Source organism: Gasterosteus aculeatus, chromosome 7 (assembly GCF_964276395.1).
Source record: "Gasterosteus aculeatus chromosome 7, fGasAcu3.hap1.1, whole genome shotgun sequence".
NCBI classification, from domain to species: Eukaryota; Metazoa; Chordata; class Actinopteri; order Perciformes; family Gasterosteidae; genus Gasterosteus; species Gasterosteus aculeatus.
Window position 1 is genome coordinate 23,985,773 of NC_135694.1, and position 116,667 is coordinate 24,102,439.

The 116,667-nt window shown below is 43.4% G+C and overlaps 2 protein-coding genes across 10 annotated transcripts in view; both read right to left on the minus strand.

Annotated features, from left to right (window-relative positions):
- Nucleotides 1–8,116, minus strand: part of arfip2b (ADP-ribosylation factor interacting protein 2b) — a 12,051-nt gene extending 3,935 nt beyond the window's left edge. The window contains exons 1-6 of one of the 9 annotated variants that reach the window (XM_078106608.1): nucleotides 7,766–8,105; nucleotides 6,035–6,430; nucleotides 5,691–5,801; nucleotides 2,853–2,909; nucleotides 1,758–1,866; nucleotides 530–586 (exon numbers count right to left, since the gene is read on the minus strand). In XM_078106608.1, coding sequence (XP_077962734.1) covers nucleotides 530–586; nucleotides 1,758–1,866; nucleotides 2,853–2,909; nucleotides 5,691–5,789 — 322 coding nt within the window. In that variant the 5' untranslated portion in view covers nucleotides 5,790–5,801; nucleotides 6,035–6,430; nucleotides 7,766–8,105. Of the gene's footprint in view, nucleotides 1–529; nucleotides 587–1,757; nucleotides 1,867–2,852; nucleotides 2,910–5,690; nucleotides 5,802–6,034; nucleotides 6,431–7,765 lie in introns of all 9 variants that reach the window. The other 8 variants (XM_078106609.1, XM_040179719.2, XM_078106611.1 and 5 more) reach the window with 8 other exon arrangements.
- A 23,650-nt stretch (nucleotides 8,117–31,766) lies between these two features.
- On the minus strand, nucleotides 31,767–101,206 carry dchs1b (dachsous cadherin-related 1b). The gene is made up of 29 exons (XM_040181508.2): nucleotides 100,713–101,206; nucleotides 89,329–90,174; nucleotides 89,026–89,223; nucleotides 88,063–88,830; nucleotides 51,877–52,065; nucleotides 50,615–50,846; nucleotides 50,290–50,526; nucleotides 48,574–49,632; nucleotides 48,140–48,327; nucleotides 47,779–47,875; nucleotides 47,519–47,676; nucleotides 45,311–45,751; nucleotides 43,263–43,558; nucleotides 42,982–43,097; nucleotides 41,065–41,304; nucleotides 40,764–40,889; nucleotides 40,427–40,636; nucleotides 39,834–40,090; nucleotides 39,505–39,711; nucleotides 38,946–39,342; nucleotides 38,712–38,825; nucleotides 38,362–38,573; nucleotides 37,983–38,134; nucleotides 37,527–37,657; nucleotides 37,018–37,304; nucleotides 36,574–36,715; nucleotides 36,275–36,446; nucleotides 35,779–36,188; nucleotides 31,767–35,663 (listed from the first exon to the last, which is right to left on the minus strand). The coding sequence occupies exons 2-29, from the start codon at nucleotides 90,154–90,156 to the stop codon at nucleotides 33,616–33,618; spliced, it is 9,912 nt and encodes a 3,303-aa protein (XP_040037442.2). The 5' UTR covers nucleotides 90,157–90,174; nucleotides 100,713–101,206; the 3' UTR covers nucleotides 31,767–33,615.
- Nucleotides 101,207–116,667: the final 15,461 nt, after the last annotated feature.

The window sequence follows — 116,667 nt, forward strand, 5'->3', positions numbered from 1 at the left end:
TTTACTCTCAGAAACAGCTTACTCTTGCCATATGTATTCAATGTCTTAGTACAAATATGCACTGATAGACCATGGTTCCTGTTTACTAAGTTATTTTGGGAATACGAAAAATTTTCAGACAACCAGAAGGAATATGAAAATGAAAAGCTTTGATAGAAAAAGCCACACTTTAAAAGAGGAGAGCAGCAAAAGGAGGTGTACTGCTCCTGTCGCCACTGAAAAATAGAGGAAATCTGCTAAAGATAGAAAGGACACAAAAGACGGTTCCCAGCAATCCCAAAAAAGTACAAAAAGTCTCTTTCCAAAATGAGATAGCCACGATGTGAGAAATATACATGAAAATATAAATCAAAACCTAAATTTCATTACGTTCTGCAGTTACCTAAAAGTAATCTATATATATTTACAGACTCAGTACAGTATATATGAGGTTCCAAATCATATATACGTTCCTCTCCCCAAACAGTATTCTGTCACATTTTGGAAATAAGCTCTGCGTTAAAAATAGTAGTTAAGTCTAAGGAGCCACCTAATCCTGTAAGTGGGATCCTTTTGTTAAACGCTGCATTGTAGTGCACAGCAGGTCCTGAGAGAGAGAGTGGGACAAAGAAGCAGAAATATTAGAATCAAATAAGCCATCGGGAGTTTCCCTTTGACACGGTTTATTCTGCTACACTGCTGGAGTCAATGTCTAGACAAATGTGAAAATGATGTTAAATCTTTTGTAGAACTTAAATATCACACAACTCATAGACACAGCATAATGGATTTGGGGCACAGTGGGATAAATTGGAGTAGTGGTAAATGACGTGGGATTAAGTGGAGATTGTTGACATGAAACAGTCGCCTGGGATTCAGAAGTACTAACGAACTCACTTAATTATAATTTCATAGGCCTTTTTACACACTTTCATAATTTAAAAAAAATGTATTCCTAACCTGTTGCAGCCGACCAGCGCTTTTTGTGTCCAGGATTATTGTGTCCTCATGACGAACAAATATATGAATGCTTCACGCCATTCAAAACATTAGAGCCGTGGCTACAATCTGCCCTAATCCGTTTGACAATACGCTAAAACTAAATCCAACAAGTTCTAAAATATGATATAAGAGTCCAGAAAACGTGCACACGGATGTGCTTGTGTACATCTTTCTCAGCGCAGCAAGGGGCTAAGAAAGGAAACAACACACTGAAGCGCTCGCCTTTATGACGCTGAAGTATTATTTCCCTCAGACAAACCATTCAGCGTAAGAATCAGAAATGCTCCTTTCCTGTGACGTTTTGAACACAATTAAGAAATTAACCTGAGAGACGTGCAGCCGCCATTGTATGCGCACCACAAGTGATTTCCGTGCAGGTTTTAGTGGCTTCAGCCAATCCTCGCTGTCGAGCGAGATTTTATGCTCTACCCATGTTGGCTTCTGATTGAGGAGGCTGTCGCTCATTTTCACAAGGGGGGGGAAGGTTGGTTTAGTTGGATCCAATTGGATCAGACGATTCAAAAAATGTCTGCAAGGCATGAAACGGCAGCAGGTGGTGGCCCACAAACAGGCCTGAATGCATTACAGCAGACTATGAAAAAGGAGCTTCTCACACAAACCCCAAAGTGCAAATTGAACACAACTAAATTGCAGGACGAGCTCATGTGAAGAATAAGAGGCCCCATCAATCAAACACTCCATCATCAAACTCATGGAATATCCCCCGAGTCATAGGCGCAGCACCGTGTCACGGAGATGAAGAAGTAGGACTCTACCTTTGATGGAGCTGGTGGGGATGATTCCCTCTGCTGTTCCTCCATAACCCCCCGATACGATGCTGGTCTCGTTCAGATTGGGACCCGACACCATCACCTGCTGCAGGTCCTTCATGGTTTAAGTGGGGAATGTAAAACAGAACAAGAACAAGGAAGCGTTGAGGGGTTTGTGTGGAGATATGCGGACAGGAGATTAGGACAGGTTTTTTCGCTAGAGGGAGACAAACACTATGTTAGAAAGGTTAGTCGCTACTCGCAACCTTGAGGAAGTGTCTAAATTTAACCGCTTATCTAGAAGCCAGAAGAAAATACTATAAAGTGTGAGAAAAACCACAAAGATACCCAAAGTGCCCAGTCAATAATCTACCTAGCTGGCGGCGTGACCTAAATATCCCGTACTCCTGCATTTTCTCCTTTAAAATAATCACCGGTTTCAGTGAAGCTCCGGATTCGTGAGCGGAACTAAGTCGCTCCCCATTTTAACTTGTGGTTTTCTTTCTTTTTTTTGCCATCCTGCTTAAAGTATGAAAAACATCTGTCAAGAATTCATGGGAAAGCAAAGCCTGTTTGATCCCACCATAGTATAAGTAAAGGTACTGTTGCTGGATAAACGTGGAATCTTCTATATTATAATCTATCAGAAAGTTATCGGAGCTGTGCTTCAGGGCCTTATGGGCTTCTAGTCAAGACTCCGCTCTCTCTTGACTTTCCTACCACAACACAAGTTTTTCATGACTGAAAATCACAACAATATGCAGCACAACATGATGGTCATTAGTATAATCACTGTTTCGTCAACAAACACCCATTAAAATTGAAGAATCACACCCACGCATTATCAAGATCTAGGTTACAGGTCATTTGGTAGTAAAAGGGTTAGATGGCCGCTACATTTGTTAACACTCAACCTGAGAGATATCTCTCAAAACATGTCACGTCTCAGAGACTATTAGAGTTAGTAGGAGCACAGGCGGAACGATTCAACCTGCACAGTGGTTTGCCATGAAAAGGAAAAGCCGTTTAATGCCACATGAAGTCAAACCACTGAGCAGCACTACACACCAACACACACAAAGGGACGAATGGCCTGCTCACCCTGGTGCCTCTGGAGCTCCCTACCTTCTCATCTAAGCTCCACTGCAGTTTTGCAGCCTGCACAGAGATGGAGGGGGGAAATCGACAAACACAACAACAACAAAAAGAAAACGAATAGAAAAAGAAGAGACAATAAGAAAAATCCATGACTGAAAATATAAAGCAAGACTGATGAAAATAGAAATAATAAAATCCCAGAAAAATCGCCATAATGTCCACAAACAGCAGGGATGTAAGATGGAGAGCAGTGATGACTGATATCACAGCCGCTCAGGATTGGTCATTTAGCTTGTTTGTGTTGAAGCTTCAACATGATCATCTAGTCCACGATGTCAACATGGTCTGCTTGGAACATTGTAGGTCATTACTTTGCGTCTACAATGTGTTACCACGGCCTTTCCATGATATGGTTTCATCACGGATTCTTGTGGAATAATGTGGGTTTACAATTATAATGTTTCTTCTGTAAACTTTCCCTACAGAGTAAATACATTGTTTAATTTATTTATTAGCGGTCTTAAAATAACTACAAAGACCAGGTTGCCCTAATTGGTACACATGGAGAGAGTGAGATGGCTCTCATTTAAGGCACCACAATCTTTATCATTAAGCGCTGCACAAATGAGATTTCTTAACAAGACATTTACAGACATAAAAAAAAACTGGAACATTTACACGGAGGAGGAAAACAATCAGGATGGAACCGTGTACAAACACAAATATTACATTTGAGTGGCCAAACTCCAGAGTGTACATTTTGATGAAAGTGTTTGTGAGTAACGTGCAACACTGGTCTTCATTCAAACATCAGTAGAAATTCTGTCACCAATATTTTATCCAGAAACCTACAGCTCCAAAGACCCCGAAACATGTCAAAAAAGACAGACAAGGCCTGTTTGACTCCATGTTCTCCTTCATCTAGTCTGTGTCTTTTTTTTTCTTTTTCCAGAGATCTGTTCGATACGGGCTAATGCTGCCGCAGACGCTGATCCTCCCCGGACACTTTGTTGACACAGAGCCCGTTCCTTTGAGATGAAGTAAACTACTGTGCGTTTAAGTTGCCTTCCGGGGGATACAAGTCGTGTCTGAACAGTGAGGTTTGTTAGACTCAAACACAAAGGGTGTATTGCCTGGTTATGCACGAATGCTGCACAGAGTGGATACCACGTTGACACATACTAGCGGCTCCGATTTAACTGAGCCTCTTAGTAAGAATAAAGCAGGTATATCTCCGTGATACATCATATGCTTCTGCCAGCACGCGGCTGGCAGTCGAGCTAGCGGCAACCGTCCCTGAACGCCACGGCACCCGAAACCAGACTTCTGCTCTCCCGTAACCTGCCCGTCCTCGAGCGCCGCTCAGCAGATGTCACTCTGATTTCAGAGGGCTTTCACCAAAGGACAAAGCACAGCCAGTTTGAGATTAGTTTCAGGGTTGCTATGGCAACTGGTTAATATGCAGCACCGAACCGTGCGGCTAAACGCTTGTTGAACACTGGGCGTCGGTAGGGATTTATTTTACCACGCCAGCGGAGCCACAGTTGAGGTGAGTAAATAACAGGATCCTGCAGGATCTTAAGTCTGTTTGCCCAACGAGGTGTGCCTTGGGCGCAGGAGAAGGAACAACCCGTTCCACCAAACCGACCCTACAGCTCATCTGTTATTTCATTCTAACTGAGGCCAAGACACCGGTGAAGATTATGGAAACATAATGTTGGTGTTCTGTTTTTTTTTATATTGAGTGAGGCTCACGAGTGCTTAGCAGTCCCCACGCCGAAGGTTCAGCGTCTCAATTTAATGACTAGCATAGACATATGAGGACACATGAGCCGCGAACCTAAATCTCACAGTAAGATCTCTTTTCGCACGTATCCAAAAGGATCCGAGCAAGCAACATAGCACGAGGACTTCTGGTTGTGTAGAACAGGCAACACACTACACACGAATAGTGAAACACAGGCTGAGAACAATGCAGAGCTTTTTTCCTCAATAAAGGACTTAATAAATATATTCAGTGATCAGTCTGCTCTGGAGAGCTTCATCAAGGCAATGTGAGGCATTAACAATAGGTGGTTCTATTTGCTAATAGGATTAGTATTTCAATTGTACTGTGCATGTTACCACAGGATAGAAGTGCAATAGTGTGATTGGTAGGAAAAAGAACCAGCTTACTGATCTTGTGATCAGACTACATCCCATAACGAATGTCAACTTCAAACAACCGGAAGCCTGCAGTTATCCGTCACACTGGGTTTAACCAGCCGCACTACCACATAATGACATCGGCTTAAATGTATTTTCTTCATGTGCCCTCATGTGAATGATATAACCTTCAGATACAGTACTATGTCACTGAATACATCCTAAAAATGTGTCTGCTAATGTATACATATATTTATCCTTATAACAGAAGGGAAAGTCACTGTGATCTCTTTCTGAATTAGAACCCGACAAAAGGATTCAAGCATTTACCTACATTTTCATTAAAAATAAATAAATTCTTTAACAAGTATACATCCAATAGCTAAATATATATATATATATATATATATATATATATATATATATTTAAATCACACCACTGTTAAAGCACATTTAAGTCATCAAAAAGCTGTAAATGGCCAATAATAGTCATGCAGAAGATATTTTTATGTGTCGTAAACAATACATTACCAATAAGTAAATAATTAAGAAAATAACCGTCTCACTTGTTTGCTTTTGACTGTGTAACTTATCATTTGGAAGCTTGGGTTTGGAAGAATACGTGTCTGTAACAACAGCTTTAAATTAGGGAACAACCACGACTACGGAATCAACAGATTCAGAACTGGGACCCACCTGTTCCAGGCTGTCGTCTTCTGGTAGAGTTCCTGTGTCTCCATTACTGTTGATGGGAATCTCCATCGTGGCAGCTTTACTCATAATGCTGTCGGTCATAATGCACTACGTCTGTGAGAGAGAGAGAGACAGACAGAAAGATGAACCTTTGAAACAACAAACCACCACAAAAAAAAAAAAAAGCAAGAATGGGAAAAACAGCAAGGCCCATCGGAATTGAAGAGGGCAGAGCAAAGACCGTCGTCGGCTAATGCATTGGGCAGATGGGAACGTAATTGCCACAAATAAAAGAAAAGGTGGGTTTCTAAAGAGCAAGGCTACCGCTCGGCATGAATACCGCTCACCTATGAAAGCCCCCCCCCGGCCCACTACAATGAGCCGCCTTGTTGAAGTGGCCACTCTGCACCCTATGAAAGGTTGGGATGTTAGCAGCAAAGCATTCGCTGAACAGCCAGACTAGAGAGGGGATTACGAAATGAATATATCAACATCGTCTGATCAGTCTAACAGGAAACTACACTTACTCAGCATAACAAAGTGCCGGACAAGTAGTAATATAGCTCCTACTTTTGGCTTGGAAGGAAAATAATTAATGGTGTGTGCGTGACAAGAGCCACGGATGATGGTGGAAAATGAAGGACTACAGATGTGAAAGACCCTCCACATGGTTTTCACATTGCAGAGCAGGCTTAACGGATAAATGTCACAGCTGGATCTACTCCCACGGGCACTGTAGCGTTCTGCAAAGACAAGACTCACTTGTTGGTGTTCAAATCAAACAAAGTGGCCGGTTTAAAAAAATAAAAATAAAACGTGAGTTACAACCAACAGGATTAGTGAGACCGGACAGACCAGCCGAACTGTAACAGAAAAAGAAAAAAAGGCATCTGTGTGTAGAGAGTCCAGCGGGTACAAACCACAGAAGTAGACAGGACGCAATCAGCAAGTTCTGTTTTTTTATTTCAGGCCCGAACACATATGCTGCAACATAACTCAAAATGAGTGTACAGCATATGTGTATCAACTTGAAAGAAACATTTTGAAACATGCTGCTACCGTGTGGCCGACTCCAACTTGGGTTTATGGCAGTAAAATATCTTGCCAACACCCCAGATGCTGTTTGAAGGGAGGCAGCGCGTGTTTACATTTGCCCACGACCTCGCCTATCGTAAGTGGGCTTCCGCGGGCCGTGCCCGGTCCACATCCTGAGGAATGACAACATCTGTTGACTTTAGACAACCCGAGTGGTTGGTTCTCTTGGCCAATAAACACCCGAAACAAAAGAACTGTGTGTGGGGAAAAACACTGTACATCTTCTCCGTTTGAAGACAATAACTTCATGTGGTGCCTACCAAATCATTTTTATTTTTTTTACAAATTGGGGACAAAAGTAGTCGTCTACCTCGTACACTGAGCAACCATGTGACTCCTTTGAATAACATGAAATGGGCTGTGATCTTGCAACAGTGCCAACTCCCTCAATCCCCTTATCTTTGGTGTGTTAGTCGAACCACTTAAACCAGCCTGAGTCAATAAGAAATGGCACGGGGGGGAGGGGGGGTCGGGCGTATTAAATCATTAACACAGTACTAAGAGGGACTGGTGGCATAACTTGAATAAAAAAAAAGGTGCTACAAAAGAGACAATGATCGTTACCGTCATTAGAAAGGTAAGCGATCGCGGACAGTGGCTGATAAAACGACAGCGAGGTTCCACATGGATTAAGACAACGGACAGGTGCATCAGCGCAGGTGCTCACTTGTTAATGCCACACGCAGGCCTCCGCACTGCCTTCAACCCGCTGCCGACACAGTGGGGCTTTCATCGGGCAGCTAAACATGACCGATTATGAAAGTAGTTTGAGGAGAGCGTGCACAGGATTGAAACAGAATGTGCTTTCTAGCAGCAACAAAAAGGCCTCCTTCTACTTCACATACGAGCAGCTGTTAGGAGGAGGCTGGTCTCACACAACCCGGGGACGGAGCTTATTGGCTAGCAGATTCGTAAATGGGAAAACACACAATGTTAATACAAAATTCAATGCCATATCGTGGTTTTCAAACGGGTTGACTTACGGTGCGCTTGGTCGCGTCGTTTAAAAAAAACAACTACAAAAACAAGCCCGGTGCAGTTGGGGAAGCTAGCGAGCGAGCTAACGACAAGCTAGCAGCGCATCCCAGTGAGCGCGCGGCTTAGAGGACACCGACGGGTCTTCTGTCAGTCCGAGGGAAAACCCGTCAGTCCGAAACAACGTAGTGCTCTAGTTCACGAATATGTCCACGACATAGCCGACCAGAGCCTTATTCCAGCTGCGCCTGTCTTCCTAAATAATCTCCTGTCTACCCCTTTTTTTTAATGAAACCAGAAGGAACGCGTAACGGAACTGACGACAGCGTACAGTTTGCTCAACGTTAGCAAGCGGACGCTCTCTGATGCAAAGAGCGTCTATTTACGCGAAGATGATCCCGAGGGAAAAAAGCCTGACATGGTGCCTACCTGGTGAGTAGAGTTAACCTTGAAGTCACCCATCTATTACCACCCATATTTGAATACAACAAAATGATGTTATTGGAACTCAATGCAATGTCCTTGTAGTATAGTTTGAGGCAAATAGTATCGATACTGAGCTAATCCCTTTATACCTAGAAATGTAAAAGAAGTGAGAGCTCTTCTTTTTTCCTCCACACACCTCCGACCCATCTTTGAAAGCATACTGGAGGTGATGTGTTCATGTTTCAGCAAACAGCTGATGGCTGTAGTCTACGTTAACTAAGGACGAGTTAAATGTATATTTATTTTGCCCCAAGAAATACCTGGACGTACCAGGACCAATACGAATTCAATGATTGGATGCAAACTCCAGCATTTCTAGAAAATCTGCCCCCATATGTGTGGTTGTACATTTTCCTTGATAATTTTGTGACCTTTAGACTGTGACCTTTAGGCCGTACACCTATGCACTTGTGTGAGATAAATATTTTAAAATGTGTTATGTGTGGCATCAATGCATGTTGTTATATCAAAGGGCCATGCAGTGTCATCCTCATAAATAAAGCACAATAAGCTGTGTAAAAAAGCATGGGAGGAAACATGAAAAAAACGACCCCGGGTTTGGATTGATTTAGGACAGTTCAAGCTTCCGAATCAATGTCAATGGTTTAATAAAGGTTAGTATGATATTCCTTTTATTATAAGCCAGATAGGTACAACTCTAGGAAAGGGTTGCTGAAGGAATCTTCTCACAGAGACCACAGAGGCTTTGATTCAATCCTTATTCCTATATAATATATATTGATAAAAAATATTTACAACAACCATCTATTTCAAGGCCTTTTATTTAAGGTATGACTTATTATTATGGGATTTAAATTTTTATTACATTTTTATTTTATGTAATAAATTAGACACTGCAGATGTGAATTAGCTCAAATCTAAAATCCGGTACAGTGCATCAATGTTTTTTTTTTTAATGTACATGGTCACTTTTAAATTAAATAATACATTTAAAAAAAATGATATTAACAATTTTTGACCATTTTGAAACCAATTTCACTTGCCTTGAATGAATGAATGAATGAATTTTAAGAGCGGCTGCCTACTCATCATCCCTCAATGTGGTACCCTCCCATATTTTTAAGCTGTGACGTGTGTGAAGAAAGCTTCACGTACTGCCCTCTGTGGGTAAGTGTTAGTTTATGTTTCGCTGAAGAGAACTGCTGCTATCTTGTGGCTTTTCTCTTAAATGCTGTTACCAAAGACACACATCATGAAACTTTAATACCATTTTCAAATGTAAAATTGTAAAATTTATATTAAAATTGTCATTGTTTCATTTGCAAACATTCAATTTCAGTATCAATACTTCTTCACAATGATACATTTATTAAAAACAAGTAGTAAAAGCAAATTTCCCATGTTTGTATGACCTGGTGGAAACCGAACACATAGACAACGCACTGTGCACATTATCACAATATTTATCTCACGCCAGAGACCAATGCAATAAAATGTAACACAGACCCTCGAAGAGCTTCTTACTTTCTATTCTGTGAGTTATGAATGAACCACTTATCCATCTCATCCAGCACCATTAACACGATTGAATCGTGTTAATGGTGCTGGATGAGATCCCTCAAACAGAGAAGAGCTGAGGGGATTCAAACAGCCTCTGCAGTCAATTGAGAGTTTAGGGGAGAAGGTGGAAAGTTAAAGCCAGCGTTTTAATAATGAATATTGGACGCTGGAAGAAGTGCGCAGCCAAAATAAACTCTCTTGGTATTTTTTGGAAGGGGCGTGAAATGCCACATGGGAATGTTTCACTAATGGAAGTTTGCTTGAAAACTGTTAGTTTTCCAGGTGTTGCTGTGTTTTCTTTGGTGCCAGTCAGGATACGTACCTGTTCCAGCGCACGCGGTGCTGCGTTTTTTCTTCTTCCTATTCTAAACAACTTAAATACAACAGAAATGTTTTACAGACACGTGAAAAAAACAATCACGAGAAACATGATTATCCACAGCTGCTGCTACTGCATATGAGGGCGGTTCTGTCCACCCCGATTACAGACACATATAATAAATTTTACAGTGGGTTAGGGTTAGGGCTGGATTGAGAGACTTTATTAACTTCTTTTTGCAGCAATTACATCTCATGAACTTTCCACCAGCTGAGTGAAAGCTGCAAGCAAGTAGGGCTAAATTAATGCTATTCACACGATAAAGGGCCCATGAATTATTCATCTTAAAAATGATCAAAGAGGTTCATGCTGAAAAACCACACAATGCTCTACTGCAGGCCGAGGTGTTCTAAGAGAAACGCATATCAAAAGCATGCATTGTGAAGGTGAGTTGGTTCCACGGATACTTTAAGTGTTTATTTCCAAAACTCAAGCACCGGATCTTCAACTCAAGGCTAATACTTCTTACTTCCTGTGCTTAGTCCCATGTGCGCCGCACTACTGTGCAAAGAATTAACACATAAAAAAATGTCTCCCTCTGTGCAAAATCACTGGAAAGTGTGTCCATTTGTGACTAATATAATTTAAATGAACACTTACGTTATAGGAGAGCATTAACATTCACGATTGGCAGAGGACCACATCCACATAAACCCCGTTGTGTGTGTGTGATCACTGTGGAAAAGTAAGAAGCATTGATTGTATGTTTGAGAGAAAGTGTCGAAGAACGTTTTTCCTTTCTGAGTCAGTCAGCAACCACATAAAGTATGAGCTTGGCTTTAGAAGGACGAGTTACTGGAATACGGGAATATTTTTTAGTGTCCCCTGTTGAATCATGCAATCCCAGAGTGCAAACTCCGTATTAAAAAGTTATTGTCCGACTTTACCAGATATGCCCTCACGATGGCACCAAATCCCAAAGTTAAATATGCCGCAGCCAAATGAGAACGATGCTTACAGTATATGAATAAGAGGATTTAATAAATAAAAGAGCAGATTTAATACAAGCCACCGCTGACTAACGCGATGCGTTCACTCTCATCATCAAAGCGTCGACTCAGTTCCTCTCTTAGGAAAAAGCCACACGATGATGAGTGAAGCAGCTTTTACGATCATTTTTCATGATCTGCTGGATGAGTAACAGCTTTCATAGCCACTTGAAAATGATCCGCTGACTTCACATATGGGTTCCTCGGCTTGTCGTAAACCGGATAACATGCCGATCACTACCAGGCCCTGAACAAATGTCATTTAAGTACATTCGGCAGAAGACCAAGACAACCTTTAATTGCTTTATGCCATCAGCTAATCAGAAACGCTGCTGACAGGCCGGTGTTCTATCTGACCTCTCGGTGGTTGCGTGTGCTCCACTGAGAGGTCATATTCATCAAGACAAAATGACTATGAAGCAGCCACAAACACACACACACTGTATTTAAGGGTCATATCAATGTTTAAATATTTCTTTCACAGGCCGCAAAGCTGATCGCACACGTGTTCAACTCTTTAAATGTCCAAAAAGTTTAATCTGTTCTGCATCAGGAGCAAAAAAAACAACCGGCCTCTGGGCGGAGGTGTGCAGGGACCTCTCGAGCAGTCAGTGCACCATTCAAAAGTCACCCTGGGTAAATATTTCAGGTCATTGCCGTTAAAGGTTTTTCTTTTTTCCTTGAAGGATGTCATGCTGCTGTTTTTGTAAAGCGTGTGTTGTTGAGCTATAATATTAGCACAGGAGCTTTCTGAACACTGAGGTGTAAATCCTTTCCTTCCGCTTCCATCAATAAGTGACTGAAATGTTATTTAAACAGCAACACTTAGGAACACTTTTTCAGCCGACTAGCCTTCCACACGTTGCAGAGTCCTGTATTTTTGTTCGAGGTCATATATTATTAACTCAAAGCCACATTCTAGCTTTCTGGAGCTTTCGATCATTACACAGACGGTCTCCTCCATTGTCATAGAAACAATAACTCAGTTGTCATCAAATGTTCGAGAGCTGTTTGAAAGCTAACAAGTGATTAGTGCAAAAGAAGTAATTCTTCATCCACTGTGAAGAATGAACTTTTATGTTATAAAAATGTATAAGTCCAAAGTTTGTATATTACTTAGTTGTGTTTTACTTTTAAACCTCAACTGACACTCTGAAGACAATGTTTCTTGGCAACATTAATAGATTAAACATGAATTATAATATAATAATAGAGATGCATATTGAACATTTATTGTGTCTCTGAAGAATTGGGAGATTTTCTAAAAAATACTAAGTTCCCATGTGCAAGAGATGTTATCAATGCTTCCTGTGTTTAATTTGTTGATTTAAATCAGCTACCTCCACTTGGCAAAACACACCATAGCTTGTTAAAACCCAAAAATTATGGACATTCATTTGCATAATAGGAGGAACACACACAGACACAAAACGACACATATGTGGCCAAATGAGCAAGCTGTGATCAGAAGTGTTTACTTTAGTTGCCGAGAATGGTGTTTCACAGCTGTATTTGTTCCTGAATCTGCTTTTTATGGTTTCACGGTAAGTCACGCACTACATCCAAACACTGCCAGAGTAAAAAGGGGGCTTGCGCGTACCCCTTCACCTCAACCGCGCCACACGCACAGGCGTAAGAGGCCTGCCCGCACACATTAAGCAGGAAACCACCCACATCAAAGTGGCCGCTCTAATCCCACCAGGAAACAGGGGATCCATAGGCCTAATCATGAAGGGAGAGGGGAAATGCAAATAAAATGAAATGCAAATGAATACGAGCCATATCATAAACATTTACTTCAGCTGTAGTTAATCAGTAGTTAATAGCAGTCGAGGTTTTTAGGCGTCATCTTCAGGGCCTCTGGAGGCGATTTGTCTGCTAAAGGTTTTAAGGAGCAGTGATCTCATGCTGGAGTCATCTCCGAAAACAAAAAGCTTATAATACTGTTGAATGTCTTTCAGGTATTGAAAAGCAATGGCTACGAACGAGCAAAAGTAACAATTAAAACAACCAAGACTGAAAATGTGTCTTTGAAAAAAACAAAAGAGCATTTTACGTCAATGTTCACATGGAAATCATTAGTTCAAAAAACGTGGGTCATGTAAAGAACTTGAGTCTGGGAGTTCCTTTCAGACCAAAACTTCGATATAATGTTTAGGAGTTTAGAGGACCTCCATCACATTGTGTATTCTGAGGTAATCCTTTTTTTTTTTTTTTCAAATCCAGGAGCTCAAAAGCCCCTCTCTGATCTTTTTGTGGTCTTTGAAATTGTTTACGACGACCCCATCATTTTTTTTTTTGCAACGTGCCCAAAAAGCCCCTGAACTAACCTCAGGGCCTTCAGGGGGTTGGATCCCGTCGGGTGAGGCAGACGGAGGGGAGCTGGGCGGCCACCTGGTGGGGCTGTGGGAGAGGGGAAATGAGCCGTAATCCAACGGGCCACCGCAGAAACACCAAGTGTTTGCTGGCTTTATGAGGCAGTCATCCACTACAACAATGGAGGAGGAAACACCTTCTTTCTCAGACATTCCATGCTGGTCTTTGTCTTAGAAATGTGTTTCACTCACGGCGTCCTCTCTTGAAACTGCCATAAAACTTTAGCATCACTTTTGCTTCGTCCAATGTTGACAGAAGATAAACCTACCATTATACGTTTCAGTAATGACTTAAGAAATGCTAAGTATAAGAGTGGGAGGAATGCTAATTAAATTGCTCGTACCTCAACAGTTATATGAATGATGCAATTATGAAAAAAGCACTGACCCGCTGTCCAAATACAACTATATCACAGGCATAGACTCAGAACCCTTTTGGTTCTGTCAGTGGTCTCTGTCTGAGATGCTTTGTGACATTTACATTAACCTAATAAGACCCATCAGACGTCTCCGTGCAAGTCCAGCATGGAACAGTTGGAAGATACTTGTATAAAAAGACCGAAATAGGCTAGATGAAAAATGGGGAAGATGGTTTGTACTTGAGGTATAAGAGCTGTGTGTGAAACGTGTTTCATGTTTTTCAGTCTTGGAGGCATTCCATGAAGACTTACTAAATAGATGAGCTCGGCAACAGTAGGAGCTCTGATACCATATCAGGGGGATATAAATTACATCTGTTAGAAATTAGTTATCAATATCAAAGGGTAGAAACTCCATCTAAAAGTTCAAATGTGTTCCTATAAATACTCCCTAAAGATCTACTCCTTTGTGCACTGTTGACGCATTTAATGTCGAATCCATTGTAAGAGAGTAAAGTAAGAAATGCCCAGGATGCCAAGAATGTGCCTATTTTTCAAGCAACCACTTAATATGAGTCTTTCCGGTGCATTCGTCTTAAAGCACCGTGTCCAAGTTCATGTCAGACAGGCCAGTGGTAGGTCCATCGTGACCACAGGCACTACATCTTAACAAGCAAGATTACAACTGCATGGTTAGCCTACTTTATATTCATAATGACAAGGAACCTTATTTTCATCAGACAGATGAATGAAGCACTTGTTATAATCTACCCGCATTCATTAGGTCTTTAAAACATCTGCACAGGGAAAAAAAGCAATAAAACACAGCTGCATTTCTGTGTACTGCGTGCGACCTCATCTCTTGCACCAGAATGCACCTCCATCAACCGCCCCCTCACCCCCACCCCCCCACCCCTTGTACCTCCAGCCATAACAGCCATGCTGAAGGCCAGATGTGTGGGACACAGAGGTGCAGAAAGATCTTACCCAGCCCCCCCCTGGATATCCAGATCCATTTGGTCCTCATGTTTCAGACTGGGCTGTCAACCCCAGTGCCAGGCTGCCTGGCAGACAAGCTGCTGTCACTGGTCACGCTCAGTGGCAGCACGCTTAAATGATTTTAAGGGTGATTTGTGTCCCTGTGTGTGTGTGTGGACGGATGCGTGCAGTGTACATTCTGTCGACATCCATTTGTTTTATCTATTTCTAATAGGATGCAATTATGGTATAAATATGTGCACATACATTAAGTCACAAGAGATGAATGTAAGGACAGTGCAATGACAACGCGTCCTCAGTCTGCTGACATGCAGCACGGTTCAACAGAGCCATAAGAAAAGTTGAATGTTTCTCTACAAGCACAAGTATTTCTTTAGCTTGTCGACTGAACTTCATCTTGTTAAGTTATAAAAACACATTTTCCTGAACTTCTGATGAGCGCATTAAAATGTAAAGTGGCTTCATGGGATTTTAGAAGTACTTCATCCCCAAATGGAAATTCCATTGTGATATTTATTTTAATAATGGTAATTTTCCATGTGTGGCTGCAGCATATCTGTTGGAGTTTTAGTGCAATCAGTCACAGAATCCCCCCCACCAACCGCCCCAAAATGCATGGAGAGAAAGATAGATGCTTTCAGTCCTTTTAAGCCGTTAAGAGGGTGAGCAAACATCCCCTCGAAACTCTTCAAAATGACAAGACCATCTCCCCCCACTGCAAGAAAAGCAAATCATTTCTCCCGCTCTTCCTTGCTTTCCTCATTTCCCATCCTGTGTCGCTGCTCCTTCTCGCCTTACATTTATTTGCTGTATGGATTATGATAATACATAAAGTAAAAGCCAGTTGTTACCTCTGGCCTTTAGCTGCTGCTGAAGTGATTGCAAAGAGAAAATGGCATCTATCTGCTGACACAGGATGCTGTGTTAATGCTTTTGAAATCATTCAGTCCATAGAAACAACAAACCTTCTGGCCAAAGACTACAAATATACAGGACTGTTTGCAGCAGCAGAAACTGGATTAATTGGCTATTTGTGATGGAGGACAGACTATGGAAGACACACAAGCTGTCATGGAAGTGAATTTCCCAAGACAATTTATTCTTAGGGAGGTCATTAGGATTCCATGAAGCAGGAGGCCACTAACACCCAAACGGCAATTTCTCCTGTTGATGAATCTGCTCGGAAAAATCCCCTCACTTGTCATATCTTTTCAATGAATGCGCAAAGGGGACATACTCATTGACAACCTCCTCTGCATCCGTGTCACTGTGTCTGCCTCTGGCTAGTTGTTGCTGGCTTGAGCACATTTGTGACCCTGCTCACCTTCAGCGAGAAGCAAACGTGAGTTTGACTCGGCAGAGTTTGGGTGCTGCAGTCCTGAAGTGAGTTGTATGGGTGAATGTGAGCGCTCGGCCCACCTGCTTTCTCTCCCACTTGTAGATTTGACACTTTCTTGATATTCCCTCTTCTCATTCTTGTATCCCCTCCAAACGCATTCCATGTTTTATCCCCGGGCAAGGAACCCAGTGCACATGAGGATCCAGAAAATGTTGCATTTTTGGAGTATCACTGCACAGTTCTGACATGTTGTAAAATGAAGAAAGTATATTACTTTCATTGATTCCTTTTTGGGAACTCAGGCCAGGAATTTAAACCAATGTTGGGAAAAAGTGACACGCTATTGTCTATAGAAAGTCAGGAAAAATATATATAACATTGACATTCAATTGTACATGGTGAAATACACTACCAAGTAATATATTACATATACTGTGCATGCTCGAGTACACGTACTGTACACAATCCCACTCTTTATCACACATATTCACAATCCATTGAGATATTGTATAATAGATAATCATCCCAAAACCATCATGTTGACAATGACAATAATAATCACAAAGCCTGAACTTAACACCTGCACCCGGACAATGACCCTCTTTCTAACCTCAACGCTCACGCCTTGTCTTAACCACACGCATGTCGGTTGAAGGAGTAAAAATGTCCTCATTTACTTAGAAGGTTCAGCACACACACACACACACGCACACACACAGCCGGCCCTTCAGATTGCACATCAGGGCCCGCGTTGCCCTTACTTGGTCATGGTGTAATTTCACTCTCAGTTCTGCTGGCTGGACTGAATCTCAGGGTGTTTAGAGAGTAGAGTATAAAAAAAGTCGAGTATAAAAACCTGTGAACAAGTGAGCGAAAGTTACCAGACTGCAGTTCCTCAAAGTACATTTTTTTTGTAGCTGCTGTGATAATCACGGCGGCTCTACTGCCACATATCTAAATCTTACTGTATGTCTGATAACACCTAGACACAATCGCATCACAGGTGGCCTTGCAGTGGGATCTAAATATCAGTATTTCCAAGCATTCTTTTGGAGCAAATCTTTGCATGTTGCATTAGCAAACCCACCTTATTGTCACTGTTTTTTCTTTTTCTTATTTTTGTTATGGTCTCTTCTCCAAGTGTGTTTGTCACTTAGATGCAGCCATAGTCACGCACTGCTGATCAAACCTGTGTTAAATTCTCCTTGAACTCAGGATGAACTTTTGTCTCTTTAAAAAAAAAAAGAATACTGCTGTCTGTTGCAGTGTCTTTATCCAGCCGCCTGCCGTGAAGGTTTCACTGTACCCTGAATTACAGTCGCACACATTGTGGTACATTTTGCCGGAGTGGTCTTATCGTAAGTAAGTGTATTTCCACGACCTTCTTTGCATCTCTTTTGCATATTCCTCTAAGACCCCAGGAGGAGATGGCATGACTGGATCCACTGTACTAAACCAATCGAAACTCTCTATAAAACCAGTGTGATCCCCACATTCTCTCACAAATCCTTATCCTCCTGAAGAAAAAAAGTTCAAGAAAACACCCTCAACTTTTATTCTGGGTGAGTGCAGCTTACAGCTCTGCTCATGGCGCCTCAGGACCTTTCTTTGTAGATTACTGCGAAAGCCGCTCGTCTTACCCATGCAATTGCAATTGCTGCTGATGCTACCGAGGCATCTGTCCTTTACAGTTAGGAAATGTTTATACTGCAACCCATCTACATCCACCTTATCCAAGATTATGCACAGCAAAGCAGGCTGGGCCTCACCATTAAATATCCACCCGGAGAAGCTTAAGAACAAGTTTAGTACTGTTGACTGGTCGACGCTTCGCTAGCAGAATGCCATCGCTGAGATCATAAAAAGGAGTTTTTTTTCTTATTTGAATTATGACCAGGACAAAGTAAACTTCAATATCCTCTTTTCAAACCCCGTATATAAACTCTCTCTCTCTTACACTCTAACTTCTTAAAAATGGGCCAAATGGGCAAAAGGAGAAACGTCATCTGTTCCTCTTCTTTTGCATATTGTTTCGGAGATTGATGAAAGCATCGTGGGAGACACATACGCACAAGCACAAAGTGACGTATTTGTTAATGACAGAGACAACGTTTGCGCCACAAATAACAGCCAGTGCCTGTTTTCCTTTCTCAGTTGCCCAAATGTCATTAATATAAAAAACAGATTGTGTCTTTTCTGAGTAACACTTGGCAAAACATTTCTACTCCAAATGGATGCACATGTGAGTCCTGTTTTTGCTATGAATGCATGTTAGCACAGGCAGATTTGTGAGCAGCTTACATTTGTGTTCACACGCACACACCAACACATACACATGCACACAGACACACACTCATATCACACGCCAGACTCCATGTTTTACCACCTCCTGTCGCCATAATTAAAAAGTGTTGCGCTCATGCCTCTTCCTCCCAAGACAATCTGCCGCTTGTCGGTATATGAAGAATTTGATCTGTTCAATGACACAGAGACAACAAATACTGTATTCAGACAAAGAGCAGGATGGCATTATTTTACAAGAAATGCTGACAAATTGTGTTGGCCTGATACGTCTCATTTAGTAACACTTGAAGTAAACGGATATGCTGAAGAGGCTGCTCGTATGAGGGGCTGTTTAGGACTTAACTACTGAGACACTCATGCTCACATTGAGCACCAATCTTACGCTCTTCCTTAATATGCTTTTAAGTCCGTACTTGTTCGTACACATATGTACCTGTAAGTCTTTCACATAGTATGTACAATGCTTTATATATGCATGTGCATAGGTTTACAGAGTATGTTTTGTATGTGAGTGTCTCAGTAGTGTGCGAGAGAGTGTCTCAAAACGGCGCCTCATACTAACGGAACAAACTCATTAGATCCTGATTTTGTCCTTTTGCTTACTTGGATAAAAATAAATGACAGATGGTTCGGCTTGCAGACGTGATGAAAAAGTCAGAGTGTGGGTTAATTTTGTGTATGTGACATACAAACAAAGTAACTCACCTGGGCAGTATTTCTTCTTTAGTCATGCTGCATTCTGAACTTGAAGGTGGTTAATACTTCTAATTGTCTGCACCTTTTGCACCTGAATTAGGTCCAAGTGTCATCTAGTTACCATTTTAGTTCTTTTTCTTCTCTCCCACAGTCAATCATCCTCGTGCCATTTATAGCTTCCATTCCACACTTGACCTACGACCTCTAGACCCACATTATGCAGGTTTTGTTCTCTGAGAGATGAAATGGAAAAACATAGAATTACAATTTAATTAAATAATGGCTTAATAAAAAATGGATCCAGAAACAAAGGTTTAAATCTCTCACCTTTATCATCTCTTGTAAATATTGAATTACTATCATCATTTTGTTTTATGTTTTATACACTATATGAGTCTAACATTTGACTTAATATGTGGACTTTTTACTTGTATTTGTGAATTGCATGTGTGAAATCAGCAAATCCACGTAGCCTTGCTGCTTTGTTAGCCAGGTTAGCATTGCAAAACGCTTTTCTGGTTTAAGATGCAATATGTGGATTGAACATTATCTAGCGCTGAGTTTGTGTAGATATAAATGTTATATATATTATCAGAATATATATCTTTCCCAGTTGAGCGAGTTAAATAAAATACAAAAATGTTGCATACATTTCTCTGTGTTTTTCTATCACTATTTGAAATGGTTCCTACAACAATAACTGCAACCACCCAAGAAACAGACACAGTCCACAGGGAAATCCTTCACCCTTCCAGTAAAGTAAATCAATAGATGAATAAATTGTCGTCTTCACCACAAGAGGACCCAGGGGAGAAATCGAGGACAGCGAAGGAAAAGGGCGAGCGCATATCTTAAGAGAAAGCTGGTTTTGAACCATACATGCCATGGCTGATTTAGCTTTAATGAAGAGAGGCTTTCTTTCTAAATTTAAATAAGCAAAAAGCACAGAAAATAAAGGGGATAGCAGTCAGAAAGAGAAGCATCCCCCCGCCTTCCCCCTCAGATAACTCCATGACTTATTCATGCACCCTGTGTGGCTGGTTAGAGTCCCATGGGAAGAATTAGACGGGACGCCTGTCGATGTCTCCGGGCCCATGAGGTCACGTGCGACGCAGCCGGTAGGCAGAAGCTCTCTGAGCTCAGTCTGCCCTCCGCTGACCCCAAATACTCCGCCCGAGCCAGTTGGACTCCACATCAGCAAACAGAATCAGCTCCCCATAAATATACAGCAAATGTCTCTCTAGCAATAATCCATCATCATCTCTTTGTCCACGAGACGCCTCTTCAGATCCTCGCGGACTCAAGGAGCGTTTCATTTATTGTATGAATTATTTGCAAGGACGGAGAAGTCTTTGTTCAGTGCCCAACAACGCCAATCCTTCCTTTGGTGTCTGTTATTGGAAACTCCAACAAACCTAACTTTAAAAAAAACGGCCAATGTTTGTTTTGACAAACAAAAACATGGCCTCTGTGGGTTTACAGGCTGCTGCGCATGCCGGGGAGTTATCCTGGTGATTGCATTGGCTGCAGAGTGTGACAATCCAAACCATATCATGCAGGGTGAGCGGTGGTGGGTCTTGGCAGGATGTTTTCGCATGCGTTTGTCCAAAAGAACATGTTTTATGTTTTCTCTGTGACTTCAAAACAAATAAAACGAATTATTCTTATGTTTTTTTTTATTATTACATGTCATTTAGCTGACGCTTTTACTTAAAGCGACTTACAAGAAGTGCATTCAACCACAGGGACACAAACTCAGAAGAGCAAGAAACAAGAGAGTGCAATTTCATCAAATTTGTATCTATGTGTTAGTGCATTCCTTTATTCCCCCCTTTCCAGTATAACAGTATTGGAAGAGAAATGTCCATGACTACCGATCTAAAACACACACACACACACACACACACACACACACACACACACACACACACACACACACACACACACACACAAACACTGGCTGCAAAAAGACACAAAAATGTATAAATGATAAAACTGTCTGCCAAAATATATTCAATAGGGAGGAAGCCCGTTCTTTTAGACAAATACAAACGGCAGCCATTTGAATGTATAAAAAACAAAATGTGCTGAATTGTGACAAAAAACGAGTGGTACCTCGTGGTTATTTTTAAGTGGAACATTAAATTCACATTAGAACAGCAAAATACAAGAAAAAAAAGGGGGGAACAGACACCGGTCTTAATGCAGATGTGCATTAATAACATGAAGGCATGAACTTATTTCAATGCACATCAATAAAAAGTGAACTCAATAGTTGCATATGAGAGGGATCAGATCTGCTCTATCTGGACTATTGTGCCAATTTTAACACCACGGGGCACTTTTACACAACCAACTCCCCGAAACGCTCTCAAAACAACCAACATAACCTGTGCTCGGAACTGTAGTTACTGAGAAACTTCTACAAGAGAGAAGGATGGATAGAAAGAATGAAAAGGGCAATAAAATTGTTCATGAGGGATCTTTATTTAGTTTAGTACTCTGGCTGTAAAGTGAAAGCAGATGGGACTTTAGTCTGGAATAGTTTCCACTTGAAGTCTTGGACTCGAGTTCGCTGTGCTCGCCGTTCCTGAGCCCCTTCCAGCTTTCTTCAACCTGTGTTTCTAGGCCTTCAACAAGAGGTTTTCGAGCTGGCGATGCAGAACATACATACAAATACTGCCCACTCCTAAAAAAGAAAAAAATGTATATATGTGAAGTCGTACACAGAAATGTGAGCCTCTCGCTGCACTGCGTGCGAGGACGTGCAGGGAGCGTGAACGTTCCCTAACATGGAGTTCGTTGTGTGAGGTCAGCTGCGTGGTATTGGAAAGACCCTCTGTGACAGGGCGAGCGTGAGAGAAACCCCAAAAAGCAACAACAATACGATCTCTGGCTCAAACAATGCGTGTGAGGTTCATAAGAGGTCAGTTGACAGAGTTGTCAGTCTGTCACACAATAACTTACGGTAACAGCTTACAATACTGAGGCTGTTTATTTTATTCCCCCTTTCAGATGACAAGAATGATGTTTGCAACATGCGCAGATGTAATGTGACCCTGTGAAGCAAAGTCAGGCAAATAACAAACCAACACATTCATCTTTGTGTGAATGCACAATGCAGTTTGGCAACGAGCTGTGCAAAGTGAGCGCTCGCGTGATCTCGGATCAAAGAGAAGAGAAAACATGCGTCTGTGTCCTCCGTCTGTGTCCTCCGTCTCCGCGTGAGACGCCCATTCATTTGACAGGCCTGAGATTGAAAAGTACGTGAGCGTCTCATCGCCGGCCTGCAGTGCTGAGCCCTCTATCGAAATGTATGTATTCGCTCGGCTCGCTGCACATACACCACAATCAGCGCCGGCTTCTCCTAACACGCACAGGCACACGCACACGCAGGCAGACACACACATTGGAGATGATTGAGCTGTTTTAATATCTCTGGCTGCGTTCTCTGGAGACTCTTTTGGTCACCTTCTCCACCACTTATAGTTGTGGTTGCGTGTGAGTTCTATTTTGAGCCAGCGATTAATGGCATCAGCTATGATTTTGTGCCGTAGTCTCATGTATGCCCATTACTTGGAGCAAAGTAATACAGTTATCCTGCTGCTGCGGGTTCAACTATTTTCCAGCAACCTCATGACATTAATTGTTCCAAAATCCAAATCTGCTGCTGCCCCGAGGGTTACATTGTCCTCCTGCTCACAGGATATACGGCTTGTTAGAGCAGCGAAGACGTAGAGCCATTATGTGGATGTACCCCAACAAAACAATGTATGGTTGTTATGATTGAATATTAGGTTTGAATGTGACTTTATTGTACTGAAAGCTGATGTATATGCTCAAATGAAAAAAATCATCAGCCTTTAACTTTGGGATGTTTAACTCCAAATGTGATTCCGTACAAAGATAATGTACAAAGCAGCACAAGGACATATTTGTACTTTTGTATGGATAAAACAAATAGTATACAACGTAACAGTTTGTGTTGGGAGGTGGATTTGTTACCTTTGCTATTAATCCCTGTGTCCGTCGTACAAGCTAAATTAAGTTTAAATATCTAGTGAACGTGTGTGCGTGGTATGGATCCTTTTTAGCAAACTCTTGTGAAAAAGTGTTCAAAATTGCTGTGGTCATCACTTCCAGGAATGCAGTACATCTCAGTTGCAGTTGGATAAAATGCTGTAAATGCATAATGTTGAAATATTTATTAAGACATTCTCGATCTACCTGCAGATATGGAAAATAAGTCACAGTAGGCGAAAAGTTCTTCATGTCAAAATAGTAGAAAAAAAGGAATCTTTTTTTATTTTTTGTTCTGGCTGGCTTCTGTAACGTAACTGAATTCTCGCCTCATCCATCTTATTCCAGCACAGAGTCTCGAGGGCTTCTCCCCTCCACTCTCTCTCTCTCTCTCTCTCTCTTTCCCTCTCTCCCTCCTTCATTCATGGCTCGCTGGCCTTGACATCTTACTGTTCCTTGGAGTGACGTGCCACGCTGCCAGGAATTCAGTTCATCTGAAATATGTAAAGCCACAACCCGTATCCTTTACAACCTGGGTCCACTCACACGGCGGGGGGGCCAAGACAAGCGAGAGAAAGAGGCGGAGGCTCGGCGCTAAGAGGAAAGGGGTGGGGGGTGGGGGGGGGGGGGGAGAGTAAAAGTTGCCTCTTGTCAAAAATCCTCCCTGTAGTCCTTATGAAACGTGAAGGGAGGCAGTGTTTTGAGTTCGTCTGGAAATAGCAACCGCAGTGCTGAGTCCTGATGCTCCCATTGCTACTTAACAGAGTGCGCTGAAATGTCCCAAAGTCAAAAAGACAAATGGTGCCCTGTCTTTGTGATGACAATTGATTTTCAAGATAATCTTTTCAGCGCGGTGTCAGTGAGATTTAAATCTCTGACCTCGGCTCAGCAGGACCTTCGTCTTCATGATTCTGTTTTATCCTCTGCTGTTAATAATCAAATTTCAACATAACAACATAAAGGTTTTAATGTGGCTCAGGATTTTATTCGTCTTGGGACATTGGCGGTAACCATAAATCAATATCTTAAATAAACTTTTAAGTACATATGATAGGGATAAAAGGGAGTTTCACAAGAGTAATAAAGTATTTTATTTACAAAAAGATGTTCTACATGTCAGCACAACCAATGTTTTCATCAAGTTGAAATGTTCACATATTTTACAGAGCTACTTGAATTAAAGAGAGAAATTGTGGACCACTGTGGTCTGTTTGAAGAACCAGTATTAAACAACTTTTTTGAATCCGAACGAACATCAGCAGCAACACAGTTACAGTCACAAAAGTTGACTTGCAAAAATAAAAATACAATTTTCAGGCATCATGTTTTCTCTCCTTCCCTTCCGCCAGATTTCCAAACTTAGAAATCATGGAAAACAGCATTGTTAGTATGATGGAAAGACGCTTTAGAAAGGTTGTATACCCGGAAGCATCCATCTTAATCTCCATCAGAGTTTGGGGAGGTGGGAGATAAAGGGAGTTAGCAGCAGCAGGGGAGGTGGCCGAGGACGCGGAGGATCCCTGCACGCCGAGGTCATCGGGGGGGAGTCTACTTTCTGGACATGACAGGAAATGTGGGAGTCACGAGGGACACTTTGAAGTCATCCACAGCAGCACCATGAATCTTTATTATTCACAGCTCACCGTGCATGAAATCTCTATTATGTGGTCTGAGGCTGTCATCGTTTATGAAACCAAACCGATTCTTCCATAGTTCAACCATTCATTATGAGAATAAACCAGAAAAAAAACACCCTTGTTGAAATGTTACTCATTATATCTGCAGCCAAGCCACTTCTGCTGGAACGATCCCGATTTGGATCTTTTGACCTTTTCAAGAATGTAAATGGCTGCGGAATAAGTGTCACGCAACGCTTAATGCTTTAATGAATCAGTGAGTAATCCAGGTCCCCACCAGCCAGAAATAACCTTCTTTTTTGCGAATAGCAAACCAAAAGCCTTGTCAATTTCTATTAATTTACTTCCCTTGAGCTCTGCAATCCTCCTCTCTGTTGCTCTTTTCCGTGCGAGAGAAAATAAATGTGGTTTTCTTACTGATGTTGGCCAAAACACGTTGTCCCCTTTTCCTTACTTTCTTCACGAAAACAGCCTGTGAGAGACACCCTGGGAGACATGTGGAGCCCTGAAACTGAGGTTTGTAATCAAACACAGAAGCCACAGTATCCTGATTCAGCTACTACTACTTCTGGCATTAGCTGCAGCGACTCGGGCCTTCAACACACCACTTATCTGCCACTTACAGTAATGATTTATTAGAAGTTTCCCTGCTGATTTTCTCAATTTCCATATCACATTTCGGTGTGTCTTCGGTCTGACCTGCATCAAATCAATAACCAGAAAGAATAAAGCCACGATAAATCACAAGAATGAACCACATGAATAATCTTACATTTGAAGCATTGAAGAAGAGTAACAGTTTGACTTGACTGGAATATGAAGGTTGTGTCTAATCCCCCCGGGTGTCCTCAGCTGTCGCCTCCGTCACTCTGCAAATGAGGACGGAGCTGTTGCTTGTGAGTGCGTCTGTCAAAGAACCCTCTAGGAGTCAATTTATTTAAGTGCAAATAATACGGATATAAGCCTCGCACATTTCCCCTCCACGTTAATCTAAACAAAGTGCAAATTTCTCTGTGCCCAGAGTACTTAAGCGGCCCGATGCTTTAAGTTGAAGCGACGCGCTGTCGGCTTGTCTTGATGATTCCTGTCCCTTCTTGGCCAAAACGCGCCGTACAACTGAACCTTTTTCACAAAATACTCTCTAATTCCCTGTTCTATTTCTCCACTTTGAGCCGACTCATCTGAAGCTAAAACTTGAAGGCTTCACATGACTTTGTTGAAGAAAGCAGAGAGATGGAAGAGTTGTTCTACGTTCAGCTTCCGGAGGGTTTAAAGACAAGCTGAGGGAGAGAAAGTTTGGAAATACAATCTGATCTGTAAAGTGTGTCAAATAACTATTATTCCTGTACATATAATAATAATAATAATAATTTCTACATTATCATGAACATTTCTATTATTTTGTTATAAAGTACATTAGAGAATGCCATACCCGGCTTTGAAAATAACCAAGTATATGCAGTCTTTTTGAATCACTTCCAAACAACAGACTTTAATTGCATTTAGTTTGATGGAATGAACTGTTTGTTGGCTGCGCATTTTATCTCACTTTGTCACTGTGGTGATGTGAACTTCTGAATCTCCTGAAGTGGCAATAAATCAGCTATCAAATCACGTCTGAAGAAAAGTTGCATATAAATTTATATGAGACTCGGTTTGGAGAAAGACAAGAGAAGGGGAAAATTTTTGAGAAATCTAAAATAAAGTGCGATATATAAATCAAGACAGCCATTTTTTATGCTAATATCTTAAATTAAAGTGAGTTTCAACGTTAAGCTGCACGTGTTTGGACGTGAAGAGCGTCTTTGTGGTTTTAGGAAGAAGAATAAATGAATTCACTTTCCTCAATGGTGGTTAACAGGCTAAACAACTGCTGATGCCGCCGCAAATCGAGCTTTATACTGCTTCAATGTCTGAGCACATTCACTGTAAGCCAAGCAATAAAACAGCTACTTCTCACAGTGTCGTAGAACGAGTCAGACCGAAGGGCAAAAAACACGTTCATAAAGATAAAAGCTGTTTACAAATGGCACCAAATGAATGAAATAACAGAACTGAACACAAGGTGCTTTTTCACTGCAGAAAGATGATTGTGCAACACTCAAGTTTCACTGAGTAAACCATGTCAGATGAAAGTCATGGACTATAAAGGAACTACTGGACGAGGGGATGGCAAACAGCTACTTCCAGCTGTTGTTTTCACCGTGTGACCGAGTGAATGCACCGAGATCAGACGTCTCCGCTGATTTGTTCTGCTCTTATTGAATCCATCAGGGCGGTTTACATGTGTGGGATTTCGCTCCGGACCGACTAGCAGACGAATAATCTGGATGGAATTCTGTCTGTAACCTCGCAAGTAAACCATGTCGTTATTGTTTTTATTTGAAAAACCTGCACAGGATAATGCTTGACATTTCCTTGACATTGAGGGGGTCGCTGACCTACAGCTTCTTAGCGAGCTTTGGAAAAATGAGTGGAAAAAAACATCAGGTGCGCACGTGACGTGCACAGCCAAGGGGATATAAATGGGCAACTGTGATGAATGCCGAAAACGCTCGGTGCGGCGTTATAGATGGAACCGTTTCCATTTAGAAAAAAGCTTGACTCAGGCAGTCTATTAATCTATCAATCATAAATCAGCATAATGGCTTGAAATGTGAAACCTACTTTGCGTTGGCCAGAATCAGCTGTATTCCTTTTAAAGGCTTTCTCCTTTAAGTGCCCTTTTCCCAGTTTGCTGTACTAAGAGGCAGTGTTTTTTTTTTGTCCTATTGCTTTTTCTTGGCAATAGTATTGGTTCAATCACCCTGATGGATGAGCCAAAGCGTGTTTTCTTCATTTCGGTATCTCTTCCAGAGCTTTAGCTCACATCTTGATCACAAATGTAGAGGACAAAGAAAAATTGTGGAACAGTGGACGGACAGAAGTAGATGGAGAAACGATGAGGATGAAAAAGGCAATTGAGGACTGTGAACCTTATGGTGAACTCAGGCTAAGCTGCTGCTGACATGCTGACAATCCTCCCTGACTAAGAGGCTGACGGGCAGTAGGACCTTGACAAGCTCTCCTACCGTAGAGAACAGGACGGACAGCGCGGTATGGAGTCCATTAGGACCTTAGCGGGACAGGGAGGGAAGAGTAATGCTCGGCTTTCCTCCTTATCCTCTCTATCTTCCAACTGGGTGCCATCCATATGACCTTTGAACTCAGCCTAGTTGCCGCAGCACATCATTCATAGAATAAAGGAATTGCTAATTAGAGGGATAGTTGGCTGGCAACACAACGGCGTGCAGTGAGTGCTGAACGGACCTTCCAGGCCCAGAACTTGAGATCATGTGTAACCGCTCTTTGTTATTCACAATCAGTAAAAGCTATGGGCTGCAACGCATGATTGTGTTGTCAAAAGTGTTTGACAACGGCTAATTCTCACACGAAAAAAACATTTTTTGAAGCACTGCAATCCAGAGAACAATTCTTTTTTTTCAACATTTGCAAACTTGATTAATGGTGCTGTTTTTAAACAACGTGCAATAAACACGGTCAAAATGACAATTATAAAGCCGAGAACGGCATCGAACTCTCGGCGGAATTAATCTCTTGAAATCTTCTCGGTGATTAACAATGAGTTCACAAGCCTGTTATTTTGGCTGTTAAACACAATTTCATTTTTAAAGTACTGGGGTAAACTTTTTCCCATTTCTCACCCGTCTCCCCTCCATCCTTCCTCCCTCCACCTCACCCTGCTGCCTCCTGCAGAGTGAAGTGTGAGTGACGCTAGTGAGGGAGTCCTGTAAAGCAAGGTCAGCACAAATGAGAACCAGGCTCCCACTGACTCAGCTGGCTCCTTTCTCCTGTCACTTCTTTCTCAGCTTGACACCACAGGAAAGAAAAAAGAGGTGAAAACTCACTAAAAATAGCAATATAAAGGCCATGAGCCAAAACGCCCCGGTGGGTGTTTTTCCCTCCTTGAAGCCTTTTAGTCACGCAAATGCAAGAAGCACACAAGTGTGACAGGAATATTTTTGGCATAGTTCTATAGTTCTTCAGTTCAATGGACGTCTTAACGTCGCCGACAAGGAGGTACGCGACTTTTGAGTCGACATCACAGCGCCTCAGCAAAGCGTGCACACACACGTGCACATCTCTCGATAGAAAAGCGGTGCGAAGCTTTTTCCTTCATCAACGGAGACAACGCCTAGCTGCCGAACAGCATGAAACTGGATCTGGGCACCAAAGGTACCGCCGAGAGCTTTTGAGTGTCAGTCTGTGGCGATGTATGTGTTCATGGTCAGTTCCTGAGGTAGGGAGGGGGGGGGACACCAGAGAGGGGGAACAGATTCACGGGGGCCCGCCTGACCTTGGAGGAGACGCTCACTTTGCTCAGTGGTCCCGACTGCAGATCTGGGAATCTGTTTAAAGAATATTCGGGGTGAAGAGGACACAATAAAGAGATTAGTGGGATTCAGGTACTCTTATCTTACCTCCCAGTGCAATTCAATGTTGCTAACTCAAATCAGAGTGGCAGACAAAATGATGGACTGCCTCCTTATTGTGTAAGATTCTTAAGTGTTTTCATGTGTTTTTTAATACTGAGAATGTGTTCATATAAGGCTATTTACCAAATATCCCTCTTGCAGCCAGAAATATATCATTTTTATCAGTATTTCCTCTTATGGGATTGTGTAATCCCATAAGTGTAATAATTGGAATGAGGTTTAATGTTGTTTGTCTTTTTCATAATAACATTGAACCACTTCTTCCATTATTTTATCATTATTATCATTATAGTTAAAAATCCATGGTCTTCAATCTCAGTTAAAAGTTACAATTAAGATTTCTTCTCTCCCTGTGCACTAACCTACATTTATCATTACATTTTTATCTGCAGTGCTCTCAATGCTCGTCTGTAACGCCACACAAAACTTACTTTACAGCTGCATGTTTGCACATTCTTATGCATGTACTGATTAATCATTTAAAAGTAGATTTGATTGAAAGAGCACCTGGATGCTAACTACAGCATGGGCCAAGTCGAACATGATATTTACAGGCCTGACGCCCGGCGGTGCAGCTGCAGATTGCCCGAACCCACTGGAAGGAAGACATGGTCTTAAGATCGAAGATGGACTCTATTTATAAAAAGAATTGCCAAAAGCAATGATGTATTTATAGAGCATGTATATTTATGGTATTTGGTCTTTAGCTTTCAGAATAATCAAATTTACGTGTGGGTTTTCCAAACATTTTCTTGTTACAAAGTAATATATTTAAATAGTAAACTCAAACAAATATAGACTCCTTGAGGAGCAGGTTGTGTTTAAAAGATCCAGGGTTGCTTTCTTTTGAGTTTACGATAACATGTCTGGTATTGTTGGAAACGGTAGAACTTTGCTTTGCTCTAAACGCAACGTAAAACAAAACACACGCACAGACAAAGTTCCCCATAAGGCTATGGATTAAGAGGTTAAAGGATCTGAGGAGCAACGGTCAACGAGACAAGGGCGTTTCCACTGCGTACATTGGGTACATCAATAGTCTTCATAAATATATTTTGTTGTTCGATTGGTTTCCAGTACTGTGGTGGTCAGTAACATCACGATGAACACATGATGAAGGAGATGTATGGCCCAGTACTGCGTCTTCCCAGTTGATCACAACTGTATCAAAGATTTACATTAAGTCTAAAATTCTTTTGTATGACACACACACACACACACATATTATACCGTACCAACAACTTCAATTTAGCGAACAACATCCCCAAGGAAAGGACTTCTGCTCCAGACAGATTTGTCCCATATTCAACTAAATTACCTGCCAAGTGTGTGCCTGCAGGAACTGGATCTGGGCCAATATCAGCTGGGGAGATTGTTGCGGGCCATGTGTGCAGGAGCACATAAGTGTGTGCTTGTGCACGTGTGTGCGTATGGTTATTCTGAGTTCTGTGGGCTTAGTGAAGGATTCGGCTGCAAAGGAAGTCTTGGGACGGCGTGCTGTAAACACAGCTGTGTTGTGGTTAATGTGTTAGTGGGGACAGCAGACTACAGGCAAGACTGTAGTTAGATGGTCTTAATTCTGTTAAGTGTACATTTGATCCTCAGCTGAACTTGTTTAATGCGTAATGCAGAAGAGCAAAATTAACATTCAAATATACTTTGTATTGCCATTTGTCATCACTTCTCATTTAACAAGAAGTCTCACTGGTATCACAGGGACTTCAGTCTCTGGCTTTTCCTTTTGGACCTTGTCAAAATCCATGTCCAATTCCTTCTGTACATCACAATAATCACAGAAACGGTGCATGTGTGTGTGTGTGTGTGTGATCACCAAATGAGGCAGAAATCCCTCACAGCTATGCAAACATGTCTGTGCTCCATATGAATAAACATCATGTGCCTTTAGATGAGCTGGAACAACTGAATCCAGTGTTGACAGGTTTTTTGAAGCCCTATTTTTATTGTTAAAATGAAAAATAAATCCCTTTTTGTTCACCTTATTTTGTAAAAAACAATGTTTGAAATCATCCTTTTAAACGCTACTCCTCGGATTCAACCGAACCAAAATAAATCCATCCAAAATCACAATGATAACATAGTGTACTGTATTATCTTATACTGCTTTTAAGGCTAACGTTCATTTGTCTAGTTACTGTTCTTTAGAGCCACATTGTGACCTTACTGGGTGTACGTCTCTGTCTCCTGGCCCACTGCCTTCATAAGAGCTGCCCTAATTCTGCCCAGAGTCCTCCTCTCAGTAACTCTAATAAATCTAAAAGTTAATGCTACCTCTTCAAAGTTGGCCTTCATAGCTGAGGTAACTGGAAGACTGTTAAACTTTAATTGTTGTTCAGTTCTACCGACAAAGCCTTGCTTTGAATTCTGAAGAAGAAAAGAGTCTGACTGCAGTTTGTCAAAAGAGATCAGTAGGAATTTATTATTTGCTTTAGATACATTTACAGCTCTTTCCTTCTGCCATCGCTCCACTGATCACTCACTGGTCCAAATGGAGTTCCTCCAACACCGAAATGTTTCTGAAGCACCTCGAGTATGAGTTGAGAACGTGTTGTGCTTCAGCTAAAGGCTTGTGGCTTGTGTAGCTTTCAGCTGAGCCGCTGCAAGCCTCACATGAGGCGAGTTGAAGAGTCACGTTGAACAAAGAACAAAAGGTAGAAACCGTCCCTTGAAAACAGACACTCAAAAAACAGGCCACAAGGATAAATACGTATTGAAGAATGAAAAAAGACACCGGTGAAGCATTCTCTACACAAGCAGACGGCTAAAACTGCATCTCAATAATGAGAGAAAAGCAAGAAGGCTTAGATGATGAGTTAAACACACGGAACCTGAAAACACCTCATCATGTCGGTGACATTCCAGATCAGTGGATCAAACCAATACAATGCACAGAACAGAGAGTTAAGATGGAAAATATTCACTGCGCTGCTTGCTGAATGTATCAGCTCATTCATACAGGCGTTTGTTTCCCTCTTGTCTGGCTCATGTGCTACGTTTCTCCAAGTTAGGCCACTTCCTTGAGAGAATCCCAGCCTGTACATTGCATGCTTTTTTTGTTATGTTGAGGTGAAGATCTTCACAGTAAAATGCCTTTAAGTTAGTTAAGTTACTTGACTTCAGGAAGAACTTTCTGTCAAAGACAGAGTTGATCAGCAAATTGTTCTCGCAGAATAACAGAGGAAATGTGCAGAACGGCAGAGTGAAGAACAACTTGAGAAGCAGGTAAAAGATTGATCACTTTTTTTTTCTTTCTGTTTTCAATTTGTGATGATCTACAATTGGAAAAAAGGTAAGAATACAGCGTAGAATGTGCTTGGTTTTCTTACTGTTAAAAAGTCATTTTTTAATATAAATAATGCTAAAAACACAAACGTCTCTTTCTCACTCATATCAGAACTGTCACAAGTTTCTAAAACCACATTCAGTAAATAACATTGCCTGCATACATACAAATATACATATATGCAAATACGAAAAAACAATAACCCCTTCATGTTGGAACAATGTCATTTCTGGATTTGAAATCATAATTTCATATAAAAATATATAAAAATAAAAGTTAAAATGAAAAAAAAGTGTCATCTGTATTGGTGAGAAAAACAATAATCTCCATTGCTGTTCCATTATGTGCTGCAAGGCCAATTCAAAGAATCAGTGACTTTGTGAAAACACACCGTTTGTCTGTCCATGGGATTCACATCCACGTCCAGAGACCATTTTAAAGAGGCCACAAGATAAGATTAATACTGGAGTGTAAAAAAGTCCACAGACACAAAGAGAGGAACATGGTCCTTAGCTCTCTGGCCAGCCAGCGAGGTAACATGAAAACTACACATCTATCTACACACTAAGGGATCTCTGACTGCAGGGCCATGGTAAGTGCATATTCCCATGAAGACCTTCCTCTAAACCCTGATCAGTTCATCAAGATCTGCGTCACTGTCGGTATGGAAGGGCGGGCTGGTCCTGTCAACCCAGGCACGTGTTCCACTTTTGCGTAATCCTGTACTACAAAGAATGAGAAACATTCTACCAGGAAGCAGTTAAGTATTTCTTTGTGGCTGTTAATTGTCCAAAATTCATATGGTCGGACATTCATGAAACCGTTATTCTCCTAATTAAAACAGTTGTTTCTGAGAATGACGTCTCCACCTGCTTCCTTTTGTTCCGTGGACAAGAAAAGCCAAAAGGATGCTCCGCCATGCTTTTCTTCAGGGTGCCTATCTTACAATTCTTTCTATCATATTCTCATCTCGCGATCGGGACTCTGGTCCAGTGAGGGCTCCCTGGTGCTGATCATGGATGCTGAGGGACCCTGATTGACACCAAAGGGAGAAACAGCTGGAGATCGAGCTGCCAAAGGAGACAGCGAAGGGGAGAAGCTGGGGGACATTGCTGCTGACGAAATGGATCCCTCGTGACTGATAGGGGACCTGCGGAGTGAGGCCAGGTGGGGGAATGTCCGTCCGAGGACAGGGACCTTGGGGGGGACTGACATGGCCCCTGGATGAGCAACTGATGTGATGAGTGGTGGAGGATCAATCCTAGGTTTTGGATCCATTTTGTGCTTGGGCTGGAAAGGTTGGCGAGGATTTTGGCTCTGCTGGGCAGTTTCATCTTTCAGCCTGGCAATTTCTGTGAAGACATTAGCTAGGGGCTGGAACTGAGGGCACCAGTTGAGTAAGTAATCCCAGTTATAACTTCCGCGGAGCTCCTCGTCACTGGCAACGATAGCTGTCAGAGAACCATCCACTGAAGGCTTGCCATCCTCTGGGAAGGCGTAATCCTTGGGAAGGGAAATGTTGAGGCCACGGCCTGCCCCTAGGTACCCTCCTCCATCGTCCCTATAGACTGGGAGCTGGCCAGATAGCAATGTCCCACTGAGACTGCCTCCCAGTTTCTTTCCTTTGAACCAGGTGCTGCCTTCCAAAGCAGCCGGCTCACAGGAGATATCAGAGAGCTGGTCAGCATCCTGCTGAATTCCAGAGTCCGGTCCCCTGGCAGAGATGTGCTCCTGCATGGACGAGGTGATGGAGGCAACACGGGGATACTCGTTTATCATCCTGATCTCATCATCTTCTGCTGCCTCGGCAGATCCTCTTCCACTGGAGTGAGAGGGATCCAGAGAGCCTCCTCTAGGGTAGGGTCCACCACCGGCCCCACCCTGATCTCCAGCATAGCCTGGCAAAGCCTGGTGGTAGATCTTCTCCCCTCCTGGTCCTGAGTTGCAATCATCCAATTTCTGCAGAGCAGTTCCCGTGGCAACAGTTCTATTTCCTGCACCCTGGGCTTTCTTCCTCCTGCGTGACTTGACAAGGAACACTACCACAGCCATGACCACAAGCAACACGATAAGACCAAGAGACACAGCGATGACGCTTATCAGTAGGATGTTGACATCGGGGGCAAGGCCATAGTTGGTGTTTGTGACATCGATGGAGACCTGGGCTGTAGCGGTGCGAGATGCATCTAAAGGACTGTGAGCTCTCACTTCTAGGGTCATCAGCCTGGCTTCCCGTTTGGTCCGGCCAGAGCCACTGCTAGCACTGCTTCCTGAGCCGTCCAACTTGAGGAAAATGACGCCAGTGGTTTTGTTTACTTCAAAGTACTGGGAGGTGGTGGGAAGAGAATAGAGAACAATGCCATCCACTCCTTCATCTCCGTCACTTGCCTGGACCTGGCCAATGCTCTGGCCTTTCTTAGCTTCCTCTGGGACATCAAAGGAGAAATCAGAGGATGTGAAGATTGGGTCATACTCATCCTCCCCCGTGACAAACACCTGTACGGTTACAGTGGCTGAGTGGTTTCCTGAATCTACTGCCACTGCTACAAAGTTAAAGGAGTTGACCTTCTCAAAGTCAAATGCAATTTTGCTTTTGATTTCTCCAGAGTCCTGGTCTACAGTGAAGCTGTCTTTTCCCGCCACTGACCGCTCCATAATGTAGTACCTCAGCTGGCCATAAACTCCCGTGTCATGATCTATGGCATGTAGAACTGTCACAGCTGAGTTCGCTGGTTGGTTTTCTTTTATACTGACTGTCAGGACTTCCACAGGAAAGAACGGATAATTGTCATTTACGTCTTTGACCTCAACAGTGACTGGAGCTAGTGCAAAGTGACCCTGTCCATCTGTGGCCTGGACGATGACAATATGTGTGGACCGGTGCTCACGGTCGAGGGCTCGCTGAAGCCGTAAGGCACCAGTCCACTGGTCCATGGTAAAAAAGTTCACCTCATCACCAGAGCTGATTGTGTATTGGACCTCAGCATGGGGAGTTGAGTCTGGGTCTGGCGAAAAAATACAGAGACAGAGTTGAAGGAATTAACTGCGAGATGAGAGCAATGTTGAAAAAAGGGAATAGTGAATGAGAGATGGAAAAACAACGGAAGTCTTTTTGCCTACCTGTCGCAGTCAGCCGTATGATCTCAGTCCCGGCGGCAGCTCCCTCGCTCAGCGACACGGCATATTCTGTTCTGCTGAACACCGGAGGGTTATCATTCACATCCCCAATGGTGATTACTGCTGCGACACTAGAGCTCCTCTGGGGCACACCGCGGTCCGACACCACCACAGTGAGGTTGTAAAGGGGCTTGGTTTCGAAGTCAAGTCCCTCGGCCAAAAGCAGACTCCCAACTGTCTGAAAGCCTCGTCCCTCCAAGAACCGCACGCTGCTTTCAATCTGGAACGCATTTCCCTCATTTCCATTGGCAATGGCGAAGTCGAAGCCACAGTTTTCCCGCGAGAGGTCGCTGTCAAAGGCCTCGAAAGTCAGAACTGTTGACCCTGGGATGGTATCTTCAGAAACTGTAGCCCTGCATACAGAAAAGCATACAATTTGTAAGGCCAGCTGTTGCGGCTACATTTTGAGACATCCAGAGTCAAATCGATGTGGACTGACCTGTAATCTGATTGATGAAACACAGGAGCATTGTCATTGACGTCAGAGATTTGGACTTGGACGGTGGTGAGGGAGGAGAGCGAAGGCGACCCTGCATCACACGCTTCAATAACAATACTGACTGAGGGACGTTCAGGGTCAAACTCGGCTCTGTGATTGATGAACAGGGTTCCTGGACACAGAGGGCAGAGAAAGGGATTCAGTCATTGTGCTGGAGAAGCTGCTTTAAAAAGTAATGAAATTACTTTACACTTTCTATCAAAACTAAACTAAATCAGGGTGGGCACCCCGTTGTTTACCATTGTTGGGGTCAACGTAGAAACCCTCTTGGGTTGATGAGGTCACTCTGTAGGTGATCTTTCCGTTCTCCCCAGAATCCCTGTCAGTTGCTGTTACCGTGACAACTGTGCTTCCTGGTGGTGTGTGCTCAGGCAGAGTTACCTGAGGTCCAGAGATATGAACAATAACATTTGACTTTTAATTGTGCTATTAATGTGTGAATTAATTTCCAAAGACAAAGAAAGTCAATATTATACAGCCTGTACAACGTTTCTCTAGTCAATGTTAGTCCTCTGTGTGCACTTTACATGTGTTTTTTACTGTGTGGAAATGTCTACAGATCAGGCAGGCATCGAGTAGCATGCAACGAACACATAAGACTTCTTACGGCACCCATTTAATTTGATATATAAGTAATATATCTAGTATGAAACAGCAATAGTTTGATTTATACGCCACATTACCTGATAGAGATCATGGGTGAATGCAGGTGCATTGTCATTAATATCTTCCACCAGTATTGTAATGTTAGCCTCGGTGTGATGCTGGCTGTCTGTGGCTCTGACAGTCACGGTGTACCACGTCTTCTCCTCAAAGTCCAGAGGGGCAGTGAGTGATACGCCTCCGCTGTAGCGGTGGATCCCAAACTTGCCTAAGGATGCTGGGTCAAGGTGCAGGGAGTAGGAGAGGGCCGGACTGGAGTCAACATCGTTACCCGTCACAAGAGTGATCTCGGTGCCAATCAACATATCTGATGGAAAGAGAGAGAGGTTGAACGTAAACCTGTTTAAATTGCTGTTGACAAAAGTATGCTTTTTGTATTTTTTATAATGTTTCACAGCAACGATGCACTAAACAATCTTAAACCCACTCGTCTGGTGACAGAATGTGTTGGCTAAAAGTAATACGTTTGCTATAAACTAAAAAGGAAACAGATAAAGAGATGAAAATTCCGTCAAAGTAAGGTTCTTACTCTCTGGGATGCGGATTTCCTGAGGCAGGGGAATGGTCGGACTGTTGTCGTTCTGGTCGACAATTATCACCGTCAATGTGGCCGAACCAGCCAGCCGTGGACTTCCTCTATCAGTGGCTGTAACTACAAGCCTGTAGGGTGGACACGGAAAACACATTTTCCTAAAGGTAATCTGCATCTGTAGCTCGTAATGTTTCATTCCAATGTTGGTGATGATAGAGGAAATATAAAAAGGAAAAAGGATGCACCTCGGCCGCACGTTTTCTAAAACAGAAGACTTATGAAAGCAACACAAAAATGTTGTGTTGCTTTGTGAACGAGAAATGATTTACACAGTTTGAAACTGCAGCTTTGATGCATTCGTTGTGCAGATATTGATTTGCGCTGATGCACAAAACTTCAGCTGACTAAGTTTCCTTTGTGACAAACTATCTAAACAAAAACATCTATTCTCACTTGGTCTGGGTAAAGATCTCACGGTCCATGATGGCTGCTGTGGTGATGCTTCCTGTCGCCGGGTCTATCTTAAACAGGCCGCTTATGCCTGATGACTGGATGGAGTAAGTCACCTGACCATTTTGGCCCTGATCGACATCCTCAGCCATCACCTGGGAAAAGGTCGAGGAGAGGGAAAAAAAGTAGACGGATCAAAATGCATTCTGACTCTTCGGAAAACTCCAGTAAGCCGAATATCTGTATGACTTTGGCAGTATTACTTGGCCAAGCAAAGAGTGTATCATGGACAAAGGAAGAGCCAAATACACGTCCTTGGCAGAAGTCTGCCCTGCGAGATTGGCCTTCTAATTTACTGTTGAGTTGTCCTATTTGTATGTACCTGTATTATTGGCATCTCATAGCCCTGTGTTTCCCTCATGTAGGCCACATAGTTCTGCAGCTGAAAGCGGGGAAGATTGTCGTTGACATCCTGCAGGATCAAGTTGATTGCCGTGAAAGATGTGGAGGACACTGTTTCAGCCTTCACAACTATACGGAGTTTTGGGGTGTCTTCAAAGTCCAAACCGTTGGAGCTCTGCACCATGATTTCCCCTACAAATTTGAGTGAAAAGAATAACATCACATCATGAAGTTCAGTTTTGTTTTTATAGTTTTTCTACAATGGGCATCTCATTCACATCAATTAGAAGTGATACTTGAAAAAAAGTAGTGTTTTATTTTAAGTTTCACCTGTTGAGGAGCTGATGCGGAAGGCCTGCTTTCTATTGCCACTGAATAGGCTGTAGCTGATACCATTACGTGTGCCATCCGGGTGTTGAGCCTGAGCCTGAGCCACAGCCGTGCCTGAATGTTTGAGCAGAGAAAATGTTCCTTAGCTGTGACAGCAGATAGAGTCAAGTGTAAAGGTAGAACATTTGTCTGAGGATCATTCTAATCCCTAATGATACAGTATCAATGTCAGACCTTGTACGGCATTCTCCTGTAGGCTGACGTCTCTGGCATTCCTGGAGAAGCGAATACCGCTGTACTCCACCTCCTTCACGTAAATCACCACCACCCCCTGGGCCGACTGGGCTGGAGTACCCTGGTCCATGGCCTCCACTATCAGGGTCCTCTCAGCCTGGGTCAGATCCGCCACTGGCTTGGTGGCTTGGATCTCACCAGTCAGGGAGTTGATGCTGAATCCCTTTACTGGCATGGCGAAACGGTAAAAAACAGAACCGTTGGCTCCAAAGTCTTTATCTTCGGCCTTCATGGTGGCTAAAACCCGCTGGGAGCGCTTAGTGGAGACTTCGATGACGAGCGGGTCCTGGAGGAAGATGGGAGTGTTGTCGTTGACGTCTAGGATGGTGACCGTCACCTAGAAGAAAGAGGCCACATGTGGGTGGAGTGCAAAATGAATTGGTAATTTACTGCAAATGCAAGGTAGAAAAATCTTCCAAATTGTCAATCTGATTTATAAATTCATGAAAGCAAGACCATGTGTAAAACGAACACCTTCAGCATTTAACCCATCACTTACCTGAGCGGAGGAGTTGCGGGGTTCAGCAGGTGAAAGGTCAACAGCAAAAATCTGGAAGCTGTATGACGCCCATTTTTCCCGGTCCAGAGGTGCTGATGTGGTGATAACGCCAGTGGTCTCATCCACACCGAACGCTCCGTGCGCCTCTCGGCTCAGAAAGTACAGAACCTTCCCATTCAGTCCGTCATCAACATCCGTGGCTGACACCTGGAGATAGATAAGTATATTTTTTAGGGTTAAATCAGAACTACATGTGAAGACTTTTGTTATCCACTGTTAATTGAGAAGTTCGAACCATGCAAATTAACTAAATTCCCATTTCAACATACCACCAAAACTTTGGACCCTTCTGCGGCATCCTCTGACACTTCCACAGAGTAACTGCTTCTGCTGAAGACGGGGTTGTTGTCATTGACATCCAGCACTTTGACTTGCACAGTGACGGTGGTGCTGAAAGCAGGGCTGCCTCGGTCCGTGGCCACGACCTCCAATGTATATTCAGCTCCCGTCTCCCTGTCTAGGGCGCGTGACGTGGACAGTGCTCCTGTGCTGGCGTGGATTTGGAAATCTCCATCACGGTCCCCAGCTTGATGGAGAATTCAAATGATATGAAAAAAATCTTTAGGAATCCAGCCATTTCTGAGCAGTGTTAAAAGCATCTCCTGCCAACTCTGCACAGTTTGAATGTGCTCAAGACGGGTGTATGTAATCTTTAAAATAGTTGGGAGCGAATAAAAGGGAGGCATATTGGAGGATAGATGCAGCCAAATGCTCCTGCCACAATATACCGTAAACATTGGGTTGCTAAAAAACCTGCAAATGACCAAAAATTGAAATAATTCGCAAATTCAGCGATTGTGGGGAACTACATTCCTCTTTAAAACCAAATTTAGATTAGACACACACAATACCACTTCCTCACCAGTGATCTTGTACTCCAGCTCTCCACCAGGACCAGAGTCAGGGTCTGTGGCCTTGAGAAAGCAAAGTTCCACAGCGGCCTGGTTCTCCGGCACCTCCAGTCCGTACCACGGTTTAGCAAAGATGGGAGCATTGTCGTTCACATCCTTCACCTCCACACGCACTACAGCCTTGGCAAAGTTAGGAGGCAGCCCTCCATCCCTTGCATACACTGAGAAAACATGCAAATTGATCAGATTCCCTTCAACATTTGGGGTTTTCTGTAGAATCAATGAATTTGAGCTTGATTAGTATGTGAACGGTCAAATAGTGTAATGTGTTGGATAATTCAGCAGTACCAGTGAGAGTGTAGTGATTCTCAAGCTCTGCATCCAGTTCCTTTGTGGTGGTGATGACTCCTGACTGAGGGTTGATTATGAAGCCTTCCTCTGTCACACCTCCATATGTCACGTGGCCATTAGAACCTACAAATTAATGAATTAATTAATTGATAGATAAAAAGACATAATAATAATAATGAACATAATGATTAATCCGATACACAACAGCAACTTTAACATTTAAATGAAAGCCACCAGAAATATAAGGCTATAGTTTATTTCCAACTATACAGTAATAATGTGACATGTTTAAACCAACCTTGATCCCCGTCAGTGGCGGTAACTGTCATGACAGTTGTTCCAGGTCCTTGGTTTTCCATCACCTGAGCTTCAAAGTCTGCTCGCTGGAACAACGGAGCTTCATCGTTCACATCTATGACCTGGACACACAACACCTGAGAAGTGGAAAGCTGAGGAATCCCATGATCCTCTGACACGATGGTCAGATTGAAGATGTCCTGTTCTTCCCGGTCAAGTGCTTTAAGGACAGAGAGAGAACCTACAACAGAGAGAACAGAGAAGTAGTTGTAAACCCACCTTTTCCTGGATTATGTCACTTATAATGTATATGTTCATTTGAATGATTTTTATCAAAGTGTGTGTTTGAATTATGTAGTGTTTGTGACTGTCATTTCGTCTGCTAGAGAGACTTAGTGTTTGTATGCAGGGCTGGTAAAAACTAACTAGCTTTGCTTTATGAGATTTTCCACAGTAAGAGAGAGACCACAGCCAAGATTTTAAATGATGAAATTGAATTGAAATGAGACTCAATGCTTCATCGGTATATGAGAACATGTAGGATTATTGTAAATGCAAGTTTGCCGGAAGACACACGCTGAGCCCGAGTACAACTTGGGACTACATAGTTGCCAAGTCAAATCGACCTCCTTTAAAATTAGTTTTTTGTCCAACATTTTATATTATTTGATAACCTTTCAATATGTAGGGCATTAGTTGGTGTGTGTGTGTATGTAAGTGTTTTATATACATATTTACTTTATCACGTAGACTGAATAATACACTATACACATACACTATCTGTACTTTTTGTGTGAAGCTTAGGCTTTGATACTATGACACTCTGATACTATGCTGTATGACAAAGGTGATCCTACCCATTAGCTTTCATCAAACTCACATAAAACTTTATTTCAGTCACCCTGAAGATCTCAAGATTTCCAAAGAATATGTCATTCTGAATTTTAGCTAAAGAAATTATTTATCTGTTGAAGAAAGATAGTCTCTAATAGAACTATTTTACTTAAATAGTAGATATTGAATATAATATATATGACAATCTAAACATTATGAATACGGTGTTTTATCCAGTTCAGAGGTTACTGGCGAAGAAATCAAGGGTAGCGTAAGAAACATTAGCTTTTAAGTGATTTAGAACGTTCTGTAAGCGTCTTTGCAAAAGCAAAGATAATCTGCTATTACAGCTAGTATTGACCATAAACTTAACACCAGACAGTCTGAGAAACAAACCAGAAGTGAACTCAACCCCTGCTAATGCACCGGACAATTGTCAGTAATGAAGTAAAGATTTAATTCCATCCGGGCGCTGCATTAGGTGTGTTTTGTGGTTCTAAATCCCATCTCAGTCAGGGCTGAGCACACCCACGCCACCGAGCGCCGAGCTGATGATGAGATTACACACAGTACACGTATATAAGATCTCAAACGGCGTCCATGTCCCCAGCTCAAATTAAAACCAGTTCCCATGAAGAAATCCGTCAAGGAAAGCCCACCAAAGCATTATTCAAGGAAAGTATTGCTCCAAGGCGATGAAACATCATCCAGCGTCATAACGCTGAGAGTGTTATGAGGGTTATGAGTGTTTTAGCAGTTGAGACGCTGTAGACGCGGCACTTCTGTGGGTAATTACAAACTTCTGGAAAGTTTTGTTCATCCAGGGGGCTTTCACGGGTGGGATGCTGATTATCTATCAATCATAAAAACCCTCACAGAAAAAGGTCACATACTCCGCCGCGTTGAATCATTCAAAGCGATATTATAAATGCACGTAATGTGGAGAATTTTACCCCAATCATTTCTGGATGGAGTGTGAAATTGGGAATTCATGTGAAATTGCCCGTCTCCGAAAATCCTGTTATGGCATTGGAACATAACAATACTTTTAAGATGTTGTGACTAAGGCCAAAAATAAGCTCACCAGTGTTGGCGTTAAGACTGAAGCGACCAGCGTTGTTGCCCGCCTGGATCCTGTACGACACTCTGCCATTTTCCCCTTCGTCTTCATCTCGAGCCATCACATACAAAATCACAAATCTGCCGACGAAGATGCAAATCAAATATTGAAACAAACAAGCCCTTTAAAGCTTGCGGCCATGAAAGTGAATGCATTTGGTTATTGGCCTTTTGCTTAACAGGCTTCTTGGAGGTTCTTCTTGACCGAAACCTGTCACAGAAAGTACAGTGAGACACGCTCCTTACCCTACTGGCTGATCCTCCATAACGCTGACTGCAGAAGGAGAGCTGAAGACCGGAGCGTTGTCGTTGACGTCCGTCACGAACACCCGGGCGGTGACTGAGCCCCAGCGCCTCTGGGACGGATCCACTGCTTGGTCTGTGGCCCGCACCACCAGGTAGAGGGAAGCCGTTGACTCACGATCCAGCCTCTTCCCAAGGGTCAGCACTCCGCTGGAGGGGTCGAGGGTCAGGACGTCTGGCGTGTCGGGCCAGTAGTGCTCGATGGAGTAGTGCAGCTCACTGTTGGGTCCACTGCCATCCTATGAAAGATGCAACAGATGAATTAGACAGTGGGGCGGAGATTTTGAGGACAAAACACAAAGAAGGAAATAAAAGGAATTCATATGAACATTTTATCTATTTTTCAGAGAGTTTTTTCACTTCTACTGATATGATTGAAAGCTAAAAAAGCAAAATAACGTGTACGTGCACCTTCAATTATAAACCACCGGTTAACATTAGACATATTCTTTGAAGAACATAAACAAGTATTCACTTTTTCCACATTTTGTTATGTTACAGCCTTATTCCAAAATGGATTAAATTCATTATTTTCTTCAACATTCTACACACAACAACCCATGATGACAAAGTGAAAACTGATTTTTGCTAATTTTTGCAAATCTGTTAAAAATGAAGAACGAAAATATAACATGTACATAAGTATTCACAGCCTTTGCCATGACACTCAAAATTTAGCTTGGGTGCATCCGGTTTCCACTGATCATCCTTGAGATGTTTCTACAACTTGATTGGAGTCCACCTGTTCTAAATTCAGTTGATTGGACATGATTGACAAAGGCACACACCTGTCGATATCACAGTTGACAGTGCATATCAGAGCGTAAACCAAGCCATGAAGTCCAAGGAATCATCTGTAGACCTCCGAGACAGAATTGTATCGAGGCACAGATCTGGCGAAGGGTACAGAAAGATTTCTGCAGCATTGAAAGTCCCAATGAGCACAGTGGCCTCCATCATCCGGAAATGGAAGAAGTTTTGGAACCACCAGGACTCTTTCTAGAGTTGGCCGCCCAGCCAGACTGAGCGATCGGGGGAGAAGGGCCTTAGTCAGGGAGGTGACCAGGAACCCAATGGTCACTCTGACAGAGCTCCAGCGTTGTTCTATGAAGAGAGGAGAACCTTCCAGAAGGACAACCATCCCTGCAGCACTCCACAAATCAGGCCTGTTTGGTAGAGTGGCCAGACGGAAGCCACTCTTCAGTAAAAAGCACATGACAGCCCGCCTGGAGTCTGCAAAAAAGCACCTGAAGGACTCTCAGACCATGAGAAACAAAATTCTCTGGTCTGATGAAACAAAGATTGAACTCTTTGGCCTGAATGCCAAGCATCATGTCTGGAGGAAACCAGGCACTGCTCATCACCTGGCCAATACCATCCCTACAGTGAAGCATGGTGGTGGCAGCATCATGCTGTAGGGATGTTTTTCAGCGGGAGGAACTGGGAGACTAGTCAGGATTGAGGGAAAGATGAATGCAGCAATATACAGAGACATCCTCGATGAAAACATGCTCCAAAGTGCTCTGGACCTCAGACTGAGAATTTAAGAGTGAATGTCCTTGAGTGGCCCAGCCAGAGCCCTTACTTGAGCCCTTACTTGAACCCGAACATCTCTGGAGAGGTCTGAAAATGCTTGTGCACCAACGCTCCCCATTCAACCTGATGGAACTTTAGAGGTTCTGCAAAGAAGAATGGAAGAAACTGCACAGAAATAGGTGTGCCACACTTCTGGAATCATACCCAAGAAGACTTGAGGCTGTGATTGCTGCCAAAGGTGCTTCAACAAAGTATTGAGCAAAGGCTGTGAATACTTACAGTATGTACATGTTATGTTTTCGTTCTTTATTTTTAAAAGTTTTCACTTTCATTATGGGTAGTTGTGTGTAGAATGTAGAATCCATTTTGGAATAAGGCTGTAACATAACAAAATGTGGAAAAAGTGAAGTGCTGTGAATACTTTCCAAATACATTGTATATATTCTGTTTCCCACCTGATCCACAGCTTGGAAAGTAAATATAGAAGCCCCTGGCTGTATGTTCTCTGGGATCACGATGGTAACGGGGTCTTCTGTGAACTGCGGAGCATGGTCATTGCTGTCCTGCACGTTGATATCCAGCTGCACCAGGTGGCTGCTAGGAAACGCCCGGGAGAAGTCAGACACCTCGATGTGCAGGCTGTACTTTGAGCCCTTCTCGTAGTCCAGCTCATGCACCAGGTACACGTCGCCCTTCAAGCGGTCCACCATGAAAGTCCCGTCCCGGTCTGTCCCCCCGACAACCAGGTAGGTCACCTGGCCTTCCAACACATTAGGTTCATGCTCGTCATGTGGACGGACCGAGCCGATGATGGAGCCCGGAGCAGCTCCTTCGACTGTGTTCAGGGTCATGGAGAGCATGTTGGGCTTGGGGTTGGACCGAGAGGAGCTGAGGACCTGAAGAAAAGGAAGCAAGGGTGAAACCGGTTTTGATCCCTTTAAAAAATGGAACACCGTTTTTTGTTTTTTTTCGTTAAAATGTGGAACACTGTTTTTTTTTTTTTGCCCCGTTAAAATTTGGAACACCGTTATTTTTTTTGCCCCGTTAAAATTTGGAACACTGGGTTTTTTTGCCGTTAAAATTTGGAACACCGTTTTTTTTCAGATTCAGAGAGCGCTTTTTTTATTCACTTTCCATATTGAATGAAAAAATATGTGCAAACTTTTGTACTCTAATGCCTCTTTCCTCCATGCACAGAGTGGAAAAAAAACATTTATTTTTTTTCCAACAAAGTACAGAAGGAATGAGTCAGGGCGAATACCGTGCTGTTAATGTCGATGCATCTGATACTTTGCAGACAATGAAGCTGTACGGCTCTCATCCCGGCCCATCCCTAAACACAGCCTTGGGCTGTTATCTGTTTCTTTTTCGTTGTTATTACTATAATAACCCTCACAAGCATTGTTATTGTGCATGAACACAGTATGTACAATCCTTCCAGTAAATATCTTGATATTCTGGCATCGAGATGAGAGTCGGGGTCTGGGACCCGTAACGAAATAATGAAGGCAGTGATGCAAGGGAAAACTGCAATTATTGCAGTTCAAATAATGCAGTAATCAAAAAGTGCAGGCTCCATATGCCGCAGTTGGGTCAGATGGGAAACGAGTGTGCTTTCGCCTCCTCTGAGCAACAGCCCGAGGGTTCGATCTTGTTCTGGGACAGATCAAAGAGCCCCGAAGAAAGCAAACATAAGCAGATTCAAACAATGTCTGGTTTCATTATCCAAAAATCAGGAAATATACACTCACACGCACCATAGATACGGGCAGTGCCTTTTTACCCACGGCTTAGTGAGACGTCATGTCGAAATCATTACCTGGAAATGTTACCTCGTGGAGAGTGTTTGAATGTGTCATTTCAGTCAGTTTGTATGCGGCCGTGTATGCATCAATGCCTGCTACCGTACACCAGTGTGATCCCTTCCTCTCTGTGCTATTTGATGCAGCTGGCTCTCATCGGGTCTCATCTGGTAACATTTGATTCCGAGGTGGCTGCTCCGTCTCTGTCTAATCTCAGTGTCGCACATGCAGGGCGCAGGAAAATTCAAAGGCGAGCACGCCTGCTGTAATTAGCATCCTTTTCCTTTCTGAAATCACATTACGTACAAATAGTGAGCTCAAAGTTCTACAAAGTAAAACACAGCCCATTTAAATGCTCCTGTGGCAGTGTGTTTCATCCCCTGCTGCTGAATTCTTGATAATGCACGTTGATATGCTGGATTGACCCTCGTACAGAAAGTTCAGAACAATAACTCAGTCCAGACCAGCTCCCTCCTGCAGTTCTGGGTTTCTCACCTTTGGGTTTTGGTTCCCCCGGCTAGCCTTTGGAGCAGGAAACGCACACTAGATTCGATAGATAGTTTTGTTTGTACAGGCGCAGGTTCAACTTTACTCCTTCTCAAATTGATCTCTTTTTCTAATTCATTTGACAGTTATACTGTGCACATTGTGCATAGTATGAGGAAATAACTCACAGCAAGGAATCCAAAAGGAATGAGGTAATGTGTACATGTAAAGGTTTTAAGTTCGGCCACCATGTTGGCCTTGGTTTCCAACCGTCTAATGCTGAAGAAATGTATTGAAGACAGAACAAGTGTGTATGCACTCGTGCATGCAACCGGACAACGGATGAACGCATCAAATTGTAGACGTTTTATCTACCTGTATCCGCAACTGGCACGTGGAGCTGAGGCCGGGTGTCCCGTGGTCAGCAGCGGTTACGGTGAAGGCATACTCGGCGCGCTCGGCTGATCTCAGAGGAGAAGCGGTTCGGAGCTCCCCGCTGGCCGAGTTAAGGGAGAAACGCTCTGCTCTGGAGCCTTCGGAGGACACAACGGGTATGAATGTGAGCTCGGCTACTTGAGGTAATGATGGTGAAACACTGGTTACAGGGGCTTTGACAAATGTAACGGATAACTCACCTGATAATGAGTAGTATATGGTCCCGTTCTCTCCCTCATCGGGGTCTTTAGCAGTGACTGCTCCTAAAACAGTCCCGGATGGGAGCCCCTCCATCACCTAAAATGGATAAGGACTGTTACTAATATTATAGTCTTTCTCCGACATACTATTCATCTCTATTTCTACCTTGTCTTTCACGATTAGTGTTTGCTTATGAACCACAAAATACATCTTTACTGCCTTACAAAGATTTTTGTAAAAATGTAACATTATCAGTAAAGTTAGTGGGAAATTACTGTGACAAAACACATTGCTGCATATTGCTGCATTTGAAATCCTGCCTGGAATAACACCTTACGTAATGTATCCAATCGGTCCCACCTTATGTAGCAGCTCCTTGTCCGGCCCGGCATGAGTAAAGCTGGGCGCGTGGTCGTTTTCGTCCAGCACGCTGATATGAGCGGTGCCGGTGGCGCTGCGAGGAGGCGTACCCCCGTCCTGTATGACCACGACAAGCTGGTGGCTGGACTGCTGCTCTCTGTCCAAAGCGTGGCGGGTGCTAATCTCCCCTAAAGGAAAAACAGAGAGAGAGAAGGCCTCAGCGTGAATTACTTGCAATGGTTAGGGAACAATCGCCACGTTAATCGAATTGTCTAAAAGCAATTCCAACGATTCCTCAAGGGAAATCTTGTTGGTATTATCCGATGGAGCAACTACATCTCAGCAAGTGTAGCACAATTACAGCAAACTGCTTTCTAAGTGATATTACTGTTCTTAAATTAAAATAACAAAGCTGTGTTGGGGCGTTCTGTCACCTGTTTGCGAGTTGATCTGAAAGTGCCTGTTGGTGTGCAGCAGCCTGTAGGTGAGTCGAGCATTTAGTCCTGTGTCTCTGTCCGTCGCAGACACCCTTCCAAAGCCGGTCCCTGCCAGCAGATTCTCCTTGACAGCCAGGAACACCCTCTCCTGGCTCAGTCTCGGGGAATTGTCGTTCTCATCAGTTACCGTCACCCTGACCGCGGCACTGCCGGTTCTCCCCGTCCCTCCTGGGCCTGAAGTTGCCAGGATGGTCAGCAGGTACATGTCTTTGACCTCTCGGTCCAGAGAGCTACGAACAAACAGCCACCCACTGTCCGGCATGATGCCAAAACCGGCGGCGTCGCCGTCAGGCCTAAGCCGGTAGGAAATAGAGGATGAAGAAGAGGAGGACGAGCTCCCTCCCTTCCCAGAAGCCTCCCTGTTGAGGGCTCGAACTTGGAGGAAACGTGTGTTGAGAGGGCTGTTTTCTCGTAGCTCCACGCGGTAGGTCAGGGTGTCGAAGTTGGGGCCTTGTGCATCTTGGGCTTGGATGTGGACGACGAGGGTGAAAGTGGAGCTGAGCTGAGGCGCACCGCCATCCTTGGCGACCACCTGCAGGTCGTAGCGAGGAACACTTTCGTAAGAAAGACTCCCGATCAAACGTACCTCACCGCTGCCGCGGTCGACGCCGAAGGTCCTCTGGCCGCTGCTGCCGGCGACTCCGGCAGAAACCAGGTCGAAGCTGAGCTGGCCGTTATGACCAGAGTCCTTGTCGGTGGCCTGAATGCTGTAGATAACGGTCCCCATTTTGGTGATCTCAGGTAAAAGCAGTGACTCTGACGACGAGGGCTGGAAGGCCGGGGCGTTGTCATTCACGTCTGAAATGGTTATTCGTACCCGGCTGGTTCCGTACGCTGGAGGAAGTCCGGAGCGCGCCTGGATCTCCAGGTCGCGATTAGAGCAGGTTTCGTGGTCAAGAGGAAGGGCAGTGCGAATGGTTCCGGAAGCACTGTCCACCAGGAAGTAACCATCGGGGTCTCCGGAGGAAATGGTGTAAAATATATCCTTAAAAACGCCTGCATGGAGGACATGGGGACGACAAAATACGGAGTGTGAAAAGGACAGTCATAAAGGGATTAGGGTTGCAAAATCATAAAAAAGCGTCTGGAATATCAAAAAACAGAAAATCAGTAAATTATCTGCTTTGGAAAGCTGGAACCCGCAGATCTTTGGCATTACTGCTTGATCTTTTCTGCCTTTATAATATGCTTGATACATCTTTTGATTATACAATTGTCTTTAGCTTAATGTAAACACATCTGGGCTGGATTCATTTAAAGGGGGTGAGGGCACGGAATTACTTAAAGCCTTGTAGACAGAGCTAACACCTCTGAGAACACGTCATTCCCGCTCATCATTACACTCCCATCCAAATTCAATCTCACAATACGTAAAGAAAATAACCCCAGTAAATCGTACAGTTAGACATGGATATGCTTTCTTAACGAAGAGTAGGATCATATTGCTTGAGTATTTGTTCAACAGTCGAAGTGAGAAGAAAGACATCACACAATCATTAGAGTAATTTTGTCCTGGTCCTTGTCGGAAAGATGAAAGCAGGTAAAGTAAGGCACATGAAGCAGGTTCATTGGCATTAAAATGATAGAAGCAGGCCTCTCCTATGAGCAAACGTCAGATAACAATCAACAACTGGACAGCCGGGGCGTCCTCACCTGTCTTGGTAGCAGCTCGGACCGCTCCCACCGCTGTCCCCCTGAGAACGTCCTCCGACACGGTGAAGAAATACTGGGCCTGGTCAAACACGGGAGACACAACTGAGCCTCCCACCACACTCACGTTTACCCTGGCATTGACCGGCGCCGTCAGACCACCGCCGTCCTCTGCTGATATGACCATAGAGATCACCGTGTTGGCTTTGCCGTGGAGCGAGCGCGAGAGAGAAATCACGCCTATGGGGAAGACAAACTAATCAATAATAATAGGCCGAATCAGACACGTTTCACAATAGCCCATCCACAAACACACACACAGACATACCCGTGTCCTTGTTGAGAGTGAAGAAACCAGTTCCTCCCGCAGGCACTGCGCGGTAGGTCACCCTGCCGTTTTCCCCGGCATCAGGGTCATTCGCTGTTACCTTGACAACGGAGGTTCCCGGGGCACTATGGGTACTGAGACTGACTGTGTAGAGGACTGGATAAAAGGTGGGTCGGTTGTCATTGATGTCCTCCACAGAGACTCTCACACGCGCCACTGAGCTGAGACCACCCTGCAAAAAATACATAGACATATTTCTTTGGGTTAGAATTGATTCGAGGTAGTTGCATTTGAATATTATGTCATGAGAACACATATTACATGTTAGCTGTCTATTGGAAGAATAAATCATTTAAATATATTTAAATTAAACAACAATGTCTCTCCCTTCCTGCACTGTATTCCCAAAAGAAAACATTCAGGTTTGTTTTCCATCTCTTGGTGAAACCCAACAATAGATTTATGTCACAGTGTAGAGAAATAAAGCTCTAAAGGAATACAGAAAGAGGAGTTATCTGTTGAAGATCCCTGAAATATGGAGCCAATCAACCATTGTGTGCGTTTGTCAGCGAGGAGAAGGGTTTGCGCTCATTACACTGTTTCTCCAGACTTGGTTTTTACGAGGCCATTAAAAAAAGAGAGTTTATACGGAGGGAACGTGCCGGGGCTGCGAGAGAAGATGCTCTGTCGGGGTTGGGTGGTAAATTATAGAACTGAATTCAAACTTAACATTAATGGAGAATATAAAGTAAGTATGACTTCAAGAACTATAAATAATGGGAACGCATTTAAAACTATGGCTTTATGAATTAAAAGTGTACACAAGAGAATGAATGCTTCATTGTGCCTGATGTGATGAATTGATACTTTGAATGTGCATGGGTTTGCAAGGAGTGTGCACATTGGTAAAGTAAGGAATTAAAAATGGAATCCTACAGTAAAGAGGTTGTATGGATCTGTTTTCCGCTTCTTTACCTTTTTCCTCCCCACACTCCTGCTGTGTTTGCTCTGATTGCTTTGCCATGCTGCAGTGGTTTCCCTTGCATCTTTTCAAGATACACACTAAGAGTCTTCTGCAAACATGTTCTTGCTGTCTCTTTCATTAGATCTATTTGCGTGCACAGATTCGTAATTTGCTGTCTGCTTGAAGCTTTGAGTCAGTCTAGTTTGAAGTTTTGGTATCTTTCATATTTCTATCTGCCGGAACCTCAAACTAGGGCTCAATAATTAAATAACCAGAGCTTGGTTAGAAGAAATCTTACTCCATCAGTTGCAGTGACGGTCAAGTGAAACGTGTCCAACCCTTCATCCCTGTCCAGTGTTGTTCTGGTGCAAATCTGCCCAGTCTGCTTGTCGATGGTGAAGTGTGTTGGTGCTGTGCTTCCAGCGCCAGATCCCAGGTTGAAGGATATAGCGCCAAAGGAGCCACGATCCTCATCTGTGGCCAACACCTGTGGAAAAAGAGACACATGGTGAGACATGAACGGTCCGCCGGGGCCCAACAAGAAGCGTCGGACCAACACCACCAGCAGGTTTTAACAACCCGCATGAAAGAAAACCTACACGTGTCATCGTTTTTATATACGAGCTGAGGGCCTTTCTGTTACCACAATAAACGTAAGCGCATATTACAGTCACCTCGCTGACCGTACATCTGCACTTGACAAAATATCACACACCATAGCGATACGTGTTATGATTTCCACAGGACTGTGAAACCGCGCATCTGTGGGAGCAATTCAGATTCATGCATCACGGTTACACTGTATTTAACAAAAAATAAGATGGAAGGATAAATCTCACCCACAATGTGTTTGAAAAACTGGTAAAAGGGCAGGTGGTGCGGTTACCATGGATACAGAGAGAGAGGAATTGACAGAGGTGGTGCGTTTGGGTGGAGGCGGTAAAATGAATGTTGGATGGTCAAACTGAATTTCATCCAGCATCCCACAAATACCACAAATTACTTTGAACTGCAGGAACAAAGAACAACTGACAGAAGTCTTGATCCAGCCTTTGACCTTTTTGATGTGATCTCCATATTTCTTTCTCCTACACACACACAGACGACCTGACAAACATGCATTGTGTGCTGCGACCACATTTATTAACACTCATAAATCCCATAATACAACAAAGATTTCCTTGCTAAACACAAAAAGGAAACGTCCTCTGTGCTACGGGGTCTTGGCCCTGACTGAAGTTTTACACAGGTCCATAACATTGTTTGGTGGCATTTATGGTGCTTGTTAAAAGTAGCATTCTCCCTCAGATCTCGAGGCCTTGAAGGCGAGCCAAGATCCAGGAGTCCTCCGGACATTGCTCCCTCTCTGTCATACAGTTTTTGTAATAAGGCTACAGAAACATATCAGATGTCCTTGTTAATTTTGACATTAATTACTTAAATACTGATGAAAACATTTCTGGCAGATGAAGATGTATTCTTAGGCTTGTCCTCCACCAAATAAGCTTTTAGATGACTACGGTTCCTACGATGTTGAATCAAATAATCTAATTAATAAACACAAAAAACACCGCTTTGATGAAAAAAAAAAAAAAGATGTCTTCGTCGATTGAGACCAAAACTACCCATTAGTTAACCAATTGATGAGGAGGGGGCAGCCCTGTTAAAACAGGTCCCACAGGGTCTTTTCCTCGCAGTGTCACGTCCTTTGGCTGGACGTTTGAGGGGGTCGTACTGTGCTGTTGCTCCGGTCGGTGTTTACAGCTGGGGATTTGAGATCATTGCTGGGACTTCCTCCAGAGGAGTGTTGAGACTAACACAATCTTTTGGGATCCATGCACATGTCTGGGTGTTAGTCAAATCTTACTGACTGTCTGCGATGGATTAGCCACCTGTGGTGATGAGAACTGGACAAACGTGAATATGCTCACACTCAGTCACTAGCACATGTGATGACCCTATCCGTTTCACGTAATCTAATTAGAGAGGCTTTAACAGCCATGACCGCCCACCTGGTTGTAGAGTGACTTCATCGTCACCTTTATATTTATCATATAAATTCTGTTGGAGGTCACATTCAAAGACAAGGGAAAGCTCTGCTCTGGATAAAGAAGCAAATGAGGATCATAAATTGGCTTGGAAGTAGTTTTGAAAAGAGGCTTGGACTGGGTAAGGCCTGCATAAAGGCTGAGAACAAGCAGAACAGCGGGTCATTGATTCTTCACACACTCTAAAATGTGAAAAAACAGCAGTATGGTTTGGATTCTCCATGCTGGAAAAAGAAGTATGCAAGGCAAACATAAGGTTGCACAAAGAAAACCACTTTCCAAAAACAGGTTTATCAAAGCTAATAAAATATGTAATGATTTGGGGTTTTCTGCTAAAACATAACACACAGCAGTTTTGTGGTTACAAGTTAAAAATAGAATAAAATACTGCAGAGGCACAAAACAGACAGAGACCAACAAACCAAAGCTAGAATGGATGATGATATTACAATAAGAAATCAAAAAAATCAACCCTCCAGAAAAAAACAGAAGCTTTTGAGGCTCAGCTCCGTCATGTGTAAATCTCCCTCCTGTCAATCTGTGTGACAGCAGAGCACAAATGTTCAGCTCACACTATGCGGGCCAGAAGGTTGGATCAAACCGACGTGCCAAGGCAATACCAAAAACGCCTCTCCCAATTTGCTGCAGTATCCTGCATTTGCTCATCAAAAAAACAAAAAAAAACGCTGCACAGTTTTAAAGGCAATAACGTAATCTAGTGAACACGCACACATCTCCTTCATTCAGGAGATCTGGCAGACGAGACGAGTGTGTTTGCCAGGCAGGAATTCGTCCCACGCCAGAGTCTGCTATCTGATGCATGGGCAGTCAGCCGGCCTCAGCTCTGCACACCTATTCCTCATGGTATTCTCCGGGGGGGTTTGCCGCTGTGATAAACATGCAACTGCATAGCAACATATACACAGACAGATGCTTACAACATCTAAATGTCTTTTGCTCTTAAGTGTAAATGCTTCCGTAGTAGTAGTTCCTCCCACATTGACACAGATTCTTGTATGTCGGCACGCTTTTTTAAACGCTTTTTAACACGACATTGAACTCCCAAAGAGCGTTTAGGAATGACTGTTGTTTTGGATGACGTCTGAAGCAACGTCTATACACAATTTGTAGTCAGCCGGCTTAAACGGGCAAAAGCACCAGTTGGTTCTGATATCCCGCCTAAAGTATCCTTTTAAAGGTAAATGGCTCCAATGCGTCTGTTAATGATAACTGTCTACAGATGATGCATTTAAAGTTGATTACCACTTTTCGTATGCATTATCTGTTGCGCCAGCTGTTTAGTTTTCTTTTTGACTTTTACGACATCTACTGGCCTTCACAGCATTTATCAGTGGAAAAATCACCCATACACGAATGGATTTAAAAATGCTTTGGTTAAGCATCTGCCAACCATCTGAACTTGTAAAACATAAATTCACCCAAGGTGCTGTTCATTGTCCAACTACTAAATATCGGTTAAGACGTAGTCTCTCAGAGCACACGTCAGCTTGGTAAGGACTATGTGAAAAACAGCGAGGGAGAGCGTGCCGAGTATCACATTCAGCCAGGACTCATGCCTGGAGCTCTTCGTCCTTAGAGAGTCGTTCATCTCTGGCTGGGACAGTAGAGCAGCAATCACTCGCTGGAGCATTAGAACAGCTCCAGACTTCATCATTCATTTGTGCTCTCTCTTTGTCCCCCGACCTCTCTCTACGTAGCTGTTCTCTATTGCGCTCTACGCTTCCAATGTCTCTCATTCTCTTTCTGCAGATGCGGAGATGAGCATCTCTCTAATGTGATCAATAAGATATATAAAACGCACCTAACATTTACCTTAACGCTCAACTACATTAGCTAGAGAAAGTCCATCAGTAAGGAGTGGAGGGTCTCCTTTCTGGGGTGAGCTGCAGTGTCTAATGACAGCAGTAGGCCAAAGTCTACCCCAAAACGTTCTCCACTGTACGGCCTCCTTTCAACTCCCCTATTCTCCGCTTCTCCAGATGTGGGCGCTGGTCCAGGCGGACCCTGCTGTTCTCTGCAGTTTGTGCCGGTGAAACATGGGTTAGTGTCTGAGGGAGTCTGCACGCGGCCTCTCGGACGCAGCTGCAGCTCTGCAGCGGCTCCGGACTTTTATAGCCACTCATGAAAGAGAGAGATTCTATAGGCTCTCATTGTAAAATGAGTTGTCCCAAACTAATCTACTCTTTCACTGACTGGTGCCAGGCCTAAATAGCTTATATGTCAATCATCATTAAGAAGAATTTTTAAATCACTGAAAATGTTGTCCCACCAGAATAAATATGTATATAATAATAATAGTGTTGGCCATCAGCTCCGATAAAACTGTACTCATTCAATGAGCACTGATGTATAGTCTTGCTGACTTTCATTGGGTCTTTCATACTCAAAATGATTATTTTGGTCATTTTATTTCTTTGCCATTTGACCATGACTGCTTGTGTTTCTTTCCACAGCTGACTTATTTTTGGTCACGTTTCCTTCCTTGATCTCGCAATTGATGCAATATAATTATTTCTGACACAAACAATGACATAAAATCTTCAAAGCAGCAGCAATGAACCATAGAAAGAGCAGGAGAAACTTAAGGATGGGTAACTGAAAGCAGCATTGTTGCACTTATTTACAAAAAAATGGAAAATGTCCATTTTTAAAAGAAATAACTGTGTAGGACTGTCCTTTTTTTTCTAACTGACACATTCATTTGCCAGTAAGCTGCATTCCTCATATTAAGCATTTTTAAGTCTCTGAATCCATTTCTGCCTCTCTGTTGCCAGTGAGTTGAGGCACTATGGGTACAATTAAGATATATGGCAAGGAAGAAGCGAAGGGAGGGGATGTACAGACGGGGTGGGGGTGGAATAGTTTGGCGTAGGAACAAAAGGCAGAACTAATGATAACATGAAACCTTGAATTGGTAACGAGATAGGGCCGAAGCTTCGACTCTCTTCTCATTTAATCTCCATTCTGCCCTTGACCTCAGCTTTCTCTTTTAGCTTCTCCCCTCTTTTCCGTCCTCTCCCTCGCCCGTTCTTTCAGCACACTATTACGGCAAGTGCTTGTTGTCTTTCATGTGCAGCTCACGGCTGGAAACGATTAGCATGATCAACCCACTCATGGGAAGGCGAGGGGCGGGAGGTGAATGAGAGTGATAAAGACCGACTTCTATATTTGGCAGAAAGAATGCGTAAGTGTATTAATGCTCTTTCTGTCTGCCACAAATGTGCATTAATGTACACGAGTACACCCTCCAGACACACAAACGCACACACAGCCGGACATATTAGATGTTCCAGAAAGCTAAACAGTAAACTATACCATAGAGTTACATCTTCAGCCCACAAAGTTTAACCTGCGGACATGTGGTGCGTGTTAAGCAGTTTATTTTTGGGCTGCATCTCATGCGAAATAACACAGCAGCCGTTGTTCAGGCGTAATCACAAGTCCAGTCATCCCATTTATGTCCGATGGGTTAGGGTTTCCCCTTCCCTGTAGGCTACCTGGGGTTTTTTCAGCTGAATCTGCTCTGATTAACCCTTGCAGATACGATCCATCAAATTTGAATGTGTATTTGGATATAACAATATTATCAGTGCTGCAATCCCTTCAACATTAGAAATCACCAAACTAGTGATTCTACCAGGTCTGCCTTCATTAGCCTCCATTTTTTGAAAACAAATAGAGGGGGAATGGAGGTTAAAAGTGAGGTCTGGGGAAGATAAAAAGCTTGTTACAGGGATGGATGGACGGATTGGAAAATACAATGAGGAATGACATCACCTCACTGGACACAATAGAGTGATAAGAGGCGCAGGGGATTGAGATAGTAGACGGATCCCATCTTGCGCAAAGCCCTGCAATGTGGCGTCTCTTGACCCGGGCGTGCAACAGCGTGCCAGTCTGCTGTCTGCTGTGTATGCCGATGCTTTGAATCCCGTGGGACATGACTGACAGGTGGTTTAATCCCCCCCAGAAATCAGCCCTATTTTTTACTTACTGTTAAATATTTATAGCCGTTTAAAGCCTGTCTCTCTCTCTGGGTGTCAGGAGGGTCTCAGGAAAGAGTCACCCTGGTTAGTGTCGCAGCCGCCTGCCACGACGGGGCATATCTGTGAAATACTACACGTGGCAGATTGTTGCTACCTGCCAACGGGGAAGCTAATGAGGAGATTGTGGTCAGGTGTCAAATTTGAAAGGGCGACTGTTCAAATTCAGCCCCCGAAAAGACAAATGAAAATTGCCCTTGTATATTTACAGTCGGGGTCATTAAATGTCAGCACTAAAAAAGCAGAATGGCTCACAATTAGAAGGATTATCTTCCGAAATATGATTCGTTAAATCAACATTGCACACTAGTAGCTTTACGAGGTTCCAGGCTTTTCCATTGTCGACGAGCAGAATGTTCTGTTTTATGTTTTTAATAACATCCAAGAAACTGCAAAAGCTGCCGAAAAAGGGAGAACAAAACAGAAGACAGAAAGGTTCATCACTAAGCCATTGTTGTTGATTTACAGCGAGGTCTGCAGTAGCGATGATTATCACTTATTGCAGTTGTAATTTAGAGAAAACAGTAATTAAAGGGGGAGAGAGCTAAAAGACGGGCCGGAGCAGTTTGACCTCAGGCAGGGGAACGCTGTCGGAGACTCTCTGAACTGTTTTGGATGAATGAGAGGATGAATGATTGAAAGCGAGCGGCCCGTAGTTCCCCGGGGGACGCCGCTCTGAGTCCTCTAACTAGCTAAAGCAGCCGCGCGTTTGGGAGGACGCATCTGTATTTCTGCTTAGAGTAGACACGTGTGCGTGTTGGTGTAAATATACATTTTGGGCATTTTGGTGGTTTATCCAATAAAAACATGACAAAGAGACAGAGAGAGTGTGGAATCCGTCTTTTTTTTTTTTCCTACAGTGGGACACCACAGGATTGTCTTTTCTCTTTGACGAGTCCATGGGACTTCCAGAGCCCTTTTAGAGTGTATCATTGGAAGCGGGCCCTGGGTATACGAGGGCTTGTGGATGGTTATTGTTTCTAATTTATGCTTTATGTTTAAAGCAAAGGAACCGGATAAGAGGATAGACAGTTGTTTATACTGAAATACTCCATCTACTTGTTCTTTTTGTATGCTTTACACATTGGCAAATGTTGATATATGATACGCAATCAATGTGTGTGTGTGTGTGCGCGTGTGTTTTGTAGGCACACACAGTGAGCAGCTCTCCTTATGAGTATTGATTATTCCATCTGTGAGAGCAAAAAACAAGGGATCAATAGGTGTGATTTGAACATCTGTCACGTAGACAGCTGTTGAGGGAGATGAGGTCAACGTCAACTTCCTCTAGAGGTCTTAACATTTTCATCAGTAAGAATTCAAATCTTATCAAAGTGGAGACTAAAATCTTCAAGTTAAAGATTGGAACTAACTATTGGTTTATATATTTGTATTAATTTTTACACAGCAGAACTCGGGCCCTTAATAACATGGTTCACATTGATACGCAAATAGAGACACTCAGACAGACACGATACCTTCCAATCATGCTACACAAAGGTTCAGGATTATTTGCTGATTGCACTGCTTCGCTCTACTGAACCAAAATAGTGTCTCTAAGCTTCTGGAGCCCTGCGCGCATTTCGTCATACTTCCTGCATGTGATCCCCGAGGCAGTGGGACAGTTTCATGTCAACACTGATCTAAAACGCAAACGCAAAAAGTAAATGTATTGACTTTTACTTCATTAAATTGCTTACGTTGTCGTCCGAAGGAATGGTTCCAAGTAAATTCCAAGTAAAAACTAACACAAGTGGTTTTGGTTTAAACATCTGAAGAGTGTTGAGTAACGTATAAATATAAAACTATTTTTTCTTTATCTTAAAAAATTGCTTTAGTTGACTCACCTTATCACTAAAAAGCTAAAATAAGGAGGACAAACATGTAAAACAAAGCTTGTAAAAGGTCATGGAAGCCTATTTAAATATTTGGATGTATCAATGGACTGTGACTACTGGACATTTTCCCCTTGAGGTGCAGACTTGTTGGGGCAAACGGCCACAAACGGCCCCCGCTGCCACGGCTGACCTCAGCCCCCAAAAATCCCCAAATCATTAGTCACCGCCGCAGCCTTGGTTTGGGCATTGTCGTACGTTGGCAGATGGAAGCCTTTAACTGAGAGACTCATTGCATTATTTATCTATTATTTTCTCTGCCTTGGGGCTAAGAGAAAAAAAAATCACGCCAAACTTGAATTAAATGATTCTGCACTGACGTGTTTTAAATTGAAAGTAGATCACATCTTTATCTAGTTGGTGGTGCAGCTATTTTTAATTTTTATTTTTTTTTAGATGCACGCTAGCTTCCAAGCTAGACGAAGCCTGATTTTGTCCATGTAAACATTTATGTTTCAGTGTCATCTTATTTCTCGATCTGTAAACCAACAAGAAGCGACGTGGGAGGTTGACACTAATAAGTTAGAGTGTGTTTATCACTGTAAGTAAGCTCCGCTTTATTGGAGACAGACTGAACCACGTGTTTGTGTCCTCCAGAAAATGTTGCTCGTCTGACTGTTTGTCTGTGTGATATATTTGTGATCAAATCAATGTAAATCTTAAGGGTCAAAGGGGAACTTAACTTCCAGCTGCGCCTCTGTTTCATTCCCCCTTGGGACCATTTGGTTTGTGTGTCTGTGTGTGTGTGTGTGTGTGTGTGCGTGCGTTTTTACCCCCTGACCCTGCATGAATGTGTCACTGACAAAATAAGAGAAAGCAACACCTGTTTTTTTTCTGTACAAAAGAAGTTAAACGTGTGATCCTCTTGGGGACACCACAGTGATGTAACATCACACAGGGTTTCTCTGTAGAATCAGCACACAGAGAGGATGCAAACAGCTCTGTATGTGTGTTTTTATTAACTGCTCTGTAGACTTTAATCCTTTGTGCACACCTGTAGTACCTCCATGACTCCAAAAGTCAAAGATAGCGGGAGCAACCCTGTGAGCTTTTCAGCTTACATCTGGCATTTGGTTTTTGATTATAGAGAGACGCAGCGCTCCAGAGGGCCCACGTGTGCATCTGTGTAATTGTGGACACTTTCTACTGAGTCTTCAAACTTCAAATTTAATAGTGGATCTGTAATCTGTGATCCTATGATGATGAGAGTACACGGCAGCGAGCATTATAAAAGTGCCACTCTTAAATTAGGCTGTAAAAGCCGGTGGGGATCCTGAGGTCGAATTGATTTGGTGAAATGACAACAACAAAAAATGAAATAAACTCAATTCAAGGTCCTCTATTTGACACTTGGAGCATTAAAATAGTTGAAACCAAAATGTGCTATGAAACGTTTCTGTTAAGGCTGTTCATTATTGCATGACAAGGGTCTGGCGACAAGCGGCGACCATTAACTGCTGCCAATATTTGAACTCAGGTTGACGATGGGGGCTCAGTTGATTGTGCAGTTAAGAGTAATGGGCAGCTATGATAACTAGATCAGCCTCTCGTTGACCTCGGCCTGAACCACAGCCAGAGTCAGAGATGGGTCATCTACCGGCCGCCCGCTGAAAGAAACATATAGAGGTTCTTCTGTCTGCGTTGTTGCTCATTACCATCCGGGTCGACAGCAAAGTGAAACTAAACACAGTTAGCAAATTTAATGTAGAAAAGGTTAAACTCCCGTGTCTCTTGCACGACCCTGACGGTCGTGAACTCCAGCTGCTGGACAAGTTGTACGTTATCAATTTAAAGTTCAAACGGCACTGTTCAAAAACACAGTTGTACATGTGCACGCGCACACGCGCACATCTAAATTCTACTTCATTGACACACAGAGGGCCAAAACAAAACCCTCAATGTCTATTTGTGGGGGGAGGTAATAGACACTTTGATTAGTTGAAAAACTATCTTATCTTAGTTAAATGAATTTCCTGACGCACATTCACGGTGAATGTGAGAAACCGGCAGGAAATAGTCCTGATTCCTAAAGCACCTGTTAAATCAACTTTTTTTGACTTTGCTTAGAAGAGGCAGCCGAGTGACTTTTGGGACAAACTATTCTGTCAGAGGCCTTAAATCCACGTCCTCTTTCTCTTCTGTTTTTCCTCCATTTGGTCATCGCGCTCTTCATCCGCTCTCGTCGGTCGTTTAAGGGAGGACGGATCGGATTTGTTTCCTCTGGGACGGCAAACTCCACATTCGCTTCACTGTCTCTCTGATTTCAGATGAATAGATTCCTCAGCCAAACAACCAATCAGATTAAAGCAATGACCCGGAGGCCTCTTAAAACCCGAAGCACCCGTGAGCCAACCGGGTTGTCAGTGATACAGAGCGTCCGTTGAAGAAACGTCCGTGCACACAGAGGCACAACACATGTACGCAGTCTCCCTCCCTGTTATCGTCCCATCCTCCACAGCTCGCTCAGCCAACTGGAATTTCCAAGAAAAACAGGTTGGCCGGGCATGATGCGCCCCCCCCCCCCGGGGGTCAGAGACTCAGCCAGCTCCTGCAGGGAGCGAATCAGGCAGCGATGAAGAAAAGGCGAGAGAGGGAGTGAGAATGTGAGACACCGAAAAAGAAAGGAGAGAAGGAGGTTGCGCACCTACAGACTTGTGGAAAGAAGTCTTAAATCAGCCACACGTCCACACCTCATCAGCTCCCTGGCAAATGACTTCACAACACAAAGCACCGCTGCGAGCACCGTACAGCACAGTAGTAGCCCCCGAAACACAAACGCCGCAGACGTGAGCTGGGCGGACAAGGCCTGAGCCCAGTTTGACTCTATTGTCTGCAATAAAACACAAGAACCACAGGTATTCAAAGGAATGTTGAACGCTTACACAGTTGCTTTATAAGTTTGGCCGTGTTGGGAAACTGGAAATCGTTGATTGCTTGAACAGAGACAAAGAAGCAAGGATGTACCGGAAAGGAAGCCTCCACATAGAAAGATGTATGACGGCTTCAAAGAAAGAAATAATGAGATGCAAGTGACTTTCATCAATGGAGCGGCCTTTTCTATCTTAATCACTGAATCTAGATCCCGATATTTACTCCGCTGCTTTCATTCATTGCGCTGAACCACAGCGTCACTGACGTCATTACAGTAAAGGAGAACAACTTACACACAGTTTATAAAGAAATATGCCGTCACGCTGCTTGAGAAATGTAGATTATTACTATTATCTTTAAGGCACGTGTTCTGTTTAGGAAACACACGTACATGCGCCGTAAATCCCATCACCATCTCTGGATTTATCATCTTTATTATTGATTTTATAACTATCTTGTGCTCGTATCATTTTTTGTGGCCTTTAATTTAGCGGAAATAAAAGAACATGTATTCACAATGTTGTTGATGTTGAATGTTGAAAATGAAGGACCACACCAGGTTTAGGATGACAGTGCAGAGGGGATGGACCAAACGTCAGAGAGAATAGTGGCGAATTAACACTTTGCCAGATAAAGAAGATGAGAGGATAGTATTTATGGCTTCTCTGGAAGTACGCATGATATAAAATAGGGATTGTATTTCTGTGACTCTCTTTTACATGTCTGTTTTCTATTTCGGCACAATCTTTCACCAGTAATGAAGTTAGCGACAGGTGATGAAGGTTGAGAGGTTTAGCGGTGAGTTAGAGAGGAGATTACCTTCAAGTCACGGGTTAAACAGACCTCCTACACAGCGAGCCAAAGGGTTCAAGGCAGGAGGCTCCGACCAAAGAAGCACTAAGCCACACTGTAATGGGAAATGATGGGGACCCAGCTTTCACATGGCTGGTCACATAAATGGTGCCTGGGAGAAGGGGCTAGAGAGGGCGGTGGACTGAGGGGGGGTGGGCAGATTATTACACAGATCAAAGCCACGTTTGAGTGGATTTGGGTTGGAGAAATGGGAGGAGATCAGGGCTGGCGAGTATAATGGCCGGCGAGGACAATAAACTGTGTTTAAGTCACTATACGCACATATTATTAAGTGAAATAAGCTTGCGTGGGCGACTCCTTCTCTGTTGCTAAACCCGTAATGCGGCATTCACCGCTTCCTTCAACATGCACCTGCTATGACAGATTTGCATCCTGCTGCCTCCCTTCCCCCAACCCCCATATCAAACGCGCTCATGCCAAGAACAGCTTCTGCCCGGGCTTCCTCTCAGTTTGCTTACCCTTTAATGTATTTACTTGACCTCCAAGAGGCATCCACGTGATGGTGTTTTTACACCCCCAACCCCCCCCCCCCCCCCCCCCCCATCAGCTCAGATAGCAGCATCGTATGTACGTTAGCCACCAAAGCAAAAGCTCGCCACCAGGGTCACATTCAGCTTAGCTCAGCGCTAATGAGAGAGGGACAACTGATACCCCTGCATAAACAAAAGTGGGATAAGATCCAATCACAAGAAAGAGGAATGACTGGAAAGGAATGAAAATGACGCCGGAATAGAGGGAAACAAGGCTCGGGGACGGGAGAGGAAACACGGGTCCCTGCTGTCTTTAAAATCATATTGGTTTTGTCTTTCATTACCCACACCGTGTTGACTCTGCACACTGCTTCGCCCCCCCCTGTGAATTAACTACACTGCCTTGACACACACATGCACGGACACAAAATCATTTGCCTACTGAAACATGCATGAGGGTCTTTTCGCAAAGTTAACAGTTATGCATTTCCTTTGTTTCGACATCAGACACAGCGGTGATTAAGCTTACTTTCATCAATGCCAATCAACCAGCGAAAGCATTCGTTTTTAAGACCGCACGTTCCACTTGGTAACAAACCCCCCCAGCGGGCGGCGGTTTGCCTCCATGTGACACATAAGTAAACATCCCTCTATTTATCTATTATGAGTGAGGCGATTGGACGCAGGGGGATGACTATCTTCTTGGACGTTGTTGCAGAAACAAATGCTTCTCTACAGTTTTATCTCAAACAGATTGCTCCCAGAGGCTCAAGTAAAACAATACGACCAGTCGAACCCAGTTAGCAAGCAACTACAGATGCACAATGGCATGTTTTGGGGGGCGAACTACAATGTGATCGAATTGCCCTCATTTGTCCATCTCTGCACTGATAGGAGATCCTGTCCTATGCCTTTTTTACTCCATTTCACTGTAATGACTTCTCATTTCCTCTTCTTTTGATCCCTGTCACCTCATGGTGACCTCTCATCCCCAGGGCAGCTCTCTGTGGTATTGTCCACAAATGTCAACTCTCTATGTGGACGTCTTTTTCACATAATTCTTTTTAGACAAACATTCAGTAGAAGTTTCCTTGGGCTAAAGATCGGAAGCCTTGAAACATTTGAGCCTTATATTTCATTTAAATGGTGACGTTGGCTTTATGACATGAACAAGGTTGCTAAATTATTAGGAGTTACCTTTCTGAAGCTCACAACTCAACACTGGTACAGATGATGATGATGAAAAAGAAATTCTACTTGTGACATCATCTGGCTCGACAAAAGAGCTGCCCCAAAAACCCTTTGAAAGCAGGAAAAAAAACCCACTAATAAGCCCCCATTCCTTTCCTCACTCCGTCTATCCCTGCCAGGGCTTTTCATCCCAAGTGTTTTAAATCTTTGTTTTCCCTTTTTGTCTTTTCCTCCCCCTCCTCCCCCCTCATTCTCTCTACACTCCAGTCGGTGCCAGCCTCCGCTCCCTTTGTTCCCCCGCTAGGTGTGGCCGATGACAGAAGGCTAGGAGGGCAGTAAATTCGGGCCTTGCTCTAAACGCCGCTTCACCGATTCGCCGCTTTGATGCTCTCGCTAATCTCCAGCACTCACCCTGGCACATACTGGCACGGAGCTGCACAAGCTGTGGCCGCGCACACGCCGCCCTGCGCATGCACGCACAACTGCTAGGAACAAAGGATGAGGACACAAACGGATCCAGGCGACAGTGTGTACGGTGAGATTAAACACCGTCGCAAAGACATGCACAGGGTTCTGAAGTGGACACTGGGATACTCGCGCACGTCATGGCAATTCCTGAACGAAACAAGCAAAATCAGATCTTCCGTCAGCGTCATGCATGCGGGCAACTGGTATCCAGGCTTGCGACAGCAGATCTCCAGCTGCAATGCGCCTTCCATTATGGAGCTGGCTCCATCGGTGGATACTGGGTTTCCCCTCGCTCAGTGTTTCGCCAGAACAGCAAACTGAGCAGTGTCAGGTTCAGAAAGCAGGGTGAGGAAAGGCTGAGTGGAGCCACACACACACTCAGACGTTGATTACTTTGCTTACTGGTCATTTTTGTGGGTTCCTTGGGTTCCTTGGTAAACCAGCACATGTTTACGGAGTCCTGCTCAGGTCTTTATGCTCCGATGGACTTTTTGGCTGACAGGATGTTGTAGAAATAGAATGATCTGTCAATCATCAATGTTAAATGAAGCTGGATCATTATTAAAGTTAAGGGAACTTAACACATTTTACTACTAAAGTATCCTTTTCTGTAGTATTACAAAATCAGCTACATTGAATGCAACATTCTTCTTTGTCATTGTGTGGGAGAATTTTTGGTATCAGGCGCTTCCCTATACGAGCCCATTCACAACGAAGCCACAATTGCCGTGTGCCAAACTTTCTGATTACATATGACTGAAGAGATTAGAATCAGTCGAGGAGATCACGAGCAATCAGAGCATCGCGGCAAGTCTTTCTCATCACCCTCCCGGGCCGGGTTCAGTTTGATCTGGCATGGGAGTAAGTGTTGGAGGAGTGAAAGGACCAGATTACCATGATGGCAGTGCGTTTGTTCGGACCGTCCCATTCTGAACCTGCCTGCATCGTGTCTCGTAGCACACTGCTCGTCTCCGCAGCCTCCATCGCACTCTGCGGCTGATGTAAACAAGGCCCTGAGCCAGGTGAATCATGCAACATCCTTCAGAGGGTTTCATCCTGGCCAGTAATACTAAATTCAACAATGAAGGAACGTGGTTCAGCAGAGTGCCACGGTTATGTCATCGGTTGGGTGTTCTTCAAGGCTTTGAAATAAAACCATGGATGAGGGAAGCTGAGAGTCCGACAAGAAGATTCATGCCTTCCTCTGAACGCACAAGACCACCCGAGCAGCCTTTCGCCGGCCAAAACATGAGATGGCTGATAATCCTTGTGAAAGCCCTTCTTGAGGACACATAAGCATGAACATTACTGATCACTACATCTAACAGTGTATATTTTATTATAAGAAAAGCCAATTCTAATATTGACATTTAACCCTTTTATTTTTAATGCAACATTACACTCAACAGCAGAACCTCCGTAATGCCACAATTTGGCTTAAAAAGAGAAAACGTGGTCATGATTGTACGCCCCTTCATCAGTTCAGAACTAAACTAGATCACCGAATTATGACACAATTTGACAAGGCCGCATTCCAAAGGGTGTGATAAAGGGGAACGTGCAAGATTATGGGGACACTAGGACAGTGACAAGATAAAACAACTATTAAACCAACAAATCAATAGTTTAATCATATAAGCTTTGGCTGATCCCTCAACTTTTACCATGTCCTTGATTACTTGGTGGGTTTCGGGTAGAACTTTTGTCTCGTTTGAGACGTATCAGGACCGAGACAGGAAATGATGCGATAAACCAGGAAGGTGCCTCTATTGTTAGGACTGGAAACGGAAGTTCTGCTTGGAACGATATGCTCAGGAACTGGACTTCTACGCAAAAATCACACAAAAGGAACAGACAGTATACACAAAACACACACAGTCTGTTATAGTCTCTATGTAGCTTTAAGTGAAATATCCTCCATTAAGCTCCCTCCAAGGACACCAATGACACGTTCTACTATTAAATACGCATCTGAAATGTCTGTGGTTGTTTATATTATATTGAAGAAGGAATGAAAGCGATCTGTTGCCACAATTGTTTACACAAAGGTAATAATTGACATCCGTCTGGCATTGTAATGTAACAAGGTGGAAACACTGAGGTCATGAACGAATGTACCAAAAAACAAGGCTGACAATTAGTTTTTCATCACAGTGACAAAGTTTAAAGCAAAGTTATGATGTAAAAATGATATCAAAAGTAAAAAACTCAATATAGAAAAACTCCTTTCACATAATTATTAACCGCAGAGCTATAATAATTATAAATAATGAGTCTATACGAGAGCCACATGGTTTTGTATAGTACTTAAATACTTGTATACTCATGAGTATTATTTTATTAAGAATACTGTATAATAATTTATTTAAATGACAATTCATTTATTCATTTATTTATTGGATTTATTACGCTATATCGAAACATAACTTCATTATAATATTATTCCATAACAAGACCAAAAATCATAACATCAAATCATTATCCAGACTATCAGACTATTTGATATAGAAGAAAACAAACCTCTAGATTTATGCCAAAAAAACAGCAGTTATTCTGGTCAGCCTCTGGTCAGTAATCGCTCCGGTTTGCTGACACGCATTTCACACCTCTCCTTCACAGATCCAGTTAGACCTTTAAAGTATGTCGCCTCAGGAGCAACACAAAAATCCCCTCTTTTCCCTCGTGATACTGTACGTGCATAAAACGTATTTGTATCTGTTCGTTTTTTTTTACTCTGTGCTTAAAACCGCAAAATTCTCTCACACAGACAAAGATACAGACGTGATAGAAAAATGTAAGTGGCATGCGTAGCGTGAAGCCTTCAAAGGCCGATGTTAAGTTGCGTTGGCCACGTTCTATTTGTGTGCCCATCTCTCTGGCTCTCCTTTTGCTCTGACAGCGCTGCCATATCTGTGCAAACCTCATTATGGACAAGGACAAAAAGGACGCTTGTCAATGGGAACGTGATTAAATGGGAAATTATCATGCTACCCACGGCGACAGACAAACTGTTTGTGAGCTGATGTTTAAATGTATTTGTGTAAATGAGCCGCCGACAGCGACAGAAAGACTGTGCAGGGCGTCAGGGATTAGGTAGGAAAACCGATCTCGACCAGCCACGACCAAAGCTCTGTGAGAAAACAGACAAAATAGATTTCATTGGTTCATTACGGAAGCCGACCCGCCGGAGAGCACATCTGGATTCCTCATTCAGCTTTAATCAAACAGCTGCCACCAGGGCCATGTTCAGAAGGAGACTACATGGTTGATGACGTACAGTATGTTTGCGTGTGTGCCCCTATTTTGCGTTTTAGTTTCAAGCTGTAATTAAGCAAATTGCATACAAAAATGAATGTATCAATTTGGGTGAAAGTCAAGCCCCTGGTTGTCTCCTTGTTTGTCACATAGGAGCCTAATGTCACACAGACCTGATCACAAAAGTCATGCAAGCCAACTTTGTCAAACAAGTTCATCATGTTTGATTGAATTGAAACAATTGAAAACACCTTTAGATTAAAATATCCTCTCATACTACAACAAACATACGGTACAAACAATACTAGCAAGACACGTTGTCTCCATTCAGGGATATAATCTATAATCCCTCTTGACCAATGCAGCGATGTAGTAAAAGAAAGAAATATTCATGCACAGGTCAAACTCTCAGGAAACAAGAATGTCTTTGTTGACAGAAAACCTTCTTTCTTTCCACCATCAGCTCACACAAACACAGAGCAAGGGGGAGCTCAACGGGTCGTCTCAAAAGCACGAGCAGTTCCAGGTAATGATTTCCAGAGTGGTAGAGCTCACAGAGACGGGGAGTAGTCGTGGTATTTGCCAAGGTTAGAACTACACACGCACACACAAGCGATGCACGCTGAACAACACAAGCAGATGCTGCAGAAAGAGGAGACACGGTATAAACAAACTGGGACGGTGCTTTTGATGAGTCGTGTCTGGTTTTGGGAGGGTGGTCTTCTAAAATGCTCCTTCATCCCGGCACGTTGATCAATAGGCCTCTAAATCTTTTAGCTCTGGCGCTACAAGAGGCATGAAATATTAAAGCGACAGACTGAAACACAACGCTGCGCGGTGAGGGAAGGATTGCATGTGTGTGTTGCAGCGGTGGGAGTAACGACAGACAGCCAGTCAGCGTTATAAACTGCCCATCAGTCACTCTACACCAGTGTTTGTATGAGGAGAAAAAAAAGAGACACAGAAGAGCGATTGTAAATGTCAGCGCAATTTAGCCTAAAACTCTTTCTAAATTAGTTTACATGGATCTTTAAACGGCAAGCAATCAATATTTTGAAAAGAAGATCAACAGTATTTCATTTCATTTCTCAGTAATCCTCGTTTCTGTCATTGGCAATAACAGCTCTAAAAGTGTTTTCTGCCCTCAAAGGTCTATAACACTGAAATGCATTACATACATTCCGATTCAAAGAGATTTTGTGTTATTTGTTGACATATCGACCATTACATGACTCAAACACTGGCTTCCCGTTCAACGTTCCCATTGCGCTGACATGAGGGATTACCTTAAACCACTGCTGTTCCACCCTCCTGCACACATACAAACACTCCACTTAGCCCTGGCTCCAAGTGATTTACTATTGTGTTTAAACACGAGACCGAGTCAAACCCCAATATGGTGATTCTCATGCACTCACTGTATAGACTGCACACACGTATACTTCAGGTAACTTTAAGTGCAACCAACTGCGCGGAAGTGGAGCCGACCTGGGGTTACCATGGCTGTTAAATGACAACCGGGCAGCGGTGACTGGGGGGGGAGGCCTGAACGTGAGCGCAACTTTATGATAGAAGTAACACGATAGGCTGCGTTTATGACGAAAGGAAATTGATCTCCGCTCTGCGGGAAGCCGGGCCGAGGGAGATGGGGAGATTATAAAAGAATCGTTTCAAGCGAAATTGTGCGTTATTAAGCAGTGGATTTTTTCAGTTTTCAGTTTCAGCCGTCGTTTCTCTTTACCTAAACAGTTTCACTAGAAAGACAACAGACCCAGCATGTTATCAACAATGCCCCGCCCCACCCAGGTTAGCTGTTTGTGAATGAAAAAATGAAAACCATACATGAGTGTCGAACCAGAATTTAAGTCGTGAGGAGCGGAGAGGGGAGTGCGTGCAGCGAGCGTCCACATTCCACATTTACCGATCTACTGCAACCCTCTTGACCTGTGTGACCCCCGTGAAGCCTTCCAGCGAAGGACTCAGAAACACAAACACATGTTCATCTTCTCTAAGCACGGGGACCACTCAATCTCAAGTGTCAAATTCCAGCTTTCTTTTATCTTTTTGGTGATTTATTTTTTCGCACTTGTTTTTCTTCAGTTCACCCCGGTGCGGCTTTTTAAATGACTGCATGTTCATTTTGACACAGACGGCACATGAAAGCCGACAACTAACTAGTACTTTAGAGAGTAAAAATGTAACCAATGCCAATAAATGACATCCTCTACAAAATGAGTTTACACAGCCTTTATGGCCATGAAACCTAATCACCCCATACATTGCCGTGTAATGTCTCAACCCAGAAAAAAAGCTCAACCTTTCCCAGTAAATGGCGGCATTATGTAACATGAGGATTGTATCAGAGGTTTGAGTCGGCCCTCAATCTACCCCTGCATTGTGTGTGTGTGTGTGTGTGTGCGGTATGTGTGGGAGACGGGGCTGACAGATGGCTTGGGGTCCAACATCACCACCTCGCGTGAGTGGCGTCCCCCAGAACCAGCTCTCAACCCCGGGCCGTGGCCTTAACCTGATTAGATGGACGGATAAAGCAGACACATATGTGGATATTTACATACGTCTACACAGGCCATCCCTTAGGGGAGGAAGGGTTGAGAGGATGAGACAGACGGGCGGAGAAAGTGGCCGACATGAGGGGTGGAACAAACAAAGACCAAAGAAACATGGGAAATAGGACTTTATAATCACACGTTTTCTACCATCGAAGAGCTATCATCTCATCTCCTTGACCTAGTTCCCTTTTCTTTCCTCCTATTCCCATCAGCAGTCACAATAATAATAATAATTAGACTAATTTCCTCGCAGCTGACTCACCCTGGAGGTGGTCAGTATTCGACCGTACGCCAGAAGGAGAATATACTGCTACAGTGCTGAGATCATTGTTGATAATTCACTTTTTCCCACCATTCAAAACACCAACAGTAACACTGAGTGATGGAACATGTGGAACACCGAGTGTTTGTGTGGCAGCGAGTGATTGCTTCCAAGTGTGCGATTGAAAAGGCAAAAAGAGAAAATGGGACAAAGATGACCAAAATGTTCGGGCCACTTACCGCAAATTAGTTTTTTCACTTCAAAGGAATTTTTTTCACATGGAAAAATGAATCCACTAGTGACTCATTAAAACCTTGAAGGGTAGAAAATTGATGTTTTGTATGGAAATGATTATTTCTATTAGAAAACAAGTGCCAAAGCAGATACGCTTCACTCTTACTTGATATGCAGCCGACAGTCATGCTACACTGCCAAGATGAAGTGAGAAGGGAAGGTTGGGGGGGGTTCTCAAGTGATCATCGTCGCTGTAATTGATCAGGACATTGGAGTGAGGTCGTGGGGGGGGGGAGGGGCACCAACGTTAGAGAGCAGGGAGGGGTTGGTTACTGGAGATCTTGACCTTAACCTCAGTGGGAAATACAACACGGACCCATGTGTGTACACAGAGTCCCCGAGGTTTACTCCATGTGTAAACACGCTGCGTAGTACTGTACATGGTGGTTTCATTTTGAACTCATGCATGCGTATGTTTGGCTCACAGTGGAGGTAAAATAACACAGACGAAGCCGGAGAGAGGAGCAAAAAGACTGGGACAGTAGTGTGGACTACTTGAGACCTGCTCACAGTAAATCTCAGCGATAGATCTCTTTGAAAAGTCCCATAAGAGAGGACCAGCAAAGGGACGGCGCTGGCCAGCTTAATGGCACAGATTAAATCTCTAAAGCCGGACTATAAACGGACGTCTCTCTGTTTCCATAGGTCTGCTATGGCCTGCGTCTCACATTACCTCTGTCCTGGCTCCGTCGTCGGCTGGCTAACCAAACCTGACTCCTACCTCCTATTTGTCTTCCTAGACGGCGTTCAGTTTAGAGCGGTGGTTCCCAAACTGGAGGCCAGACACCACAAGGGTAGTTTGAGGGACCACAGAGGGGTCTCCAATCAGATGATTGTGTTGTAGACAACAACCGAGTCAGAACATCAACACAGTACAGGACGTTGGTTTCAGCGCACACATTGTCATGATCTCACCACCTGATTCCCCACAAGAACTGGAGAGATTCAATGAGCTCAGGCGTAAAGGACTCCAATGGTCCACGTGGTTCCTAAAGCGCCGAAGCCTGAACAGGTTTTTATGCGGCCATAAGCTGCTATTAAAAAGACTAGGGCGCCATATTGGAACACTCGACCTACATCTGCTAAGACTCAATGAGGATCAAGTCCAGAACCGAAACCTTAAAAAGGGAACCAAATACAAAATTAACATTATCCAGAATTTATCCATCGCTAATATAATTTCAAGGTGTGATTATATTGTAGTAAAAAACACTGAGTACACATTTAACTACCCAGCTGTCTGTTTACTGTATTAAACTCGCTTGCTAGCCACGTTTTCCAAACGAGGCACAAATGAGTCGATCAACATGAATGTAATGTCAGGTCAAATGTACATACAGTATGTCAATAGAAAGTATAGGTGGACTTTAAACCAGCCAACGTCAGTCAAAACACTGCATTCTTTATTTATTCTCACACTGGAATTTCTCCCCGTTTGCCCGACACAAGCAGGAATTTGGCTGAAAGTTGCGGCCGAGCCTCGAGGATGGAGCTGTCAGCTGTAATTCCACCCACGGGCGGTGGGCTACAAATGTACCTTTGTCTGTCACACCTGAGAAACCCCAGTACGTCTGACACAGTCATCCTGTTTTGGACCAGCCGAGCCCACCTTTTGTCTCAGCGCGGGACACAGGGAGGAACCCCCACCCCTCCCCGCCGTCTACTGTAAGTTTCCAAGAGTGGGAGAGTCTGATGGCTAAAGCAGGCAGTAAATTTATGCCCCCGATCGAGGTCTCAGATCCCCCCCACCCGCCACCGCCCCCATCGCTCCACCCAACAGAGGAATCTGAAGGAGTCTGTCTCGCCTAGGGACACTGCCGACAGACGACGGAGACTGAACCGTGGCATTCCTGGTTCCGCATTTAAGTCACTTCATAAGCCAGCTGTCAGACATGAAATTAGTGTGTGTGTGTGTGTGTGTGTGTGTTTCTTTTTTACATGTGCTCACTCCCGCCAAGGTGACCTCTGAAGGAACACGGGTGTACAAGCCTCAGTACCTGTGCGTTCACGCCCGTTTGTGCGTCTGTGAATGCGTGTGAGTGTGAAGGGTCGGCGGTGTCAGGGTGGCGGAGGACGGAGCGTGCACAGTTGAGGCACATGTGCAGAAATGAGTGAGTGACTGGTTTATTAGGTGTATTAGTGCCAGAATAATCCTCCACTTTGGCTGTAGATCTCTGCTGAGTGTGTGCTCGTGTAAAGTGTGTGTGTGTGTTACAGTGGGCGAAAACACTGCAGCAACGGGCCTCCTCGTAGACCACCAGCATCGCCTTAACCTCGTTCCCCAAGATACTGAGATAAAAAGACTGTGAAATTGTGTGCATGACTGAATGTGAGACTGTTTGCCAGTCCACCTGCACGCTTGTCCGGCTCATTTTTGTCTCTCAATCCCCTTTTTTATGGGTAAGCGTTTGTCCTTTTTATCTCTGTTGAATAATTTAAGAGCCCAAAGTTACATTTTCAACTTGGAGTGGACAAGGATTTAACTCTAACGACTATATTCTTCAAAAAAAAAAAAACACCAGCCCTCCCCTCCCCTTAACAGATGAGGCTGACGCATAATTGTATCTGCTACCGTGGCAACTCAATGCATCTCATTTAGGGTTTTAGCCAAGCGTTCCCCGGTGTATATCAAGCCTCGCTGATGTGAGTCAAAAGCGAGAGAAGCAAAGCTCGCACAGACACTCTCAGGCAGCCGGGGAGCTGTGCCAGAAGAAGGCTTATTCGTCAAACCTAACCTTGTGAAAATGTGGACCTGACTACAGTCCTTTAAATCACTTTAGGCAAGGGGAGGAAGGAGCCAGCTCACTTTATTACACGCTGCACAGGCTGATTGGAGCCACAACTGAAACCAAAAAGAGATAACGTGAAAGATGACGGTTAGGAAAATAGAAAGCTTTCCTCAAAAAATAGCACAACCTTTTTCACTTTTAGAATAAATGGAAATGTTCGGATGTGGCTTAAACTCTTTGACAAATAACTTTTGCCAGATCATTCTGCTTTAGATTGCATTTAACTCCCTGCCTAATGTCTCCAATAGAGAAGCCACACCTGACTCACAAACACCAAATGAGACGCTAATGGGACTTCAAGTCCTCTCTCGATCGCATCCTAAACCAATAAAGGCGCCTCTAAATTCGAGTCTTAACTATGTGTCTTTGGGGTCGCGTAGCGGGAGGACATTAATTAAGCTAAACGACCCTCCACTACAAAGCATCGAGCAGCATTCATCAAGGAACAAGCGGGAGAAGCGCTTCCTGCAGCGTGAAGCGGAGGTGTGCATTGTGTGGAGCTGCAGGCAGCCTGCACACGGCTACGGGCTTCACATCAACTTCACTATCGGAGAGTGGCAGCTGGGACAAAGAACAGACTGATGTGAAAATGCACCAGGTTTGATTGGAGCCGAGAGCCGGACGTCTGCTGGGCAAAGAAATATAAAAGAATAATCACCCGCTGGAAAAAAAGAGAATTAGAAAAAAAGAGAAAGCGCCCAATGTTGTAGTTTTCCAGGCGGGTCCCTCCCTGCTCCTCCTTCATATTTCCCAGACAGGGCTGGGAGAGATGGGGCTTTCTAGGGGCACTCTGGGATTAGAAAGACACACATAGACACACACATTCACACTCCCATACGCATGCTTGTTATCTAAATGCTGGTGGACACCACACACGTTACAAACACACACACACACACACACACACACACAAGCAAGCGACGAGGCCTCAGAGGTGATTGTTACCAGATGATTGGGGTTGTCCATCAAGCCGCACTCTATGACAGACAAAAGATTGCGCCGACTTTTCTTCATTCTCTCCTCATTTGTGTGCACATATATGCGTGTGAGACATTTTTCAAGCATGTCCAAGTAGGTTTTTTGGGGAGGTGTGGGGGCGGGGGGGGGGGCTCGTGTCTCTAATGAATACGGTCTAAACCCCCCATTTTTCTCAAGAGGGTGAGCTGGCAGCTGGCGTATGTGTGTCCCATTCAAATAGAGTGACATGTTTAATTTGACAATTAAGAAAACAAAGGGCTCCATTTAGAGCCGCAGTTGGAGGCGGTGTGCGCCGTGTGCGTAAGTGTGTGCGCTCGTCAGGATTCTCTGCTGAATTGAAAGAGACAGAAGGGGAAGTATTGTGGATGCAGGAGCCTAAAAAGCTGAACCGTCAGTTTGGATGAATAGGAAGAGAAAAGGAGCGTTGAGTAAAGAACTCAAGTCAAATGTGCTTTTCTGCTGGTTCAAACTACCAGGGCAGGCTTACTGCCGTGCCAGTCAATCTGGCTTATGCATGTGAGTATTTACAGTTGTGGCTCAGCATTACCTCAGTTTACCTCAAAGCAGCGGCAGACCACAGAGATTTCAAGGTGATGCAAATAAAACCTGCACGTGGTGTCTCTTTTCAGCCGGCCGAGGATCGTTAACCCAACATTAAGTGAGTCACACTGTAGGTGTGGGGAAAGCAAGCTGAGTGCTTACACATGTTTATTGCCATACAAACAAAACGTTTTCCTACAGAAGGAGAGATGGAGAGTATTAGAGTATACTTCCTTAGAGGCGTATAATGAAGTTTATATGGCTTTTGGCCTAGAAAAAACACCTCTGTATTTACTTGGGACTATGGGAGCTGTTAAAAAGGGTTCAATTGCATGCAATTATGTGTACAGTTTTAAACATTGCTTTTTCCAAAAATTCTGTGTGTCTGTAATTTCTTTCTGATACATGAAATCCTTTGGAAGTCTTGTTTCATTTAATTTCTTACCAAGTTGCCATGTGGCCAGAACAAACAAACCGCATTGCACTGGCGCTACAAGGCGCAGATTTGCTCGCTTTACAGACGCCAACACCACTCCCCATAGTTCCCTCTGTCCTCCCCCCACCCACTCCTCCTCTCTCTTTCCTCCATGTGGTCCTGAGAATCCCGTTGCCATGGCTACCACTGAACGATGGCTCCAACCCCTTTGAAAGCCATCACACTTCCCCCCCCCCCATCACATACGTGCACGCACACACATACTATCCGTGTGATGTCATGGCGAACATCCTTCACGCGGGTGAGTGTTGGAAGACTGTCTGCATGCTCCTCTCTGTGCCCAGTTACAACAACATGACCCCACTCTCCCCCCTGACAGCAATGAAAAATACCACTGGATGGATGATTACTCCCCTGCAGACGCGCACACAGTCCAATCTGCACTCATCACCTCGCCGTAATTTGCAAAGACAGATAGAGACTTCATGGCGGCCATTAAGATCTTGTCAATAGGATTTCAAGTGCATCCTAGTGGCATTTTGTTATTCCGCTCTCAGTCTGCGTGTCGTATAAAAAATGTCACATAGGTGATGGAGCAAATTGTCGGCTATTTAAAAGGAAAAGGAAAAATTGGTCATCTTTAACGGTCTGTTGGATGACCTGCACGTCTGGTCTGCTGACTTCCTGTCTGCTCCCCAATCCAATTCTCCAATGCACTGCTCTACTTTTCTGTAGCTATATTTGTAAATGTGTGGGCAGGCAAGGTGTCAGAAAGAGAAATAACCCACTTCAAGGGCATGCTCAGACAGATAGAGGTGAAGTCACAAAAACACACACACACAGAGTAAGCGGTGATGAATTGGCTCGGCCCCTCCTCCCCGGTTCCCCCCATCTACGTCTCTCATCGTCATGGTAACCATTAGCACCTCAGCTGCATCCTGCATTCATACTTTCACACTACATGCTCTCTGCCTCTCATCACTACCCCTTCTTTTTTATCATATCTACTCGTTCATTGAAATGTGGTGTGTCCTGATCCTTCCAGACATCTAGATGTCTTTACTATAAATGATCCATATATTCAGCCATTCATTATAGAAATATTGTGATGGTACATAAAATTGTTAGTTCTTCTTTCATTAAATTTGACTTGATCAGACGGAAGCACATGTGTATATGTGTGGGGAAACAGCTTTAACCACTTAGTGGTCTGCAATAGCATTGATATGGTATTATGACATCGTTGCTTATCTGTGACATCAGTCACTGTCACATTGAAAGTATGCAATGTAATAAGGAACTTAGCAAAACAAGGGTGCCCTTTCATTTACACACATGTTTTTTATGACAAACAGTGAATACAAATCATCAATTATAAATCAGACAACAGATTTTATTAAAAGAACATAAAAACAAAACTGTGTCTTGATTACATTAATGCATTTACTTCTAGAATGAGTGAAGATGACAAAAGAAAACAACAAAAAGAAAACTTGAGGTGTTGACAAATTGTTGTATCCTCTGTTGAAAAAAAAGATTGCACAACAATAACTGCATAACGAGACACACGATTTCGAAAAGCCGAGTCTCGTAATTCATTACCACCACCGCATGCTTCATTAAAACATGAGTGTTCGCATGACTTTGAAAGAACCCTCCTTTAGATAAGAAACAAGGCTATGAAGAAGAAAACCAATTTGATAGATTCACATTAGCTCTTGTGTCCGTTCAGGTCCAGTTCTCCAAGATTCATTGCAATCAAGCATATCTTCTGTAATCGTCGCCTGGAGCGAGGCACGAAATACTCTCAACAGCCCACAAATGGTGTAGGAATTTACTAGTGTGCACTGTCTGTGTTTGTGGGCGGCACGGTGGCGTGGTGGTTAGCACTGTTGCCTCACAGCAAGAAGGTCCTGGGTTCGATTCCGCCCAGTGGCCTTTCTGTGTGGAGTCTGCATGTTCTCCCCGTGTCTGCGTGGGTTCTCTCCGGGTTCTCCGGCTTCCTCCCACAGTCCAAAGACATGCTCTGGGGATCAGGTTAATTGGGGACTTTAAATTGACCGTAGATGTGTGAATGGTTGTATGTCTCTGTGTGGCCCTGCGATTGGCTGGCGACCAATCCAGGATGTACCCTGTCTATCGCCCGAAGTTGGCTGGGATGGACTCCAGCCCCCCCGCGACCCTGTGTGCAGGATAAGCGGTTTGACAATGGATGGATGGATGGATGGATGGCACTGTCTGTGTTTGTACATATCTGTGTTTGTGTGAGTGAGCGAAAACCTCCCTTGACAACATCAGAAAGCCCCAGCGTTTTTTCCAAATTGATATTCCCTTAAAGGGAGCAGAGCGCTGGCCGAGTAACCAACGTCTGCCTCCGCTGCAGCTACAGAGAGACCGACATCACCCACAGAACGCGGTTTCTCCATTAACGAGCCGGGCCGACGCGCGGCCCCCAGAGGAATGGCTCATACGGTCATTAGCAGACAGAAGCGCGACTGTAGCCTGTCTCTGTTTACGATCTTTCTTCCACGCACCATACAAAAGATTCTTCACTCTGTACACTTCAACTCCCACTTGGCGTTCAGCTGCCACAACCGCCATCGCAAAGCAATCTACTACAACGATTAACATGAAGTTTTAGGAGGCAGGTGTATTCTGTGCAAAACGTTGTCTTTACTTGTGATTGGCGTTATCCATGTTTAATAACGGGGTCAGTCGATATGCATGAGCTTTATTAGAAAGACCAAAAAACATTCCTCCTGTCCACTGTATGCAATTAGATTAGTTGGATATCAGATCCAATAGAAAATGTGTCACCTGTTATCTTCACCGCTCCCCCCCTTTCCGCACCAGTCCCGCTCTGCTGAGCCAAGATGTGAAAACATTAAGCCGTGGTGAGTGACAGCAGCTAGAACACCAGATGTTGACATTCACAGACGGGTGGTGCAACTCTGTCTTGTTGTGGGTTCCTTTTGATGCCTTTCTTTAGGAGCAGAGCAACACATTCAATCAAAGACAGCCGAGTGTCTGATTGCTCAAAAAGAACAGCAATTCATCTCTGTCGGCTGTTTGGAGTACATCTCTCCCATGGCCGTATACTTTGACTTGAGAACACCATCTAGTAGCACATTTACTGCTGAATTCTGTTATTTCAAAGACCGAGAGATTTATTCCAAGTAGTATAAGAACTTCCTAAACTGCACACTGTGCACCAGGGTGTGTTAGGCCGCAGTAAATCTCATCCAAAACCACAAAGCGGAATTTGGGCCACGTGCACCAGAAATGTTCGTTCCTCTAAATTGACATTAAATCTGACACATCCTTGTACTAAAAGTTGAATCGCTTGCAACAGCAAGACACACCATCGGCAAAACAAGATGATTTACATAAGCTCAGCCAAACACCTATCGGCCAGGCCAGACGCCTGTAAATGTACTCGGTGTGAGGTTAAAAGAAAAAACACAGAGCAACTACTGTTTTATGTCAGAGAGATTCCTTTTAGAGACCTTACACGATTCCAAAACAAACACCTTGCATGAGCTGACCGCAAGACATGCTGCTAGGACAAAAAAAAAAAAAAGAATAAAGATTTCCGTCATAGTTCCGACAAAGGCTTTGTCCAAATTGTAGGGTTGGAGTACAGAAAGGGACGGGGAAAGAAGAAGAATACTTTTTTCCTTAAATACGTAACTTAACAACAGTGTGGTTGATCAGAAAAAGATTGACCACCCTGAAAGCAGCTGGAAGTTGCCTGAAGCTTCATTTCTGAATGACCAGAGTCTGAACGCAGCACGCTTTGTCGAGAATGTTTAAGAGCATGGATAAATCAAGTCCAGCCATTATTGATAACACGGCTAAATCAGTGGCACGTAGTCATAGTAACATCATTAGATTTATTATGGTAATGGAGTTTTATTAAGCGGCGGTTAATCCAAAAGAATATTATAGCTTTTTGTGCTGAAATAATAGACCTTGGCCCAAATAAAGAAAGGAGACATTAAGCACGGCTTCGAAGAAGGTCCAAACCACAATAAGTTAAGTTGTCAATTCAAATGGAAAAAAGGGAGGTTGCTTCCTCATCGCAAGGCTGCTTTTTAAATGAATGTTTTGCTTATTCTGCATGGCCGTACTCACTGAGTCTAGTAGGCAAAAGCAACCTGCAGAGCGTGCCTGAGGCAACGCTGCTGCTGCTGATGAAAAGAATGAGTCAGGAGTTTGGGATCAAGAAAAAGTAAACATTCAAAATCAATTTTCATCCTGAGTATTGATTTGTCGCTATATCGTCGATCAGCCCTCAGCCCTCGCGGTTCACGGTTTGTACAGTTCAATGAAACCAATCACAGCAGCTGCCATTGCAAACAGAAAAGTTATTTCCACTCCTGTCGTCTTTCCAGCCCGCAACCAGCAAACCACAAACACACACGCACGCTCACGTGCACGATGGCCCACAATGGAAATAAGTTTCTGTGTTTTTTTTTTCATCTCTAAATGATGGGAAGGTAAGAAACGGGGGCTGGTGGAGGGCAGGGCGGGCAGGTGGGAGGTAGTAAGATATTCGCTTGTTAAAGATTCTACCCTGGGAGCGGAAACTTTCCTTCTATTTTTCTGGTGCTGCTCTCAACTTTAATAGATGACTCATGTTGAGAACTATCCCTAAAAAAAAGCGGGAGAAAGGATAATATGAGGTGCTTGACAGAAATTCTTCTGGGATATGTAAAGAAAGTGGGAAGCGTGATACGGACCATACTGGATATTAAATACTTTTTGAAAGTTGTTACCATTATTACAAAAAAAACACTGTGTATTTTGGCAAAGCAAACGCAGTACTAGATCTGGAATACTAATGTTTCCCTCTGTGCTTCTCCCAGCATCTTTGAGTTGCTGAGGTGAGAAGGAAGTTGAAGAGGACAAGGGAGATGATTTAAATGGATAATTCATTTGAGAAAACAAACATCTGTAGCCGCACACTCTTTGACCCCCGAGATGAAAACAAACAGAGCTTGGACAGACACAACACGAGATGAGCAGAAACAGCAAGATGCTGTCAGTGACAAACACGCACAAACACGTAAGGTCCTCGTGAAAACAACAAAGAAAAATAATGAAGGGCCTTGAAACATTCATACATTTTAGCCCTATGCCACAAAAAAACAAAGGGAAATATCTTGGTCACACCCAAATGTGACACGTATCTCTTTGAAAAGAAGAAATGACAGAATCCGATACGCTGGGAAAGAAGTGCTCGAACCGCCCTTAACCCCTAACTTATCGACCACCTGCTGTACCAAACTGCACAACCTCTCCCAAAGCAAACACAACCTAGAGAAACACAGGAAGCAAACTCATTTACACCAACTTAACTGCATGTGGGGTGAAATTAGATTAGGGCGACCAAATGAACAGAGGAAAGCCTAAGGGTCACCTGCCGCACACTTGTGCAGTTTGTGTGTGTGCAGTTTTTAAGCGAGCTTCATGTGAGTGTGTGTGTGTGTGTGTGTGTGTGTGTGTGTGTGTGTGTGTGTGAGTCACGCTCAAACAAAAGAAATGGTGGCACAGACAGAGATAGAAAAAGATGTCTGGACGGCTAATAAGACCTGAAAAGAAACACAATGCAAAAGCATCCCAGGAGAGGTGGAATAGACAGATAGCTGGAGAGAAGAGGCCGATAGAAAATGTGTGCTTTGTCTGTGTTGTGCGTGGAGGATCTTGTGCATGCAGCTGTTTGATATCAGTGTGGCCCTCTCAGGAGTCATCTCCACTCTGTTCTCAATACAGCTGAATGTGTCCATTATGTCAGTTTTAGACGGAAAAAAACGTGCTGCATTAAAAACGTTTTAATTCGCACATTTCTGTTATAGATGCTTTTTTTTTAACGTGGCATGTTATTTGCTGATATTCAGGAACTTTATTTCATCTTGCACATGTAAGCCGATATTGTTTACTGGATTAAGTCAATTAAAATGATTAATTGAATTTTTTAAAGAAATTGGCAGTTCAAATGAAGCAATTTTAATTCCTCACTGAAGTAAAGTGAGTAAAAGTTCCATGAGAAGGAGAACTGCTGCATTCATAAATCTATCTGTGTAGTATTGGAATGCGTATCTATAAAACGGTCCACTGATTCAGGGAGAGACAAAGAAATAAATCCTTTCCATGAGCCTCAAAGACTGATGGAGAACTGATTTCTTTGAATAGCTAAAGATAGGGTTGAGACCAGGACAGGAGCAAAGGGGTCAAAGCCATGCGTCTATAATTGAGAAAAAAAGAAAGAAAGGATTGAGAAGTTGAGGTACTCACTAACAAACGAGATGAAGAAATGGAAATAAAAACACTAGGGTGAGACAGAAAGAAAGAGAGGGAGAGAAGAAAACCCCTCATGGCCATATGGTACCGAGCATTGGGCTTAATGAGGCGTGAGGCCATTCTCTCCACAGAGGCCCCGGCCAGTCACATCACACTTGAATGAACAGTCTGATAGGGTTAAAACACAGCGTATGCCAACAGCTAGTGAAATGGAACCAAACTACTGCTTCTGAGGGGGAAAAGAACGACAAAATAAGATTCATTCAACTGGGACCAAAATTTAGTTAATTGAAATGCTCTAAAGAAATTAATCCGTTTGATAAGAGAATCTGGTTTTGAACTGCTGCTTCCACCAAATATGGATGCAATACCTTTACCTGGCAATACCTGTAATTACTGGAGGTAAATATTCTTGTGCTATGAACGAACCTTTTTTGTGAGGTCAGTGACATTAGAGGGATAACCTCCAACCGTTCATCATTGCATAGGTTTATTAGAAGAGATTCTCCATTAACAGTTAAGTTGATAGTCCTCTGTAAGCAAAATGTATGTTTGTAGAGAATTTAATGCAAATCTATTCAATTATCAACAAACTATAGACTTCTCTAAAGCCACTCTGATAACATGTGGGTTTATATAATGAAAATATAAAGGATTGTAACCTATATATATATATATATATATAAAAAACACTCCCATCATTAAAATCAGCTGTTCTTTAAGACGACTTCCAGTAGCAAACAGGTGATGAATTCACACTACGTGTTGATGGATGTTATTAGAATAGTTTGCATGGCAGACACACCATCCTGCTCCCTCGTCACACACATCCTGTCAACTTCGCTGGCAGCTGAGAGATGTGTCAGCCGGTGGGCGACCAAAATACAGAACCAGAGAGAGAGAGAGAGAGAGAGCAGGTGTGTCAAAACGCAGGCGAGCCGTTCACGGCACGAGACGATTCGACAAACCTTGGATGTGGCATGTGTCTGTTTTTTGTGCGAACCGTACCATTTGTCCTCACCGATCACCTGTTAGATGCAAGCGATGCGTCGACGAGGGATCGCCCCGACCTGCGGCCTTCTCTTCACGCAGCGATCGACGCCGGCCGCTAAACACACTCGACAGTTTCATTAAAACACACAAGATGAAGTTTCAACACAGCGCGGCCGTTCTAAAGCGCAGCTGCCACTGCTCGACAACGGGCATTGGAGGAGGACGTCAAGCGGACGGTATATTTCATTTTTGCAGCGGTTCGATTCAGCGCGACACCAGCAGGAGGTTGGACAGGAAGTCGAAAAAAGAACACCTTCCTCTTTGCAGTGTGTCACCAAATGTGATTAGTCTCAGTTCGCACGCGTGAGAATATCTGTTTTGAAATATGATTAGTATTTCCTTGAGGAGCCACGGAGCTTTTAGCCACGGGGTTCCAGACTTTAGACTTCATGGCAAACCTGCTGATTGCTTTGACAGGCCGACGTGGTGTGTTTGTTTAAGTGGTTTAGCGGGGAAGTTCAGGAGGACTAACTCCACCTGTCAAAAGAAACCTGTCTGCCTTCCTATGCGTGTTTGCTCTATTTCAGTCGACTTCACACCACACTTACACTCACATGTTCTTGTGTGCCTCTCTCTACTTGTTTTACCCGACTACCCACTAGAGCAAGATTTGGCCACAGTTATATGGTGAGAATAAAAAATCGTGACAACCTGTTTGGTGACGGACAAAGCATCTTGGTAGAAATGTGGGGTGAGCAGCTGCATTTCAATGGTAAGATTTACATTTACTAAAAGCATCTTCAGATGATGCACCGTTTATGTTTGGGATTCTACTAAAACCCCCTAATCTCAGATGCTAATTACACTTCATCTGCTTGCTATATCGAAATCAGTGACATATTCATGTTAACTCTGAATTCAATTCCACCTCCCGGTACTTCAATATGTTTCTCGTTCTGTCCAGCATTTTGTACTCTCTGGCGTAAAAACATTTGAAGCCTCCACTATGGCTTTACGGTTTAAATCAGCATTTTTGAGTCGGGAAATTATTATGTTGATAGCATGGTGTCAAAATGTGACATCTACCATCAGGCAGTGCCGTGGCATTGTACTGTTGGACGGCAGGTCTCTACATCACCCAGCTGAGCACATCTGTGCCTATGTTGAGATGATTAACTGTTGCTTCACGGACCTGACCAGGAAACCACATGGTGAACATCACACGGGAGATGCATCATCTGCTGAAAGTGAGTTGCTTGCTTCACGAGTGTACAAGTACACAAACACAGAGATGCCATACAGGAATGCTTGTTTTGCAGATACACACACACACACGTGAAAACTTTGTTTTTCTCTTTTGCCGTCTCGTTCCATCCATCTCAACTATTGAATTCTTCCTTTGTTAGGGTCCTTCTATTTCATGTGTATTGCTATTCATTTAAACTGAGTTCTCTTTTCGCTAATCAGTGTTTTTTCTGTTGACGTCTGTTGGCACTTTATTTGAGGCTTGACAAGAGTGTGCATGACGCTGTTTATGAGATCAAAATCCTAGATGTGAGCACGTCATTAGATTTGACAGAAACTCACAGCCCACACAGCAAGGGAATACTATTTGTCTCTAAAAAACACACACACACACACACACACACACCAAAGGACAAAAAAGAAAAAAAACACGGATTAACTGAGGGGTTTTCAAACAGGCCCCGTAACCATTTTTAAACAATGAAAATGCTCCACGCTAAACAATGAATATGCTTGTCACTTTTCATCACAGCCAGTATTCACCCTGTTCTCATGACCTCTACCTTCTCAGGATATGAACTAGAATCAGATGGATGCACGTGCAAACGCACAAACACTCACTGAGGCACCCTAACCTCTACTGCCTGGGAAATACTTTAGGAAGCGGGGGAAGAGGAAAGCAGGGAAACCAAGAAATAAATAACTCCTTTGTGTCGCGGCTACATAAACAGCGCATTACAGATTACTTTGGTAGGACAACTGATAAGAAACTTCCTACAGACTATTGCTGCTTGTATGTGTGTGCATTTTCTGAGTGGGGACTGAGAGAAATCAAAAGAAACATCATGAGAAAGATACTAAAAACGAGAAACTGAGCAAATAAGTAACAAAAACCGGAACCGAGAGAATGAGAGAGAAGGAAGGGAGTTTGGGTAAAAATAAAAGTACCCCCTACCTTCTGTGCATACGTCCCATTCCATGACAACATTTCTCGTAACATACATGTAACATGGTAACATATTTAATAGTTTAGATATAACCGTTTGTTGATTTTACACAAATTCAAACCGAGCCAGCTATGTCAGTATGATAATTCCTAAAGTAAAACATTGATGTAATCGTTATCTATTGTAATCATTCAATTCTGAGAACATTTTGCCTTTGCCTTGACTGTGTTGGAAACGTGACAAAACCCCACAACTTGATTGCCGGTGCCAAATAACATCACACAAAAATGTAAACTTGGTGCACTGGAGCAGCTGACCCAATTCTTCACTTTGTCACTTTCTTGAGGGAGTAAAATACCAAATGCTCCGCAATCTCAACAGCTGGTTGGCAGGCCAAAGGACTGAATACAGAACGGATCTGGAACGGCATCGGTTAGGATATGATTTCAGGTCTGACATAATTGGTTTGCTCTCTGAGTGGCCACATCTTTCGTTGGCCCAGAGAAAAGACTTTACTCCAACTACTGTTGGTAGCCCTGGTGGGCTTGCTCTGGCGTGGATGTTGAATCAGTCTGAGAAAATCTTGAGGAACGTTCCAGAATGGGCATTTCAAACCTGTTTCAATAACTTTAGCATCCAAACCACCCGTGTTGTTTGCCGTACGAATACACCTGCACCTATTTCCAGAATAACTGCAGGATAGGATTAGAGAAATTACTACCAGTCCCAACTCTTGTAAAAACTGGAATGGAGGTCCACAGAGTTCATTCAGTCGGTTGGGGGACAAAATAATTCAGCAGACCAGCCTCATTACAGGGTTCAACAATTCGGCAACGGACACTTTATATCTGTGACTGTTAAGTCAAATCAGAAATGAATCACGTGAAGTCTCTTTACATACGTATTGTTTTATTTTCTTAGTCCTTCCACAGGTTTTTTCCATCTCCATTTTTCCTTCTTCATTGATCTGCATCTCCCCCTCTGTCCCTCCTCTTCTTTATGTTCTCTCACTTCAGTCATTTACTGTCGTCCCAGCACACCAATATGCAAGTTTCCAAAGAGCGTGAGATTCAGCATCTTGTGTGTACCCAATTACAGTTCTGCTGGTATCGTGAGGGGGTCCTAAACCTTTTAATAGGGCCGCTGCATGTTTAGTTCAAGTTTTAGCAGCAGGCAGTCTTAAAATGCTGTGGCAAAAACGCTGAAATGTCATCCGCTTGAAAGCAGAGGATTAAAATCAACCTGTAAAAACAGTTTGTCCAAACAGGGCCTGATGCCAAGTCAAGACAAACAGCCACTCGTCCTTTCTTTCATTTCTCTCGGGGGTGGGGGGGTCCTCCTTATACAAAAAACCTGCTGGAATCAAGATAAAAGCAAGGCAGCCGGGCTGACGCGTGATACCAGGGGCTCACCCTACGCTGATGGCTTGGTTACCGTGGCAACCGTGTGAGGTTAGAGAGAGGACATACCAGCGCAGAGTAAATCTCCTCGCAGTACACATTCAGGAATGCAGGTGAAGTCTGCCTCCCTGCTCTTCTCTCTCCGTTTCCCCCATAAATCGTTTTCCCCTCAAATTAACACACTGAACGGCGTTGCTTCTACTCTCATAGCTCAGTTTTTCTAAATCAGCTGACAAAAAAAAATACAAAGTCAAAACGTCTCTATTTCCGAAATAAAACTTTGAAACTGCTTTGAGCTATTACTTTGATTTCAAGACTCCTTTCTGTTAATGTAGAAATCTGGATTTTACTAATAATAATAATACCTTTTTGTTGGGTCAGTGACCAGAAAGCGCTTTTACGGAGGGTTTGAGTGGAAAGATTAATGAGAGGACATAGAATACTTGGTTTCGGCTGCATAAGTAGAACGAGTGTTGTGGCCAAAGGAAAAATAGCAGGTCTCCTTCAAAATAAAGAAGAGCAGAGTGAAAGAGAGCTGAATGAAAAGATACGAGGGAAAAAAGGCTGAAGAGAAAAACTTCTTTTCTCTTACCTCTAAGAAGCAGGTCCCAGCTGGGGTGTTCTCCTTGACGGAGGCATTGTAGAAGTTGCTGGAGAACACAGGCGTGTTATCGTTAACATCCTGCAGCACAATGTCCACCTTTGCTGTGGAAGACAATGGCGGCCGCCCGCTATCTGTTGCAATTACTGTCACACTAGGTGCTGGCTCTGATTCGAAATCCAGCGCCGTCGCTGTGGTAATGATACCAGTCACCTTGTCGATAGAAAACCAATCAGAGTTTTTACCCTTGAGGAGGCTATATCGCACGTCCCCATTGGGGCCCTGGTCTTTGTCCCTGGCAGTAACTTGGAGAACAAAGGAGCCGGGATAGACAACCTCAGGAATAGTCTGTCTGTAGGCCTGCTGGTCAAAAAGAGGGGGGTTGTCGTTGACATCAGTCACCTGAATGGTGAAGGAGGATTCCGCTCTGAGGGGAGGTGTGCCGGAGTCTGTGGCCATTACCCTCAGGTCATAAGAATCCCGTTCCTCTCGGTCTAAGACCTGGTCAACATATATCAGGTAGATGATGCTGTCCTTGGTTGTGAGAGCAAATTTCCCATCGCCCCCCTCGAGGGAAACATTCACGTTGGCGTACTCTCCATAGTCTGGGTCAGTTACAGATATCCGAGCAACGTACTGGCCCGGATGGGCCCCTTCGGAGATTCTCGGAGAGCCGTCCTCAGTCAGGAAGATGATGGTCATGGTGGGCTGGTTGTCGTTGAAGTCACGGACATGAATGGTCACAAACGCGTTGGTCACCTGAGAAAATGATTAATGTCATTTAATGTTTGGTTTTGGTTTTCCCAAACTGGAAATATTTTATTGTTGTACACAGCAATCGATTTAACAAACATACTGACCCCTCAGGAATACATTATTTAAAACAATATATGGCCCGTCATCATTGACAGCAGTTGATAGTTGATGTCGTAATAATAATCCGTATGCAATTACCTCAGGGTGGCTGGCGTTATCCCTGGCCTGGACCACCAGTTCATGAACCCTCTTCAGTTCATAGTCCAGGGGCCGGTTCAAAGTGATGACCCCAGACTTACTATCCATGACAAAGGAGCGATCAGGGTCACTCTGACGCCGGTTGATTTCATAAAGAACCAGACCGTTATCGCCCTCATCCTCATCTGTTGCAAACACCTGAAAAGATCAAAAAATGACACTGAACTGTGTGGATTTACAGACAAAAGAACCTATATTAAGTATTGACCCAGCAGCCAAGAACTGAACAAGACCTGAGCTTACCTGTAGGATGCTGCTTCCTTGTGGGAGGCTTTCAGAGATAATAGCGTGGTATCTGGTCTGATTGAAGACCGGAGCGTGATCGTTGATGTCCGTCACAGTCACTTCGAGGGTCATGGATCCCATCCTTCTGGGTGATCCCCCATCAAAGGCTTCCAGGACCAGCGTGTACAACGAGCGTTTCTCCCTGTCCAGAAGGCCATTGACCACCAGGTCTAGATACAGCACCTTGTTGGCAGCTCTCTTGGTCTCGAGTCTGAACGCCTGGCCCACGTTGCCCTCTCGAATTGTGTAACCTTGAGTGGTCAGCTGGTTCTTGTCTGCATCTGTTGCGGGTTCCAGGGAAAACCTTGTCCCCACAGCGGTGTGCTCAGGAATTTTAAGAACAGCTTTCTTTTTGGGGAACACAGGTGCATGGTCGTTGATGTCATTAACAGTGATCGACACCTCAACAGTGACTCCTGTCATCGTCACAGCAATGAAGCTATAGTGGTCCTTTTGCTCACGGTCCAGGCGGCGTGCCGTGGTAATGATGCCTGTGGTTTCGTCGATGTTCAGGTCGTTGCTAATGCCCGTGCTCTCGTGGTCCGAGATGAAGTAAAGACCCCCGATTTCATCAGGCGGTAACCCGGCGCTGATGTCACCTACGATGGTCCCGGCAGGCTGCTCCTCATCCAGCTGGAGCTCCAGTGCTCCGAGGACGGCCGTAGACTGGACAAGAATCAAGAGGATGCATAAATAAAAGAGTGGTCTTCGTCGTCCGGGACTTGAACACACACAGGGTCCGCTGACCCAGGCCCTCCGGCTTGACCCTTTACTTGTTATCGGCATGATTGGGTTCTGCTACACCTGGGGGAAAGAAAAAGAGAGAAAGGAAATATCAGCAAGTGAAATAATGTATTTCTTCAAGAAACAATATACATTGCGATGGGGTATTGAGCAACGATAATGTGCAATGTGAGCTTTTTTCCCCATTAAACATGTAACATTTTGGAAAGCACTCTTTAGCTGGGTCATGCACATTTATAAGAGCGTGCAAATGGAAGTCTAAATCTGTCAAGGATCCATATTGGCTTGACCACATTGAGAAGAGAATCGTAAAACTATATTTTTATCTGTAGAACAACAAGTTTTATTCACTTGGTGAGAGCAATTTTAAAGTGTCCAGAGCGGTCACGCACTGACATCCCAAGAGAAAACACATTAAAGACTGAAACAGGCACCAAGATCCTTTGTAAGATTTTTTAGGATAGAAAATACTTACACACACACACACATGTACAAGTACACGGAATGCATGGGAAAGTAAGTCCATGGCTGCCTCAGCAGGGCCTTTATGAGAAGAAGCAGCTACTTAAGTCTGTAGGCTTAGCTTCTATTTTCGCCTAACTCTAAATCATGCATGAGTCCTCTAAAGATACTATCCTCATGCTAATGCTATATCAGTCTTATCAGTCATAGCTGGATATAATCATGAACAGATACAGGTATTGTGACTGCCGGCAAAGGCATTCGCCGATTCAGGGTCGACCCCTTGGTTCCAAACAGCCTTTATGTTATATCCTACTGCGAACTCACCATCTGGTTCTTTCAACAACTTAAAACAAACACCAATAATTATTTGCGAATGCTATTTGACCCAAGTTTGACGCACATATTTTTGCGAACTGACTATAAATCCTGGAAATACAAATCTAACCTGCCTGGCCACTCTTACCTCTGACAAAATAAATCATTTTACCCCTTGATGAGGTCCAATAATATTTGCAATATTAACTCATTCATCGAACCCAAGAGACCAGAGAGATGCCGCTTTAACAATTTTCTGCAATGAAAGCCTAAACATGGAATGTGAATGAATTAACTAATCATTTCACAACTATATATGTGTGATGCAAGCCAAGCTCCAGTAGCAGACAGGATGCTAGTTGTCAATGGAGGTTGTCGGCCAGCCATATTCACCTCGACAATCACTCCCCCGGTGCATCTATAATCTGGACAGTTAATTTTAGGAATGTTTTCCTTTTCTAGAGAAAAAGTCAGCTTGCTGCCGGCCCGCGTACCTGTCCACGAGTTGAACTGAAACATTCACACACACAAATACAAAAAGACCATGGACTGTTTTTCGTGCAAGCCAATTTCAAGGCTGATACCTATTCCCCAGAAAAGGTCCTTTTGAGGTTGCACTGACCCGTGGGAGTAGATTCTCTATCAATCACTGCCTCAATGCTAAATATTTGCTTGTCTTTCAGCTTAATGAGACGAGTTTCTTTTCTAATCATCAAAATATGTTTAGGGTAGAACTATCTCCTCTCTGCAGGATTGACACAAGCCAATACCTGGTCGCATGCTAGTGAAATACATTTGCAGAGTAAATAAAAAACATTATTTAACATCTACTGAATCCTCCTGCAATCATCCATCCCACCAGTCTTTTAACCGACCTCGACCTCCTGCGGTAGTTTATGAGGCCTCCAAGGAAAAGAGATTAATAAAGTGTATAGCTCCAGTGGGACAGGGAGAGAGAGACACTGATACTGGTCCCTCTGGTGCGGTCACTGAGCTCTACATCTGGGCCAGACGCTTTACTCCTACGCAAAGAAGCAAGCTGAGCGGCGCAGGAATACCCTCCTTTCTTTTGTTGTGTTTGCTTTGTGTCAAAGTAGTTGGAGGGTTTCAGTTTATGGCCCTGCTTGTCCTGAAGAAGGACAAAAATAGAAGGAAAAAAAAAGTGAAGGTCACACAGAGACAAATAGGGGAGTCATAGTGGAAAATGGCAGACCCTTGTAATGAGATGAACCCACTATAACCTGAATTACCATAAGGCAAAAAAAAAAAAAAGAAAAGGGAAAGAAAAGGAAAGACTCGATTTAGGGCATAACCAGAAGAAGTAACATTCTAAGAGGTGATTACAGTTTGCTTTGGCCCGACTGCCTTATTGTCTTTAGGGAGTACTGAGCAGTGTAGGAGAAACTCATGATTGAAAAACAAAGTAAGAAAGGGAGTGCAGTGTGAGCGTGTGTTTTTACATGCTCTCTCCTTCATTGCTTCAGTCGAGTGTCAATGAAAGGTTATATTGATGAACAAATCGCATGGCTGCAATCTGTCACCGTCAATGAGCAGTTGGCGCATGACATCATCTCCTTTTCGACGTGTGCTGTAATACACTTGTGTTTACAGTAGAAAAAGAAAAAACACACAGACACAATCTGATGAGGGATGGAGAAAGCGAGGGCTGAAATGTAGCTTGTGCGGAAAAGCTAGTGGCCGAGCAGATGGCCAACCTGATTCACTCCCTCTAGTGGCACTAATAATACAATACTAATTAAGATGAATTGCTGTACGTTTCTTGTGGTTTATATCAATTAGAGTTCTGTTATTTCCTCTTAAATATGGTTGCATGGGTTTTTCTACGCCTGTCTCCGTACGCCTGGACAACACGTGTGCATTCGAGCAGTGACATCATCTCTGTGCGACCACACTGACAGACAGGGCAGACCCGGAGGGCTCCATAGAGTCTCAGCCACATTTATCTGGCATTGCGACCCCATAATCTGCCTTTGGTGTACGCTAGCCTCAAAGCCTCAAAGTGCTGTCACCGTATAATAGAAACCATAGAGTTTTCTATAGGATGTAACCATTTAAAGCACTACCGTATGAGGATGTGTGTGTTCACGCTGTAGTATCTCAGTTGCTAGGGAAAGTTTTCCCTTATGCAGTGCCAATTTTAAACAGGCCCCGCTATCTCCCCACTCCTCTCATGTCCCTCCCTCCTCCTTTCCTCCGTCCATCCCCTCTAATGGATTTAGCAGATCTAGTAGGGCACGCCATAGTTAACCGTTATATGGTGGGCCAAGCTAAACAGGACCAAAAGTCAGAAAGTTCCAAGTGAAGAGCGGCTGCTCAATAACGTCTCTATCCGAGCTCTGGTTCTTGTGCTTCGATGGAAAAGCTCAACACTGCTTTCTGCTCGTTCCTCAGCGGTTGAGGGGTCTGGCGTTGGCTGTTAATGGTCGGCAGCGACTCATTGAGCCCTGAAACTGTTTCTGTGCCACACCCCCCCCCCCCCCCCCCACCACAAACTTTGGTATGGTCCCATGATCTGCAGTGAAAGCAGACAGGGAAATGAATAAAGGCTGTCGAAGTGAGATAGAGCAGTTGAGATCAGAAATGCTTCCCTATTCAGTATTCATGTTGTTTGGGTTGTGTGTGTATGACCCTTGTGACCCCTTTGAGTCGCCTTTCCCCCGGATTTCTGCATGCAGACTTCCCATTACCAAACCCAGCTGTCACCAGCTCAGTTGTCTGACGCCGTGCGTGAATAACTGCATGCGTGCGTGTGTGTGCTTGTGTGCATTTTAATTCCCCCTTCTATGCTTCCTCAGTTCCACTTTTACTTTTTCCTTCATTCCAGACTACACTAAAGGTGGATATCAGTTTCATTTTATTTCCATAGCTGACTATCAAAACAGAATCTTAAGTATGTCTTAACACCCACCTCTCCGACAGCCAGACATCCACTGTCTGGACAGTTGCACACACAATGAAATATACATGATGCACGTGCTGCACCACAGCACAATTAATATTAATTTTAATACGTGGAGAGAGAGTTCATGACTGTGTCATGCAATGCAAGCGGGTAACATCACCCCGGGGGACAGTGGCAGCCGTAAAAGCTCTCACAATGTGCGAAACCAAACCTACGTATCCGCTTTGTGGAGACCGAGTACGTTTGAATGAATCATTCAGAAGGGACGAGCCGTTCCTTGGTTACTCTGAGCTGCAGCTTAATTGGCTGAGCTGATAAAGAGTGACAAATAATAACACATATAATAATAATTAGGTATAACTGATCTGAAGGTTCAGATTCCCTCCAGTTGGTGTACTGTATACTGTAAACGTTGTTTTCAGAAAATATGATGTTTTATTCTTTTGTTCCTCACTTTCTCTCTCTTTGGCTCAACTGTGGGAAAACCTTTGTTTTGAATTCTATCCATGGAGTTTTACTTTATTACTTATTTTCTCCATGAATGTCCATGTCAGTGGGCTGCAGAGGGGAAGGGGGGGGGGTAGCTATGTCATGGCAGAGACTGGTCTCTAACTAAGTTAGTGAATGTGGCTTGGATGTGACTTTTATTTGTGTTCCAATTTAAAAGACATCTTTGTGGGACATTTTTTCATGGTTTCGGCTTCAAGCTCTGATTTAGAGGTGAAACGAGGTGAAACACAACAATTTTGCATCCCAATCTCAACCAGCAACCGTCAAATTCAAATCATTCTCAATTCACTGCGCTGCTGCTGCGTCAAAAAACCTAAATAGGCATGTCACACTTATATCGTTGCATCTCTCCTCTAACATACTAACTCAACTCAGCAGGGACGATAGTTGGTAAAGAATTAACTGCAGCAGCGCCATGACAATCCAAAGCTGCTGGGATGACTCAGATTTGTTTATTTACCCTCACAGTAGATGTCAAACTGGAAATACAGTGACACACTTACAAATTGCACAAGCTCCTCTGTGACAAAACGTCCCAGATTCTACTGGCCGACAGGCAAGAGGGAGAAAGAGAACGACGCAGTCAGAGATGGAAGAAACAAAGGAGAAGTGGAACTGTATGAGATACACAGGAAAACTTTGATTCTGAGTGAAAAAAAAGGAAGATTGCAACAAAAAAAGAGAAGTTTGAGTGAGTGTTGAATCACACACGTTCATGCAGCCTAAACATTAATAAAATACCCTCTGGACCCTCGTCCCTGTAACCGAGGAGCAAGTGAAAACACAGCCGGAGGTGATTCACTTACGCCTCAACCTTCGAGGCCACACTGCCTAGTAAATGGGCAGTGAGTTTTGCTTTGCTGATGTGTGGGTGTGTGTGTGTCCATGAATTTGTGAATAATACCTTAAAAGAGAAATAGAGAAAGTGTGTGGAAATATGAATCAATCGATAGATAATTATAATAATGGGTGTACATACTCGGCAGGGTAGAAGAACATCAAAAGGCAACTGAATGTGGAGGTTTTCACAGAAGGTGAAGGACCATCTAACAGCAGTCGTTGCCTCTCCAGATCAGAGTGGGTTTAATGTCCCAACAGCCAAGTCTTAAATGCCTCAACCCAATCTTCACCCTAGCCTTAACCCACTCATAGCATAAGACCTAACTCTAAACTAGATTTATAACCGTTTTAACCTTAAACACACTGTAACATATCTGAATAATCACAGCATTTCTTAATGATTGAACAGAGGAAAAGTCAAAAGTCAAAACACTCCACTGATAGTCACAACAGGATCCCGATTAGGGAAACCAAAGAGACGTCTGGTAACTTGAACACACACACGCGGGCAAGAACACGGTTGAGTCTTTTTCCACATTCCACCCATTGAGAACAACTTCTGTAGTAATGTAAAGCAGAAAGTTCCATGAGGTTATGTTGTTGTATCAGAAAACACATTAACATTAATCAAAGTGATAAAGGCGTTTAAAAACATGTCTAGGGTGAAAGTAGGTCACTATCTTCCTGAGAGAAATGCGGAGAACTTTGTTTCACTGGGAGAGTCTAGGACTTTGCTTCTTCTTTGGTTGAAAACTATGAAAAATCCACATTCACTCATCTCTGGCTCAGAAAATGTGACATTGACTTAGCTTATTAGCAAACAAATTCTCCATCAGCACTCGGGTTGGTGGCGAGCCAGCAGCTGCTCTCCAAGCGAATGCCTTTGTATCATGTTACTCCATTATATTTCTTGTGGTAAGCCTGGGAATTAAGTCTGTCTGTCCTTGTTTTAATTTGCTTCAAACAGAAACATCAATACTCATCAAATAATACTGATGCAATGCACTGATGGCTTTGAGGGTTTCAATTGATAAAATGTATTCAGGAATGGTATCTCTCGATCTCTCTCTCTCTATCTCTAAAGGCCTAAAAGTTCTCCTTCTGCCAACTTTTTGTCTTAACTTGCATAACACGTTGCACTTACCTGAGCCGCGGTGCCCTACATGCAGCGCTCATCTCGGTGCCAATGTTTCATGCACCAGAAGCTCAGATCCTCTCACTTACTTCATTAAAAACACATGAGACTCGGCACAGACAGGTTCTCTCTTCCTCTCTCTGTTCTTGCCTGGGAGCTCACACACTTATCATCATCATGCACCCAGATGGGCAGCAGTTACCACATTTCATTCATTTTCGCTCAGGGCAATTCCCACATTCATTTCTTTATGTGTGTCTAATGTAATTAATACGCCACTTCATTCAGAAAAACATGTGTGCATACACTAGACACACTTGCATTAGTTGTTCTCTCAGTGGGGGAGAATCAATAAAGAGATCCGAGAAGGAGGTCTCTGCTGGTATCTGATAGAACAAACTAGGAAACAGCGCTGCAACAGCTAAGGAATTGATCAGTTAGTGGATCTACATCAAACGAATTAACCTCAATTAATCAAGAAAAAAAGAGCAAACACCTGAAGAATGTAATATTGTCTATAATAAAAAGTGGATCTTTTGGTCCAAGAAATTGGAGGGATTGACCAATGAAGAAAATAGTCATTATTTACCCCCAAAATTAGATTTCTCCATCAACTACATGAGGCTGCACACTTGCTTATGTGCATACGTTCATGCACAGAAGCAAACTCACTTCTTCCATCCATCTAAACTAAGAAACGCATAATTCAATAACGTTGTCACTGGGGAGGCAGTTTGACTGTTCCAAGTCAAGGCAGAGAAGCGCAGGACGGGGAAACTCAAGACAACACCAAGCTCTAGAGGACGTCCATCTAAACCTCGGGGAATATAGCGAACCCATTTACAGCAGTCATTATACCAGATCCCAGGTCTTGCTACACAGGCCAGCTCGGATCACAGACTGTCAAATTTGAAGATATAATGGAGAGACTCGAGAGGTTACAAACTTTTTTGAGGGAGGGGCAATGGAACTAGTCCAAAAAGCAGACCTCTACCTTCTGAATTGTTGAATTTAGCCGGTGTCTGTAATCCTTCCCATTCAGCTGACCAGACCATGGCGGTTACTTTGTGACAGAACAAACAAAAATGGAATTGCACCATCTCAAAACTCCAGCGAGTCAATGATTCTGTGCTTGACGGGAGAGTCCAATCATTTTTTTTTTCGAGAGCAGCAGATAAATGGGTGTTCATACTGTAAGTAAGGTAAGACCTATATTCCCCAAGTGGAAGGACTACAGTACACTGTAAGAAAGAAAAGCCTGAGTCAAAGCTACAAGGTGCGGTTGGAATTATTTACAAACACATTTTTATGATCACACATTGCAAAGATGTACTTCATAAGTTGCAGCCGCAATAATGAAAAATCAAACAAGCCGGGATGGAAACTACTGACAAACTGGGTGTCTGGCAAAAATAAAACTATGAAAAAGAAGCCCGATGCTTTAATCTTTGTTCAATCTATGATAGTCTTCAAAGAAATTCCACTAATGCATCGTTATACTTTTTAACAAAGCTCATTAAAACCGACTTGATAGAGCCAAGTTGTAATGTCAGCACGAATTTGGAAACAACTTCCTCTGCATGTAAGCACACACACAGCTCAAATTTTACAACAGTCTAATTAAATTTCTCGATTGTAATCACGGCAAGATGGCAGACTTAGCAATTGTGGCTACCATGGCAACCAGTAGGCCCTGAGGGTAAAATGAATGGAATGTGGAGCAATCAGCAAAGGGGATTCCTTATCAATGGGAATCTTGTTTTATGACTCTACTACTAAAGCTATTAATAACTGCTTGGCTCTGGTGCGGATGGCTCGTGCAAACAGAAATAGCTTTCAAGGAAACTGGCCTTACTTCACATGCTACCTAATAAACATGAATTACATGAAATCCCCTCAAAATTGAGTGTTTGGTCTAAAAACGCTGGTCTGACATGTAAACAAAGACACCCACAGAGCCTCTGGGTTTCTTTCTGATATTTGTGCCCATAGGCCGATTTCCCATTCAGAGAACAAAACCCAGGAAAGCAGTTCTGGAATACCGTTCGACAGATTTTTGTTTGAGCTGCAACGTTTGGGTGGGAAGATGGTTTCTGTTTCTTTTTTTCTCTCTCACTCTCTTTCTGTGCTGGCAGCAGTTGATGGTTTTTGGTTGAAACAGATATTACTCCAAATCCTTCACTCTCGACAGTTTTCTACGCAATATGGAATGTACAGGGAATTTGTTTTTGTAACTAACAATTCACACATCGAGGCTTAAAAGGATGAAATCATGCACATAATGACATTGTCCTCAGAAATATGACCTTTTCTTCTCATGTGGGTACAAGCAGGATTTCGGTGCCAGAGTGGGTGGCAAAGATGCAGTTCGATTGCACTCAATATCTTCAGAGATTAACGTAAACTCTGAAGATCGCTTGAGCTTTTAAGAAGAATAAAGCCTCAACTTGGTGATTCCCTGAAGCATGTCCATTAGAGTAAACAAAAATAGACTTAAAGACTGTGGGTGGTGGTATATCACCTTGGAAAGAAGAGGACTTAGCTTAAAGCTTTAAACAGAGGTTTATTAATATTGGCCTGTGTGTCTGCATGATTCCAATGTGGCATTTTAACACCGCAAGCAGTACCATTCCGATGCAGAAACCGGGCCGAGTGAAAACTCACATGGCTGCAAACACGCACGCCACATAATCCTACGTATAATAAAGACAATGGGGGTTGGAGGGTTTTCGTTGCTCTTCAGTCACCTGCCCCAGAACATTTAATATAAAGTCTTTTAGCAGACGCTGTTGTCTTAGGTGTGTGTGTGTGTGTGTGTATATTGAACACAGCCCCGACGAGACTCCCCTGAAGCTGGTAGATTCAGTATCGTGCCCATCCATCTAACAGCACAGAACACCATGAAGTGCACGGTAAACAGCTGACTGTTTACTTTGTTGATAGGCTCTCCGAAAAGGCCTGACGCGGACCTGAATGAATAGACTTCACTGCCCTGACACGCTTTGTAGTAGAAAGTGTTATAGACAGGAAGAAATGTGAGCAACATACATTATCACAGCTGTCGTTGTTAATTATTTGGTGGTGAATATAAACATGTTTCAAAGGGATTTTTAGCGCTTTTACAGATTTAGAGTGGAAATCTCCGCAACCCCAAGAACATATCAAATGATCATTCAGGCCCAAACTTAATAATAATCTTAATGATTAATCCATCCTTTCTTAATGCCATCCTCTAAAAATCTAAATTATGAATTCCAGAATCCAGATATGACTAAACTTCGTAAGAAAGCTTAATCGCCATGTTGTACTCGTCGAAGCAGCTGATGTGAGTAATTCTAAGATGTTTCCACAAACAGAAGCTCCACCTGATGCAGCCGTACCAAACAGATTTCCATATGGTCAAACGTCTTGCTGCACGCCTCGTCACTCTGCGAGCAGCTCAACTGTTTGTTGTGTGCGGACCAGAGGCTGAGGCCCGTGTGCTGCTGAGCTGGAGCACATGAGACCACGTAAGTGGATAGCGTAATAATGCAAAGATCTGTATCCCTCCCTGGAGAAGAAAACCAGAAGTTGCGGACGCCAGCAGACACCAGATATGACTGGAATAACTGTTGTGGTTAGGAACTTAAATATGCCCCTGGGTTACCATTTTTTTTTGCTTTTGGACATGTAAATATATATAGACAGAACTGGCTGCTATAAATACTCTTCATAAGAAATATTTCAATTGTGTCAGATGCTGGATGTTAAAACTACCTGACATCCTCTTGGACTTGTTATTTCTGCTTATTTAACATTCTGTTGAGTCTTGGACCCCACACCATCATCAACAGAGCGTGCGCTGCTGTAACAAATGGTTTTAATGCACAGCAGTAGGCTACTTCATATTCTTTCTTCACCGTCACCTACAGCCGAGTGCCGGCCCACTTTGTCCACTTTTTTGCCTTTGTGCTCTATACAACAAAGTGTATTCGCTCTCAACTGAAAACCCTGTAGAGGAAACCACCGACTTACTATCATCAAATAGTTCCAGAAAACCTTTGCTGGCCTACTAGACTAACCACCCGTTCATGTAATATTTCAAGAGGGGCTCCACTCTGTTCTCGTCTTCCAACCTGGCTGTTTAGCTGGTTTGGCTGTGGATGGGGATCAATAATCAATATGAGTACGCTGCATCACAATGATCCATCGATCTTGCAAAATGCCCCACTGGCACGGTCACCCCCCCCCCCCCCCCCCCCCCAATTTCTCAGCACACCCCCGGACCGGCCACCAGCTCGACCGTGCAAGGCGCAGATGCATCGTGCACACCCCTCTCTACATGGAGAAGCACAGATTTTTCACACCTTCATCTGTCGCTGATCAGACGCATTTGGTGAGGAGGATGAGAATAAAGGAGCTGCCACTTACATTCATCTGACTCACTCCGCAGCTTTGGTTGTACGTCCTGGATCTCCCTTCCAAAACGGATTAGTATGCAAACGGTCCTCCCAACACCCCCTCAGCGACGGACAATCCTCCAGGACAAAATCTTGAATGGAGCCGTGCCGGCCGGCTGGACCGGTCTTCTTTTTTTTCCTTTTGATTTTTTTTTTTTTTTTTACATAATATCCTTATTAAAATTATATCACCCAGACTCCCACCCCAAAAAAGACAGTTGAGCGAATTCCACAGATGTTGTGATGACCGGTAGGGTTCTGTTTTCTTCCTCCTCCCGGTGTCAGGTGAGCGCGTTGTGATCTCCGCTCCCTCCGCCGTCTGCTCCGTCTGTGGCACTGCAATGCTCTTTTTTTCTCCCCCTCCCCACACTCTCTCTTCCCCCCTCGTTGATCTCAGACGTGTCCCTCCTCGTTTTCCCTTTCTCTCAGCATCCAGTCCCTCAGACACGGCGTGTGTGCGCGCGCTCTATAACGGAGCCGCTTCAGGGTGCCGTGTACCTCAAAGACTGAAAGCCAACTCCTCCGCCAACCCCCCCCCCCCCTAACTCTCCTCCTCCCCCCATTATCGACTGGGGTTACTAATTTATTCGGGTAGCTACACAAAGGGGAGGACAGGGCAGAGGGAGGCTGTGGGATGGGGAGGGGAGTGCAGAGCAGCCTTTGGTGCCCCCCAGCTCCGTTCGGTGGAAGTAGTCTTTGAAACAAAAGAGCGCACCACGCGCGCTTCAGAGGAGACGTTCGGCTCAGCGGTGACTTAGTTCTGTGTGTTGGTGTATGGTGTCATTTAGAAGGATACCAGATCAATTTCCAAACCGCCCACAAAAAAAAAAAATCCATGTGAACAATCAAATATTTTATCAAATGGTTCTGATAGAGAGATGTTCTGGCGAATAGCTTGTGTACAAATAGACAATAACTGGCAGCGTCAGCAGGCTCAGTGCAGCAACAGGGCTGACAGAGCTAACAGTGTTTACCTGGGGGGCACATGGAGGGTCCGGGCTAAGATGACTCTATGCCTCTGGACGAAATCATCAACTGCGACCAGCCTTATAATCAATCATCGATCGATGTTTGATCACCTCTAATAATCATGTAAAATGAATTACAGCACATTTTACATTTTATTCATATAGAAGATGTTGGCAAATTGAATCTAGATATATTAAACTGGCCTTATTATTTAAGTTAGATTCGTTATATTTTAGATATGTGAAGGTGACATTTCTACTGAGCAAGCAGCAGAGCAGGCTTCAGACACACACACGCACACACACACACACACACACACACGCACACACACACACACACCATTTGGACTCCTAGCGTCAGCGCGATGGAAGTCGTTCATCATCCCAGATTTTAGGTCGAGCCTCCACCTGCTTCGTTGAAACCAGATCAGAGGAGGCGGTTTAGGGGATGGAGCGATGGTACAGAGGTGGGAGATGTGAACGTCAGGAGCAAACTGTGTGTGGGTGCTGGAGGTCGGTTGCCAAGGGCAGCAATCAAGCCAGCCCCTCATCCTCTGGCCAAGACATGCCTGATTGTATTGCTGTCGGTGGCATTGGGGCATTTACACTATCCTCAGTAAATGTCTACGTTCATCTACATTAACCACAACCTAATGACCAAATAGTGCATTCAGGTTTCCTTAACTCTGCAGGAGACTGTTTGGTTGGCGGTGAATGCAGAGAGTTATGATCTGTAAAAAACAGTCTCTGTTCACCTCAACATTTTTGACAGTTTTCAAATCCCAGAGGAGCAACAAGTGCAGTTAAATGTAAGATCTCCACAAAAGAGATAACAATAACAACATTATGTAGATTGTACATTTCAAAACGCTACAAATAGGAACGTGTAAAAGAAGCACACACGTTGATCAATTTGAACCTTCCGAGGCTGCATTCGTCCTCGTATTTTTGCATCTGTACTTTAGGTGTATGTGTGTGAGTACATTTATTTTGCATCGATCTTGCGTGTGAACACGTGCTGCAGAGTTGCCATTAAACAGCTTTAACCAATTGCAGATGAGGAGTGACACGTTTGGTGGGTTCTCTCCACGATAAAAGAGACCACCACAAGATTTACATTGATTACATATTCTCTCCCTTCAGCAAGCAGCCGTGATCGTATATAGTTGTCAGTGCTCTGCGTTGTGTCGCAGCAACCCCCGGTTTGAATCCGGGTCACGGCAGCAGTAGTGAGTTCTCGCCGTTTTCAGCTCTTCTTGTAATGTGCTTTAGCATGTAACGTGTTTGAGACGTTATAAGTCATAAGACATTTCTAACTACGGACATTCGAGGGGGCATGGTGTTGCAGGTGGATACTGCCGCCAGTTCAGCTCGACTCCACCTGGAGTAATTGTTTGAAAAAATCTGTATCTAGTATGACAAAGAACATTTTATCAGGTTCCGTGTTTGTAAACAAATATTTGAAAAAAAAAATCCACAAAAAAAAATTGCAAAAAAAAAAGTATATGAAAGAAGATCAGGAATCAGGAATCTGGAAACATTTATTGCCAAATAATGTCAAACATGCAAGGAATTTGTCTTGGCGGTTGGTGCGTGACAGTAGACAGTGTAACAATAGACAACAAGACAGCAGTGCACAAGTAATAAAATAAAGTACAATGAAATGCTAATGCAATGGGTTAGTATAAAACAAGAGAATAAAGTTAAGAAATCTAAATCTAAAGATGAAATTCATATGAGGGGGCACGGTGGTGTGAAAACATACGTTTGAAAAAATAACAGAATATGTTTTTAAATGGAATCATGAGAAATCCTAACTGGACTTTTAAGTGGGCACAGTGGTGTAGTGGTTAGTACTGTCCCCTAACAGTTAGATGGTTCGGACCACCCAACGGCCCCTCTGGCTTGGGTTAGTCTAATGCTGGCTGCGATTCACTCCATTAATTGTGTGAGAAAAATTTAGTATGGCGAGGAACATTTTAAAAGGGTCCATCCTTGTAAACAACAAACATCACAAGAATCACAAAAAATATTTTGCCAAAAGAAGTCATGAAATGTGTAGTATAGTCATGTGAGGGGTCATGGTGGTGTATTATATTTTCTAAAATGGAGTCATAATTCTAACCATGGACTTCTGAGGGGTCACGGTGGTGTAGTGTTTTCTAGCAACTGATGATCAATACAAATTTGAATGATCATTAACCTACAGTATGTTCACCTCTTACACAATGCAGAAATAAGTGTGTCAAGGGGATTAACTAACAACTGAAGCTGTTGGGTCAGTTGGAAATGCATCGTTGGGAGCTAATGGGGCCATGTCTGCATTGCCTGTATGACTGGAGTCGTCGGCCGTGTCGGCGAGCAACACAATATTCTAGCTTTGTAAATCCGGGCAGCTCCAAACACAAAATGGCTCAGTGTGTCTCAGCCGTCAGTCAACCGTTATCACTTCATCTCCCGGGGGTTTAGTCTTTTTCATGGCACACAAGTCCAAAATGACCGTGCTGCACATACAGTAACTTTCCCATTTCGGTCACATGACTATCTCTTTCTCCCTCGACCATACGAGCCCGTCTCCATGCAAGCGTCTGCCCCGGCTGATCCACCTTTCCTGTGCGACAGGATGGGATGAGGTCACGGCTCAAGAGACTCCGCGTGCCAAAAGCGGAAAGAGTGGTGGCCTAATCAGGCCTTCCTTTCCCATGACCAAAATATTACTCACAAGGGTTTTATTAAAAAAAAAAAGTATTAGAACTCTCGCGAGCAAAGATCACTTGTTATTCACAGTTCAAAGTTTGAAAGTGAAAATCTGGCAAAATTCTATATTTCTTTTTGCAGTCAGTACAAGGAACGTGTGTTCTGTAATCCTACAATATATTCTCACAAGCACAATTATATATCAATGCCCAGTGATAACACTTTTTCAAAAAGCACTGGGAGATTTGTTAACGAAAAGAAAATGATATAAAAATGACACACTTCTTAAGTTTAACGGCAAAAAAAAAGAAAATCCTGGACATTATGTCTCTAAATTTAAATATTGTTCTGGCTTCACCTCTACTCATCACACTATTACACTGTGCACTTTCTCAAGTGCTTTGCTTTGCCACTGGCAACAAACAGAGCAGTATTTTGTCTTCATCTGTGCGTGCAGGGTATTCTTAGGGAGATTATTATAGCTTCCTTTCCTCTCAGGCCAGCCTGCCTACCACGCAACCACACACCGGCCCAATGACTCTGGCTGGTCTTTCAAAGCTTCTACATTGTGCATTTCTGCAGATGTCACTGAAAGGGGACCAAGAGTTGAGTATTTGGGAATTAAATGTGCTCAATGCAGAGAATTGATTTCGTTTTGCTAACAGTCGATAACAGTTTGTGTTTCCACTTTGTTTGGGTGGTGGCACCACATTTCCTGTTGGTTATGTGTGGTTTCCTCCAGACCTTTTTAGCCATTTCAGTGATTTTCACATGTGCATTGTTAATGTGGGTTGCTCGTATGTACTTGTGCAGCATTTGAGGGACAGTGAGAATAAATAGACCCGGGGATGACAGATTAGGAAATGGGCATTGTTATTAGGAGTGCAGAGCATTTCCCTAGAGTACTGCAGAATGAAATCTGACAAAGTATTCCGCGTCCAAGTAGAAGTCACGTCAGGGGAAAAAAATATTGTCGTGACATCATCATGGCAGCCACTCACCCCCTAAATCAACTGCCGTGAGTACTTTCGGAAATCCATCATTAAAACTCTTTTTAACGCAGCACAGATTTCTGTTAATTCTAAACTTCGTATTTCATCCTTATCTTGAATTACGTCACCTGCATAATGCATAAGTTGAAAGAAATGTTATAAAAAAAAACGCCTGGCTGCACTGTTAAAAACTTCGTCGGAGGATGGCCTGCTTCCACTTGGCAAGCTCGACCTGAAGAAAACCTCCGAGCATTGAACTGAACATTGGTTGAAGAGCTTATCGTATATGTTCAAGCACGAAGGTCGTAACTTTTATCATATCGGGTGGTGATCTCGAGGTAAAGAGTGAAAACGGTAAAGAAGCCGTCCAGGTTCAACACTGCCCCCACTCTCCCAGCTTCACATGCGAGCTGACATCAGAGAGGGAGATTCAATAAATAGTTCCTGTGACGAGCTTCCAGCTTTTATAATGTAGGAAAAGTGTTGGTCATAATACAGTTGAGGTTTTGTTCCTCTGTTGTACTCGACTTGATCTCATGGAGTATAACTTAGCAGCTGTTCTGTTATGCAATGGGGAGATGCTCTTTTTGAAAATGAGCTGTTATCCCGGTTCTGTAAGGTACAGTAATCAGTAATCCCACCGGTCAACCACGGGATACATTGTCATTTTGCCAAAGGAAGTCACTCCAAAGAAAACATTTGGTATTCCATGAAAGCTGGTTTAAATATTATTGTCTACGATCTATAATCTAAACCGTGTTTTGAAAAATAGATCCCTTTTTGGATGACACCTTTTCTAACTCTCTTCCCCTCTTTTTCATCACCCTGATCTTTTTCTAATCCTGACTTGGATGTCACATCAACACAACACCTGCAGAAGGGACCCTCCTCTTGTACGCACTCTTCCGCTGCTCGCTAATTCACCTCCCCATGACACCTCCCTTCCTCCCTCTATCATCATGCGGTATTGTTACAAGGCAAATACATTAAGCCACTAAATCTGGACGGCCTCGACTTAAGTACTAAGATTGTTTTCGGCCATCCTTGGCCATGACAAAACACTGTTTTCTTGGAACTAAAATAACTGTTTTCCAGAAAGATTGTAAAATGTAAAACCTACTATAGGTAGGACCTATAGAATATTCAATGGGTACAAACAAAATGAGAGAAAGCCTAAAAGTTAGTGTAAACAGAGTATTCTCATTCTGGTTCATTACACAAAGTGAATGGTTTCTCTACTCCACAATGTGCTTCTAATACAAGCGTCTAGCAAACAGGAAGAAGCCAAAGCTGAGAACTTCCTGCATGAGCCCATTTACCGACTGGCTTCTTTACTATGGGCACGGGAGGTTCCTGAATGCGGCCTCAGTGTGTGTGTGTGTGTGTGTGTGTGTGTGTGTGTGTGTGTGTGTGTGTGTGTGTGTGTGTGTGTGTGTTAGTTTGCCGTTCCAACCCCTTTGCTTCCTTCCCTTGCTGCCGGCCTGCTGCTGAACGGCATCGTGGGAAAGAGTGAGTCGCACCTCTACACGCCCCCCTCGCTCACTCACCACACACGTAAAGCGGCAGAGACGGGGAGGGATTTAGTGGGTGCTGCGAGCCAGATGTTGCTGCGTGGGACTGTAATAAAAATGGTGGCATTAATGTGCCACCGTGGTTCCTTATTTAGAGCTAATTGATAACTAGGCCGTGTGTGACTGTGTGTGTGTGTGTAGGGACGGGTGGGGGTGAGGGGGGCTGTTGATGTGATAAAGAGTGTTATTTTACCCAGAGCATGTTTGTTAAATTCTTAACTGATCTTTCTACGCATGCAGACGGTTAACGTTCTTATTAATAAAACGTGCAGCTCTGTGTGACAATTATTCCTCTGTGTGCGTTTACACGTGTGTGGTGCGTGTGCTGAGGGACGTCCGAGCCCCCGGGTCAGCCTGCAAAGTGTGTGTCAGGGACCTCAGAGGAAGAGGAAGATGACAACGTCAAGTGCGTCAGGGGAGATAAGTCGTTCCACACGTTACCACTTCTTGATCAGCTGCTTCCTGTTTATTGTTGCACCGAACTGTCGTCCCAGGAAGATAAAACGGCTTTGGCCTTTGACTGCAGCGGAACAGAAGCGCATCCTGCGACGGATGCCATATTGTTCGGTGCCTCGTCACACCTCATCACATGACCGGTGCGACCCGCCGCCCACTCGCATCTGTAAAGTCCGTAGTCGTGGTGGATCGTAGTGCAGCGTGTGATAGAAGTGGATACCTCGATGCGGTTCATCATATCTAATTACTGGTGGATGTAGAAAAAAGAGTGAACCTTGTGTTTGTAGTCAACACCAACGCCATTTTATTCCTCAAAAGCAGCGGAAACATCGGTCTTTTCCAAACACTGAAGGAAACTCGTTAAATCCGCAGACATTGGGTAATAAAAGAGCACAGCTTTTTTGAATTTGTTTGTTTGTTTGTTTTTCAAGGAGGCTTTTAAATACACTGGATATAACTAGAATACCTCTTCAAAAAACAAAGCAAACAACTACCCTGAAGCTGAAGCTGTGATTTTTTGAGGGTATACCTTTATGTTAAGACAGAAAAGGTTTTTTAATTACAGTACATCCGATGTTTTATGATTCAGTGTTTTCATAGCGTTACTTATCTTCTTGGAATCAGAGAAGAGGAACTTCAGGCCACACAAAAATCACAGCTGTCTGTGGATGGAGCCAGAGCAGAAGTGCCTCCTAGTGTGTGAGATTATAACCACACCAGTCTTCTCCACCAGCTTTGACACGGTTTGGTTGTTAATTTTTTCAAGATTCATGTCCCAAGAGATTGCACACCGTAGGACAACTGCTGGATTCCCAACCAGTTCATCTGTCGCAGTTCTGTTCACAACGTGGTTTCATGAGGATCGGCTGTGTGAACCTATAGAGGGTTTAGGCCAGGAGATGGAACGGCTCAAACTAAGCAAATTATGTTCCTATGGATGTTTGAGCTAATTTGGTGGTAAGTGACAAGAGACCAGGAGAAAGAAGTTAAAGCCACAGTTTAAAAAAAACACACAAGACAAACAACAGCTTCGGTTCTGTTCAGTATTTCTTCTAAGAGCTGATCGCTGGATGCATGTCAAGTTTTAGACTTGCACGAAAGACTGCTCTCGCTACTGATGCAGGCATTAGACTCGGGGTTATCATCTACTGCATCGAGTACATCTCCACAGACGTAGAGATGTGACCGGTGCCTGTCCGACCCTCAGCATGTGACCGTGGAGTCTGCATCATCCAACATCTCCTTTTTACTTAACGGTTCATGAAGAGAGCGCATTGAGACGGTCCTGGGTGCTTAGTAAACACCCTTAACAAGGTTAAGTCCAGACTGCACACAGATAAGAGCTGGAGACGGACAGGAGCCACGGATGATGCAGCGCTTGAGTTTTGAAAAATGACTTTCATTAATGCTGATTTGAGAGGAATAATAATGTATAATAATGACGTAATAATGATCAATACAGTTTCAACATCAGTTTGTATTTTAATGTTCTTATGCTGTTGCGGCTTAGAAAATTAAAGGGGATGCCAATAGAATACAATACAAATGTACGAAATCAGAAAGCGTATTCGTGACATCATGACCGAAGTGCACCAAGGTCATAGCGTGCTTTGGCCGGCAAGTCTCTCCTCGGAGGTTTTAACTCTCTCGTCCACCGACCGCTCGGCAGTCAGCAAGACCCAAATATTTACTGTGCCTTGTCTGCCATCTAAACACCCTTCCTACATGACACATTTATTCAATTACGCTTCATTTCTCGAGGACAAAAAGAGCAATGCCGGGTCCCGGCCAAGTTGTGAGCATTTTCCACCAACAACTGTAGAGTACGGTTGGCTTTGATTCAAAACAGACGGCGAGAGAGACTTTGGATGCATGAATGACGTTTCTTAAATGCTGTCTGTGAACCGTTATGACTGGTGAGGAAATCATAAACACTACTTTTGCACGAATCCAGGTTTAGGTATGATGTTGGAGCTGACAGTATGGTGAGGTGATTTTTCTGGAATAAGGTCTTTGGCTTTACAAAGAGGGCTGTGTGAGCTACCAGTGATTACCCACCTCAAGGGAGGTATTCTTTCGTTTTCAGCCGTATTTCTCTTTTATTAACCTTTTTTTTTTTTAGCATGCACACCGCCACAAGCTCAGGAACTGTGAAGCCACGGAGCATACAAAGCTTTCCAATTCGAAGTATAAACATTCGAAAATGCTGCCAAACGTTTTCTCACAACCCATTGAAGGAAAAAAGATCAGGGCGTGTTGTAACTTCCACAATACTTCTTTGCGATAGCAGCAAATGAGTGAGATCACTATGAATGTCCAAAGAAGTCAACGGTGGCAGCTAATTTTTCATTGTTTCCCAGCATGCCTACTTCCATATGAGCTTGGGAATATAATACATGTGGTTGCACGGTTCAGCAAACGTGAAAAACTGCTGTAGAAGATCACCACGACATCTCAGCAGGGACGCCCTTTGATCACATTTGTGTTGTAGGATAAGATGAGTGGTTTTAATTCCACATCTGTGTGTCCTGTATCAGTTTATATCACAACACTGCATTATAATAATTAGTTATATTAGGTATAGTTGTGTGATTAGTGGGGGGGGGGTTCTGCATAACATCGCAGAGGGACTGCTGAGCACTGTGGCATCCCTGATTTTGGCATGAAACACAAGAAAAGAAAAACTAAGTCGTTGTCCTGGCAACATGCATCCCCTCAGGCTCTGTAGAACAGTCCCTCCTTCTGGTGTGTATCCACATACCTTAATTTCCATGTTACCTGTGTTTCAGTCATGCATGAGTATGAGGTTGACAACATTGGGACTTCATGTTACCTCCTCTAAAAGTCAGATAGTAGGTGCTGACATTTGTTTTACGACCCCCGTGGCCCGAGCTGTTCCCCCTTCTCCTTTTTGATACAGTATCGATACACGTATTTCCCGAGGTTCCCCTTCTTTCTGAAACTAAGTGCAGTTCGCCTGAAAGGCACAACCTAATGTTTTCTTTTGAAATATCACCGTGCCTCGCAGAGGCAATCTGTTTTATGTTGCTGAGGTGTGTCGGTTGCGGGGTGCAGGGATTTGGGGGGTGTGGAGGATGTGGGGGATGGCTCCTCTCTCTCTCTCTCTCTCTCCTATAGCCGCCAAATACTCTTTTATTCCCAAATATTCCAAGCCTATATGGCACATTATTTAATTACTGCCGCTTTCATACACACACGCACACACCCACATAGACTGAAATGAACCATGCACAATTGTGCCGCAGAGGCGGTTATGCGCAGGGCTTACATGGGGACTCGGTGGTCGCTGTGTTTCCCATCATTCCCTACACACACAGATAGCCCTAAATGGAAAACCAAGGTGGAGTGTGTGCAACCACAACCAGAAAATGTGCTGCACAGCTTAGGATACCCACCGGCTGTCCACATCACAGTGACCGCTGATTTCAGAGCTCTGTAATCACTACACACGGGACTATTTTAGTGCAATCTGACGACGGATTAGACAGCAAATTGCCAGGGCGAGTGTGTGTTTCCATGGAGAGGTTCGCAGTTGCTTGTATGGAATAATAAACAGAGTAAGATTGAGATTAGACGAGATGGTCGGGGAGCGGTGGCAGCTGGGGTGTGTGTTTTGCGTGTGTGGCGTCCACGTGTGTCCGTTTATTTAAAAGCATGGGGAGGAGAAGGAGCGGAAGGAGGAGAAGGAGGAGGAGAACAAGGAGAAGGCGGAGGCTCTGCGGAGGAGACAAAACATTGAAAATCTGAGCAAAGAAAGAAAACAGTATATTCCTCACACTTAATCACCTCCGTTTGTGGATGTCTAATCGAGGACTCTTCCTCATTTATTATTAATCAGTTGTGTAATGACAAGCTGACATAGCCGTGAATGTTTGTGCTCCACAAAACTCACACACGTGTGTTCGCGACCAGCAAACTTGAGTCTTGATTAACATTTTCAAAAAAGACTCCAGTGGTAAACACCCCATCTTGTATTTATTAAGTACGTCTCCCATCATGTGGCAGGCTACTGGGAGACGTGACGTACACACAGGGTCTGTCCTGCATGCGTTCACACACTACAAGAATATATAGATAGCACGTGGGACAGCTTCCGGGGAAATTTTGGGAAAAATCTTGCAGATGGGATGTTGATCATGCAAAACTAAAAATCTGGTCTGACTGTCAATGATTAATAACAAATTGGTTCATTGTGGAAAGAGTCAATGCATTAAGTTCCATGTTCAAGCAGAGAGTTTGTTTTTGCTGATCAGCAATATCCAACACTGGGGTACACAAAAAAATTTTTTGTTATCAAATCAAACACACCGTTTACTTAGTAGTATGGAAGCGAAACTGGGACTCTAACCTTAGACTGTAAGTGGAAGTAATCAGCGTTGTGTACGGCTGTTTGGAAAAATCAAGCTATGCAATTTTTCTCTCACAAACCTAGACTGGAAAATGACGGGGTACCAATCTGTTAATCAAAGCAATGCCAGTTTTATCATATATTGAATGTTTGTTTGAATTTAGACAATGAAAATGCAGTAAACTCACGTTTACTGCATTTTCTTCACTTTTCTGACCAGTTTTTCCACATGAAAAATCCCAAATGTCCCCTTCCTTCTTCTCACAGCTCTCTCAGATTGGCGCTCATATTTTGACCACGTGTAATTGCCTCATGTGATTGCTGGTTCTTTTATCTTCATAACATTAACCAACTAGCTACACACACTCTCACCTGCACACCAACTGGTTCATTTCCTGAACATCAGAGAGAGAGAGAGAGAGCTGGTGTGGGTTTGATAACAAGAAGGTGTTTCGAACCTGCATGTCTTTGATAGTTGGAGCTAATTGTGCTAAGCACCCATTCTACGTGCACATGAGTGTGTGAGGTGAAATATGGCTGCCAGGTGGGGCTGAAGGTGTGAGAGGAAGCCTAACAGGCCGCGTCACACATGTGATCCACTGCAATAAGCACATGCTTCAAACTCATTTGATGACTGTCGGTGCGCCCAGCCGTGTGTTCAGTGTGACCACGAAAGAAACGCTTGAAACTGAACGCGGGGCCACACAACGGTGTTCTTATTCATAATAATGGAAAAATATTTTGCTGTGTATTAGGTCCATGGTTTGTTTGAGTACTATGAAACACTTCCCTAGTTACTATGAAGATTACTGCCCAATAAAGATGCCCGGGGTGGGGCTGTGCTTTCAAACCTTCTGTGTGCCTTGAGGATGCTCTTGTGCTTTCTCATGTTCTTTCCACGTGTCTCACTGCTGAACACGCCAGCGTTGGTCTGTCCGGGCTGATGCCAGAGGTCTGTCTGCCTAGTGATGTGGTGGTTCCCTGATCTTGGCATCTTAGCAATGTGATACCAGCTGTAAGGAGCAAGCGAGACCTTTTCAGATTGAACCAAAACGAGTGTGACCCGAAAATCTTAAGGGATATTATCAAAAATGTACTAAAAAAACACAGTTCACTGTGTTCTCCGTGCAGCAGCAGTATCAACGTGTGTGCGTGTGAATGTCCATATGTGATAGTTTTATTTGGACACAGTTTTTAATTTCTGAGAGTCTCAATTGGAGCTAATTCACCCGAGCAAATAAAACCTCCCCAAGGACACTTTGCTCAGTCCTGAGCTACAAAGAAGAGTCAGGTTTCATCAGTATTTTTCTCTTACAGGTGGTTTTAATTTTAGTGACAGCATTGTCTCAAAATTCTTGTCCTCTTCAGCAGACCTTGACCCACCCTCTTCTTCTACGTTACCTAACTCCCGTGTCCCCACTTACCCTCCCCGAATGTCTAAGCATTAATATAGCTGCTATTTGCGATGAAAGAGAGAATGAAGTCGCTCTTCGTCTGCGTGTTGAATACCGGGAATCGGTCTTCTTGGTTTACATTGCCAGCCGTATTTTCTTTTAGTGCATGTCAATCTTGCATGTTTATCCGGTTTACCTTCAGTAAAGCAAAGATGAAAACTCTCAACCAGAAGAAATAAAGATATTATTTGCAGAAGTTCATGGAAAATGTGGTCATAATTTTGAAAAGTCATTTTCTGTAAACGGCCACATTTTGTTCACGATAATTACACAAAAGTACAGAGAAAGGATGACATTGACTTATTGGTGTTTAAAAGTTGTGGTTGTGTCACCTGAAGTGCAGCCTTTCCAAGAGATTCTGTCCCACATCCTGAGACCTGAGATTTGAAAGGTGCAGTTCGGCAACACAGCTACAAAATGGTGAGAAAACAGACAAACAAATCCTCTCGACTCGTCATTCGTTAGCTTGTCATTCTGGTGTTGTGACACGATGCGAATGGTCTAAATGAACTTAAGAAAGTTGGAACTATTGTTCCAAATTTGGCTAGCAATTTTATTATTTTGGTAAAGTGCTCGATGTATTAGTTGGTTTTGCATGTTGACATATTCTCCCTCATGTTTCTTCTTTCACCAAAATGTATCATCTCCTTAGTTTATGGAGAACCAGACGCGTTTTGAGAAGAATCTTTAAATTCCGCATGCAATCATATGGAGATACATCATCATTACCAAAAAATATTTCTTTTACAAATATGATCAGCTCTTGTTTTTGTTTTCCAGGTTATAATACATTGGATTAAGCAAGACAATTATTAGAGCAGAGCCTGTGAAGTCAGAAAGTCAATGTTCCTTTGTGGATAAAGGACTTCTTATCTTAACAAAATCTCTCCGCCAAGCCAAATCTTAGGAATCATTTCCAGGCTATATGCTTGAGTTTTTTTATCGAGACCTCATATAAAAACATATCGTCTTGACGTATCTTGTTATTTGAAAGATATTCATTAAACTGTAATATTGAAGGGGAGACGGTTGTCAGCTGTAACTTTTCTGTTGCCAGGGCTTCTCAACAAACACATACGGATCAAAGTGGCACACTTAGCGACTCCATCTGTGTCTTCCCCTCCGTCAACGCCATCCTCATCCTTGGAGCGACATCAACGGGATATTCTATATACCAACACTGCTGACCTCGGCAGACCTCGGTTCCCTGCACTTGCATACAGTCGACTTAATGTGTGTGTCTGTTTGCTGGCATGTGGTCGGCGTCCCAATAAAGTGCCTCAGAGAAAGTGTTAGCTTTTTAAAGAGCTCTACGCAGGCTGTAATTTTCTAAATCTGTGTTTAGGGCATGTGCTTGAAGCCTGTGCAGTGCACGGCTTTTTTTCTTCTTCTCAAAATACAAAGGGCAGCAGCAGACCTCTTCAAAGGCTGACTAAACTGTTTAAAACTTGTTGCCTGCTAAATTTACTTCCTAGAGTATTTTAACAGTCACGTCCACTCATGAGACCTTTTCCAAAAACACACTGTACACATGGATCCATACACAAACTGCATGAACCGATGCACGGTTAGAAGTTAAGATAAACACATACTGAAAACATGCTTAAGGCAGCTTGTCTCGTGGTTTCTCATTTAAGAAGAAGCATTTTTTTACAAAATGCGAAACGATTCATTTTTTGTCAAAACTAATACGGTGACAAACAGCGTTGCATTGATTAGCTGATGTTTGTTGAGCCCGTGGGAGACGTCACCCAGGCACAGTCACTGTGTGGAAGGAAACAGTTCAGCCCAGGGCTGAACCCAAAAATTACAATTAACATTCAATCTCGGAGAACAATAGTGTTGTGGTTAAACTGTAAATCTGGCTTGGAGACAGGCATTTGGCTGCTAAGATTTAATGAGTTGTTTTCTTTTTGGTCAAGATTGGAAATGTTGATTTTAGGAAACTTTAATCATTGGGAATGGAAAAAACAATCTGTCATGAAATGTTATTCTTTTCTCTACCATGTTAACTGACCGTCACTAATAAAGGGCTCGTAGTAATGAAAACATGTTATGATTAGGTGAGCTAGTTGGTGTTTCACATGGAACGTGATACAGAGCAGGAGTCTCTCCTCTCTTATAAGTGTTGTATGTTTTGCTGAAATGTTAGAGTCTCTCTTTTCGCTTTCACAATAACGCAGCGCTGTGCAGCGTGCAGAGCACACTGGTGGAGTGATAATCAATAGGCTCAAATGAGGGTTAACCAGCCCTCTCTGCATCACCACAACTCATCAAAGTCAGCACGATGCATCTGGAACCGGGAAGATTCCAACGCCAGAAAGATCGGGTCACAAAAGTCCACTGTTTAAAGTGGAAGCAAAAGTAAGACTGGAAAACTGACAAGTAGCCAGCTTCTTTTTGGGTAAAATATTCCACTGCAACGGAAGGAATACCAAAAGCATTTTTCAAACATTAAAAAAAAACATGACATTAAGTCAAAAAAAGATAGCATATGGAGGGATTTTTTAAAAGTGTAGTTTGTTTATGAATAACGTTTCTTTGCTTCACCCAGAAAGGTTATTTGAAATGTATCAGTAGAGAGTGGAACATAATGATGAAGTTGTCCTGCTTAAAGCATCTGGTTTCACCCTCCAGTGTGCCAGTCAGAGCTGGACAGCTGAAATCCAGGAAGCGTCTTGGCAGCGTTTATATAACCCCTTGAAAACCATTTATTCTTCTCTCGTAGGGAAGCAAATGTATGATTTAGATATGGTCTTCAAATACAACATTCAATACTGTAGGACGCTGTCACCTGATACCTTCATACCTTCAGAAAAACTCACAAACCCTGGATATAGATATTTTTCAATGACTCTAAATGGCCACACTTATCTTTACAAGGTTCAATGGGTGCGTCCTTCTCAGTGATGATGAACTTCGAAGTGGACAAAGTTAGTTAGTTGGCTCGACTACTTCTATCTACAAAAACAGTATTTTTCATTTTTTAATTCATACAATTTAACTCTACATTGTTCTGCCTTTGAATACATCATCATACTCTCTGATTTCTCATGGATACTATATGAACCCGATATGGGATTAAAGACTGAGAATAGCTACAACAATGGTGAGCGAAGGCTTGGGAAGGTTTTGCTTGTGATCACATCTCAGCAAGTGAGATAACTTTGAGGCATATTGTGACATGAACAACTTTATTTAGGTTCGGGTTAAGGTCACAGCTTTATTTGGAAAAGTAAAACAAAAACAAAATAAGTATAAATAATTAGAATTTGAGAGACTCGACTTTCTTTTGAGTTAGATGAGAAAAAGTGTCCTTCCCACATCACAATGCTTCTAAAGTGTGCGAAAGGAAAGTTTTATAATTTCTTAATTCCTTTATGTTGTCTCTGTGATGACAGGACATCTTCACTACAAAT

Excerpts from the sequence above, each read along its gene's own strand:
- dchs1b (XM_040181508.2), bottom strand. The coding sequence starts at position 90,156 with ATGCCGATAACAAGTAAAGGGTCAAGCCGGAGGGCCTGGGTCAGCGGA. Across the intron at positions 52,066-88,062 it reads CTGGGACCTGCTTCTTAGAG|GTGTTGGCCACAGATGAGGA; the intron begins GTAAGAGAAAAG and ends CTTTTTCCACAG. Across the intron at positions 40,091-40,426 it reads GCTGGAGTACAAGATCACTG|CTGGGGACCGTGATGGAGAT; the intron begins GTGAGGAAGTGG and ends TTCTCCATCAAG.